This window comes from Asterias rubens, chromosome 17, assembly GCF_902459465.1.
Source record: "Asterias rubens chromosome 17, eAstRub1.3, whole genome shotgun sequence".
NCBI classification, from domain to species: Eukaryota; Metazoa; Echinodermata; class Asteroidea; order Forcipulatida; family Asteriidae; genus Asterias; species Asterias rubens.
Window position 1 is genome coordinate 8,265,384 of NC_047078.1, and position 144,179 is coordinate 8,409,562.

The 144,179-nt window shown below is 38.4% G+C and overlaps 6 protein-coding genes and 1 long non-coding RNA gene across 8 annotated transcripts in view; 3 read left to right on the forward strand and 4 right to left on the reverse strand.

The window, feature by feature from the left end:
• Positions 1 to 3,419, forward strand: part of LOC117301762 (circumsporozoite protein-like) — a 3,562-nt gene extending 143 nt beyond the window's left edge. The window contains exons 2-4 of the mRNA XM_033785783.1: positions 1,392 to 1,790; positions 2,916 to 3,271; positions 3,360 to 3,419. Of these exons, the coding sequence (XP_033641674.1) occupies positions 1,392 to 1,790; positions 2,916 to 3,271; positions 3,360 to 3,419 (815 nt within the window). The remainder of the gene's footprint in view (positions 1 to 1,391; positions 1,791 to 2,915; positions 3,272 to 3,359) is intronic.
• A 9,185-nt stretch (positions 3,420 to 12,604) lies between these two features.
• On the forward strand, positions 12,605 to 29,231 carry LOC117301544 (activating signal cointegrator 1 complex subunit 2-like). Of its 2 annotated transcripts, none has more exons than XM_033785575.1 (18): positions 12,605 to 12,692; positions 13,608 to 13,701; positions 14,541 to 14,702; positions 15,616 to 15,674; positions 16,242 to 16,353; positions 16,892 to 17,089; positions 17,816 to 17,889; positions 18,581 to 18,718; positions 19,972 to 20,046; positions 20,430 to 20,537; positions 21,335 to 21,478; positions 22,209 to 22,410; positions 22,790 to 22,900; positions 23,411 to 23,514; positions 25,072 to 25,215; positions 25,809 to 25,976; positions 27,226 to 27,313; positions 28,124 to 29,231. In XM_033785575.1, the coding sequence occupies exons 2-18, from the start codon at positions 13,615 to 13,617 to the stop codon at positions 28,373 to 28,375; spliced, it is 2,226 nt and encodes a 741-aa protein (XP_033641466.1). In that variant the 5' UTR covers positions 12,605 to 12,692; positions 13,608 to 13,614; the 3' UTR covers positions 28,376 to 29,231. The 2 variants fall into 2 exon arrangements, with proteins under 2 accessions (XP_033641466.1, XP_033641467.1); XM_033785576.1 differs by having other exon boundaries at positions 27,247 to 27,313.
• LOC117301545 lies at positions 19,939 to 23,414 on the reverse strand. The gene is made up of 3 exons (XR_004520329.1): positions 23,359 to 23,414; positions 21,576 to 21,659; positions 19,939 to 20,017 (listed from the first exon to the last, which is right to left on the reverse strand). It is a non-coding gene; the product is annotated as an uncharacterized LOC117301545 (long non-coding RNA).
• A 3,967-nt stretch (positions 29,232 to 33,198) lies between the features above and the next one.
• Positions 33,199 to 70,375, reverse strand: LOC117301564. The gene is made up of 17 exons (XM_033785594.1): positions 70,086 to 70,375; positions 52,251 to 52,589; positions 47,946 to 48,212; positions 47,123 to 47,410; positions 46,437 to 46,587; positions 45,814 to 45,947; positions 45,214 to 45,329; positions 44,462 to 44,612; positions 42,553 to 42,664; positions 42,212 to 42,387; positions 41,776 to 41,838; positions 41,270 to 41,554; positions 40,372 to 40,548; positions 39,174 to 39,225; positions 38,018 to 38,388; positions 35,938 to 37,389; positions 33,199 to 34,995 (listed from the first exon to the last, which is right to left on the reverse strand). The coding sequence occupies exons 1-17, from the start codon at positions 70,207 to 70,209 to the stop codon at positions 34,151 to 34,153; spliced, it is 5,103 nt and encodes a 1,700-aa protein (XP_033641485.1). The 5' UTR covers positions 70,210 to 70,375; the 3' UTR covers positions 33,199 to 34,150.
• Positions 70,376 to 72,040: 1,665 nt separating this feature from the next.
• On the reverse strand, positions 72,041 to 80,801 carry LOC117301248 (sulfotransferase family cytosolic 1B member 1-like). Its single transcript, XM_033785118.1, has 6 exons — positions 80,574 to 80,801; positions 77,949 to 78,202; positions 76,555 to 76,687; positions 75,027 to 75,121; positions 74,397 to 74,589; positions 72,041 to 72,849 (listed from the first exon to the last, which is right to left on the reverse strand). The coding sequence occupies exons 1-6, from the start codon at positions 80,743 to 80,745 to the stop codon at positions 72,737 to 72,739; spliced, it is 960 nt and encodes a 319-aa protein (XP_033641009.1). The 5' UTR covers positions 80,746 to 80,801; the 3' UTR covers positions 72,041 to 72,736.
• A 152-nt stretch (positions 80,802 to 80,953) lies between these two features.
• LOC117301528 (39S ribosomal protein L17, mitochondrial-like) lies at positions 80,954 to 83,236 on the forward strand. Its single transcript, XM_033785549.1, has 3 exons — positions 80,954 to 81,246; positions 81,800 to 81,868; positions 82,274 to 83,236. The coding sequence occupies exons 1-3, from the start codon at positions 81,097 to 81,099 to the stop codon at positions 82,679 to 82,681; spliced, it is 627 nt and encodes a 208-aa protein (XP_033641440.1). The 5' UTR covers positions 80,954 to 81,096; the 3' UTR covers positions 82,682 to 83,236.
• Positions 83,237 to 88,588: 5,352 nt separating this feature from the next.
• On the reverse strand, positions 88,589 to 114,058 carry LOC117301454 (orexin receptor type 2-like). Its single transcript, XM_033785446.1, has 5 exons — positions 113,819 to 114,058; positions 102,865 to 103,065; positions 101,856 to 101,965; positions 92,593 to 92,738; positions 88,589 to 89,755 (listed from the first exon to the last, which is right to left on the reverse strand). The coding sequence occupies exons 1-5, from the start codon at positions 113,906 to 113,908 to the stop codon at positions 89,475 to 89,477; spliced, it is 828 nt and encodes a 275-aa protein (XP_033641337.1). The 5' UTR covers positions 113,909 to 114,058; the 3' UTR covers positions 88,589 to 89,474.
• Between the last annotated feature and the right edge of the window lie 30,121 nt (positions 114,059 to 144,179).

The following is a 144,179-nucleotide window of genomic DNA, read 5'->3' on the forward strand; positions in this document are numbered from 1 at the left end:
CATCCCCAGCAGAACTGCAGACTCCTGAAATATATACCAATCGAGTCAAATCAACAAGTGTAACTCTGCATGTCTCTATGTGGGTCTGTACATGAGCTCTTTTGATTAATTATGATCAGAATTTGGAAATTTACCTATGTTTGGTGCGCTTCAATCACATGGGATGATGTCCTCTAGTCAGGCACCCTCAGGGATGTAGCTTGTAGTCAGGCACCCTCTGGGATGTGGCTCGTAGTCAGGCACCCTCTGGGATGTAGCTCGTAGCCAGGCACCCTCTGGGATGTTGTCAGCAGCAGGTGGCACTACATCCCCAGCAGAACTGCAGACTCCTGAAATATAGACCAATCGAGTCAAATCAACAAGTGTAACACTGCATGTCTCTATGTGGGTCTGTACATTAGCCCTTTTGATTAATTATGATCAGAATTTGGAAATTTACCCATGTTTGGTGCGCTTCAATCACATGGGTTGATGTCCTCTAGGCAGGCACCCTCTGGGATGTGGCTTGTAGTCAGGCACCCTCTGGGATGTGGCTTGTAGTCAGGCACCTTCTGATACTACAACTGGCACTACAACTGGCACTACAACTGGCACTACAACTGGCACTACAACTGGCACTACAACTGGCACTACAACTGGCACTACAGCTGGCACTACAGCTGGCACTACAGCTGGCACTACAGCTGACACTACAACTGACACGATGACAAGAACTACAACTCCAACTACAACTCCAACTACAACTCCAACTACAACTCCAACTACAACTCCAACTACAACTCCAACTACAACTCCAACTACAACTGGCACTACAACTGGCACTACAACTGGCACTACAACTCCAACTACAACTGGCACTACAACCCCAACTACAACTGGCACTACAACTGGCACTACAACTGGCACTACAACTGGCACTACAACTGGCACTACAACTGGCACTACAACTGGCACTACAACTGGCACTACAACTGGCACTACAACTGGCACTACAACTGGCACTACAACTGGCACTACAACTGGCACTACAACTGGCACTACAACTGACACTACGACTGACACTACAACTCCAACTACAACTCCAACTACAACTCCAACTACAACTCCAACTACAACTCCAACTACAACTCCAACTACAACTGGCACTACAACTCCAACTACAACTGGCACTACAACTGGCACTACAACTGGCACTACAACTGGCACTACAACTGGCACTACAACTGGCACTACAACTGGCACTACATCTGGCACTACAACTGACACTACAACTGACACTATGACTGACACTACGACTGACACTACGACTGACACTACAACTCCAACTACAACTCCAACTACAACTCCAACTACAACTCCAACTACAACTCCAACTACAACTGGCACTACAGCTGGCACTACAGCTGGCTCTACAGCTGGCTCTACAGCTGGCTCTACAGCTGGCTCTACAGCTGGCACTACAGCTGGCACTACAGCTGGCACTACAGCTGGCACTACAGCTGGCACTACAGCTGGCACTACAGCTGGCACTACAGCTGGCACTACAGCTGGCACTACAGCTGGCACTACAGCTGGCACTACAGCTGGCACTACAGCTGGCACTACAGCTGGCACTACAGCTGACACTGCAGCTGACACTGCAGCTGACACTGCAACTGACACTGCAACTGACACTGCAACTGACACTGCAACTGACACTACAACTGACACTACAACTGACACTACAACTGACACTACAACTGACACTACAACTCCAACTACAACTGGCACTACAGCTGGCACTACAGCTGGCACTACAGCTGACACTACAGCTGACACTATGACAAGAACTCCAACTCCAACTCCAACTCCAACTCCAACTCCAACTCCAACTCCAACTCCAACTCCAACTCCAACTCCAACTACAACTCCAACTACAACTCCAACTACAACTCCAACTACAACTCCAACTACAACTCCAACTACAACTCCAACTACAACTCCAACTACAACTCCAACTACAACTCCAACTACAACTCCAACTACAACTCCAACTACAACTCCAACTACAACTCCAACTACAACTCCAACTACAACTCCAACTACAACTCCAACTACAACTGGCACTACAACTGGCACTACAACTGGCACTACAACTGGCACTACAACTGGCACTACAACTGGCACTACAACTGGCACTACAACTGGCACTACAACTGGCACTACAACTGGCACTACAACTGGCACTACAACTGGCACTACAACTGGCACTACAACTGGCACTACAACTGGCACTACAACTGGCACTACAACTGGCACTACAACTGGCACTACAACTGACACTACAACTGGCACTACAACTGACACTATGACAAGAACTACAACTGACACTACAACTGACACTACAACTGACACTACAACTCCAACTACAACTCCAACTACAACTCCAACTACAACTCCAACTACAACTCCAACTACAACTCCAACTACAACTCCAACTACAACTCCAACTACAACTCCAACTACAACTGGCACTACAACTGGCACTACAACTGGCACTACAACTGGCACTACAACTGGCACTACAACTGGCACTACAACTGGCACTACAACTGGCACTACAACTGGCACTACAACTGGCACTACAACTGGCACTACAACTGACACTACAACTGGCACTACAACTGACACTATGACAAGAACTACAACTCCAACTACAACTGACACTACAACTGACACTACAACTCCAACTACAACTCCAACTACAACTCCAACTACAACTCCAACTACAACTCCAACTACAACTCCAACTACAACTCCAACTACAACTCCAACTCCAACTCCAACTCCAACTACTACTCCAACTACAACTCCAACTACAACTCCAACTACTACTCCAACTACAACTCCAACTACTACTCCAACTACAACTACAGCTGGCACTACAGCTGGCACTACAGCTGACACTACAGCTGACACTACAACTGACACTATGACAAGAACTACAACTCCAACTACAACTCCAACTACAACTCCAACTACAGCTGGCACTACAGCTGGCACTACAGCTGGCTCTACAGCTGGCTCTACAGCTGGCTCTACAGCTGGCTCTACAGCTGGCACTACAGCTGGCACTACAGCTGGCACTACAGCTGGCACTACAGCTGGCACTACAGCTGGCACTACAGCTGGCACTGCAGCTGGCACTGCAGCTGGCACTGCAGCTGGCACTGCAGCTGGCACTGCAGCTGGCACTGCAGCTGGCACTGCAGCTGACACTGCAGCTGACACTGCAACTGACACTACAACTGACACTACAACTGACACTACAACTCCAACTACAACTCCAACTACAACTCCAACTACAACTGGCACTACAGCTGGCACTACAGCTGACACTACAGCTGAAACTACAGCTGACACTACAGCTGACACTATGACAAGAACTACAACTCCAACTCCAACTCCAACTCCAACTCCAACTCCAACTCCAACTCCAACTCCAACTCCAACTCCAACTCCAACTCCAACTCCAACTCCAACTCCAACTCCAACTCCAACTCCAACTCCAACTCCAACTCCAACTCCAACTCCAACTCCAACTCCAACTCCAACTCCAACTACAACTCCAACTACAACTGACACTACAACTGACACTACAACTGACACTACAACTGACACTACAACTGATACTACAACTGATACTACAACTGATACTATGACAAGAACTTAGTGACTTATTTTTGCGAGCTCCAGTTTCAAAACAGCACTCCAGGTGTGCAAAAGGAAATGTGTAATAGAGGTTCGAGGAGACGGTCGATAATTACATGAAGGTTGCAGAATGAATTTATGTTGTCGTTATAGTTCTAGGAGTCCTAAAGAAACCTGGAAAGTATCGAAGAAAAACCAGTACTCACAAAACATAGCACATAGGTCCACAAACAAGCACTCCCAATCGCGGCATATCGTCGAGTCACTCAACCGTGCTGTGTGTAGGTTTCGGAGCAGAAATTTCCACTCAATCACGTGCTTGCTTGAGAAGAACTATTGCAATACTTTCACAACTGGGCTATTCACATTCAAATTAGCCAAGGAGCATGCAAGCCCCACACCAAAATAACAAAGATATTGGATCACAAAAGCGCTCTTCTTAATCACCGCGATCTTCTAGCAGTAGCAATCAATGGAATCTTCACGGGCTTTTACTTTCTGCGTTATGATTGGTCAGCTATGAAATGACGTACGAAGTCATACATCCATGGGCTAGTTTCATAAAGCTGTTAAAGGCACTATTTGTAATTACTAAAAAAGATGATTTTTTTAACATATACCCCCCGGAAAGTAGACAATCGGACGTGAAATGAAAGTAAACAAAATAATTACTCTCTACTAAGACTCCAAAAGCACCAAAGTGCGCTCACTTTAGGAAGAATTGCCCTTAAATTAACAAATTCTCGAGACTAAAGATTTGCATAAAAACGAATATTAATCAAATACGTTTACTTCACGTCCGATTTTTGCAAAATTCTTGTTGTTCGCACCATGACTAGAATTACGTACCCAAAGTACCCCCTTGCCAAATGTCGTCTCTGGTCAAATATTTAACAAAAGCTACCCCTCATCCTAAGGGAGAAAAAGGCTAAAAAAGTAAGTTTCTCTTCAAATAAAGACACTACACGGAGGCCCATATAGTATCCAAGACAATAGATTCGCACATACTATACACCAACGTAAAGCGCTAATCATGGGCTTCAGTTTCGTGTTTTTGTTTGTGTCTGTGGCTTGGATCTAAGCAATGCAAGCCGACAAAAGAGGGAGCAATTTTCGGCAATTTTGGGCAATTTTGAAAACGCCAGGAGACGGGGTGCCGAAAATGGTTGGCATACAAGTTCGCTCAGAGTCTGTGAACTTGACCATTATTCCTGAACTTGGTAGGCTAGAGAAATAATCTGGGCACCTGTGTGTGGCTTGAAAAATACCGGATCCGATGATCAACTTGCGGAGACCCTGCATCAACTCCGTGGTGCTCCAAAAAACGTCAACGCAAGCCTACTCCGAATGGTTGGCACAAAGAGTGTTTTCCGGACGTCATTATTAGCCATTCTGGAGAGAAATTCAAAGTACAAAGGTTATTTTGAACCCCAAGAATTATTTTGATCCACACATACTAGACACCAGAGGAAAGCCCTATTCAAGGGCTACACGTTCATAATTGTTTCGTGTCTGCGGCTTAAATCTGCGCAACAAGGGCGGCGAAATAGCTACCCCTCACCCTATGGGAGAAAAAGGCTAAAAAAGTAAGTTTCTCTTCAAATAATGACACTACACGGAGGCCCATATCGTATCCAAGACAATAGTGGATTCGCACATACTATACACTAACGGAAAGCGCTAATCATGGACTACAGTTTCATGTTTTTGTTTTGTGTCTGTGGCTTGGATCTTAGCGATGCAAGCCGACAAAGGAGGGAGCCATTTTCGGCAATTTTTGGTAAGTTTGAAAACGCCAGGAGACGGGGTGCCGAAAATGGTTGGCATACAAGTTCGCTCAGAGTCTGTGAACTTGACCATTATTCCTGAACTTGGTAGGCTAGAGAAATAATCAAAAAACGTTTAAGCAAGCCTACTCCGAATGGTTGGCACGAAGAGTGTTTTCCGGACGTCATTATTAGCCATTCTGGAGAGAAATTCAAAGTACAAAGGATATTTTGAACGCCAAGGAATTTGTTTGATCCACACATACTATACACCAGAGGAAAGCCCTATTCAAGGGTTTATAATTGTTTCGTGTCTGTGGCTTAAATCTGCGCAACAAGGGCGGCAAAATAGCTACCCCTCGCCCTATGGGAGAAAAAAGCTAAACAAGTAAGTTTCTCTTCAAATAATGACACTACACGGAGGCCCATATCGTTTCCAAGACAATAGTGGATTCGCACATAATATACACCAACGGAGATCCCTAACAAGGGCTACAAATTAATGTATTTTTTTCTTGCTGTAACATGTACCTAAGCGATGCAAGCCGACAAAGGAGGGAGCCCTATTCATATCCAAGACATTTTTGGACTCGCACATATAACTATACTCCACCGGAGAGCCCTGATAAAGTGCTACAATTTATGACCTACATGATGCAAGCCGACAAAAAAAGGAAAAATATTTCTCCAACTTCGGGCAATGTTGACAATATCAGGGGTAGAGGGTTGCATACAAGTTTATCTGTGAACCTGACCATAATCCTAAAATGTGTATGCCAGAGAGAAAAATCTTGGTACCTGTGACGGGTCAATTGTGCTCAAAAAGACGTTTAAGCAAGCCTACTTTTGGCCAGTATTTTCAATTATATTTGTACATGCCTAGGCCCAGATAGTAGTGTAATTAAGATAACGTTCACTTAAATGCAACCGTTTCTTGAAACCATCAAACACAAAGTATCGGAAATGTATACAAATTTCCGTTTTCGCCTGTATTTTCACTAGTTTATGTGTGCACACGCCCTGAACATTGTATAATTGTTATCACTGTCACACCGAATTTTCATGCAAGTGTCTCTTGAAACCCTACCAAATAAAGCATCTAAGGTGACATTAAAGTTAAATTCATAAATACCTCAGACAGTTTCGCTATTCCTATTGGTGGAGAGCGCGTCACGTAGGTGTGCATAAACCTTCTGTTAATGTACAGTAAAAAGTGGTTAACAACATGGGCGTGACACGCGAGCTTACAACAGTTTCAGTTACAACAGTTTCTTCATTCCTATTGGTCGAGAGCAACGGCCAGGACAGTTGTGCCACATCACGCGATACGCGTGACGCGCACAGCATTCGCTTATAAGGAGTTGTTTACCCGAGGGCGGCGGAGGGCCTTACCATTTTATAGCTGGAGGGGTGTTGTGTTGAAAGAAATAATTGAAAATTAAGATGTTTGCATTTGTTTTACTTTTTGACCAAAGGTGTTGGTGTTTTTTGACCGAAAAGGTATTTATAAATGGGAATCAAAGTGTGTTGAATCGGTTTTCAACTAGTGGCTTTAACCCGCCGAGGCCTGGTTCGGTTCAAGAACCAGGCCTCGCCTTGGACCGGTCACCACTAGAACGGAAGATGTTAGAGATGGGTGCAAAATTATGATCTCTAGCTTGGTGATGGGGGCTTAAGTATTTACTAAACTTAGTTAAATAAGTATTACGTCACGTATTACAGTGCACTATAAGTTATTGAAATAATTATGTCACTGCCCCTGTTGACAGGCTTTAAAAAGATGAAGTCATTATATATATTGCAATAATCTGTAGTGGCTTGTAATTATACGCACGCAATCTTAATTAAACAAATTTAATTAAATTATACTAGAACCCCCATGACAGGGCTAGGGATAACAATTTTGTAAAGTTTGGCACCTCCTTAACATTTCCGACCTAGTGGTGCTCGATCCAAGACGTCAAACATAATTTGAGACGCGGTCATTATTGCATTACTTGTTAGTGCATAATACGCGCGTACATGTAAGTCTAAATAAACAAATTCAATTAAAATGTATTTGCTTCTTTGATACTCTGAATATTGTTGATCCATTATTCGGGAGGGTTACCTTGTTTCAAGAGACATATGACAATGATATAAATTATTCTGCAACTATAAGGGCGTGTACACACATACACTAGTTGAAACAGAGGCGAAACGGCAATGTTGAATTCATGCAATTATGCATATTTTCCGTGATTCCTTTTTTCTACATGATACTTTGTTTTGGGTCGTTTCAAAATTGATGAAAGTGAAAATGATATAACTTTCACTACTATCAGGGATTATGTATACATACATACATTCATGTAAATAGAGGCGAAATGACAACTTTAAATTTATGAAAATTATGCATATTTTCCCTGCTTGCTTTTTTTCTACTTTTTCGATGTGCTGTTATGGAGGGATATAAGAGACTGTTTCAATTTCGTCTACAGGTCAAGCCATTTTTTTGGGCCTTTAAAGACTAGACTATTTGGCGTATAACGGGCTGAACTGAAATCTTCTAGCGCGACCTTAGCTTATAAATACACCTGGTAATGCTTCAATGAACTAGGAATGGTAGATCTGTATAGGACTCTTTGTACTGTAAATCCGTACACTGTATTTAATAATACGAAAGTGTAAGGCCGCCAGGTCTATAGGAGTGGCAACTATTACCGCGCAGCTGCATTCTTTCAGCCAACGCCCATTGCAGTCATAGCATTATGTCCTCCACCGAACAAAAAACAATTTTCATTCTCCTTTGCTTTGCGTATAGGCATGACAAAATAGTGTTCTGTATCGGGCGACATAAAAATTACACCGATACATCAGTCTGACTCCAAAGCATGGGTAGCAGCCGCCTTGACCACTTGAACATTGACAAAGAATATCGATTAAGCATTTTTAGTTTCATTACCTCGAAAAAGATCACAGTTTGCAGAAAGTGTCTTGTAGCCATGTTGGCATCTACGGTCTTTCTTAGCTCCAATTCTTTCTTGGATGCCTCCTCTGATGCTAAAACTCTTTGTCTGTCCTCTAAGGAAATGCTTGTTTTCTCTCCTCTCTCGAGACGTTGGATGATGGTTTTCCGACCAGATTTGCTTGTATCAGTTTTCCCAACCGAATTTCCAACTGTCCGCAGAAATGAAAACGGTGCTATTTTCTCGCTATTGTAAGCTGTTGTGCCTCTCCCGCTCGAAGCTCTTTGAATCTTACATCAGCCTCGTTTGTTGTTGCGCTTTGTGATCGACTGGAGCTTGCAGTCGAAATAATGCTGAAAATGTGTCGAATGGCAAGTCAGTGTAAACCCCAATCGGCTCCTCTTTTTTATACATCGTTTCTCGATAGTACTGATTTACTAATGTAAGGTATCGACGTGTATCCTGTGGCGTATAGCGGTCTGAATTCTTCTAGCGCCTCTTCTATACAGGGTTATGCTTCATTGAACTAGGAATGTCAACTATTTCCTTGACTTGTTATTGGAATCAATGAATGATGTAAGATTCTCTGTATAACAACGGGACAAACTTCAAGATGTCCCACAGCTTTCATGAGAAGTTGGCAAGGCACCAATTCGTTTTAAGATGTGGAAGGATGGATTAATAAATATGAGTATCTAGTACCGAGTAGGCCTACATACAGTGCTAACACACATCGGTGTGTGTGGGTAAAAACAAAATGAATATTCTTTATCCCCGATGCAAATTTAACATTAATAAATCGTTTGCAGTACCCGCTGCTAAAACATAGGGTTCGAACTGACTCTAGTATAGCCACCGGGCAATCTCTGTGGTTTAGTTGGTATGACACTGCTCTAGAATTTCAAGGGTCGTGGGTTCGAATCTCACCCGAGTAATATGCATGTGATTTAATTACGGAACTCGGGTAAGTACTGAGTTAACACATCTGTGTGTAAGTGTAAAAATCCTCATGTCGCACCCCACTTTGGTGGATCTGGAACCTGAGATCCGATCTGGGCCCAATCTCATAAAAAACCTTTAAGCAGAAAATAATGCTTGAAACATTTATTTTCTAAGCAAGCAAAGTCGGGCACAAGCCACAATATGCAACCTTCTTTTGCAAACAATCTGTTCCTGCTAAGCAATACTTTTATGTGCTTACGTGTTTTTGTAATCCTGCATGCTCTATAAAATTTGGCCCAGAATATAGCTGCTTAAATGCAGTGGACACTTTTGGTAATTGTCAAAGACTAGCCTTCACAGTTAGTGTATCTCAACATATGCATAAAATAACAAACCTGTGAAAATTTGAGCTCAATTGGTCGTCAAACTTGCGAGATAATAATGAAAGAAAAAACACCCTTGTCACACGAAGTTGTGCGTTTAGATGGTTGATTTCGAGACCTCAAGTTCTAAACTCGAGGTCTTTAAATCAAATTCGTGGAAAATTACTTCTTTCTCGCAAACTATGGTACTTCAGAGGGAGCCGTTTCTCACAATGTTTTATACCATCAACCTCTCCCCACTACTCGTTACCAAGGAAGGTTGTGTGCTAATAATTATTTTGAGTAACTACCAATAGTGTCCACTGCCTTTAACGGCAGATTTTGCGCTTACTGTGTGATTTCCCTTTTAAAGCAAATGCAACCCCCTAGGGCCCTACTTCTTGGAATAAACACTTGGCTGCTTTAACCCATCGCGTAAAGGCACTGGACACTCTGGTAGTTACTCAAATAATTGTAAGCAAACAAACTAACTTTGTATAAAACAAGCAATGAAGAGCTGTTGACAGTATAAAGTGTTGTGAGAAAAGGCTCTCTCTGAATGAAGTAGCGTAGTTTTTGAGAAATAAGTAATTTCTCACTTAAATCTTTGAATTTAATTCGAGACCTCATATGAGGTCTGTAATTCAAGCATCTGGAAACACAAAACTTGTGCGACAATGTTTTTTCCCCTTTCTTTTCTTCCATTAATCTCTCGCAACTTCGACGACCAATATTGAGTTCATTCTAATAGCGTTACGTTAATTGCGACACCGTGGTTATTATGCGCGTCTTCATTAAGGACTTTTTCTATTGGAGAATGAATGATCACATAACTGAATTCGACACTTCAATTACTTTTTAAAATAGATTATTGATAAAAATTTTAAGCGATTACAATTTCGATTAGTCATAAATAATCATCTGTCTTACTCAGTGTTCATTATTTAAATAATCATCGTAAGATAATAACTCTTTCATATACCGTTTATTTTAGTGATAAAATTGATCAAATGGCGACCAGCCTCCAACCCCCCCCCCCCCCATAACAAAAAAAGAAAAGAAACCTGTTTCTCATTCTAGAAAAAAATGCCTAGTCGCGAGACCTTTATTTTTCTGAAGAGGTTTAAACCGATCCTCTTAGAATAATTAGGCCTACGCCTAAAAATTCTTGCGATTCCGAGAACACAACCAAGACATAATGGATTTCGGAGGGGGGGGGGGGGTGCCAACATGCCCTACATCAGGCAGTGCAGGCACCAATTATTTGTTGTCAAAGTCAAATCTACTTATTTGACAGCATGATGTCTATTGTTGCTATGCCTTTCTTGTATGTACACAGGGAAGACAAATTTCATGTTTTCTATAATGACAATACATATTTTTAATCTTAATCTTTTTAATGAGCTGATATTGACTCGGCCCGTGCCTTTGTGTTTTATCATTTTTTATTTATTTAAATCCATAACAGGCCCTACAGCTATTAGTTTTAGCAAGTATCTCTTCAATTAATAATTTTAATTATGTGTAAAAAACATTTCGTCTAAAATTTAAAATGTTCATGTTACTTACACAAAATATTAAGGCTTTTAAATTGATAGTATGTATTTTTGTGGTTGTGACTTCAGATTAAATATAATATTAACACATAAAAATAAAAACAAATCGTATGCGTTTAAGTATGGAGAACCCAAGATTCTAAAAGGTAATTATTGGAAACCTTATCCTGCCACTACTTATTCATTCGTTTTGATTTAACATAAACATGCTAAAACAATAAGACATTCAGTTTCAATTTTTGGTAAATTGAGTGAAACATTTGGTTGCAGGATAGCGGATATTTTTTCCCAATTTCCCTTTTTAGTTTCGATAAGTCTGCCATGACATTCAAGTCTGAAATTTCTTTTTTTTGAGCGGCTGGGTCGTAATTTTTCATTTTGAGAATGCATGCGACACTTTTTGCAAAGGCTCTGCACTTTCATTCAACTATATAATGGGAAACTTTGAAGGGAAACTAAGGTACAGTATAAGGATCAGGGGGCAAGATAACAACATTACCCTCCGTGCATTGAATCAAAATTTCAGTCCTGCATGCATTCTCAAAAAGTTAATTGGTGCCATTTGTGGGTGTTCTAAAATAAATTAATTCTTCAAGCAATTAGTACAGGACATAGCATGTTATGTACTCACCGCAAGTGTAGCAACCCCGCTTTCAATGACTTGGTGTGTGTGGAACCATAGAGTAAGGGTGGAACAAGGTGCTGGGAGCCCCCCGCCGGCTGCCGCCCTTGTAGGTTGGTGCCGTTGTGCGACGCGCTGAGCCCCACAAACATGCAATGCAGGAGATGGTCCATTCACAATACTCGTCTCGTGTGAAACAATCCTTCGCGAGGCCTCAAAACCACACATAAAGTAGTTGACAATGTGACCAAGACGCAGTAAGTCGTGGTAGTAATTGTTTTCGTCTGTGTGGGTGTGGTGTGGTGAAATACCAACATCCTTTCTACTATTCGCGAATTGAATACAGATGTAAAACACATGGTCCAGTGTTTCTTTCAAAACGTGTGTAGGCCTAGTTCTTTACGCGCGTGTCCTCTTAGTCTTTGTCTTGTAAATAAACTTTGCATAATGCTTCTCCAAAGTCGTTCTTCAAAGTCAGTAAACGTAGGAAAGTATTCCAGTTGCAGCCCGGCATGTGGACCTCACCTAGGTGACGCCGAGTAAGCTATTATGACAAACCAATCTTGCACAAAGCTTGTAACTTTGTAACAACTTGACGACTATAAAAAGAGCATAGGAAAATTCCATGGGAGGGAAAAAATTAGTGGACTTAGTAAATGCTGCCACCTATCGACGCAATATGAATAGCGAGATGACCTCCGACCACCCCCCCCCCATACAAAACAACACGTACAAATAATTGACAACATCATCATCAGAGAGCGGGTGTCACACGATCGTCTGTTTTGCCTGGAAGAATCTTGAAAGTAAGTACAACTGGGTAAAATAAAAGAATGCGATGTGTTCGGAATGAGGAGGGATCCATTTAAAAAAAGGGTTTTGAATTTCATGTAATTCCTGTTGAATCGCTTACTATGATGTACGCATTGCGGCATTGTAATGATTGTTGATTGAATCGCAAATCATACATTTGTAACAATTGTTGTGTTGGTATTTCAGTTGTTGCCAACATGTTGTGCAATCAGAGGGTGGCGTTGACATTATCATAGTCAGAATTAATCAGGGATAATCGTTATTAGTCCACATATGAGTCTTATTAAAAGGAGCAACATTGTTGTGTTGTATAATTTACTATAGTATACTCTGCATTACCCCATAATATTCATTTTACAATTTTTAGTCATGTTATTGTTAGTTCAAAACTCAGTTCAGTGTTTTCTTAATTTGTACAAAATTATTAAACGAATTTATTCTTAATCTTAGTATCTTATCTATCTGGCTGGGGGAAGTTTTAATCATGGAGGTAGCATCAAATTAACCCTGATAATTAGTAAAGTGATTTAATTAGGCTTAAAACATTTTTACCTTTTGACTGAGCGGAGCTTTTGGTTAATAAATGTATTGCAAAATTTTGTAAAAAAATATGAAGAAAATATTGATATAATAATCGGCCAAAGCTGAAAATTGTGTGCGTTTTCTATACTTATTTCCCACCAAACTCAGTTGAATAGTGCAATGTTTCTCTATGACTTCTTGATTTAAGACATAGGTTTATCACGATTCAGAACTGCAATGCAATAATATCTCTGTGTGGGTTCAACAGCTCCCTATCTTGAAGTTGATATTTTGCTATTTGCGATAAACCTTATTGACTAGCCTTCAGATTACAACTGATCAATTTACTCCCTCTTCCCATAAATTTACTCGTGTACCTTTTGTAGTTTCAAGATGCCTGCAACGTTGGCGCTAGATCAACGACAGATTCCGATATCATCCGGAGGTCATGGCAGTGATGATGTCACTAAACCAGCATTAGTAAGTACAACGGAAATCAACCCTCACATTCTATCAATCCTCACATTCTATCAATCCTAGACAATGTGCCCAGACAGAGGCAATTAGAGACTTTGGAACGCTAAGTGGCAGCAGACTTCCCAGGTAACATTTCATTGTTCTGAGCATTATGCCCACATAACCAAGAACAATGGATTAATCTGGTAACGTAGCTGCCACCTAGCACCTCAAAATTCCCCTAGTGCCTCCATGCCACCACTAGTCATTGCCTTTGTGTTCTTTGAAAATGTTCGCAGTAAAAAAACGCTAGAGAAAATAATGTAAAATTTTTGAAAATACTTGGGGGTTGAACAAAGTTCTTTTGACTAGAGCAGGACTTGAACCAACAACCTCCGGATTAATGAACCGACGCTCTACCAACTGAGCTATCTATGTTGGTGGTCTCCCTATTTTGTAAATTTACATCTTTATTATGGGGTTGCCAGTCAGAAGCTATACAACCGTTAAATGCCATTTAGCCAGATAGCACAACCAAGTTAACAATACAACCTGGAAAGCGGCAGTCAGGGAATCACCCAAAGGGGGTGTGACTTTTTGTTCACATATCAAGTAATAAACCACAAGGGAAACAGGGGTCGATTTTACAAAACTCTTCCTAACTTAGGACTAGTCCTAGGCAATGCTAAGAGATAGGACTGGTCTTAAGTAACTCATCCTAACTTAGGACAAGTCCTATCTCTTAGCATTGCCTAGGACTAGTCCTAAGTTAGGAAGAGTTTTGTGAAATCGACCCCTGATAGGGTAACTTTGTAAAACTAATTTTTAGTTGAACCCCAAATTCTTTAAAACTGTTTCTCCAGGATCTGTATTGGAAGGAGAAGGTGGATTTTCTAACCTATGAAAGCCCTCTGGAAGATTTATCGGACTTGGCATCTTTAGAAGAATGGACTGGTAGACTTGAGTTCATCATCGAGGACCTAAGCTGGCTTCTTAAACTTCCTCATCACAAATTCTGGAGCCAGGTAAAAACACGTTTGAAGCAAGGGTTTAACTTTCAACCTTTGGTAATCACTCCAAATATTAAACCCATTTAAAGGGAAGGTATACATGTACCTTTGGTAATTACTCCAAAAATTTGTGACCATAAAAACGTACCTGGTAAGAAGGACTGCAGCTGTTTGTAATGTTTAACATTTTGAGAAAGGATTCATTTAAAGGCAGTGGACACTATTGGTATTTACTCAAAATTATTATCAGCACAAAACCTCACTTGGTAACAGGGAGAGGTTGATAGTATAAAACAATGTGAGAAACTGCTCCCTCTGAAGTGAAGTAGTTACGAGAAAGAAGTGATTTTCCACGAATTTGATTTTGAGACCTCAAGTTTAGAATTTGAGGTCTCAAAATCAAATCGAAATCAAGCATCTGAAAGCACACAGCTTCATGTGACAAGGGTGTTTTTTCTTTTTTAGTGACCATAACAACTTACTTGATTAGAGGCACTGCAGCTGTTGATAATGTTTAACATTTTGAGAAATGATGCATTTAAAGGAATGTTGTTTTAGAGAGAGAGAGAGAGAGAGAGAGATTCAAATACTGCCCCCATTGAAACTTTTCTCAGAATGTGTATTCCACTTTGGATTATTCTTCCGGAAAAGCTCCATTTATTTGGTGATATTTTTAAAGTACTACCACCTTTTGAAATGAAATTTCCACATGCTAGTTTTATTGTTTATATCTATACATTTATATAGGATTACAACGGTCAAACTGTTTTAAAAACTAAAAGTTTACTAATGGGATGTGAGTAGTGCCTTCTGCATGATGAAGTGGTGAATGTTAAAAGAATAAATGCTTTGCTATCAACATTGGACTCGCTGATACAAAATTTAAATGATCTTCTCACTTTATTATTGTTTATATTTTCTTTCCTAGGTGATGTTTGATCCGAGTCTTCAGAGATGTCTTGATTCATATCTTCGTAATGCTCCAAGGTAACGTAAGAAGTTAAATGGTACACAATCGTGACATTCCCAGTTCCTTCTTTAACAAATTCCCAAACTGAAGGATTCCAATGGATTTGGACTTCTGCGCCTTTAACACCCAACAGTGTAGATATATGCACATTTCAAGTCTTTTATTTTAATGATATTATTGTTGTTTATCATTGTTTATTAGAGTCGGCATTCAAATCTTATTCAAGTTCTAGTTAGTGTGGAGTGTCATCATAAAAAAAAATAAAAAAAACGGACTTAGTGGCTTAGTGCCTTTCACACGAGACAACTTACGCAGGCAACTTGCAGTGCACGGGACCACCTTGGAAGCACACAAGTTCACAAGTAATTTTTCAAAGAAGATTGCCTGCATGGAACTGGGTGCATGTGGCACTTACCCAAGCCAAACTGCCCATGTCTGTTGGCTTATTTGAATTGTCTTGTTTTCAGTCTATAGATTTAAATATTTTTAAATTGGATATCCTGTTAACGGTAATTAATGATAATGATACGGTAATGGTAATGATACAACGGTAATTAAGTGAAACAACTTTTATTTCGGTATAGGCCCTATGACCCTGTGACCTCACTTCCTGTTGACCTTGCTGCTAGACATCGCACCCTTCATAAACAAGTCTTCATGACGTTCTTGCGTATGGCCACACACAAAGAATCTAAGGTTTGTCAGAAACTCATTGCTTTGTTTCTTAAAAAGTCAGTCGTGGATTTGAACCTACAGACAACCTGGGCTGATTTTACAAAGCGCTCGCTATGATTGATCTTAGTTGTGTTTCAATTTTAATTGCTAAGTGAGGTTTTATATCACAGTACAAATCACTATGGTGATACTAACAATTCATCTTAGGATGGATCTTAGTGCTTTATGACACACTACAACAATTGGCTATAAAAACTTCACCGAAACTGTTTGTTTTTAAAGTTTAAGAAATAAAGATGAATCTTAAATACTACAGCCTACAACTCTTTAACATTTCTGCTCTAAAATTGTTTTCTGAAAGAACACTTTCATTTAATTTATTTTGGTTGCAAGGAAAGAAAAACGAACTAAATCACTAAGGCAAAAAAAGAAGGAAGTTTCAGGTTTCAAATGGTCGATGGAGGATGGGAATGATTAGGTAGTGAAAAGACACTTTCAGATATTCCATGCCGCTATAATATTTGTAACAAAATAATCGTCTATGATTATTTCTCAACAGGAGAATTTCATTACACCAGGTGTCTTTGGTGATTTCATTTATGAGAACTTCCTCTTTGATGTCGCTAAACTGATTGAACTTAGCGTTCTATATGGAGGCGGGAATGCAGACCTTCTTGGGAAGATGATTGAAAATATCTTCAGATATCAGCCAAAGTTTAACGAGGATCTCGTCACGGTGGTACCTGACATTCTAAAGGTGATTATTATTATTTTTATTTATTATTTGGTATTAAAAACACATAAACAAAAAAACATCCATTCACAGAGAATTTGTTTAAAAAAATAAATTTCAAAACTTTAAAGTGAAATAAATTGATTAATTTTGGTTTTGACCCATACACCGTTAGCACTGTATACTCCGTATTTCCCCGAGTCCTGTGAAAAAGGGCATGTTACTCAGGTGGGATTCGAACGCACGACCCTTGCAATTCTAGAGCAGTGTCTTACCAACTAGAATACTGAGGTTGCACTGTAGCTAGAGGCAGTTGTGGGTTCGGGGTCGGGTCCTGGTTGTGTCCTTGAGCAAGATACTACGACACTAGTCACACTAGTTACCCAGGCTTAGTATGAGTGCAGTTGACTTAAGCTACCTATCGTGAGGTAACAGTTAAACATTCTGTTTCCTCTCCAAGCCTCTTCCGAGGTTCTTCCCTGGTCTTTCCAGATCTCTTACCCTGTTCGAGTAAGGGGCACTTTTATGAGGAGAATGTAAATTTGTTTTGGAACTTTGCAAAAAGCATAACAGCAAAATCACAGGGCACCACGGCAATTGCTGTGGGTGCAGTGGGTTTTTCAAGGCCTGATTTCAACTTACCGCCTAAATCTGGATCCCAGTTTCAGACCTTTTTGTCCGCAATGACTCTCACCCCTTTCAATATCAAAGATGATGGAAACGTATTGTTTATTTATTTTCTCTTGATAGATCTTCGATGTTGTTCTTGAGAAATGTAAACTGAAGCCCGACTCAGACAACCACCAAGCTGCACCACCATCCAGGTATTAAATAACAAATCATTATCCGTTCAACTCTCATGTAAATTTGATAACAAAAAGGGGGTCTGTCTAAAGTCAAGGGCCTTTCCTGGCAAAGCACATTTTACAATTATAAATCAATGCGCTCTACATTTACATGTATAGTGCCTTGAGCCAATAACATTCCCTCTATCTCTCTCAGCTCCCTGTGGTGCTCCGAGGTTGTTTTTAAACACAATACCAACCTCTACTGTCGGAGGTTCGCAATTGTACCCCTAGGTGATGGTACAATTTACACAACCGGGAACCATTTTAAGTTTCTAAAACCAATTGAAGCACATCCATTTCTTGATGTAATCAAATAAGCTTTGTTGAGACTCTTTAGGTTTCGGTTTAAAGACACTGGACACTATTGGTAATTATCAATAATAAGTCTTCTCACTTGGTGTATCTCAACAATTTATGCATAAAATACCAAACTTGTGAGAATTTGAGCTCAATTGGTTGCCAAAGTTGCGAGATAGTAATGACAGAAAAAACACACATGTCACACAAAGTTGTGTGCTTTCAGATGCTTGATTTTGAGACCTCAAAATCTAATTCTGAGGTCTCAAAATCAAATTTGTGGAAAATTACTTCTTTCTCAAAAACTATTTTTCTTCAGAGGGAGCCGTTTCTCACCATTCCATAATTGTTTTGCTTTGGTCCATCCTAGAGTTCTTCATACAATGCCTGAGGTAGAGCTACGAGACCTGATTCACTACATCACTGACTCGGCTTTGAGTATTCTAGCTTTCTTAGACATCTACCCACAAGGTGCTTATGCATTCAAAGCTAATAACTTTGTCTCAAAGTAAGTACATTAGGAACTCAAATTAAACATATCATATTGTCTTTATTTCCATACTGTTAGAAGGTTGTGAATAAATACAATACTTCACTATTACTAATAAACCACAAGGGAAACTAGCTGGGTAAATGTTAACTAGTTTTGGGTTGAACAATAACAAATTAAATAGAGCGGGATGGAACCTGCGACCGCTGAAATATACATTTGTATATATCTTCGTTTTTTTTTTACCGTCAGGTTATTTTAATCCTATAACAAAACTAAAATCCAGAGCGAATACGTGTATGTGCGTGTAGGAAGAGTAATCCCTAATAGGAAAACACAATCTGAGAAGCCTGATTAAAGGCAGTGGACACTATTGGTAAATTAGTCAAAATAATTATTAGCATAAAACCTCACTTGGTAACGAGTAATGGGGAGAGGTTGATAGTGTAAAACATTGTGAGAAAAAGCTCCCTCTGAAGTAATGTAGTTTTCAAGAAAGAAGTAGAAGTAGAATTTAGATTTTGAGGTCTCAAAATCAAGCATCTCAACGCACACAACTTCGTGTGACAAGGGTGTTTTTTCTTTCATTACTATCTCGCAACTTGGAGGAATGATTGAGCTCAAATTTTCACAAGTTTGTTATTTTATGCATATGTTGAGATACAACAAGTAAGAAGACGGTGACAAGTAGTGCCCAGTGTCTTTAAAGGCAGTGGACACTATTGGTAATTGTCAAAGACTAGCCTTGGCAGTTGGTGTATCTCAACATAGCATATAATAAAAAACCTGAAAATTTGAGCTCAATCCGTCATCGAAGTTGCGAGATAACAATGAGAGAAAAATAACCCTTGTCACACGAAGTTGTGTGCTTTCAAATGGTTGATTTCGAGACCTCAAGTTCTAAATCTGAGGTCTCGAAATCAAATTCGTGGAAAATTACTTTTTTCTTGAAAACTATGGCACTTCAGAGGGAGCCGTTTCTCACAGTGTTTTATACCATCAACTTCTCCTCATTACTCGTTACCAAGTAAGGTTTTACGCTAATAATTCTTTTGAGTAACTACCAATAGTGTCCACTGCATTTAAGGGGCATAAAACCTGTTTTTTTCTTTTTCATAACCGCAATATTTGAGAGTAAAATGTTTCTCCAAAGGCTTTATACTATTGAAATCTTATGTAGGCTTCAAACCAATAGTTTGTATTGCAATTATTTTTAAGATTGATTACCAAATGTATAACTTGCGTTTAACTGTTTATTTACCTTAAAACAGGATGGCAGCATTCTTTGAGATTATGGTTCCAGCTTTTGATAAAGCCCTAAAGGAAAGACATTGGGAAGATGAAAGGTATTTTTTCAGTTTTGCAATTACTTGTTCCTTAAAGTTGTTTTCCTCTTAGCTAGGTCAAAATCTATGGGGTATTTTCCTATATTTTACATTGCAATCCTATTTTGCATGCTAGGTTTCAAACCTTTATTAGAAACACTTGAAGCTGTAGGATGAAGTTGCAAATTTGTGTATTTGTTACAATTGCACGCTTGTGGAATAGGGACAAAATATGGAATACAGAAGCACAAATTCTTTTTGTGTTCCAGTCACACTTTGTAGGATTACTTTATATTTTATTACATTGATTATATCGAACATTCAGCAGAATTTTTGATTCTTGAAGAGCAAAACGTCAAAACTAATAATAATTGGTAAGGATTATATCTTTTTGTTTCTTGCAGCAAGAAAAAATCCCTGAAAAAACATCTTCATCTCGGAAAGGTCAGCCTGGCTAAAGTTTGTCAATCCATCGTAGCTACTTGTCACATGCAACCGATCCTAGATAACACGTAAGAACATTGACCTTCCCTCCCCCTAAAACCTGGTTCCCCAACCCCAAAACTTAGTGACCCCCCTACCCATAAACCTGGTCCCCCTGCCCCAAAACCTGGTCCCCTACCCCCAAACCATGTCCCCTACCCCAAATATGGTCATACCCCCAAACCTGGGCCCCCTACCCCAAAACCTGGTCCCATACCCTAAACCATGCCCCCGCCCCAAAACCTGGCCCCATACCCTAAACCATGCCCCCGCCCCAAAACCTGGTCCCCCAACCCCCAAACCTGGTCCCCCTACCCCAAACCTGGTTCACCTCCCCCAACCCATGCTATCTTCCTACGAACCTCTCAAGATTGTGAGTTGTTACACCACTAGCCCCTGTCAGAGCCAACACAACTCCTAAGAGATATTTCCATGGTGCTACCTAGGATTGGGCGATATTGCTTATAACCTGATATCTCGTCAATGATTATTATTTTTATTATATCGTGATTAACTTTTTGAAGTCATGAAAATTCAACATCTCATAAAGAAAGTGTTGAAAAAACCTATGTTGCAATTTCTGAAATTCAATTGATGTATATATTTATCGGGTGTACTGTCTACCCATGGTGTGAAAACCCGGGCCTATTAGTTACACAAACATTTAAAGTGTCTACTGTGCATGGCAGACTGTTTTATACATGTATGTGTGCATATTTAATTAGCACTGATGGAGTTGTTAGGAGCCAACATAACTCAAAAGAGATATTTCCATAAGTGCTTCCACAACCCTCTCTCGATAATTTCTTCTTCTCTATGTACCCAGATCTAAAGAAGAAAGATCTCGGTTAGTTGAGGAATATTTGGAGTTGATGTCGACCCTTCTATCTGACAAATATTTCCTGTCAGTTTTTGCTCATCAGTATCAAATCGGAGAAGACCTAGACGTCATTCTACAAAAAGCTCATGTGTATCCTTCATTGTAATTGTAACTTTTTTTACTTAACTCTACAAGTCTGTTATTTAAACGTATCATACATTACATTCACATTATGTTGTATACTCACAGTCTTTGGGAAAATCTGAGATGTCACAGTTGGGATTCGAACCCAAGACATACAGTAGTAGTCTAGAACAGATATAACTACACCCTGAAATATAAAAAAAAAGAACATGTGCCAAAAATTACATTCAAAAGATAATTTCATACACTGCACATGCTCATTATTTGTCCATGTAATTAGAAGACTAGGGGGTGTTGACAGAAATGTCTCAAAGGAAAATGCGTTTAATACTATAAATAGTAATAAATATTATCAGTGGATTCTTATGTAGCATTTAAGGTGCTTCAACATTCAGTATTTTCCTTTAAGGTATTGTTGGGCTTGAAGTACGAGACTAATTCCTTTACATAGCACCATGTGATAGTTTACAAAGTGCTGTTACGAATATGCAGCCAATCAAATTGAAACACAAGGGTGGACCCCTTCTCTTTTCTTTAAGTGCACTGGGTTTATGTCCTATTGTAACGACGCAGCATTAATGGATAAGTGTCTTGCTCAAGGACACAGGTGTCACAACTCGAACCCACACATCAATGCTAACTTTACATAAAGCTGGCTTACTGTTGAAAATCACTTGAAAGTTAGGTTTTTTATTAACACAAAACTAAGGTTATAAGTCTTTAACGTCTATCTCAGAGACGAGACTAGAGCCCAGTTCATCTTAGATGGTTTCAAGAGTGCCATGGCAACCAAAGCTAAACAAAAACATGCTGGGAATGATGTCAGTTTGAAATCACTAACGGAGGTAACTACCCAGGGGCATGTTGGCATTGACGCAGGGCACCAGTACGACGCAATGCCTGAAGATTACCAAACGGACGAGTATGTTGAAGCATTGGTGAGTCGTACAATCACATCGTAAACTTGTCAACAAATATTGACATTAAAGCAAGTATTGTTACAACTGATACCCCACTCATGTTTTGCTTAGTAATGAAATTTGCTAACAGCATTTGTTGCTTAACAGAAATAGGGGCCAAAGGCTGTGAGCATAAAAAGTTGCTTAAGCACAGAAAAGTCTTGCTTAACAGAAACTGGGTACCAGCCAAAATTCCATAAAGTTTACATTGTTGCAACTGGTACCCCACTCATTTCTTGCTTAACGAACAAATTTGCTAAGCAGAGTTGCTAAGCAGTATTTATCGCTTAACAGCTTATTGAAATTGGGCCCGGATCTAATTAATATTCTAATCATTTAATCCTGATCATCCTTTCAGGCTCCGTCATCATCTGGAGCATGTGGAGGAGGAGTCTCCGACGTCCAAATGGCTTCACTAATCTCATCTGTTAAAGACTTATTCCCTGAATATGGAGAGGGCTTTATTGAGGTGAGGACTAGGGAAAAATCTAGTAATCATAATGGGCCTAGAATTCCCTGAATATGGAGAGGGCTTTATTGAGGTGAGGACTAGGGACAAGTGTAGTGAGCACTTCTGACAAGTCTAGTGAGGACTAATGCCTCGCTAGTGAGGACTAATTACAAGTCTAGTAATTTTATCAGCCTGGGATTCATGCATGAATCATTTCTTAGACTAAAATATTTTAGGAGTGAAAAAAACCCAAACATAATCCTTTAAAGGGAATCCTTTCTCTAAATGGTTTATATAATCAACAGCTGCAGTGCTTCTCACCAAGAACGTTTTTATGGTCACACATTGTTTTAAAGGCACAACGGGGGCCGCTACGTGGATGTGGTTTTCAGTCCCTTCCCGACTGTGTGGGTTTTCCCTAGAATAAAACTTGCTTCCTTTGGGCTCTTTGGCTTAAAAACCTGAACAGTTCTTACCTTTAAGGGCTTCTTTACTATTGAGAGCTTCTTTACTATTTTCACTTCACAGGCTTGCTTAGAAGAATACATGAATGATAGCAGTCAAGTCATCAATGCTATCCTGGAAGATAAACTTGTACCTGGACTACGAGACCTGAATAAGACAATGGAACGGTGTGTGAGAAGTTAACAACTCGTATTGTTATACCTCTGTACAAATTGTGAAGTTTGATTGGTCGAAAACCAAACATGTGACGCTCAAAAACAATGCATGTTACATGGCGCGACGGAGTGGGTAACATGAAAAGTGATGTACACCGGTGTACATCACCTTAATCGTTTCCAGCGTTGGTCGATTTCCAGCGCTGTGTACGAAACAACCGCGGGTACAAGGGAATTGTTTCTTGTTCGTCTGCTAATAAACAATGAAAAGTCCGTCGTAATAATGTTTGAAGGTGACAACAGAACTTAAAGAAGAGGAATAACAATTAAACAAAGGTATAACAAAACAATTGTTGCACGCTGTGACTGGGGTCCATGGGTTTTGTACACCCTCGAGGGGAAATGGCACCCTCGGCTTCGCCTGGTTCCATTCACCCCCTCGAGTGTACAAAACGCCATGGACCCCGTCACAGCGTGCAACAATTGTATATTGTTATACCTCTGTACAAATTGTGAAGTTTGATTGGTCGAGAACCAATCAAGTGCCGTGCAACAAATACGCATGTATCATGGCTAAAGATGCGCGCTACGCGTAATGCACAGCGGGCCGGGTAACATAAAAAGTGATGTACACCGGTGTACATCACCTTGATCGTTCCCACCGTTGGTCGATTTCCAGCGCTGTATGAAACACGCGCGGGTTCGAGGGAACTGTCAGGAATTGTTTCTTGTTCGTCTGCTAATTAAACAATGAATACTCCGTCGTAAATGTTTAAGATTACAACAGAACTTCGAGAAGAGGAATATTAATGTTACCCAGGTATAACAAAACAATTGTTGCACGCTGTGATTGGGGTCCATAAGTTTTGTACACCCTCGAGGGGAAAATGGCACCCTCGGCTTCGCCTCGGGTGCCATTTCCCCCCTCGGGTGTACAAAACGCCATGGACCCCGTCACAGCGTGCAACAATTGTATATTGGCCTTCGGGTAATTTATTCAACAACAAAACAAAGGGATGAGATTTGAGGAATCTAAAAGTCCATAAAAAGGGCTTGCAGGCCTGGGTTCTCCAATATTTTAGACCCAGAACCTCTCAGATGTTACAATAGGAGACTTTCTGTGACGATAGGTGGCAGCAGACTTACCGGGTGAAGCCATTGTTCTCAGAATTGTGCGTATGTCCAGAACTACGTAAACAATGGAAATTTACCCGGTAAGTCTGCTGCCACCTAGCATTGGAAAGTCTCCCATTTAGGAGGTTTACAGACTCTTGTGGTGTCTGTGACTTTTGTCCTAATAAAGACTATAAGGTTGTTAGTGCAGTTTGTATAGGTTGCATAAAATAGCTTTTGCATATTTTTTTGAATTCCTGGTAAATGGAGTTATTTTACCAATAGTGTTCTCCAAAGTAAGAATCATTCAGTTTCTAGGTAAAACATTTTACTTTTTGCCAAATTTTTACTGATTTTTAAAATTACTTTTCACTTCACAAACTTTTAAATATTACAAGATTAACTAACAGTATCATTATCTTTGATTAACTAATTATTTGATTGTTTAATTCCTAGAACTGTAAAGAAACCACAACCCCAAGTCAAGACATCTGCAGCACCATCTCTACTTCAACAACGCAGTAATATTTATCAGAATGATGAGTTTGATGTGTTTAGTAGAGGCACTGTAGACACAAATAAGATCCACAAGGGAAAAAGGTAGGTCCAGAACAACAAATGTTTGTGACAACGAAAAGAACATTCAGATTACAACGATCAAAACATCCAGAGAAATGTATAAATAATAATAATAATAGCGCACGTATCTACCAAAAAAGGTACTCAACGCACAGAGTATATACAAACTTTCAGAAAGATAGGTTAATGACGTGATCTTTCAGAAAGATAGGTTAATGACGTGATGAGACCCAGTTATGTAGCACCTGATATGGTTTTACAAGGTGCTACAGCGCATATACAGCAGCTACAGCCAGGAACACCCGGGCGAACCCCTTCTCTTTTCGATAAGTGACTGGGTTCTTTTACATGCAATACAATATAATTTTATATGCCTACACTATCAGTCTGACACTGGACACCTTTGGTAAAACTACGTATTTTCAGAGGGAGCTGTTTCTCACAATGTTGTATACAATCAAACGCTCTCCATTGGTTGTTTCCAAGTAAGTTTTTAAGCTAACAATTATTTTGAGTAATTACCAATAGTGTCCAGTGTCTTTGACAGTGATAAAGTTTAAACACTCACTCATAGGATGGTGCTAAACTTTCTTGAACATCTTGTGTTTATCAAGGAGTGAGAAACTCGGAACTCTACTGAATGACAAGACTCATCTTCGTAGTCTCCGGCCGATGTACGAGGAATATGAGAACGAGTATGATGACGAATATGATGATACGTATGATGCTAACGATGTGGGAGCAGGAGATGCTGACTCAGCTGATGAACTCACTGCTAGGAGGTATGATACTCAAACCTAGACACGGAAAAACAAAAATTAGTTAATTACATTATTTAAAATTTGAAGCGATATTTAAATGAGGGGCTCTGAATATTATTTTGCTTTATGAATATACCACTGTGAGTTAACGACTCAGTACTTTCTGAAAATGTTGTGCAAAAAAAATCCACAGGCACAACATTACTTGGGTGAATTCAAACCCATGGCAGAGATACCAACATACACGATTTGGGCGTAGCAAATACGATTTCGAGCCGTGACTACGACGCTACGATAATACTCAATAAAACATGCTAAACAAGCCGGCCAATATAATTTTATTAAATCGTACAATACATGCAAACAACTAATGAACTATTAAGTGGAAATAAAAATTAAGAAAAATATCAAAACAATTGTAACAGAAAAGAAAAAAAACACTTTTAATTTTAGAACGCAGTGTTGAATAATAGCGGCGAATTCACTCGAACAATGTACGTGTCTCGACGTAATGATTGTTGCGTGCCCTCCCCGCTGGCTGGCCGGCCGGCTGAGTGTGCATTTTTTACGCTAGTGCATTTCTGCAAGATCGTACCCATTGATCTCTATTACACGATGGGGGGAATAGTGCACACGTGCGTGGGGAATGAGGTTGTGTGTGAGCTAACGTGTCACAGTAACCTCATTCCTCATGTATCCACTATTATTGTGCCCACGCTGGCTGTACATGTACTTTATCGAAGCTTGGCAAAAAAAGTACGAAATAATGGCGACAAAAAAAGACGCCCTTCTGAACAAAAATACCTTCAACTGAGTGGCCTGTGAGGTCTAAGCTAGACAGTTTCCATGTTTTCCTACCAGTAATTGTAGCGCCGATGTCCAGACACTGCCCAGACAATGCCCAAAATACGGACACGTATTTTTTGCCCAAAATCCGGACACGTTTTTTTTCTTCGTTTTTTTTCTCCTCACTCTCCCAATAGCTTGTTGTTGCGTTTCTGATCATTAAAACAAAAACATTTAAGTAAGGCCACCCTTTTTTATGTTACCTTTAAGTAAGGCCACCCTTTTTTATGTTACATTTATTTTTGAAACATAGTCAGAAGATGGGGGAAATCAGGGTTTTTTTCAAGTTTTTTCACTGGCCATTATAAACATTTGTAGCTGTTCTGTTGATGCATACAGGTGATTGTTATTTCACAACAATGCCTGAAAATGAGCTAATTAGCATTGTAGAGAGTAATAGAAAGATCGGTTAATAGAAAAATAGTTTCATGGTTTCATTTTTCAGGCCGTTTATGGTACCTAGGGTGCTTAGAGAAACTCAAGATAACAGCTCTGGTGAAGATGATAATCAGGTAATTATCCAGCTCTTTAAGACAGTGGACACTATCGGTAACTGTCAAAGACCAGTCTTCTCACTTGCTGTATCTCAACATATGCATAAAATAACAACCCTGTGAAAATTTGAGTTCAATCAGTTGTCGAAGTTGTGAGATAATAATGAAAGAAAAAACACCCTTGTCACACAAAGTTGTGTGCCTTCAGATGCTTGATTTTGAGACCTGAAATTCTAAATCTGAGGTCTCAAAATCAAATTCGTGGAAAATTACTTCTTTTTTGAAAACTACTCCACTTCAGAGGGAGTCATTTCGCACAATGTTTTATACTACCAACCTCTCCCCATTACTCGTTACCAAGTAAGGTTTTATGCTAATCATTATTTTGAGTAAAAATTACCAATAGTCTCCACTGCCTTTAAATCTATTCAATTGCCAACAACATCTTCATTGTACATATGTAACTAAGTATATTTTTTTTAAAAAGGTGTGTACAAGTTCTCAAGAACAAATCTACATGTATACAAAGTTGAATACAAAGTTGAATACAAACATGGTGCAGAGCTGGTGCAGAGCTGGTGCAGAGCTGCCTAATCTTCCTGTACACATGTATTACATTTCTGCGGTGCTCGCAAGGTTCCAATACAAATTGACATTTTCCTCGTACAAGTGCCCCTTACCAGAGGAAAATTGCTGTGCCCCTTCAAGACCGAAGTTGAAGGCCTGAAATGCTGGAGTATTATTACTCATAAAAACAGAGTGATATGTACGTGGTTTTGAAAGCTCTGACCAACAATGATAATAAAACTAGAATTTGTTTGTCATCAGGAACCACCACCAGGGCGTAATGCTAATCGTGCCGATAACTTCCAGCAGCCAACGGCTCCTAGACCCCAAGGGACTAGAGGGGGTGGGCGTGGAGCGTCACGTGGTGCCGTCCAAGGACAGGGCAAGGGAAGAGGACAAACTAAGGAGACACAGAGGGCGAGAGGGTCCAAGGAGAAGAATAAAGGAAGGGGAGCGAATCATAACAGGAAAGCAATGGCCGATAAGAAACGGAGTAAAGGGATGTTGTCGTAGAGCGTTTATGAGTTACGTCTTGTTACCTGGGTCTAATTTTAAATACATTGTTGTTAAACAGCAAATACTGCTTGATTATTTTCTTTGCAAAGCAAATTGAGTGGGGCACCAGAAACAAGAATGTAATAACGGAAATCAGCCTTTCACAGAAAAAAGTTACTTTAGTATGAACTTCTTATTAGTAGTTTTCAGACTAAAATTAAACAAAAAGTTTTTATGCTTACCAATTCTGCATATACCTATGATCCAGTTTAGCGTTGACAAATGAAAAAAACAATCTCTTCTGATGTTGGTAGTGGTTATGCACAAGGCTTTGAAATTCAACTTTGTGATGCACTGATTGCAGAATATCACTTAGAAAATGTGGACTCTCCTTGGGGAAAACTCTTGGTGGCGCTGTTCATGTGAATAAACAAATAAAATATTAAGAGATTTAATAACGAATGATACAACCAGGGCCCAATTTCAAAAGTAGCTAAAGCGCAACTAAATTTAGCTTACCAGAACTGATCTGACTGGTATCCTGCAGATTTCTGCTTAGTTGTTGCTTAAGCAGCTCTATGAAATTAAGCCTGGCTTGCAACTGATACAGCAAGACTTTGTACTGCATTCCAACTTTCAATGGCGTGCAGATCTAAAACCAAAGACAAGGAAAGCTAAAAAAAGTTGATTATAACAACTAAATTGGAGTGAACAGGATGTGAACATGTAACTGCATGAATACTGTACCTGCGAGTCACAAACTCTGCTTCCAGCCTTACATAGTTTTTCTTTTTCTTCAGCGAAACAGTCAACACTTGTACCACTGGACTTATAGTCATGCAAATCATATTTGTTTATTTCAACTCATCAAAAACAATAAAATTACAAACAGGTTTATCTTTAAACAAACATTGAGTTGTAATATAACAACAGTAAGGTATATTTAATGATTGTTCAGAGCCAAGTTTTCTAAAAAAAACTTAAGTTTGTCCACTTCCTGAAATTAAATCGCCATCTTTTACATTAAATAAAATGGAGTACCATTATATTAATTTTCTTTAGGTGTTACGGAATGGATATCAGATTATTTTGCTAAAAGAAATTGATAACAAAATTATTGTCAAAGAGTACATTTTCAGTCATGGATGAAAAACTGTTCTTTTGATCTGACTTCACAAAGGACTGTGCAAGTCTAGCCAATTTTAAAGGAACACATTGCCTTGGATCGGTCGAGTTGGTCTTTGAAAAGCGTTTTTTAAGCGTTTGTTATAAAACGCATATGGGTAGAAAGATGTTAAAGTAGAATACATTCATCCACACAAACATGCCTCGAAATTGCACGGTTTTCCTTTTACCTCGTCGTCTAACACGGTCAGCCATTTATGGGAGTCAAGTTTTTAACTCCCATAAATGGTGGACCGTGTTAGTTTGCAAAGTAAAAGGATAACACGCAATTTTGAGGCAAATTTGTGTAGATCATTGTATTCTACTTTTTGAACATCTTTCTAACCATATGCATTTTTTCACAAACGGTTACAAACTCCTTTCATGAACCAACTCGTCCGATCCAAGGCAACGTGTCCCTTTAATTTTAGTTCTTTTCAGAAATTTGAGTGACAATTAATGGGAAAACTGATTGACATTGATAAGCAAATGAAAGTATGTGAAACTGTGAGGCCAATTAAAACAACATAGCTTGTAAAAACTTTGGTCTCAGTAAATGCATGAACTATAATAAACCAAAGGTGTAATTTCAATAAATATTTGAATACAATGCTGTATTTTAGATTTTGTTATCAACATTAAATTTACGTATCAGAACATTTTGATTCATGAATATACATAACAAAAGTCATTACTTTTGTCGAAAGTAGAAATTTCATTTCAATAGAAGGGGTGCGTTTTATCAGTCATAACCAATAATTGTTTTAGTCAACGATCAGTGGTCACTGAACGACAAGTTCAACCGAAACAGTTATTGGTTAGGACCATGGGAAACGCACCCAAGAAACATGTGTAATAATGTAACACAAGGAAGGAATCCAATGCAACAAAAATACTTGAAATCACGATAACAACTATTTTAGTTGTCATCATTAAGAATAATTAGACAAAGATAAACTAGACCCCATGCAACTCATGTCAGTTATGCGCCCTCTATAGAGCTCAAAAGAGGGTTGCTGATTGACCCATCCTATGCGCTTCACGTACTGTGCTGTGAGTTTTCATTGTGTTACCTTTAAGATGATAGCATGGTGACGACATTGCATGAGATCTATAGGAGTTGTGGAAATTAAAATGGTAAAAAATACAAACTTGAAAACATCTGCAATGTTAATTAAATTAGGGTAGTGTCATTCTGTGTCCCCCCCCCCCTCCCCAAACGGATAATCCACCCAAACAGGAACAAACACAATATGCTTGGAGCTACATTCATTTACAATAGATAGAGATTATTTACATAATAGCACACATTGAGCCAATAATTATAAGCCAATTACGAGTTAGATTTGAACGATGTCCATTACAATGTGTTACTTAGTCAAACTTCAACGTTTAAATTTAAATTCCTCAGACTATCGGGACAGTCGCTATGTCACATGATTCAGGGCAAGCTTTAACATAGTAATATACAAGAGACGGCAAACACCCATACACAGTATAGAAAAAAATGTGTACCAGGGTTTGCTCACCTGGAGGCTTCTATACAAAAGCTTCCATGAACCATTTGACCATTTGACATACAATACACTACAATACAATACAATTCAACACAATAAAACTTTATTGTCCCTGGCGGGAAATTCTTTTGGCCTTTTCTGCTCACACAAAAACACACCAATAAAATTAAACAAATTTAAGCATTATTTTGTTACTAAGCAAGTCATTGTACGAGACAGTATTCAAATCTAACTCGCAAATAGCTTATTGGAGAGTTGAGAACACTTGGTGGCAGCAGACCAAACCAAATCCATTGTTTTCTTAATGGCAGTGGACACTATTGGTAATTGTCAAAGACTAGTCCTCACAGTTGGTGTTTCTCAACATTGCATAAAATAACAAACCTGTGAAAATGTGAGCTCAATTGGTCATTGAACTTGCGAGATAATAATGAAAGAAAAAAAACACCCTTGTCACACGAACTTGTGTGCGTTTAGATGGTTGATTTCGAGACCTCAAGTTCTAAATCTGAGGTCTCGAAATCAAATTCGTGGAAAATTACTCCTTTCTCGAAAAACTAGGGCACTTCAGAGGGAGCCGTTTCTCACAGGGTTTTATATCATCAACCTCTCCCAATTACTTGTCACCAAGAAAGGTTTTATGCTAATAATTATTTTGAGTAACTACCAATAGTGTCCACTGCCTTTAAATATGCATGCTAAGAGCTTCATAGAGGATGGAATGAGTGTATGCTGCCACCTTTAGTTCTTAAGTGTCCAATTGTATTGCAATTGTCATCAATTATCAAAAAATCACATCACTACGTGATTGGAAATCTACAATAGCATCAAAAATAAGTTATAGAATTTTTAAGTACATAGATTAAATAATTCCAAACATCAAACGGCAATTTGTCACAAACTAGTTTCTCTTTTCTACAAAGAGAAATTATAAATACTAAGTACTTTTAAAATTATGACATTTAAACCAGAATCCTTGTTTTCATTAAACCTCTTGAGTGCAGAAGAATCTGGGCCCAATTTGTAGAGCTGTTAAGCAGAAAATACTGCTTAGCAAATTTCAATGCTAAGCAAAAAATCTGTGGGGCACCAGTGACAATAGTGTAAACTTTATGGACTTTTGACTGGAAACCAGTTTCTGACAAGCAATTTTTCCTGTGATTTATAGCACGTTGTTATGCTTACAGGCTTTCTGAAATTGGGCCCAGGTCCATGAGAGTAAAACCTACTCTTAGAACGAGTTCTAAATTGAATCTGGCTTCGGCCTTGACTGATACTCAGGACATCTCAGGACATACTTCCTTAGCACAAACAAATTTTGCTTAGCAAAAATAGGTTACCAGCCAGAATACCACACAGTTACCATTGCTGCAACTGGTAACCTGGTAATTTTTTCCTAAGCCAAGACATTTGCTAAGCAGAATTTTCTGCTAAGCAGCAAAAATTAGGCCCTATAGAATTAAAATTTGGCCCAGGCAATAGATCAACCTCTTGTCAACAAATATGGTCCATGGGCGAAGTTGGCCATATTTGACTAAAAACTACATCACTACATTCCTCTTATAATTCTGATGTTGAATTTCATGATTTATATTTTTATAATTTATATACAATTTTTTTTTGTGGTTTCTATCAACCAAAGGCACGTGAAAAATATTACATGATTAAAAATGCTGAATACATTTTTCAAAATATTTCTCATCCAAATAATAGTCTTTTACGTAAGTCAGTTTCTTAAATAAATTTTCCTCCTTAAATCTTGAACTTGAGTGAGTGGAATGGTTCCCCTTCCCAATTCAAGTTATTGTCCGTCTTGATTCAGATCATTGCTAAAGGCATAAACAAGGTCCAGTTTGAGGTGTAAAAAAAAAAGAGAATAATTTTAAAGGGACACATTGCCTTAGATCGGTCGAGTTGGTCCATGGATCTCAAAATTCATCACTGCAATAAACCTATCTTTCTGAAAGTTTGTATATACTCAGCGCCTTGAGTACCTTGTTTTGTAGATACGTGCGCTATAAGACTTTGATATTATTATTATTATTATGAAAAGCTTTTGAAACCATATATGTTTTAAGGAAATGGTTAGATAGAATATAATGATCCACACAAAAATGCCTTGAAATTGTGTGGTTTATGGCGTGCCATGTTAGTTCACGACGTATAAGGAAAACTATGCAATTACGAGGCATATATTCTACTTTTAAAACACTTTTCATAGACCAACTTGCCCGATCTAAGGCAAGTTTAAGTAAAAATGCTGAAATTTTGTCTTTTGCACAGTTAGATGTAAACAAAAAAAGTATTTAAGTGAAAAATGCTGGAATTCAGTCTTTTGAGCGGTAAGATGTAAACAAAAAAAATATTTTAAGTGGAAATGCTTAAATTTCGTTTGAACTTTGGTCAGTGTTACTCTCTCCCCAAATTTTGTTCAAAATTAATGTTTAAAATCACATTGTGTGTAATATCCAGCTTTGTCATACTCCACGTGTTCATGAACCACATTGGTTACTGATTTAAATATAAATGAACAGAGGTACCCAACTATTTTCCATTCCAGCTTATACTTGGTCACTTTAGTAACTAGCAACATTTGTAAAAAAATCCGACCAGAGTTATAAAACAAATTAAAACACTAATATTTTGTTCAACGTACAAAATGTTTTAACACTTGTTAAAAAAATGTGTTTCTGAAGTAAAAACTTTACAGCCAGTAAAAGTTTTAAACCTTGAGACATTGGTGGGGAAATTAAAAAACAAATCAAATAAAATCTGCAAAAAACTTTGTTCATCAATCAATGTAAAATATTTTTTTTTAAATACCGAACAAAATTAAGTAGCATTTTTAAAATATCCTGAATTACAGTGATCATACTAATGAAAATCTAAATCTTTGTTTGCTCATTTGAATTTAAATTTTTAATGTGGAAACATGAGTTATCGTTTGACTTTCACGTTTTTGCATGTACGCTGCATGCAGACGAGTGAAAGTGCAAGCTGACACTACATCACCTTTGACCATTCATAACACAGACATGGAACGCTTGTATATCAAATTAAATCGATGTACCTAATGAAACCATTGAGTTTGCAAGGTCTGTCCAGCAACGAGCTAGACGCTTGAGGTGAGTCTAAAACTCCCTCGCTTAACCTCATCTTGTAGTCGTTGGTATTCCTGAAACTCTCTCTTCAACTCCTCGCATCTCTTCTCCATATTAGCAACCTTACCTGTACCCTCTTGATACACCTCGTCATTTGGAATCTTTATCTCTACCGGCTCGTAGTACTTCTTTAAGGCATCGAGAAGCTCCGACTCTCTTAGCTCCGACTCTCTTAGCATCGGGTCAAACTCATAAAACGGTTCCTCTGATTCCTTGGAGCTTACATTTGAGAAGGGTCCGGCTGAATCCGAGAAGGGACTATCGATCGGGTCATGGATGCTTGGAACGCTACTAGTGCGCCCTCTGGAGCTTGTGCTCTGAGAGGTGTTGCGACTTGCGTAACCGCTGCTCGCAGAACACTGGCTGTTTGGTGAGAGAAGGCTTCGTTGAGCTGAGATGTAGGATTGGGGTAACGGGATTGGTTTAGTGGAGCCTGGTCGGCTGTCGACAGATGATATACTCCCTCGTGTGGTGGTTGGCGACAGAGAAGGTTCCGAGGGGATTTCAGATGAAAGTTGTCTACCATCTCTAGGAGAAAGACTGCTACGTTTCGGACGTTCAGTTGAGTCTGGCGACAATGACTCCTGGTAATTCTTGGATTTTCTACCACCTTGAGGTGAAACTCTCTCATGAATTTTGGGCTTGCTCTTATTTGATGGGGATGGCGTGCCAAACCTTTTGGGTATGGCGCCCCCTTGTGGAGACGCATGGCCATTCACAGAATGCCATTCTTGTGGTCGGCGCGTAGGCTCAATGATGGTTGGATCAGCATCCCTGAACGTTCCCTGCAGTGTATCTGTTGACAAATTTTAAAAAGAAATTTGTTGTCAAATTCTTAAGGAACTGAAAACAGCAAAACTTTCAGGTATTTGTCGGGACTACAAACTTGTTCAACTTCATTCAAGGTGGTAGAGCATACATCTGATGCGAGACAGCTGCGGTTCTAGTCTCATAGATAAACAAAGAAGGTACATGTAGTGATGGCACTTTCAGACTAATTACTAATTACATAAAAAAAACTGCATTTTAGCTTTCGTAGCAATGTAGATGTTGCTACGAAAGTTCATGTATTTTTTAGTTGTTGCTACCAAAGTTCATATGTATTTTTTCAATTAGTTTTTCTCTAAGTGCAACCAGTATCTTCCTTGTTTCAACTACACTTGTATTATAACTTGGCCATTTGATGACTTCACATTTAAATCATTACCTCATGAAGATGAAGTAACTTAAATCTTGGGACTGATTTGAGGTGGTATTTGAAAGACAGAAACAATTTTGCAAGGACAAGAAATTTCAAGAATGAAGTCAAAGACACATTTGGGCAAAAACATTCTTCCTCCATTCCTCTGTAAGAAACTACAATTCTATTTCTCCCTGAGTGATACACAATGAACAGAAATAAGTGACAAAAGGACACAATATTGATTGAATTTTTGGTAGGTAGAGAGAAGGCCATACCGTTAAAAAGGGATGGCAAGGGTAAATGTTTGGACAAGAATGAGCCCAAGGCTGGCATGGCCATTTGATATCAAATAATGATTGTGTAATCGCTATTCTGCCATTGACTTGTGCCTGACGTCCGAACAAGAATAGAAACTCCATTTTTTCAAGAAACTGTTCAAATGTTATCTTTTGTATTCTATTTAGATTCAATGTAACTGTCTTGAGCGCCTCTGAACAATTTTTTTTTTATTTCGGCGCTATATAAATGTCTTCTGATCGATTGATTTTGACCTACCTGGGTCTGCATAGCTTTCTAAAGATGTAGCACCACTTCTAGGTGACCGTGGGTTTGTCCAACCCTGTGACCTTTGCTCTGATCTCACTGGACTTCTCTTCATCACCTGCTCAACAGGTTTACGGAATCCTCCAGAATCACCACCGAGCCTTCCTCTCGACAGGGTCTTTTGATCATCGTCTGATGTTGGACTTTTGGTCCTGTTTAAGTTCCCATCTCTCCTCGGACTTTTAGTTCTATCATACAATGGGTAATTATCCCGATGATGGTAAGGGCTCCGTGACCGCTCGGGATAAGGGCTCCGTGATCTATCAGGAAACGGGCTCAGTGATCTATCTGGAATTGGGCTCCTTGATATCTCAGGAGATCTCTTTGAGAGGGTGGGGTTCACATAGGTTTCTTGGCGATGGGGTCTTGGTTGCCTCTCAGGGCTTCTTGTAGTACCTGATCTAAAGGTAGCTTCGCCAGGACTCCTGATGGGACTTCTCGTAGGTCTAATTCTTAAGGTACCTTCGCCAGGACTCCTGTGGGGACTTGTTCTCCTAGGACTACTTCTAAAAGTAGCTTCGCCAGAATTCCTGTTAGGACTTGTTCTCCTAGGACTATTTCTGAAGGTAGCTTCGCTAGGATTCCTGTCGGGACTTCTACCCGTAGGACCATTTCTAAAGGCAGCTTCGCCAGAATTCCTGTCAGGACTTGTTCTCCTAGGACTATTTCTAAGCTCATCATAGTCCTTACTATTTGGAGATGACTTGCGATAAGGACTAGTTTCTCGGCCCCTGGAAAGTTCCGTATTTGGTGGGACTTGGTAGTTTGATTTTTCTTCTAGGGGTTGGTTATATTCATAGTCAGGGCGTCTTGCACGAGGTGAGTTCCCCTGTATAGTACTGATGCTGTCCGACCATGTTGGGGTACTCTGATAAGCAGGAGGTGGCTCACTCCCATAATCATCACGGGTCAATCGTCGGATATCTTTTCTTGTACTCTGTCTAGGCAGAGTGGCACTGCGGCTATTGGATCGTTGCTGCTGTTGCTGTGGTTGTTGTGGGACGTCGTGGTAAGCAGGGAGTGGCGTGTTACTCTCACGATGACTCAATGTATCATCAGCCCAATCCCGATCCCATTGCCATGTGTTTCTAGTCGGCATATCAACATATTGATTCTGGGCAGCTGGTGGGCGTCGTGGAGTGACAACACCCACTTCATCTACCTCTAGGGCATGGTTAACGACCCCGCCCTCACCACTCCCTTCAACTGTCCCCGATTCACTCGCCCAATCGTAATCTTCGTTATCTTCAGAGTTACTTGTGATGAACATTTCTCCATGGTAGTAGACGTAGTCACCGCGGACTGGATGGGCGGAGTCTGGGTGTAACCCTCTAGAGCCCTCTACCTCTGAGTTACTATCTGACTGAGTGGTATGTGGCTGTAACCGGTCATTGTTGTACCTCCCTGAAAGAAATAAACAAAGCACCAAGTAGTTATGATAGATGGAGTGAGAAAATGAAAATTGGTAAAGCGTGATTGAAAGAAAGAGCTGGTGGATATAAACTTAGGGGTAGCGGGGTTATGGTGTATAGTGGAGAGAAGGTAAAAATGCAATGGGGTATTTCTTTATTACGGACAGCACTTATTGTTTAGTGCATACAAAGAACATTATTGTGCGTATAATCAAAGCTAGATCTGTAAAGTGATCTGTTAATTATAATGTTTCCACAGAAGGTTGTTTTGTAAGAAATGTTTTCAAAGTGATTGTATAGTTCAAAACTAAATCACACTTGTTGGTATCTTTGTATACTTTTAGATGTGGCTTCAATCTACCCATCAGGTAGTGTATCTACCATGGTGTTACCGCAAACCAAATTGATACCTCAGCATGCAATGCCTCAAATCCCATAACCAAATCTGCCAACTGAACAATTTGAATGTGTCTTTTTCAAGCTGATTTTTGTTGAAAAGTAAAACTCTTTTCCACCAACAAGTGAATAACTTAGTTTAGTTGCCTTTTGTATTATGAATTTTTATTATTTGTTGTATGAATGGAAATAAAAACAAACAAGTTTTCTCAGAAAGCTCTTACCATGGGATCTAATCCTTCCGTCCTGTACGGAATACACCCCTGCTGACGATTCAAACTCATCTAACTCTAAAGCTTGCTCCGATGCAAGACGTCTTGGCCTGTCTCTACTCCCCACCATCCACCGTGAGTCCTCACCCTCAGGTTTATATGATGCCGAGCGTTGAGATGAGCGACCAAGAAGTCGCTCACTGATGCTAGGCTCAGCGTGGCCACCATTGGGTAGCTTCCCGTTGGAGGTGAGGTGGGCTTGGCGACTAGGGTGGGGAGCAGAGGCGTTAGCAGTCTTATGCTTGGGGGAGATTTTGGTTATGAGCTTGTTGACGATGCCTGTTGGCTGCTTGATAGGGGTGGGTAGGGGGGTCTCTTGGGACCTGCAAAGTAATTATTACAAACAGGTGGTAAAAATATTGTTCTTCAAGGTGCAAAACAACATAAACCTTGTATAGTCTCATCATGAGTTGACTGAAGGGCCATGCCACACGAGGCAACTAACAGGTAACCCGTTGCAGGCAAACTAAAAAAAAAAAAAAAAAAGGCATCAATGTTCACATATTTTTCTTTGTAATCATAAGACATTTTTTGAAAAATAAACTTATGTGCTACCAAAGTAGTTTTGTAGCATGCACTGCAGTTGGTTGCATCCAAGTTACCTGTAAAAGTTGTCTTGTTACAATTGTAATTTACAAAATTATTTTGAAATGTTTTGGGCCTGATTTCATGGCTCTACTTAATGCTGAATTCTACATTTACAATCACCACTTCACTTACTGTGCAAGAGCCAAATTTCTGCGCTGGTAACATAAAGTATGCATGCGCAAAGTTAAACATAACCCATAACTCTTGAAATAGGCTTGAAGTAAGCGTGGAATTCCCTGCTTCTGTAAGCGATGATTATTTGCTTACAGTAAGCAGAGCCATGTTATTGGGCCCTAATCTTATCAAAAGTATTTGGAAACATTAGGCTTCAAATGCTCAATGGACAAAGCATCATTTTACCAGCCAGATCAATTAGAACAATTATGTGTATTTTAACTCTCAAACTTCATTCACAAAATCCATGCAGTTTAGGAAGTTCTTAACAGAAAACATAGTCAGTCTTATACTACATGTGTGTGACTAGAATACAGGAAGCCTAGGTACTAGGTAGGTAACTTACGGTGTCTGTGGGGATCTGTGTATTAGTGGTTGAGGGGTCTGGACAGCAATACCTGGAAACACAGAACACAACAAATTACAGATGAGAGCGACTCTCACACAGGACAAATTCAGACAAATGATAATCATCTACTCTTTTAACAAAGTACTAAACACTAGGTATTTTATGCAGTAGTTTGTGGTCATTGTACAGAAAAATCCTTTAAGAATTGTAAAGGCTGTCCCGAGCCAATATGGCTCATCGACTGATTTATATCTGGTTTCCTTGGCATTAAATAACTGAGAATATTTCTATTCCCCCTGAACAGGACACTCCATCACTGGTTACTCCCCAGCTCTCAACGGTACTCATTTCGACTCCTGGGTGTAGAGAAGCAATTATGATAAAGTGCCTGCTCAAGGACAAGTGTCGCAACAGGCCAGCCAAGGATTTGAGCCCCCGTTCTGCAAATTACTGAATTCGTGTCCAACGCCCTAGACCGCTGAGCCAAGACACCTCACAAGGGTGGCTTCAAATTTGAAAAAAAAAGTGTAAAGTCACATTGTCTCTATCAATAAAATAATCTTTAAACATGCAGAGCTACAGCAAACCAGTTAAGCTTCAATAAGGCCATGCAAATTCTAACTTTCTTTGATACGACAATCTGCAAACTGTTTTAGTACTTGTATAATCACAAAACAAAGATGGCATCACAGTGCTTAACAAGGTCTCAATTTCATGTAGAACTACATGAATACATGAATAATGCTTATTAAAGGCAGTGGACAGTCCTGTTGGTATAATTACCCAAAATAATTGTTAGCATAAAAACTTACTTGGTAACGAGCAATGCGGAGCTGTTGGTAGTATAAGACATTGTGAGAAACGGCTCCCTCTGAAGTAACGTAGTTTATTTCGAGAAAGAAGTAATTTTCCACAAATTTGATTTCGAGACCTCAGAATTAGATTCTGAGGTCTCGAAATCAAGCATCTGAAAGCACATAACTCTGGTGACAAAGATGTTTTTTCTTCCATTATTATCTCGCAACTTCAACAACCAATTGAGTTCAAATTTTCACAGGTTTGTTATTTTATGCATATGTTGAGATACACCAAGTGAGAAGACTAGTCTTTGACAATTACCAACAGTGTCCAGTGTCTTTAAGCAAGCCTTTAAGAAGATGTTAGTGATAACAAGCCAAGACTCGCTGATACTCACTAAACAAAGCTATTCTTTTCCTCTTCTTCCGTCGATGTGATACACAGATAGCAATAAGACTCAGTAGAAGAGTAACAACAAGGAAGCAAACTGCTGCTATGACACCAGCTAATATCCCTGGTTCCCCAAACTGCGGGATTTTGGCAGTTGGGCTAGGTGGGATGTAGGCAGCAATACCTAGACACGGGAAACAAATTATAGTTTATGATTTCACACTCAAATTTTTAACAGAGGGCAAATGAAATTCATTCCCACTATATTAAATGTGCATTAACAAAAAAAACAATTAATCCCGATCATGTGTCTAATCTTCAAAAAAAGGGAAAAAACCCAAATAGCTATTGCAAACTGCTTATCAACCAAAAGGACCTATCGTATAAATGCAAAACAAAATAGTCAATGGGCTGACATTTGGAACCCTAGTTGAGTCTTGCTAAGAGGTTAAAACGTCAGGCCATTTACTATTTTTTGCAACCACATGTTTGCCAAGAGGACCAGTTATAAACAGTACACAAAAACTATTCTATTAAAATAGCCTTATAAAAACCTATACCATAGTATAGTTCAGCCCTTGTACTCACTGTAATATTGTTCTACTTTTTTCCCCAGGGCAAAATATCATGCCTATGTCCGAGGAAGACAAATCTTATACATGTTAGGAAAATTAACTAAGAGAAGTTTTTGATAACACCATGTGAAAATCTCTTTGAGTAGTGTTGATGAAAAGTGATTGAAAAATGTTGTATGAGATTTGTCAACCAGCAGTTCTTTTCAGAACTAACACTATTCGCATGGTGTTATCGCAAACCTCTCTTATTTATATTTCAACTATGCAAACTTTCAAATCCTACTAAGTAAACTAGTGTGTTTTGAAATTGCTCCCTGGTACCCTACATACCTCCAGTGAATCCGGTAACCACCTCACTCGGTGAGCTATACAATGCTGGTGTGAACGCAAACATCCGGAACTGGTATGTCGTATTGGTCAGTAGTTTACCTAGCACCATAGTTGACTGGTCCCCGTCAATTCGATCATACAGAACGACCCATGGACCATGTAGCCGGTACTCGATGGAGTAACGGTCCACAAAGTGACCCCAGACGGCTGGTGGGTACCAGGCAAGAATGAGGCCCTCTTGTGACGAAGTGATGGTAAGGTTCCTTGGAGGTGAAGGAGTCAACCCTGTATTAAGTAAAACAAAAATAAATTATAACATCAATATTTATGAAGACTTTTTTATTGTCATGAAAAAATCACAAGGGGTGGATTTCACAAAGAGTTAAGACTAAATTCTAAACTTTGGACTAGGCTTAAGTTTATAATAACTCCTAGGACTAGTCCTAAATTCATTACTATCTTTGTGAAATCGACTCTGTGAGTTTTCTCAAATATTGGAAACTTACCATAAAATATTGGAATGACTGTTTTACCAGTTTCATCTGTCGGTGACACAACAACTTCAGGGTCTGTAAAGAGTTGAACGAGACAAATCAAAGTTAGACAGGATATATCCCCTGGCTGCTGCTTCCAAGGTTGTAACATAAACTTGGGTGTGATCCCCCATGCCAGCTACCAGTTGTCTTTTTCTGACTGGCGCTCCCCGAACAAAGACATTAACTAATAGGGAGACTGCCAATTTGTCTTTGTTCAAACCAATTAAAACTTACCCAGTCAATTTCCCTTGTGGTTGATACAGTATTTTTTTGATAAAATATTTATTTCTGGCTCATATACATAGAAACCAGAACACACCTATGCAGAAACAATCATTATGTTTGAGCTTGACAATTAACCATAATATGTTTCTCTTCACCTAGGTGTAAACGATTGTCACAGTACCTTTAGTTAGGGCTGTGACGACGTCACTGAGATCACTGTCTCCAAGCTGGTTACTGGCAACCACCCCAAACTGGTACTCTGCACTGGGCTCCAAGCCGCTGACCAATTGAAAGTTGACTCTCTCTGGGATGTAAGGAAGATTCAACCAATCAGAATCTGTTTCACCTTGACGATACCTAAAATTTAAAAAAAATTAAAAAGAAAGACAACCTTTGAATTGTATTTCACTCAATTGTGTCACAAATATTATTTCCATTGACTTGCCAAGAAAATATGATGTCTCAAGGAGACTAAAAAATAAAATCCAGAAATAAAGATAAAACTTGTAAAAACCCTCTTACCAGACGGTGAATGTTTGTGTGAAGCCGCCACTATAGGCTGGTTGCCAGGAAACATGGGCTGAACTGATGGTAGTTACCACGGTAACATTCAATGGTTTATGAGGAGATGTCACTAAAATAAGAATGAAAATAAGAATGAAAAGCAAAAAAAACCACAAAAAACATTACCAGTCAAAATGGTATACATGTACACTTCACACTGTAAAAAACTGGGTCAGAGATAATTTTGTCTAAGAAATATTTTCTGCAAGAAGCATTTAATAATTAGGTGGACTTTGGTGTCAGATAAGCCTAAACCAGGCATGAAATTTCATCTTTTAGAGGGCAAGGCCACTTTCATTTTGCAAAGGGCACTTCATTTTGAAATTCTTAAAATCTATGGGAAACTGAGGGGCACCAAGGCCAAGACGGGGGGCAACAAAGGACATGGCCTCTGTTTAATGCAAGATCAACATTTACAGTAGGTTTGGAAAAAGCTCCTAAGGTAGCAATGATTTGTGCTTCGTTTCATGCTTGGAGCAAAATGCTTACCAATTAAAAAGACCCGTGGTATAAATGCAAAAAATAGTTAATGGCCTGACGTTTTGACCCCAGCAGAGTATTTCTCCAAGGCTACACAAGTGTACAGGACAAAAGTGCTATTCACACAACAGCAATTTAACTTGGGACCTTTGCTTAATTTTAGCATGGTTGTAAAATCTAGCAATGTTTGAACTTGGTTTGACAAGAATTTGCAAGAGAATTTTGACGGTAAAAAAAAAAATCCTTTCACACAATGCACATCATTTGTAAAGTTTTACAACCATGCTACATTTGCTCTTGTGTGAAAGGGGTTAGGTCGTAGGTTCAGGCCATTAACAATTTCAAGAACTACATGTAGTGGTGCACTTTAAACTCGACCTATGCAACTGCAGACAGAGACGCCATGACTGTATGTTAGAGGTATGTTCATTTGTTTGTAGAGTAGATACAGCTAGTTTATCTTTGATTGCATTACCAAAGTACATGTTTTTATCTTATTTAAAGTATATATAATTAATAACACACTCAAAGAAAACACAAGTTAGAATTTGATGATTAATGTGTATGACTCATATAGTGCGGTATTCTGCCAACAGCTAGCTAGTCAAAATACTGAGAATAAAACAACTGAATCTGATCAGAGTTAACACTTTGTTTGTTTTTCTTGGTTGCCTTTCAAGTTGGTTTAAAGATTCTTTACATTGGTAGGGTTATGATGTGTCAGTCTCCTGAAAATATAAACATTACCGATGCCAGCAGGGATAGGTCTATAAGTAACTTTTAGTTCTCTGTTGGCGTGACAAGCAATACATACGGCAGGCGGTTTGGGCACTGGCCTGGTGACCAATCTTATTTCTTTATCTTTTTCTCTCATTATGTGCATTTTAACATGTCTTAAATGCTTTTGATAATTTTTGTGTACAGGTGGCAAAATCAATATATTTCTAGGGGACTTTGGAACGCTAGGTGGCAACAGACTTACCAGGTAAATTTCAATTGTGTACGTTATTAGTCTGAGTTTACTCACAATTCCCTGAACAATGGATTCATAATGGTCACATACATGTAGAGTTACCAAATGTCTTGATCCCCTTATTAATTAATTATTAACACCTTTTCAAACAGAAATCTTGATGTAGTGTAACTGTAAGATTAACATACTAAGCTTGATACTGGTTTACTAAGTACTACCACTTTACATGCTTAGACAAGACATGCAAACAATCAAAACACAGATAAAAGAGATTATTTCTGGTAAAAAAGGAAGTGGTGAGATTATTTTGATTGTTTGTGTTAGGTTGTTTTTTTCTTCTTTTTTCCCTCTTTTTTTCTCTTCCCCTTTTTTGGGGGGAAAGGGGAGGGTGAGGGGAATGGTCGAGAAACTTACGTTCTACTATAAGCTGTGTTGTGCTGATGATCGTAGCGATCTCATTGGCCGCTTCGCATTGATATATCCCATGATCCTCTTTGGTCAGTCCGCGAATCATCAGACTGGTCTGAGAGATGGTCGATCGAAATGGAGCAAGTTTACCGTCCAGCTGAGCAAAACCAAAATAAAAAGTGCAACTTTAATTTGATTTAAAACAACGAAGAAGCTTACATTTTATATAAATGCTAGAAATTCAATACAGCGTAAAAAGAGGCAACTACCAGGCAACAATTCCTGGATAATAAAAGAATTAAAATAAACCATGTTTTAATTTTTATTTTTATTCATTCAGGATTGGTAGAAGTAATTAAATACGACACAGAATGTTGGCTCTGAAATGAGACGGTTTGGTCTTGACGTTTTGAACAGTATACTCAGGAGAAGATACAGCGTACTGTAGCAGAATAATTTGCTACGGTGCAAGCGTATTTCACAGGGTAGCAGAAAAATTAGGGGGCCATATTGCGCGGTCACCATGGATTTGCATTGGGACATCATATATTTTTGTGCGGTAAAAACTGGAAGGTTAGCATGCATTTTCGTGTGCAGACAGTATTGATGTTTTTTGACACTTTGTCACTGCTTATGCTTGTGATATTTTTTGATTTTTTTAATTGATCATCATTCTGGTGTGGGTTGTTTGGAATTGATCAGGCTGAAGCAAATTCTTAGAAGGATTTTTGACTATTTGAAATAAGTAAGTGTCTTACCATTCTCCATGTGATAGTTGGGCTGGGCTCTCCCACTGCAGAGCATGGCATAGTGATGTCATCACCCAAGGTACGTTGATAAACTAGCTTAGGTTTAACAACAAATGTCGGCGGGTCTGAAAAAGTCACATCATTTGAAATCAATCAATCAATCAGTCAATCAATCATGAGGCATTTGTAGAGCGCCATCATTCTATATTTGATTTGTGGTAACACCATGTGTGTATCTACTTGCCAGGTAGAGTTTGTTCTTGAAGAACTGTCTTTCTTTATTCTACTATCGCGGAGTAGATTTATCGGATAATCAGGAGACTTCTCAGTTCTGGAAAGAACTGTCCTGCTTTTTAACTACTACCCGGGCGGAAGGTATAGAAAATAGGCTGGGACTACCACTTTAGCTTACAGGATCGTAATTAACTGCACTACCGCAGAGTCAGTTCTTGAATTGTTCTCACTGTTTCGACTTGCTTGCTCTAGTCATCGTCACAAGGCACTTACAAACTGAAGAAAAGAGAGTTCACAGAATGTTATTTGGAGATGACAAGAGTCATAGACTAAAGCCTTGTTTATACTTCTTATATTTAGTCACCATACACTCACCTTTAACAGTCAGTAGGGTTGCTGTTGACACCCCTGCTGTACCGATCTTATTGTAAGGAGCGCAGGTATAAGACCCACTATCGTTAAACTCGGTGTCTGTGATGGTTAGACTGCCCTCGCTTGATATGTGATATCTGAAAACAAAGCAACATAGGAACAAAAATTGAAGACAAGACTACTTTGGCATTTCATTCTCCTAGTTTCCAACAAAAATCACAATTGTAATCAACTTGCACACTGCTTACGAACAAAAAGGACCTATGGTATAAATGCGAGAAAAAGTAAATGGCCGGATATTTGGACCCAGGACAGACTGCACTACAAAAACCAAGACTTGACTTCTGCGTTAACCAGTTAGCGAACTGGTTTCTTCCGTCGCCTTCAACCTCTTGGACCCCGGTTTAAATCCTGTTCAGGATGTGGATTGGGTTTTCATTGTGCCTGCGTGGGTTTCCTTAGAATTCTCTAGGGTTTATCTCCCACATCTAAAGCTGAAACTTCTTCCTTGTCTATTCTTCATCGGGTTCCTGTCTAGTACAGTGATTAAGATTGTTTTTCTGAGAATCAGCAACCAGCATAAACAACTAAATAAATAAATCATGGTCGTCTGAAACCAAGCTCACCTATTTGATGGCAGTTGAATAATCTCGGCTCCTGCTTTGTACCATTTAACATTAAGAACAGGTGGATCAGCATCAGCTGTGCATGATAGAGTAACATCAAGGCCTCTAGATATGTAGGCATTGGCTGGCATGCCCACAACATAAGCAGCATCTGAAATAAGACAACAATCATTAGTTTCCATCATTGTAGAGAGAAGGCACTGGACACAGTTGGTAATTTGGCAAAGACAAGTATTCTCTGTGCAAATTTTGGCCTCAATTGGACATCAAAGCTGCAAGAAAAAACACCCTTGTTTTTATGCCTGAGAAAGGCCTCAGGCCTGAAAAGTCTTTCTCAGACTCAATTATTTGATTGAGAAATTACCTCTTTCTCAAAAAATATGTTACTTCAGAGGGAGTCGTTTCTCACAATGTTTTAGGCTATCAACAGCTCTCCGTTGCTCATAACCAAGTAAGTTTTTATGCTAATACGTATTGTAAGCAATAAGCAAGTGTATTCAGTGCCTTTAAGAAGCTCTATGAAATTATGCCCAGGGATCATGGTTGGAAGAAAATAATGAGTTCAAGTTTGTCAGAGATTTTGAGCAGAAAATAAAGTAATTTTGTTCAGACAAATCAATATTGTTCACACAATGTTTTCAGACACAATATTTTCAGACAGACACATTTTTTACGACAATACTTACATTGCACATCGAGGTACCCTCTTGCCGTGGGAGGTACCCCTAACCCATTAGTAGGGCTACACGAATACCATCCTTCATCCTCTGGGCGTACCCTCTCAACAGTCAGACCCCCCTCTGGGAGTAAGGCGTATCTCCCTCTAAGACTGGGTACAGTCTCTATGTAGTCATCTTGGTAGTACCAGCGTTGGGTGATATTACTGGGTGAGGCTTCCGCTTCGCATTCCAAGATGGCCGTTTCGTCTTGTATTACTGAAATATTGTGTGGTGGGATGAATATAAATGGCGCACCTGTGGACAAAACAAAAACAATACTTTGACTTATCTAGGAACAAAAATACTAACATTGTAAAAAAAAAAAAAAAAATTAAACATAAAAATATATATATAAGGGGAAAAATGGAACGAAACCAAAACGGGAGGCAAAAAAACCTGGAAATATATTTATTGCACTGTGTGTGTGTTGGCCCTAGGCCTTACATGTAAGTAGTGAAGGGAAAATGTGATTTTCGTTACAAAGGGTACTTCCTTTCGATAATATTGAAGTCTATGGAAACCTTTTGATAACCTGTTTCGGCTCTTGGCCTTGGTGCCTCTTTCACTTCCAAAATGAAGAGGGCACCAAGGCCAGCCAATCTGTAAAATGTTGGACTCTGAAGTCTGATTATGGTGGTACAGTGTACATGTACATGTATGCCTAATCTCATGTTCAGTTTACTACATGTGCATATAGTGCAGTCTAGGCCTCAGTCCAACAGAATCAAACAAAACAGCTAGTAGGATTTTGATGGTTCGGTACGATTAATTTGAAATATTTATTACCCACCATGCACTAGAAGTCTGACTGTGTGCTGAACTGCCCCCTCCTCACTCTCCGCAGTGCAAACGTACGTCCCTCCATCATGCTCTTGCACCCCTTCAAAGACAATGGAACTGACTGTTGTCCGAATATGGGCACCTGTAATTGGTGCACCATCTTTGAGCCAAGTAACTGTTGGTGTAGGGGTGCCCTTTGCGATGCATTGAAGTTCACTGGTTTTTCCTTGGTGGAATATGACAAGAGCTGGTGGAGTACTTAAAAATCTTGGTGGGCCTGAGGAGTATAAAAAGAAAGAAACTTTATCATCAAAAGCTAGAAAGGATTTTCTTGAAGGATTTCTAAACACTCAATGATGGTATGAAAGTATAATTGACGCTTTTACTAAAACAAAAAGTAGAAAAGCTGTGCACTTCAACTTAATTCTTACTATGATCCTAGAGACAAATATTAACTTAATAAATGAAATAAGTAAATAAAATAAAAAGTTTTGCCTCTGCCAAGTAATGTATTTAGGCAATTAATTTAGAAATGAAAGAAGTGATAATAAACTGTTTTGAATTTATTTAATTTTTGAAGATCACCCTTTTTAACTTTTCAAATTGGTAACATTTTCCAGCGAGTGGACCAGCCATTCAGCTTTGCCGATTTGTGTTTGGTAGCACCACTGTGCAAAGAACTACCAGTAGGCTGCCAGGCTATACGCCTAATGTACTGTACCGCATGATATCATCATAAAACTGCTGCAGGCTAGTAAAGATTCATTTATTTAAAACCACAGTGGACGACATTGAACAGAGCTGTATTTAGAGAGAGAGTTGCCCAGTAGAAGGATCAGTTTTCTTTCTGTAGTGGTTGCTGGATGATTTTTGATCCAAATGTAACAACCAATGTGCAGTCTAGTCTTGCATCCTGGGGCGTGTTTTTGCGGATGACCAAAAACTGTTTTGTTCAATTTAATGGCTCGTGATTGACCAACGGCAAATTCAACCGAAACAGTTAATATTGCTTTTGACCACCAAAACGCATTCCTGTGTGCACACATTTTTGGAGGGCCCTCCCAAGCCCTTCAAATCACAAGTTGTTACATTCTCTCAAAACACAGCTTTGGTACAATGTACATATGTATTATGGTCAGTCCTGCATTGTCTATAGCTCCATGGTCAGACAGTAAAGTTTGTGAGCAGAAGTCGTTTTCAAGGTGCTCAATTGTAAACATGTCAGATCATTAAGTTCACACTTTTAGAACTAGTGTAGGACACATTAACACACACACTTACAACTAGGTGTACCTACATGTATGATCAGGGATAGGAGTCATTCCTGACAAAAAAGTCTGAAAGTGAAACTGGAATCCAGATCTGTGGATAAGGACTTGGGTACAATGAAATGATGGAAATTCCACCTTTTGATCACCCTTTGAGTTATAGACTCGCAACAAAGGAGCTGTTGTGAACAGTAGGCTATCCTCAGTGTACAGTGAAAGTAGACCTAAGAGCTTGACTTTATTTAATTTTAAGAAAATGCTGTACCTTGATAACCATTTAGACTTTAAACAGTCTGAATTCAGATAAAAGTCTATCTCATCACTAATACAGCATGTGTGCAACATGGATTTTCATCACATCAAAGCTATGGTTCTGGTGTAGTAAGATTTCAGTGCCGACTCCACTGTTCACATGAACATTGTTCAGCCACACAGCTTTTGTCAGCTTGGCTTTTACCCAAGATTATTAGTATCAGGTTTTAGGTAACACAAGTACGCCCTAGGTTATGGAAACAAGAAATTCAAAACCACGTCAGTTGAGTTCTTGCCCAACCCTGAGGCCAACATTGAACAGCCTTGGCAAACAACTCTATACAATTCAGAGTATTTTCTAAAAGACTTTAGGAATCGTTGCCCTTCGTTGAAAATGAGAAAATAAATCGAGATTTAAATGGCCATTCATGACAAGTAATAAAACCCAAAGTGAAATCTTTTCTCATTATAAAAAAAAACAAAGTGCCAACTCCACCAACAAAATGACAAAAAATAGATTGAGAGTCTGTTGTAACAGACAATTTTTTCAGCTAAACCATCTTTGTTCCAAACAGTTTTGTAAGATACATTTGCTCATGAATGCTTAGCAGAGCAAAATCTTGATAACATGTATACATAGGCATACATCATACATGTAGACCCCATTGGGCAAAATATTATTTTTAAGAAACTTTAAATCTGAACAGCATTATTAGCACAGATTGATTTTTAAAATGAAAGCACTCAAGTTTGCTGAAAGAGCAGGAGAGTTTTACATACATGTAGCAAGAACAGCTACAAGTGCATTGTAGTCCATTCTTATATTTTTTGCCTACAGAAGTGTTGCAAGTTAGCAACTCTGCTACGCAGCCCAACAAGTACATTAAAATGAGTTCACACTTCTTGAAGCCCAGTAGTGCCAGTTTAACTTAATCCCTATTATGGTATTCTTGTAAGAAGTCCCTAGTCTCAAGTACCAGGCCCTTATTAGGTCTTTAATTCATAAAAAAAACTCAAGATAAACACTTCCACTCAGGGCTTCTACAATGTATATGAGATTATTCTGTCAAGCCCTTGGGATGGGATTTGTAGGAGCAGCTTGCCAAGCCTAAAAGTGACCTTGTGTTTCTATAATCCCAAGTGACTTTAGTTGTACCCTTCTCACCAAGCGAGGGAGCATACTCTGACACTATTGTGAGCGGCACACGGCCACTGGGGGTGGATTAGGTAACAGTTGGCTTTCAACAACAACAAACTGGTATTGTTCATTACTGGGATTCAATTGACCAATGAAATCACATGTTGTGTTTTGACGGTTGGAAACATATTTCAAAGTTGTTGTTTGCATTATTTGAATTCAGATTTTTTTCTATTGTGAAGTCCTCCTTGTTGTATCAGCAATTTTAACCCAACATTTTTTTCATGTTTACAAAAACAGGTTATTGGCTGAAGTTTTCATAAACTCACTTTTGTATTTCAGAAATTTGGCAATTAACTGTTTTTCTTATGTGATTCATGTGTTTCAGTTGATAGGAAATCAAATGTAATGTTGTTCATTGAACAAGATTATTTCAAAAAGAAAAGGTAACTTGGTTTTGGAAGTTTCTTAGTGAAGGTTCCCTTAAATAAGTAGGGCCTACCAGGCCTGTATGCTTCATTTTTGAAAGGGCAAGGGCACAAAGCCATTTTCTCTTAGGTAAAGGGCACCCAATAAGGAAATTGTAAATATCTACTGTTAGAGCATTTCAAGGGTGCAAAGGCAATGACCAGGGGGCATGGAGGCAATCGCCTAATAGTTGCCTCTGTGAATGATGTATGCCTACATTAAACAACATAATTTTTTTTTAAGAAAAGGTAACTTGGTTTTGGGGCTTCTTGGTGAAAGACCCTGATAAATAAGTGGGGCCTACTGTAGCCTAGATATATCTATAGACATGTACATGTAGTGAATGGCAAATTGTGAATTGTTGTAGGTTATGCCCAGCTGCACATTAGACAGTGTTAGAGCATCCATGGAGAACCCAATCCCAAAATTCAAATCTCCCCAAAATGGCATTCTAAATGTTCTACATGTAGGTGCAATAACTGTCCAGATCAGTACAATGTAAGTGAATGCCAATTGTGGATTATGGGACATCTTTCTGCCCAGCTTTAGACTTAAATGTAGAGCGCCCCCCCCCCTCCTAACCCAAATACCCCAAACAATTCTAGGTGTAATAACTGTCCAGATCAACAAGTGGCACATAAAACATCAACCTTCAGACTGAAACCGAAACCCATTAAGATGCACAATAAAATATGCCATTTGATTTAATGGGGGTGGGATGGGTTATGTTATGTACAATTGATATAAACTACCTTCCATTCCTGGGGTTGATTTCACAAAGAGTTGGGACTAGTCCTAACTTAAGACTAGTATTAACTTCTTGCATAGTCCTAACTTAGGACTTACTAGTCCTAAGAGATATCAAAAACGTACAGCTAGTCCTAAAATAGGACTAGTAACTCGTCCTAACCCGAGATAAGACTATAGTCATAACTCTTTGTGAAATCCACCCCTAGGCTGAAAAAGGATAAACAAGGGGCTTTAGTCAAGGCGTTACATAATTCCACCCCTGATCAATTTTAAAAGAAGTTATTAAATTCTTGCATCAAGTCACAGTTGGACAGTTTTGGTAAAAATGGCATCAAAAATGTTTTTCACAGCGCTCAGGAAAGTACTGAGTAGCTTAATGCTTTAACACACATCGGTGTAGATTTTATGGGGAAAACCAAAATAATTTGCTTCAACTTACCTATAACAGTGAGATGAATAAATGTTCCATTTCCAATATCGTCATAGTTTCCATTCAAAACAATGACTTGACACTCGTACATTCCATCATCCTCCGCTACTATATCATCAATCTGTAGCGATAAATCATCAAGAAGGCTAGCCCTTCCTTCATACTGGGGGTCGACGTAAGGTTCATTGGCTAAGAAACCGATGTAGAATGGGAACGGTAGATCCAGGCGACGCCATTGGATGAAGAATAAAACGAAAGGGGCGCTTGGGGAGGGGGTGGGGACTGATTGATTGCAGGGGAGGATCACAGTCTCACCGGTGCGAACGAAGATTTGTTCCTCCGAAGAATCTGTACACAGAAAAGAAATTTGAGAAAAAAGATTTAGCTGTTGCAAACTGCTTACCAACCAAAAGGACCTATGATTGTATAAATGCAAACAAAAGTTAATGGCCTGACGTTTCAACCATACATGTCTGCAGACAGAGTCTTCCTTGAGAAAAAAACAACAACAAAAAAACACATCATTGTTTTCTCATGATGTGAACATAAATTATTTGATTGGCTTATTATAGTCTACACTTTGTATTTTATTAAAAAATACAGAGGATGCAACTAATTTATTCTTGCATTAAAACAATAATGATTCTCTTTAGAGCTTACTGATAAAAATCTGCTTTTTACAATACATTTACTGTAAATTTGTAGCGAGTGTAAAAATTCAAAATTTGATTGAAGTACTTATTCTTCTTCCAAAAAGCACTACAGGGCCCAATTTCATAGAGCTACAAAAGGACAAAAAGTAGCTGCATGTAAGCATAACAATATTACGCTTACCGTAGTCTTGGTTCCAAGACCATTGGTGTTGCGCGGTCACACTCAACCAACGTTCCAAATATGCACGGCAAAAACTGTACACGCTTGTAATGAATGAACGAACGCTAGCGGGCGCTCTGTTTCTCTGATTTAGATCTCACCATGGTCTTGGTTATTTGCAACGACGGGTCTTAACTTTTTTATTGTTTTTCGGCAAATCTCCCCCGACTTTCCGGTGGAGCCAATCAGAGGCTGCGTAGCAGTTGGCTCATGAATAATAATTAGTGTTGTGCATGCAGTGTACAATGCATGCAGTAAGTGCGTTGCATGACTTTTGCTATACTCTGCATGTGTGTGTGGGTTTACGTTTTTTATCGGAGTATAATAATATCCAGATCAGTAGGATTTGAAACTTTGCATGGTGGAAATACGATATAGAAAGGTTTGCGGTAACACCAAACCTTTCTATTAATATCCAGATCCAGACTTCTGCATTGCCATGGTGCAGTTTGAGGACCCAGTTTGAAATGCGATCGTGGCGTTATGCTCCCGACGTGCCAGGGCCCAATTTCATGAAGCCTGTATTGGCACAACAATTTGCTTAGTTAGCACAAAGTAGTATTGCTTAGCAGAAACTGGTTACCAGCCAATTTTTAATTAAATTTGAAATGTTGTAGACTTGTGGCTAGTGCCCAATTATATTTTTGGATAGTAAAGAAATTGTATACAGTATTTTCTGCCAAACAGATAACTGGTGGGTCCTGTAGTGTTATTCACGGTGAAAGTTGTTTAATCTTGGGGGAAGGAAATCTTGAGGGATTCAAAAGCGTCCCTTTGAGAACGTATTTTGAAACGTAAGCGTAGCTGCAGATCTTGGAACGTAAGCATAGCTTGACTCGGGATTGAAAGCGTACCTTTTGATATTACAGCGTAACCTAAACGTATCTTGGAGTGTATTAGCGTAGCTGAGTAGCTGCGTAGCTTGGAACGTTGACATATCTTTTGAAACGTAAGCATATCTTGGAACGTAAACCTAGCTGCGTATCTTGGAACGTAAGCGTAACTTGACATAGGATTGAAAGCGTACCTTTTGATATTATAGCGTAACTTCAAGGAACGTAAGTAGATCTTGGAATGTAAACAGAGCGCAGAGCTGAGTAGCTGCGACTATAGTCGGGTCATAAATTCCACTAGTTGCCCAATTTAATCATTACCTCAAAAATAACTCTTCATTCACAGAATTAAAAAATAATACTTTGTTTGACAAATTATGCTTTGAGGGAATTTTGTTTTATCATTATTTTTATTTCAACCTTTTATAAAAAATTCTCATAATTTGTTTAAGCTACTCACACAACAATGTCAATATAACAAAATGCGGAATTCATACGTTTTGACATCATCAAAATTACCTGAAAAATCATAACAAAAAGAAATTAGGGGGCCATGAAACAAAATGGAGCAATTGGAACGTTGCGATCATAAGAAACAACGGATTAGACACCCGCAAGCTGGGAGTTATAGCGCCCGGGATTTAACACCTCCAACCCCCACGAGACACGGCATGGGCGGTACGTGATATTCCACAAGGCTTACGTTCCGATTGCCCCACGCCGTGGGGCCATACAAGCATCCGTTACCAGACTCTCTGAATGCTAATCTTACGTTCGATTTTTGACCATTATTTACGATTTCAAATCGTCACGTATCCATAATCTGAATAAGTAGTCTATACTTGAAATTTCACTGTTTTCCTAATGACCACAGAATCACTTTGAGCAAAGATTATTAAAAATAGAGCGCCGATCATATTGACCTTTGACTCGATCTAGTTTGAATAGTCATCTTCAATTCGTCACGTGATATGAATATTGCATACATTAAAAGTCATTTACATAGTCTGGCCACGCATTCAATTTGCAAATGTCTAAGACCTTGGTGAGCACAGACTCTAGACATGGTGAGATCTAAATCAGAGAAACAGAGTGCCCGCTAGCGTTCGTTCATTACAAGCGTGTACAGTTTTTGCCGTGCATAATCGGAACGTTGGTTGTGTGTGACCGCGCAACACCAATGGTCTTGGAACCAAGACTACGCTTACCGGGAAAAAAGTTACCAACTGCTTAGCAGAAAATTGTTAAGCAAAGTTTTCTTTAGCTAAGCACATCTTTGAAATTGGGCCCTGCTTGCCATGTATAAAAAGTATCAAAAAATACCAGTTAAATCTTAGCCTTACTTTAACAACCGAAGCTTTCAGTTGCTAAAGCATGGATCAGTGAAGCTCTCTATAATATTTTCTTAAGACCAGAGAAACCTTTTACTGCTCAGCGTGAAACATAGACTAAAATCCCATCATTTGACAACAAATCCCCCAACTCTAAACCTTCCCCTTGCCTTGTAATGTTTGTGCAGCCTGGCATTGAATCTACAACTATTACTGAAACTACTGTGTGATTTACTAAGAGGTTTATACAAGGCCACTTTCCTGTGACCTCATTGTGACCCCTTCACCACAAGAACCTGTCAGCCATCACTCCTTAGAGCTGTCTCAATGCTCCAAGCGTCCTATCCTCAGAGCATGCTCAGAGCAAACAGGGGTTGTAAAACAATACAGGAATAAACTACAAGCTTTTGACTTGGAAGTATAAACTATGGGTGTTTGGTTTCGTTTTGAAAAGTGTTCTGAATGCAGAGCGGTGAATTTTTAAAGGTTTCCGGCAAAGTTTGCAATCAAACCTCAAATTAACCCATAGCATCCTAGCTTCCACATAAATCTCCAAAGGTTACCCCTTTCTATTTTGTTTGGTTTATTTGGTAGGGTAAAACTCTTATAGAATGCTAAGTTTTTGTGATTGGTTAAAAAATCAGTTACTATTGGAAACTATTGTTTTTAAATTTAAAAGATAGTTGATTTATAAGATAGTTACATGTACATGTATTGATAGCCAGGGCCTAATTTCATAAGCACAACAACTTGCTAAGCACAAAAGAGTATTGCTTAACAGAAACAGGAGACCAGTCACAGTTAAATTAGGTTCACACTGTTGTGTCTGATGCCCCGCTCAAATTTTGCTCAGCAAAGACACTTTTTCAAACAGCTGCTTAAAAGCTTCATGAAAGTGGGCCCTGATGTTTTGACCTTAGAAGAGTATTTTTTCGATGGCTGAAAAAAAAGGTTAAAATTTACAAAGCCGACTGTAATGTTTGCTGTACATGTGATTGGTGTGTACATTACCAATCAGAATGCCTGAAATCTCTGGTGGTTATTCATGAATGCAGATTTAATATCCCCTGATGGGACAGATTAAAACCAGAATGACCCTGTAGGGATTAAGGAAAGGGATAAGCCACATTTATTCCTACTGTTGCATCTTTTTGATACTACCCACGCATTTAGTATGAGCCAGCCATCTGTCACCATTCCATTGGCATATTTCGCACATTTATTTATGCTTCTCAAAAGACAGAAACAAACTTGAAAACTTGTGATTGATTAATACAAACATGAGTTGGGACAGGTTGATGTACGAGACCATCTTGTCATTCAATTAACAAGGTGTAATGAGGTCTTTTATCAAGGTTTGAAAGTCTCTTGAGGATGAAAATAGTTTCACAATGGCAAAAATACCATCTGGTGCTAAAGTTAATGCAGACTTTGTGTTTGTGTCATTCAGAAAGTTAATATAATAATAGGAATGCCTGGAATTGCAGGTAGACTTTGTGGCATCCTAATCTAGTCTTGGACTGGGTGCTTGTAAATTTATCTCTAAAGACTTTCGCCTTGATGGACTATATGTTATGGTGGAGACTATCCCCTCCATGCCCCAGGACCTTATTTCATAGAGCTGCTTAATGGCCATTTTGTGCTTACTGTGTGATTTCCATTCATAATCATCTCACTGGATTTCCATTTCATAGCACTGCCAACTGTAAGCACACAAAAAGGCATGGTAACCTTCCGGTGCTTTACTTCACAAAAATGAATGACGTAATACAAATCAATGTCAAACGCACAATATGGCAGCCTAATTTTCTTGCTAACCTGTGAAATATGTTTACACCGTAGCAAGTTGTTCTGCTTCTGTAAGCACAAAAATGTGCTTAGCGTTAAGCAGCTCTAATAAATTGGGCCCTGGTCATTGCCTTAGACTCTTAAGAGCCCTTTGTAATGTTCCAGTAGAATGTTAAGGTAGAGATTTCCAGCACAAATTGCCTTTATATAGACCTGAAAACTTTCACTTCTGCCCCTTGGAACTAATCAGACCTGAAAGTGCCCCTTGCAAGTTGTCCTACACTTCATATGAAATTTGACCTATTTATCCCTTCGCCAGTTCATACATTTTGAAATTAAAAAAAAATTGTATGCATACATGTAGTTTCACTGAGGTTTAGTAAAACTATTTTGGATAGGCCTACATTTGAAATGATTCTGATTTGAATAAAGACAAGTTGACTAAAGCAGGGTTTGAACCATGGAGAAACTACACACATTATGTACCATCTTCAGATGACAGATGACCTTGGATGAAACCCATGGCCTACAGATGTTCCTACACACTTCATCATATTACCTTACAGGACTCTCAACTAAAAGCGGGGAGGGAAAAAAGCAGGAAATGTGGTTACTTCACAAGGTCATGGAAGGTCCTAGATAGTCCCCTGGTAGTGTTTGATGAATTAGATCCTGAACAGCCTTTCCTAGAAGCCAAACAACAAAGCTTGAAGTTGAATTTGTCTCTTTGGGACATTGGGGTAAGGTATGCCCCATGTTGCTTGACCCCTTGACCCTTAAAATGACCCCAATTCACCCACAGACACTCACAGGTGCTTTGTGTTAAATGATTTAATTGGAATGCAAATTGGGTTTTTGTGAGTAGTTGCCAGTTTTGATCAAATACAGATGGCTTTTGGGTAGTAGAGACTCATGAGGGATAGGCCCAAGTGGGAGATGCATAGGCTGCAGCATGTTATCTGCCAACTCTGATCAATTCATATTTCCCAAAAGTTTCATGCAGTCCTGGAATTTCATTTTTGAACATGTTGAAAGAGCAAGGCAATTTTAATTTTGCAAAGGGCACTTCCATTGCAAAATCTTAAGTCAATGGGAAACTTTTGCAGGGCACCTATGCCAAGACCAAGGGCAACTGTACATGTGTGGCCTCCATGTAAGTCCAGGCCTGCCCTGAAAATAAACCAATCGTCCTACGTTGTGACCTGATGAAAAAAAACTGAAAAATCTCCCTGATTATACAAATCTTGAATTTGATTCTTTATCTAAATATTTCCCTGTTTGATGTACAAAACCTCCCAAATTGCAAGATGCACGTTGCCAGCTCTGGAGGCTATACTGTAGAACAGAGAACATTTTAAAATTGCTTTTAAAATTTAGTTTATAGGTTAGCACTGAATTTTAGATTGTGTATGTGCGTGCGTACTCCCTGTTACAATACTAGGCATTCTTCGCTTACACAGCTAGCGCAGCAATTCGCCGCTTGTGAATTTGCTGCGTAAGAGGAGGATGATCCTAAGCACAGAGTTTGTCGGTAAGCGAAGCCATAAAATTGGGCCCTGGTTTTTACTAAAAATTATCACATGTGTTCACATTTTCTGTGATGTGGTTACCACAGTAATCAGAATGTAATTTGTTCAAGGCTGGAACATGAGTTTACAAACTGAGCTACATGTAGAATTAAATATGAAATCATTGTATGCATACATAATTGGTTGACAATGTCAACAATGGGAAACTAGTAAAAAGTCCCCCGTGGGTGGAGTCATACAAATTGACATTCATGGTCGAAGTTTCTGTTCATTGAATCCCAATCCATGGGAAATTCTAACTGTTGCTGTTCCCTGAGTGCCTACACCATTGCACACACATGTTCTTGGCTCAACATGGCTCAACAATACCTGTTTGTATCCAGCTCTTAACATTGCTCTGTTCCCTGTACTGGTTTCTGATCTTCTCTTTCAAGGCTACATGTAGTTCATTGTGTACTTTGTATTAAAGAAAGCCCTAAGAAGGTTTCTCTAACATGGTAAACATCCTCTCTGACACATTAAGACATGGTCATTTAACACTTCCTTTGTTCAACAAGGTAACCACAAGTCAACAATTCTTAAGAAATCAGACAAACTATTGAAAAACTCTCTCTCTCTCTCTCTCTCTCTCTATTTTTGCTATGGTAGAACCATAGATGGTCAAACTCCATGGTCAAACTCGCTTGCGTATGTTATATGTTTTCTCAAACTTTAGTTAAAACTATATTGGAAAATCAAACACAGAATTTTGTTTATCCATCCTATAACCTCTCTTAAAGTTGAATTGTCCAGGTTGTTTACTTTTAAAAAACAAGACATTCAGATTGATAAAATTATTATAAACCATCAGGCCTGATAATCAACTTCACAGAGGCAACAAAGGTGATTGCCTCCACGCTCCCCTGGTCATTGCCTTGATGCCCTTGAGATGATTCAGTATAAATTTACAATTTCCAAGAGTGCCCTTTATTATCAAGGAGAAAATGCCTTGATGCCCTTACCCTAAGCATACATGCCTGTACCATGATCACCCGATCATCAAATTGCATGCTTTTAAAAATAAATACAGGAGTTGGAGGAGCCTTTTTTTTCTCTATGAATCTTTTTTATGAAATCCACATTCTTCAGAGCAGTTAGCATTATTGTTGACATGTTTGAAATTCTTGAGTGACTAAATAAAGCAGCCAGTTAGACCAGTCTCAATACATTTTATGCAAACTAGACAGCCTCTGTTTATTAGTCAGTCTCATGTGGTGTAAACAATGGCAGTTAGCTCATATGATATCTGTGAGAAACTCTCTTGACTATCCAATGCATTGACTGAAGTCATGCTTCATACTGACTGTTATACGATTTACTTTGAATTTTTGTTTTTGTCTGTTGGTAGAACTATACCGCTGACAGGTTTACTGTCTTTGAATCAAGGTATAGAGCGTTGTTCATGTACAATGTATACAGCATTCTTGCACAGTTAAAGGATATGAACTAATGGCCATCGGTGTATGGGTAAAAACCAAAATTAATATTCTTTATCCCCGATGCAAATTTAACTTACACGAATATCGTTGCGGTACCCGCTGCCAAAACATAGGATTCAAACTGCCTCTAGCTACCGGGCAACCTCTGTAGTCTAGTTGGTAAGACACTGCTCTAGAATTGCAAGGGTCGTGGGTTCGAATCACACCCGAGTAACATGCCTGTGATATTTTTTCACAGGACTCGGGGAAAGTACTAAAAGTATACAGTGCTAACACATATCGGTGTATGTAAAAACAAAAATTAATATTCTTTATCCCCGATGCAAACTTAACATTTCTTATAATGGCCATTTATTATCTCTTTTTGTAAAGAGAAAACAATGTAAAACAATAAAAGTACATAATTTGTAAAGCGCCATCTGTCTATGACCAAACATATTCCGAAAAGAATAAAGGGAAAGAAAGAAGAAAAAAAAACAAATAAATACATTACAATGTACTTGGATTAACATGTAACTTGGATTAACATGTAACTTGGATTAACATGTAACTTGGATTATCAAAGTTTACAGGGGATGTAAAATAGAAATTTGCACTAACAAAAACGAAGTGTATAAAAAACAAAAATGCAACATACAAAAAATGCTTTTGTCACCTTCAAGTGTTAGAGAAAACGTGTTCACATGAAGCCATTAGTGCATGACATTCCCTTTGATAAGCTTTTCGACTGTTGGGAAAGGTAGTCAACAAGAAATCTATGAATGGACAAAACCAGTAGACTGTTAAAAACTCAATTGACAAGAATTTGTCAGGTTACATTACGAACTGTGTGAATTCTACGCGTGAGTAATATTTCACAATGATCATTGTACAATCAGGATGGTCCAGTTCCCACGAGTGGTTACAAATACAAAGTTTGGTGTGAAAGTTCCCAAGTATACTCGCAGTTGGTAAAAAATACAAACTGAACAAAGTGACCAATCAATAAACTTGTCTGCACTTTGAAAAGATTTTAAATACTGTACAAAGACCACTGGAGAGTGATGGGCAAAATAAAAGGTATTCAGTTATACCAGTTTTCTAATCAACATCAAAAAATCAAACCAATGCCTTTGAAGTTTAATTAGACCATGTGTTGACAATCAATTTGTCCGAAGGATTCTGTATTGCAAATAATTTTGTTATTTTTAAAAATCAAAATGAGCAGTTTCTGTTGACAAGATGACACTTTACTGGTTGATTGCATGGTTATTGCAAGACTTGTTGGTGCCCATAATTGTTTTTTGGTACCCATATTTGTTTTAAGCTTGGCATATATTGACTCAATATATTGAGTCATAGTTTTTCTGCTTGAATTTCCCACTGTTGTATTGGATGAAAAAAAAATCTTTAAAAAAAGTCAGTCATATGATTTTTTTCTTGTAAAACAATGTACTGTACATGTAAGGATTAACAATAACTGACAACTTTGATGTGTAATTGATTGGCAAAAACATTAAAATTGACAGTAAAAGGGAGATCAGTCGTTCCCATTGACCTCTCTATTCAACTTTCACCTCTTCTCCCACTTTGGAAACAACGGTAAAACCGTAAAAATAATACAAAAGTGATCGACAGAAAAAGAGTTTTAAGAAACCAGACACCGAAAGAGTCAGTTGAGATGAATGTTTCACATCAAAAAGCAGTAGGCCTAATGGCTTCACATTTGAGAAGTATAGAGGAGAAATTTGAGAAAGACTTGGCTAAGGTTGAAACGTGAGGTCATTACCATTTTAAAAATCCTAACCATGAGCTCACTTTGGGTGCAACAGCCATGTCTTTTCAAATTATTTTGTCAATCTCTTAAAACTTGTGTTTTACAGCTACATGTTCATGCGGAACTCAAGATACGAATGAACTCTATACCTGTTAGGGCCTATAATACAAGGCCTTGAAAAGTGGAACTTCATCATTGAGAGGGCAAGGCCACTTTCGTTTTGCAAAGGGCACTTCAATTGGCAAGAAGCTGACTTTAGTAAAGGGCACCAAGGCCAATACTAGGGGCAACAGAGGCCATGGACTATGTTTAATTTTAGGCTGGCTCAAAAACCTTTGACACCTTTTCTCTATTACTTAATGTACTGTCTACTTCAATTGACTACATCATTCAGGCCTGGCACAGCTTGCCCAACTTTTGAAGAGGCACCAAGGCCGAGACACCAGTGCAACAGAGGCCATAGGCTCTGTTTAATTACACGCCTGCTCAAAACCCTTGGATATATTTTCTCTATGGATAAACTGTCCACTTCCATTAACTGCATCTTTCAGGCCTGTCACAGCTTGCCAAACTTATTTGTTGTTTTTACTGAGTGGGCTGGCTGAGTGATTTAAGGTCAACCTTAGAGGTCATAATCCTTGAACACGTTAACTATTAAAATTCTTGCACCTGGCCATAAATTATAGATGCTCAAAAGTGGGATATTACTCAGAGAGCAAAGATGATAAAAAAACATTCATGGATGGAATAATGTGAGAAAGGGTTTATGGTTATAGCAAATAAATTTCAACACCTCTTTGAAGATGAAACAGCTGAGACTCTTTGAGATTAAACTAACATCAGCAGAAATCCATTTATTATTAAAAGTTATTTAGTATGCAGAACCTCATTGAAGGCCAACTAAAAAACATTATTGCATGGTTCTCAACACACGGTTTTCGATGCGGTTTTAGAAGGGTTGAGACTTTGTGATATAAAAACTAAACATCAACTGGCAGAAATCTATGCACATTAAAAATCATTGCATTTTTTTAGTATGCAGACTGCAGAACTCCATTATAGGCCGAATAAAAATATATTATTTGCATACGCTTGTACTGTTTTCAAGTAATAATAAACCACATGGGAAATTTTAAATAGTTTTTGGTCAAACTTACAAAGAAAAATTTGCTAGTGCCGGACTTGAACCCGCGACCTCCGGATTAACATGACGCCGAAATACCACTTTAGGCCACAATGCTGGTGGTCTCCTTATTTTGCTAATATCTTTGTTAGAGGGTGCAGACTAGTAGAGGCCATTCAACCTGTTCAACTGGTACATGTAACTACCAGGGATTACATGTACATCCAAGATCTATGCTAATTTAGTACTGTAGGCTAGTAGAAAAAAAACACATTATTTTTTAGGGTGGATTAAAAACTAAGGGCACAATTTTTTTGAAAATCACACGCTGCAGGACAGTCTTGATATGAAAACTTTTTTTTTTCTGTACAGGATTGCAACAAAGTAGGCCTACACACGTATAGGCCTATCGAAAGAAATTTTCCAAGAAGGGAGCCAATCATCATAAATCATCAATGAATTACTGCTGGTTTTTCAAGGGTACAAAGCTACCAAACAGTGACAGTTTTTAAGGTTACACACAGCATATTTCTGGTATGATAAACACACTGATTGGTGATTACAGCTGTGTTGATTGAAAGGTTTCATGGCTTCGCTGGAAAACTTGAGCCAGTATCTTTTTAAAAAAAATTGAATAACCCTGGCCTGATGCTTTACTGAGGCAATGAAGGCGATTGCCTTCATGCCCCCTCGCCATTGTCTTGGTGCCCTTAAAATGCTATTATAGGCCTAAGTCTAAGTGGAAATTTAGTATTTCCTCATACGGTGTCCTTTACCAGGGAGAAAATGCCTTATTATTGCCCTACCTTTTCAAAAATGAAGCAAACTGGGTTCCATTGATACCAATTAATTATTAATTCTTTACGAGACATGTCTGTGATAGTGTAGGAAAGAATTTAAACCAAAAGGAAAAATTGTAAAATTTAATGATTAAAGATATTTGTTGACTTTTCATTCATCATTTCCCACTACTGACCCAGTATTCTTGTGGTCATTTTTAGTGTAAACATGCAAATATTTGCGGTTTATTCCCACGCCAAGCATCTGGTCAGTTCCTAGTGTTAGTCTGTGGTCTTAGGGGTTGGTCAATATGCATCAATTGGTCATTGATGGAGTGTTTATAAGTTATTCTTAAGGTCATTCGTTCAATGATTTAATATTCTATTTTGTTGAGTTTAATTCAATACAAGGTCCCTTAAAGACCATGTCATTTTTGAAATTCAAACAATCATAAATTGACTTGAGTCAAGCTTTGCACAGGTAAAATCATCATTGCCAGTGCATGTTGTTTTCATCAGTAAGGAACAGAATATAATTCCCTACACTCGGGGAGAAGCCTGTTGCATTAGACTGGCTGGGAATTTGTCTGCTGTTTCATCAAGCCAATTTTGCTTTGTTCAACTATGGTTCAACCCAAAATTATTTCATCTTCCCGGTCTCTTTCCTTGCGGTTTATTACTTCCTAAATTTTTTAAATGATCAATAATTTGTACACGTTGTCCATGACCATTGGTTCATAGGGCCAACAGTTCACTTTCCACAGACTCTATATTCAATATTAAATTAGACTCCCCATGGAGTCAGATACTGGGGGACGTTTGTAGAGTTCCTGATCCTTTATTGTCATGCGGATCACTTTCCATTATGTGAGCAACAATAGAACCTGTCCCTGAACCGAAACAATCAATGATGTCACAGAGCCAAAAAATGAACGTCCGCAACACATGTGTAATTAGAGACGCCCTGTCCTTATTGCGTCTATAAAAAACTAATGCAGTGTACACAAATCGTTCAGCCGACAACAAGACGAATCAGGTAATGAGAAAATGGAACAAAACAAAATGAACCGTTAGAAATTGGTATCACGTGTAGGCTACATGATCAAATGAACCATTAATTTTATTACAACCAAAATGAAAGGCCTAAAGGCCTAAATAAATAACCTTATGATTTAAGACATGACAATAAATAATAAAGAACCTGATAAATTTTTATTTTAAAAAGACAATGAGGGAACTAATGAGGAACTTCATACATGTAGAACACTCAAAGAAAACTTGTTGTTGCCCCAATAGACCGATCCATTAAGCTCCGCCCCATTGCATATTGACCAATCCCAACGCAAAGAAGGTCCGACACTAAGGTCCGCTATGCGTGCGCGTATGCTTGGGGCGCGCGGCAGAGTTGTGCAGAAAGGCATTGTAGAGCCCCACGTGTTCTTTACACAAATGCATCGTGGGCGGAGCCTACTGGATTGGTCTATTGTACTGTCTTAAAAACATTATGCATTTAACATGTGATAAAACAACTTAACTGCTTTAAATTTGGTTGTTTTTAACAACTTGAAATTTGGCAACACAAATTGGAATGATAATAATAATTTGGGGGGCTAATCATCCTAATCATAATACTCGCAGCTAAGCTGAATTGCGAAGGACACGGCTAAAACGTGTTCAAGAAGCTGGCATGCAAGGGCGCATTTGGCTGCCAGCCACATCAACCCATTACGACAACGGAGCACAACCAAAGATCGAAAGTGTTTGATTTTTTTCCGAGAGAGTAAAATCGAATGGTCTGGCAAACCCTTGAGGCACAGCAGAGAACCAACGCACAATTCAACTCACATAAATATATGGCCCTGGCCGGGAATCAAACCGGGGTGACGTTGGTGAGAGGCAAGTGCTTTACGCGCAAGCCAAACATGCCACCCTAGGTTCTACAATACAGCACTCAAGTATCCGACCCCCAATGGAGCATCAAAGCCCTCATATGTTAAACAAACACCTGCAAGATGTGGAGCTACTTGTTGAAGTATTAGACCAATACATGTAGAACCATTCGCAAATACTGGGGCGCACGCGTAAAGCTCAGAATTAGGTGCATTGCATCTCATTAGGTGCAATGCATCTCATTCAACAGTCTGCGCTTGCGCACTGGTATTTGCGAAAAGGTCATGTATTGTAGATCCATGGTGCTGTGGCGCAAAGTTTCTTATTTTTTTTAAATATAATTGTAAAACTCTTGACTGTGGTTGTATTTCAATAAATTTTATTCAAGTGTAAATAATTTATGTTAGGCCCTATACACATAGAACACAATAGGAAACGATTGGTCTCGTTCATACAATAGAACCAAGTGCATGACAAAGCATCAAGATTGTTGTATGAATGCAATTTATGATGAGGAACTGTTGCCATGGTGATATGTTGATAGAGTGACACGCATAGCCAACGGCAGCTGCAACATGTGTCATTACCCACAAAAGGGCTTTCCAGTCATGGATAACACCACATTAATTCAACAATCGTGTACTTAATACCATTGTTCAAAATATTTGTTAGCTGTTGTACTGTGTCTTGTTTCCTGACTCAAAGACTTGTTTAGGTGCAGTGAGATGTAATTCATGTTCCCCAACTATTTTTATGCATACATGTAGTAATGTATTATGAAGGACATACAAATATTATTTTTCAGTAAATTATAATCACATGCGCATACTGCCAATAGGTTTTTTCTTGATCTAAGCTAATGTATTAACTCAATTAGTAGCTTGTGAAGGCCAGAATCATTATTATAAAAAAAAACAGTGGGTTGATTTAGAGCATTAGTAAATTACTCTTAGAGACTAGACCCCCCCCCCCCCACACAAAAAAAAAAGAAGAAGATAATAATGGCAAAACAAGCTTTGTTGAACACTGACTCCCTGACTGGCACCCCCACACCCTAAATTGACAAACATATAGGGAGCAAGGTGGGAACATACACTGTACGTTAACATGTAGGGCTAGGGCTACATATTGTAGATAGCTCAGTTGGTTGAGTACTAGCAATTTAATCCGGAGGTTCACAGACAGTTCAAGTCAAGCACCACACTGATAAACTTGTCTAAGTTGTTCCAGCCAAAATCACTTAAAACAGTACAGTTTCAGCCTAAAAAAGGGAGGTTCCACCATAGTCCTTGCTACACATGTACATGTATGGTTCTCATTAAATTGGCATCGGGATAAAGAATATTTATTTTGGTTTTACTCGTATACACACTGATGTGTAACATCACTCTATACTCGGTACTTTCTCAAGTTCTGTGAAAAAAATCGCTAGCCATTTTACTCACGGTGATATTCTGAGGTTCTACAGTGTACATACATGGCATACACGTACTGACTTAAACAGAGAACTGTCTGCTTTGAGTTCCTTTGTTTTGCTGTCCTTAATATAAACCAACATTCAAATTATAAAGGGGTAAATATTGGCCAGTTCCAGCAATCTTGTTATACCAGAGTTGACTAATGTACAATTGTAGGCCTTCTAATGTACATCTTATGGTTTAAATAAAGGGAAGGTATGTTTGGTAATTGTCAAAGAGTAGTCTTCTCACTTTGGTGTATCCCACAAAAACATAAAATAACAAGCTTGTGAAAATTTGAGCTAAATAATTGGTCATCGAAGTTGCAAGAAAATGATGAGAGAAAAAACACCCTTGTTCAGTTGTTGGCGTGCATGTTCAGTATGTATTTGTGTGCTTTCAGATAGGAATAAAAGACTTCTGGCTCGAAGTCTTTTATTATTTTAACTAGTGAGAAATTACCTCTTTCTCAAAATCTATGCTACATGTACTTCAGAGGGAGCTGTTTCTCACATTGTTTTATACTATCAACAGCTCTCCAACGCTAATTACCAAGTCAGTTTTTAAGTTAATGTTTGTTTACTTCAAAGTTCAGAGGGAGCCGTTTCTCACAATGTTTTTAACCATCTACCTCTCCCCATTACTCGTCACCATGTAAGGTTTTATGCTAATAATTATTTTGAGTAATTACCAATAGTGTCCACTGCCTTTAACACTAACAGCCTCATTCTTTGTAAACCAATCTCTACCAGGCACAGTGTTCCTGTGGTTTTAGAGATTTAACAAGCTCATTATTACCCCACATCTGCTGCCCACAGTGTCTATCTTTCGATCTTTTGTAGAAAGTTTTATTAAAAACGGACAGCTGTGCACAGCTCATCTTCCAAGACATGTTATTAACAATTCATTTTTCTCACGGTATTAAACATTGATGTGCGAAGGATAAAAGTACATCGTTGGACTACAAGTTTTGTGTTGAGTAAAAGGTGTAGTGTGAATTAATTTAATATTTTTTACCTTGGCCTGGCATTTTATAAATTCTTATATAGACACCACAAATTGTCTTCTTTGACCTTGTATTGATCGTACCTCTTGAAACATTCCTACTTTAGAAATTTTATATATTTTTACACTAGTTTGAGCCCCTTTCTCATAGAAAGAAATTGCCTTGACTTTTCACAAATAAAATAACACCCCTCTTCAAAAATGCAAATCAACAGATATACAGTATTCAATCTTAAAACCACCTTCAGGTAATGTGTAGCAGAGGCTCTATGTTTTTAGTTTTTAAAACCAAACCAAAGTCAAAGCTAAAACCATCATGGGCCAGGCCAATAACCCACCAAACTCCAAAATGGTTTAGCCTTTGAGAAAGACTTGGCTATTTAAAAGTGGGCCAAAATAAGCCTCCTTTGGAGTTTACAGTTATCTTGGTAAGTGTACCAAACCATGTACATGTAGGCCCCTAACTGTCCTTTTTAGGAAATTAACACCAGGTAGTTTTGGTTGGTTGTTGAAAATTAGTTTTCAAATGTTTCTCTTCAAATTAGTTTTCTCAGATTATATTCAGAAAAAGAAAATAAAGTGACAATTAACCATCCTAACCCCTTCACTAGGACAATTTTGATTTAAAGGGAACAATCTCTTTAGACAATGTCTCATACACAAGATCTTCCAGTGTTTAAACTATACACCTAGTTCTCAACGGTAAAAGTGTCTTCACACACATTTGAAAAAAGCTTCTCCGGACAACGTTTACACATGACACAGCCAGCACTAAAGGGATGCACGCATGATGGAGTTGATAAGTAAATAATGAATGCAGTAACAGTATTAGTCCCCCTTTGTCTGGCATTGATCCGGTGTAGGGTTTTAAAAATAGGGGGGCTTTTTGTTCCGTAAGACACAACACGCAGTTCTGTTGTGTGAGGAATTTTATAGCATGTAGATTATGATGGGCCAGTCACTATTGTGTGTGTAGGATTGGGTTTGATTCAATTTCTAGAAGATTGTTTGGGTTTTTGGTTTTGTTGACAGTGGCTAGCCAGCTGGACAAGTGGGCTTGGCTTTGTATTTCAATGGTTTACCTGTTTACCTGTAGATTCGGGCTCTGCATAATGAAGGCTAAATGAAGCCTTATAAAACGCCCATCCATATTCACACAAAACTTACTGCAAAAGTACTGAATGCAATGGAAGTAGCGAAGTCAAATGTGAGAGCAGAAGAGAATGAACTTAATATTTCCATATATCCTGTGGTGAACATCCTGCAAAACTGTACATGTCAATGTTTTTGGTGAGGTACTCATCAATGCCAATTTTGAAGATGTTAGTTGAATGAAAATAAACAACTGCAGCTGGTAGTTTGTTCCAAACATTACAGACTCTCTGTGTGAAGTTGTTCTGACGAATTCTGGTAGTACTAAATGTACGTTCCTTGTTTATCTTCAGATCATGGCCCCTTAGACCCTTTACATTTCTTGACATGTCAAATAGCTTATCTGGATGGTCTACATACAGCCGTTGTCATAAAAGTTGATGCCTTTTGAACTTACTTAAAATTTATTTATGGGAGCCATGTATACATCACGTGTGTATGAATAATATTTGCAGACAAAGAATTCTGTGTAAGTGGAAAGTAAAAATATTTCCCCCAGCTGGTGCAAATGTTTATTTCATCAACATTAAATAACACAACATAGCATGGGAAAAATTGATAGTCAGTAGTGTTCAATACCCTACGTTTTAAGGGAAATGCAGTGCAAGGCTTGGAAACTTATCCCAAAATAAAATTAAGCGACATTTTCATCATGCCAGAAAACATTACATTGTCTGTATAATTGTAAAACCCCGGTTCGTTCACAATTTAACACTTCGTTCGAAAAGGTTACCCAAACCACACCACACAACTACAATAAAAAGCAATTCTCCCCAATTGCCTTCACGTAATTCTTTCAAAAGAACATAAAAAAGTACAACACGGATCACCGAATATTGAGACCACATACCTTGTGTTTGTAGCGCATTTTGACCGCAGACGACACGTGCCGAAAAGATCCCTAACAACAAAACCGCCAACACGTACGCAGTCCGTCCGCAAAAACAAGCTGGAAAAACACCTTTTTTGAACATGACATCTCAATTTTCTGCTCTCTCCTCAACACCATGAAGTTATAGAAAGGCTGTGTGTTGCCGTTTATGAGTATCTTTCCCAGGAAATGTCATCATTTTGTTGGTAAAGTCAAGCAAAATGTTGCCCTTACGACCGTGAAAAATATAGCACTTGCCGTCTGCGCGAACATTGTTGACAGTCTGTGTGTTTGCAGGTGGCCGGCCGACCAAAAGCGCATGTGCGTTAAGCCATTCAGAAATTAATGAGCGTCCGCGGATCGACCAATAAGAACGACAGTTATAAACAAGCCCCTTAGAAATAAACCAATCACGACTCTCTTTACGCAGGCACGATCAAGGACTGCTCCATTTCTACAAAGGGATTTAAAGATTAATAACGCTCGGGTGGGCATTGTTTCCATAACTCGATTTCAAAAGCCGTTTCAAAAAGACCGTGGGTGCAAACAAACGAAACTTTCAGTTTTTACAACGTAGAACTGTTTGGTTACACTTTCAAAAAAGCTTATCAGTTGTTGAGTATTTTTTACGACCTCACACAAACTCTCAATGAAATCCCCGTACGCCGGGGCACGGGATCTTTTAAAAAAGTGTTTCTATTTCTAGAAAGTCGGTTGAAAAGAATAATTATGGTTGTTTATACAAAATTGAATTGGTCGAATTATCGTGTTTCCTGCGAAGCATCACTATTTTATTAACTTTCTCAATTTACAAATCAAACTAACTGGCTCTGCTGGTTTTCTAAAGCACACTTCACTAGTCCCAATTTCATAAAGCCTGGAAGTATTAAAACTTGCTTCTTAGCACAGAAAAATCTTGTTCACACGAATTTGTTACAAATGTTCGCAAGAAACGTAGACAAACTGAGAGAAAGACAACCGTTTTGGAGTATTGGTTATAGAAAAGAAAAAAGGGGCCTATTTATCGATCTATAATAATTATTATAAAAGATGCGTGAATATAAGAGGGCGCTACTTCAAATTTTTGTAATCGCGTGACAAAAATTCCCGATGGTGAACACGAGAGGACGCTATTCAACTTTAACGGTGCACGGTATTATGTGGGTGCACCACAGACATAAACTCATGTAGAGATCAATGCTAAACGCCAAGCCTAACAAAATACAAAAAAAAAAACCAAAAACAAAAAACTTTAAAGTCTCTCAGCCTCTTGAAACAAATCCGATTTGTTTTCACACAGTTTAACCACAGATTTCTTTTCAATTTTTTGGCAGGTCAGCCGTTCTTGGAGTTTTACTTATCACCCTAGAACATTATGAGCTCATGAAGCCCAGTGACACTCCACTTCCAAAGCCAAAATATTTTAATAGGACCATAGAGTTAGGACCATCTTTGAAACCTAAATTCATGAAGCCAAGAGAAAAGAACCCAATAGTGTCCAGTGTCTTTAAGGCCGGGTGGGGTAGTTTATAGCTTTCATAGCAGCTATTATATTCCATAACATAAATGTTTTGAGAATTAAAATCATTATTATTTACACATCATCAAAACAAACCAACTACTGTCCCTAATAAAAGTCAAACTAAACAAACTAGCATTAATTATAAAAGTATTTTATTCATCTATTTTTGGTGTGATAATAATCTCAATTATTGTAAAAATATTGTACTAGAATCAACCCGTGCTAATACAAACAAACAACAAACACCCCAACAAACAAACACCCAAACAAACAAACACCCCAACAAACAAACAAACAAACAAAAAAAAACAAACAAAAAAAAAACAAAAAAAAAACAAACAAACAAACAAACAAACAAACAAACAAACAAACAAACAAACGTACAAACGAACAAAAAATTGAACGAACAAACCAACGACGAACGAATCAATGAACAACAACCAAACAACCAAACAACCAAACAAACTAACAATTAAACAAAACATTGTCTTGTAACTGGCTTAGATATATAATTCGAATATTTTCATAATAAAATTTTAGCTGTGACCATTCCATGTAACATAATGAGGTTCAAAATCATAAGAAGTTCCTATTTATTACTTAATGAAATAATGTAATCATTAATACTGTGCAGCCACTCTGAAAGGAATAATACAAAGAATTAATTCAACCAAAAGGTCTAACATCAAGTGTCTATCACATATAAAGCTTATATAATTTGAATTTTTTTAAATTAACAATTTGATTTATTTGTTTCGATACTAAAATACTTTCAATACTAAAATAATTTTATTTGCTAATTACCCACAAATAAAACACCACCAAAAAGTCCTTTTTTCCCAAAACGACTTGCTGCCATTTTACATGGGGCACTCCTCCAATTCCCAAGCTAAATAGGACCAACTTTAATGCTCAATTTAATCAAATCTCCTCGACAGTTGAAAATCCAGAACACGAGGTTGTGACAGATTCTTACAAATACACAATCTATTTAAGTTGCATGACCCCACAAAACGTTCTTATTCAAAAGATTGTGAGGGCCTACACTCTAAGATAATCAGCTTGGCACGTGAACTTCGGCCGATTTAGTGTGGTCCACCCTTACGGCTTATAGACCAAAATCAAACTCCAGATCTGTGTCTTTCATCTTCTCTCTGTAGAGTTCATCCACTCTCTCATTCTGAGCCACAGTGAACGCAGACTTCCAATCTCCGACAATTCCTGCATTGAAAAAAAGGAGAAGGAATCTTTTAAAAAGACACTAGAAAGTATTGGCAATTACTCAAATAATTGTAGTTAATGGTCAATGGAGAGCTGTTGATAGTAAAAAGAAATGTGAGAAACAGCTCCCTCGGAAGTAATGTAGTTTTTGAGAAAGCTGTAATTTTCCACTAAAATATTTAAATTTGGTTTTGAGACCTCAGAATTAGATTTTGAGGTCTCGAAATCAAGCATCTGAAAGCACACAACTTCGTGTGACAAGGTTTTTTTTCTCTTCCATTATTATCTTGCAACTTCGACGACCAATCGAGTTCAAATTTTCACAGGTTTGCTATTTTGTGCATGTGTTGAGATACACCAAGTGAGAAGACTGGTTTTTGATGACTACCATAAAAAGTGTCCAGTGTCTTGAAGGTGATCCCTCTGCTGCCGCTTCCAATGGTGTACGGTAAACTTGTTTTTTATCTCTGGCTATACATCAATAACAGATTGATGTCTTTTGACTATTATTCCAAGAAAACCAAACTACTGTCCCTTTCACGCTCTAAAGATGGTACATTTCCCTCCATTTGTATGGGCTCATCTACTCTGCCTGAGGTTTCACACTTGCGCCTGCTTGGACTTGACATCTCCAGTAATACGGGTTGGGAGGTGTATATCTCGGGTATCGCCAAGAGTGCTTCCATGCGAGTAGGTTGTCTGTTTCGAGCTTGGAAGTTCTTACCTCCTGAGGCTACTCTCTACCTGTACAAGACAACTATATGTCCCCTCATGAAGTACTGTTGCCATATTTGGGCTGGAGCTTCTGCCTGCCTTTTATCTTTACTGGATCGAGTGCAGAAGCGTGTTATAAACCTGGTTGGAGAAGAGTTAGGATCTACACTACAACCCCTTTCTCACCGAAGGTCTGTAGCCAGCCTCTGCCTGTTTTACAGATATTTCCATGGTAAATGTTCCACCAGTCTATCCAACTGTGTTCCTCCTGTCAGGGTGTTTGAGCGCGAGACCAGGCTTTCTGCTTGTTCTCATCCTTATACTGTGGCTGTGCCGAGATGTAGAACAAAGAGCTACTCCAGTAGCTTTTTCCCTCGTACTGCATCTCTTTGGAACTCCTTGCCTGGTGCATGTTTCCCTTCATCCTACGATCTTCCATCTTTTAAGAGGAATGTCAATTCCTACCTTCAGCTCAAAAAAACCCCCAAAAAACGAACAAAACAAAAAGAGAGCCCTCCAAATAGATGGAGTTTTTCCTCAAATAAATCAAAATATAATTTATGTACAATACAATTAAAATAGGATTCGAACTGGCTCTAGCTACTGGGCAATCTCTGTAATCTAGTTGGCAATACACTGCTCTAGAATGGCAAGGGTTGTGGGTTCAAATCCCACCCAAGTAATATGCCTATGATATTTTTTTTCACAAGACTCAGGAAAGTACTGAGTATACAGTGCTAACACACCGTATCGGTGTATTGGTAAAAAAACACCATTAAAATTCTTTATCCCAGATGCAAATTGAGCATCTACTAAATACAATTAATACCGACCTTTTCGCATGAGGTTTGGTGCACCACTTTTGATGGCTGTCCCATCGTCCTTAAACTCTCTAGGTTCACCAGCTACATGATATCTTGTTTTCATCTTCTCCATAGAAACCAAACCTGTTATTTTATCAATCACTTCATCTGATAGAGGGCGCTCTAGGTGGTCTGCTATCTGAATGACGGCTCCTCGTGTGTCCTTTGTGTCAATAACAACCAAAACCATCAATCAACATCTACCTGAATTTTTGTGCATATCAAAACTTTAAAAACAAACATTGCCTCGTTCAAATTTTGCTTATGACTCTCGTTGTGTTTAAGAAATAAAGTAGTACATAGCAATCTAAGTCTCTGCAATTTGTAAATAACTTCTCCTGTGTTTGCTTCGTAAAAATTGTCCTGTGTGACCCAGGCTCGATTTCATAGAGATGCTAAGAGAAAACTAAAAGTTTTGCTTAAAAGATTTCTGCTTAGCAGAAACGAACAGTATACCAGTCACACAATGTTCATGTGACATGGAAGTTTGGTAACCTTAATCTGGTAGGCATGATTTTTGTGTGTTTAGAGGGCTTTTGTGTTTAATAAGCAGTTCCATGCAATTGAGCCCTGGCCGTTACTAGTTCAATAGATACTTACTCGTTTCATGTCTTCATATTTAAGAACCAGATTTCCATCGTCATGACGATGTTCCCAATATTCAAGCACATGATCAAACCAGGATGAATAGTTAACTGAAACAAAACAAGTATTGATTATCTTCTCTGTTGTCAGAAAAGGGTACAAAAGGGTATAATCGCTAACAGCTGGGTACAGAGAGGGAGGGGTGTAGCAGGGTGTAGCAGAGTACAGCAAAAGCCGGTTACAGCTGGGTACAGCAAGGTAAGCAGGGTACAGAGAGGGAGGGGTGTAGCTGGGTACAGCAGGGTACAGAGGGGGAGGGTGTAGCTGGGTACAGCAAAGAGCAGGTTACAGCTGGGTACAGCAAGGTAAGCAGGGTACAGAGAGGGAGGGGTGTAGCTGGGTACAGCAGGGTACAGAGAGGGAGGGTGTAGCAAGGTAATCAGGGTACAGAGAGGGAGGGGTGTAGCTGGGTACAGAGAGGGAGGGGTATAGCAGGGTGTAGCAGAGTACAGCAAAAGGAGGTTACAGCTGGGTACAGCAAGGTAAGCAGGGTACAGAGAGGGAGGGGTGTAGCTGGGTACAGCAGGGTACAGAGAGGGAGGGTGTAGCAAGGTAATCAGGGTACAGAGAGGGAGGGGTGTAGCTGGGTACAGAGAGGGAGGGGTATAGCAGGGTGTAGCAGAGTACAGCAAAAGGAGGTTACAGCTGGGTACAGCAAGGTAAGCAGGGTACAGAGAGGGAGGGGTGTAGCAGGGTACAGCAGGGTACAGAGAGGGAGGGTGTAGCTGGGTACAGCAAAGAGCAGGTTACAGCTGGGTACAGCAAGGTAAGCAGGGTACAGAGAGGGAGGGGTGTAGTTGGGTACAGCAGGGTACAGAGGGGGAGGGTGTAGCTGGGTACAGCAGGGTACAGAGGGGGAGGGTGTAGCTGGGTACAGCAGGGTACAGAGGGGGAGGGTGTAGCTGGGTACAGCAGGGTACAGAGGGGGAGGGTGTAGCTGGGTACAGCAGGGTACAGAGGGGGAGGGTGTAGCTGGGTACAGCAGGGTACAGAGGGGGAGGGTGTAGCTGGGTACAGCAGGGTACAGAGGGGGAGGGTGTAGCTGGGTACAGCAGGGTACAGAGGGGGAGGGTGTAACTGGGTACAGCAGGGTACAGAGAGGGAGGGTGTAGCTGGGTACAGCATGGTACAGAGGGGGAGGGGTCTACATGTAGCATTCAGGGACCTTTTTTGTCCCTTTTCGTATAGGTCCCAAGTTTAGAGTGTATACCTAACCACCCACACTCACAAAGACGAAGCAAAAACAAAGAACATCAAAGAATTGGTAAGAAAACAAACTTGTCTAAGATCACAGATTTACATACACAAAACTTACATGGTCTAATGATGATTAGATGCAAAATGTGTAATCGTTCTTTTTAAAACTATTTTGGCAGTTTATGTATGTGGTGGATTACATAAAGTGCGTAAACTGCCAGCAACTGTTTTGTTAGCAAAAACCAATTCTGTAATGTTTCTTTAAAAAAATAAACAGTTAACTTACTTTTGTCTCCAAAACAGTTCACCTCCAAACTTTCTGCAAATGTTAAATCCTTTAGTTTGTGTGCCATCATGCCTTTGTAGAAATGGTAATATGAAACCATTGTGTCCTTTAGGTTTCGAACGGGTGTTATAATCTACATGTATAGGTGAAAACAAAATCTAAGATTAAGCCGTTATTCCACCAGTTCTTCTCTGCCTTCAAAGTCTTTGTCGTGACACTTACACAAGTGTCTTTAAGCAAAACACTTTTAAGGATCATGGTTAAAACCATGATTGCTTCGTAAAGGTGGGGAGGAAGTGCTTTCTGCTCGACCAACCAAGCTTCTCATGGATGATACCCAAGCCTATACATATGGACTGTAAAGGGGGTAACCCTGTTTCAGCTCCAGGAGTAAGTGGCAACAACCCCTGGCAAAAAAAGCCCACACCTTGAAGTGGCCTTCAGGCCTTGTGTGTCTGGCGACTTGCATAACAAAAAAGTCCAAGTCAAGCAAGTGCTCCAGCCTTCCCCCTCACTGTCCTTTATTTAGGTCTTGAATGATTTCTGTCTGTTTTTATTTTAGGCTTTACCCTCTTGCCATGTGCGTGTTTTATGTTTGTTTACTTCCTAATAATTAATTGTTACATTTTTCACGCTGATAGGATTGAAGGATGTGTCTGAATGTGTTTCGTAAGTAATATTGTCACAAATACGTAGTCCTGAGCGACACAATTGGTTCAACAAAGAAAACATCTTTTTTTTTAAGCAGTCAGGTAGTTGAGACTATTTTAGTAGTACATGTACATTAGCTGAGTTGTTGAAAATTGGTAGTCGATACTCGACTAAACAACAAATAGTCGCGACTTTGACACTAGCCGAACAGACTTGCTAAACATGATTTAAAAGAAATTACGACTACCTTCTTTTAATCTCTTTCAAAAGTTTCTTGGTACGTCAGTGACAATAACTCAAGGAAGTTTCCATCCCAACTAAGGAGACATGAACCGATTACTGAAAACTGGTAGTCGCGACTTGATAGAGTTTAGCACTGACTCAATATGGCGACGAAGTAAACGCTGCAGTTTTGTGCACCGCAGATGTACGTATGCACTAACGTTTATGGGCAATACAGTACAGAAAGAAGCAACTACTTGTTTATTTGTCACTCACCAATACCTTGTCATGTCTAGAATTGTTTGTATTAATCTGGCATTAGTGATGGTTTTTTTACCGCGCTGCCACCATGAAATGAGTGGATATCTTCACAGAGTATAAGTTCCAGATACACGTTTATTCATTCAGAGTAACTCATGACGTTGTGGGAATAGAGCGCCCTCTAGTGTTGACATATTACAGTGACTACGAAACTAGTTGCCAAGGATTACTAAACATGATTTAAAAAAAATTGTGTCTACCTTTCCTTTTTTCTCTTTCAAAAGTTGGTCCGGGAGGAAGCTTCTTGGGACGTGAGTGACGATAACACGAGGAGATTTCCATCCCGGAGCTGCTCGGTATCGTGGAAGCCGCTCTGTCCCACCAAACTTTGCCAACTCGCTGATCGTCGCCATGGCTTCAAACTCTAGGGGTAAGGGCTCTTGCTGTCTGTCGACTTTCTCTAAGTCACCGTTGTTCAGAATGAGATGACATATTTCAGCGACCCAGTGAGTGCCTACAGGATGACAGACAAAACAAATCACAAGAAATAGTTTTAGATAAATTATTTATTGTTTATTGGTTTATTCACGCCATATTGCAGCCTAAAGGTTACAGTTAGAAAAAAACAAATACACAGAAGGAAATTAACAAAATTACATAGTCTATAAAAACTATAAGTGTCAAAAAACACAGGCGATTAAAACTTTGAAAAAAAGACGGGCATAAAAACAAGCACAAACACCAATGAACAAAATGTGTTTTTAAAATGACATGGCACACATGTACATGTAGGCCTATAATATAGCAACCCAGTTAGATACAAAATAGGGCTTTTTATGAAATCCAATATAAATACATTATTTTATATAAGAAAAATAAATCAATAATCACATGTTAAGACACCCGTATTTGACACCAGTCAAACACCAGTCTTTTTTTCACACTTGGTTGGTGTACGTACCTCAACATACATGTATGAATAAAAATAAAAACCTATTAAAATTTGAACTCAATTGGCCAAATTGAGTTTTTACTAACTTTCGTTAGTTTTTGTTATGTTTTATACTATCAACAGCTCTCCATTGCTAGCTGGTTACCAATAGATTTTTATGCTAACAATTATTTTGAGTAATTACCAAGTCCAATGCAATGGGCGGACACAGTAGTACCGTAGTAGTACAGTGCCTTTAATTATTGAATAAAACATAGCCCACTCCTCCGAAAAACATATAAACAATAATTAAATAAACAGACACAACAAAGTTCATTATATGCACGAGTTACTAGGTCTAAATACCAGGAGAAAATGTATTGCTTACATCTAGCCCAGGTTGGACTCCTCCGTTGCATGCAACGCGACGGAGTCCAGGGTATAAAGGTCCCGTACCATTGCGAAAAAATTTCAAAAATCTGTTAAAAATATTTCTACCTAAGTCGGGAGTCTGAACTTTTACTCACATGTTCCTTGTACATGTAGTAGTTGGAACTCCAAGCCCGCATTATTTAAAATTGTTGAATTGTCTCCTTTGGTGTTAATATTTTGTGAAAAGAAAATTGAAATTGACGTTTTCCATTCCATACGTCATGCACTAACTTCCGTGTAAACACTTTCTTGCACTGATCACTGGTGGCGCCATCAACTTGCATCAACCACCTACTAAGCAGATGGATAATAGTCAGCGAGCAATTTACACAAAGCGCAGAACGTAGTATAGACCTTTCTTTTGCAACGTCACAGCCCGAATTGTTGCCAACCCAGATTGGATTGATTTGCACTTATGGCTTTCTATAGTTTTAAACTATAGAAAGCCATAAGTGCAAATCAAGAATAGATCGCTATTTTTGGTAACAATGTAACAAGATTTTTTTATTTTGTTTAAAAAAAACAAAGCAATTTATTATGAGAGGTATTTTATTTAATTGAAAATTTGCAGAAAATGTTGAATTTTGTTGAAACATCTGTTTTTACGATTGAATGTTTTACTAACATTCGGCCGACCATGCCAACCAAGGCGGTTTGTTTATCAACAAAAGAAAGGTCTATCCCGAGCATAGACGTCTTGTGCCAAGACTCCATGTGCTGGAAGCGTATCTTTTTCCCAGGACAGATGAGGCCGTTAAGTTGGCGCATGCTAAGTGGCCTCATCTGTCCTAGGAAAAAATATACGCGCGCAGGAAAGCGCCCTCTGTTGTCCGTCCACAAGAAGAAGCCCTATGAAAAAGCAAGATGGCGGCAGACGGCTTTGTTGCTTATAAATATTTTTTAAGAAAAAAAAACTCACTTTGTAACCGGGCTCACACTATCAATTGGTATACGATGATCAACATCGCCAGTGCAGAACTTCGACATATTTTCGGAAATAATTTCTTCCATGGATATATTTGTTAGCTGTAAACTCGTTGAAAATATAGTGAGGGACACTATGAATATATGAACGGAATTTCAACTTCGCAAATCAGGTAAAAAATAAAGAAAATTGTACTTGTTGTACTACAAGTACAATTTTCTTTATTTTTTTACCTGATTGTAGTCAGTGACCCAGTGTTCACATTTCAACATTGTTAATCGTTATTGTAATTTATTATGTAAATAAGAACCTTTATACCCAGGACGTCAGTGCAGTGGCACTGACTGACGTCCTACCACCAGGGCTAGGGATAACTTTCCGCATGGCGCCACCACTTTTTCACTCATTTTTACAAAAAGGGATATATCAATCAGGTAAATTAGATACTATATTATTTTATTTCGAATGAAAAAGTGGTGGCGCGATACGGAAACTGTTCCTTATTTTATTTCGAATGAAAAAGTGGTGGCGCCATACGGAAACTTTTCCAAAACAAACAACCACCCCTCCCGGCCACGCCCATGAATAAGAACTGACCTGCTTTCGGATAAGAAGCAATCCAAACATCATCGTTCCGGACATCAAAGTTTTTGATTGCCTTTAAACTTTCTTTAGACACTAAAGGCGGCCAACTGACGCCTTCAATCTCTACTGAATTGTGACTACCAGGTCCATGACCCTTTTCCTTTTCAGTTTTGGTAGAATCCATTGGGAGAAATACAACTTCAAAAGCATGTTTTGTAGGCAGTGGTAGTTTTCCGCCGTTTTCCGCCGTCAATGAAACTCTGGTGTCCTTTTTCGCTACAATGTATAATAAGAACGTGTATATACACGGTACCAGTCTATGATAAGTTACCTAGACGTCAAACACGCTGATTATAACCATGAAGACCTTTTTTTATTGGGTGCCTGACTATTTTCCTAAAGTAAAATTTTGCGTGTGCTGTGTTTGTACACAGTCGACCGCAAAATTCTGTTTTCTGCACTCGTTTTTTAAAACAATTCCTCGAATTTGCAAAGTATATTTGAAAACAAAGTTGTCCTTTATACCTCATTTACAATGAGGCATGGTAAGATCTACCGTCGGATGGCTGGAGGGCCAAAACAACGAATAAATTTACTTCGACATTTGGTGACTACGCTTGTGAAGTTTGAACGATTGGAGGCGCCCTATGGAAAGGCACATGAAACTCAGAAATATGCAGAGAGGGTAAAGCATTTTTATATATTTCTATAAATATTATTTGACATTTTTCAAAATAATGTACTTGTAACACTCTGGGAAAACATCCTTTATCCTACCAACACATTTTAATTAATTTTTACCAAAAATATTATCTCATTTTTAAAATTAAAATTTTTGATTTGACTTGGTTGAGTAAATAAAATACTATTTTTAATTATTTTTATTGCATATTATTTATAATTTATATTATTATTTACTGTATTACAATGAAACAGTTTTGATACAGTTAAAAACCTGGTCTATCATGTCCATACTCTGCCTGTGTCATGTATGGATTCCATTTGATTCACGTTGGTCACTTGATGCCATTTGCATTTCTTGAGTCAAGATCCCTTCCCAACACTCATCAGGGAGGTGTGATCATACCCAAACATATGATCAAGTACTTGCCCACAATGCAATGGCACAGAAATTACTTTCCAATTAAAATAAATACACTGTAGATAGCTTACCGTGAAATAATAAACTTTTGTTGTTGTTTACTTGTTTACATATGTTGTTTACCTGTTGTTTCCAGCTGATTAATATTGCCAAGAGAGGAGACACCGACGAAGAGGCGATGAAGATTGCAGATTTTTGGCTCTCGGTAAGTTGGTTGTTATTAAAGGAGTTATCTGTTACCTAAATCTTTAAAAATTATCCCCATGTTTTGAACCCAAGTGATTCAATAATGCTAAGCAACCATGCTTAGCTGGCCTGGCACACCTATTTATTTTTATCAGAGTCCAACTGATAGTTGAGTAACTGTATGGATAGTTGCAGCTATCAGGCTGGCTCAGTAGTTTCTTCCCCGCATTTCACCTCCGAGGACTCGAGTTCGATTCCTGATAAACCAAAGCCTTTCATGTGGATTAGGGTTTCAGTCCGTACCTGACTGCGTGGTGTTTTTCCTCCAACATCTAAATTGAACATTTCTTCATTGTCTTCTCTACAATAAGTTGGTATGATCATAATAGTTTATCACTGAGTAAATTTTTTTATGATTCTGCAGGACAAGAGACAAGTACACAAGCTCTTCAAAGTTCTAGCGCCTCGCTTCGCAAGCCGACAGAGCAACTACACGCAACTCCATCGAGTACCCGGCTACGAAGGAGAGAGAAATATCGCAATGGCGTTCTTAGAATACTGTGGCAACCCGTACCCACCTCTTCAGCCAATCAAAAAGAAGAACCCAAATTGGATTTTGAATATTCTCATCCGGGAAGGGATAAAAGATTTGAAAGCAACTGGTGTCCTCCAAGGAGCTGGTAACCATTTTAAGTCCGTTGCATCGAACAATGGGTCCACAGAACTGAAAGGACTTGAAACAGCTCTAGGAGATTTGCAACTTGGAGTGTCACAAGAGGGCGCTGTTGATGATAAGCAGGTTAATGTGCCAAAGGATGGCACTCCTGTATGAAACATAATCACCATGACTACCAGTGTGGAACCCAATCACCACGAATACTATTAGTAAAAATGAAATTGCGGACTAAACAAAGTAATTATCAAACTGACCCATAGGGTTATATATAAGAACTAGAGGACCGCACGAGACACGCGCGTGCCATTCTGTATGTGCGTTGAATATGAAATATATTTTGGAGTATGTGTTTATTGCATGCTACGCAATGCTGTTTTGTCAACATACAAAATGGCAGCACAAACACATGCTGTGAGATGTCTGTTTTATCAACTTAGAAAATGGCCACCTGCGCACATGCCAGGGCACGTATATAGGCCAGTGCGCCCTCTAGTTCTCATATGACTCTATGAACTGACCAGAGTTCATAATATCACCAAGGAGTAAATTTATACATACAAATCTGACTGGAGAATGGTTAGCTGTTAGGTTGCAATTTTACAAACCTGTTAAGATAGTAGTGTTAAACTTTAAGATAGTAGACACTATTGGTAATTGTCAAAGACTAGTCTTCACAGTTGGTGTATCTCAACATATGCATAAAATAACAAACCTGTGAAAATTGCCGCTCAATCTGTCGTCGAATTTGCGAGATAATAATTAAAGCAAAAAACACCCTTGTCACACAACCGAGGCTGGAATAAGAAACAGTCTGGTTCCTATTTGTGAAATGATTATAAACATTCATTTTTCGATACGAGGAACATGATCAACAAGATGGAGGCAGCTTGATAAAGGTCTATTGAAGCTTTACCATCGCTTTACGTCTACTAAAAATAAAAAAACAAACAATATTGACAGTTATTGTTTGACTTTATTTCCACTTTTTAATTCATAAACATGTTTGTTACATTTTGTAATGTACATTGTATTAATAAATAACTTACATTCATTATCAATTAAATACATTGTCTTTTATATTCACACTATTTCCATAGGTAGTATGAGATATTGCACTCAACAATTGTTTCATAAAAATATTGATTCATGTTCCATTTTTAAACACAAACTTTCACAAATAATTAACACTTCAAATCCCTTTTAGTGAGTACCACAATACGTTTACATTCGTACATCTACCTACAATCAAAGTTTTCCGATCCAAAATTACTTTCATCATACACTTTTCTGAGTGACAAAGTTCTGAGTTTATATAAAAACAAATAAATTTCCATCGTCTTTCATACAGAATTTATAAATATTTCTTGACTTATCACTTCCTGACTGACGGAGGAAAACAGAAAAAGTCCACGCACCGTCGAAAGGTTTAGAAATATAAACGGGGGAAAAAATATAACCGATGTTTATTGAACGAGTTACGACAACTTGAGGTTCTTAGAGGCTATTAATTTGGTGTAAAAAAATGCGGCCGAAAAATACAGTGAGAGCGCCCTCGGTTGGCAAGATCCCCGTGCCTAAACTGGCCATTAAGTCGCTCTGCCCCACCAGTCTCATGTATAAAAGACAACTGGGATGCCGCCTGTTGTTCAAAGGCGCTACATCATGATCATTCGGTGAAAGATAAACAGCCAATCCTATGTGTTCTTGGAACATCAAAGAACTTGGCCACAGTGACCAGCAAGTGATATTACTCTAGCGCGTCTAGAACAATATTAATGTTCATGTATCCTGAAATAATGTTATAAGGAAATGAAAAACTTACTCAGGTCTACGGATCACATCACGGAGTTCACGCGCTTCTGAACATCTGGAATCAATGTACACTTCAAGGGACTCACAATAATTGGTGCACTTTTGGGACGCTAGGTGGCAGCAGAAGTGCACGTGAACAACGTCTGCTGCCACCCAGCGTTCCAAAGTCTCTCTTGTTTGTCGTTGTGTTAACTATGTACCAACATTCTATTAGTTATAAGCTCCAAGTGCCAATAAGTTAATAATTATAAATATAACTGGTGATTTCATGGTGATAACTATGTCGGCAATTAATGGTTTGGTTATGTTAGTGTTATTCAGGATAGCCCAATGGGACCAATGTACATGCATTCTTTTATGAACAAAAGTTTTAAACAATGTTTTGTGATGATAACGGTGCCCACGCTACCAACTTTCGCACAAATTTTGTGTTTGTGTAAAACTAAAATGCAAAATATAATCAATGTGTGTACGTTAAGATAAGCGTATTTAACTACAAACTACAACCAATTAATAAAATAGTGTTTTCCTTTGTACACTATTGCAAAAGAATAGGAACAGCATGGATTGCGGATAAGTCATGCACTTCGTGGAAGGCCGTAAAACTCACGTCATTCGCTGCCACGGAGACAGTTATGGTAAAACTCAAGTGTGTTGGACGTGGTGGCAATTCTGCAAATTAGTTTAATTCCAAAATCTAATCTGAAAATCTTCATTTAAACGAACTTTTCCAGACCAGTTCTATAGACGCAATAGTTCTTCATTATTCTAATCCGGTAGCACCGTTTGTCACAGAACTCGGACCACAATCCAGCACACACTAAATATACACAGCGCCCCCTGCAGCTGAAATGTTTCCAATATAAAACACACAATAATTTAAAACGATGTTATTATTAGAGCCAAGACTGTTACTGTGGTCTCAAATCCCGCCCCTTTCATCCATCTTCATTGTCACACATCCTTCTCCAATCACCCTACCATCCCAACTCATCACATTCCAAGTATATCGTTCGCTCTCGCGATTGTTCAAATTTTATATTGGAACAACATTTTGCGTGATTTTGTTTCATTCAATACAAATACAATAAGAATTCAATGTTTACAACCGAACAACGCGAGACTTCGCGGTCTATAAATGGCCTTTTCGACACCACGGCTTCAACCCGGCTTCATCCGTCCTCTCGTCTGAAGCCCTGAAAACGTACGCAAAGCACGTGCAATAATATTGTCAAAAACAACAGTGTGGCCAAAAGCTAGCCTGATGAGCCGAATCTAGAGCCGAAGCCGTTGTTTCGAAAACGGCCCATTAATCTTCTTGCATACAATCACTTTCTCGTGTTTTATCTCGCACTTCCTCGTACACTACATTGTCCACAATTTTAGCCCAATTCCCATGGGATATACTTATCACTGCCGACTTTTCAAATGAAGACAATCAGAACACACTGATCGAAACGTCAAAATAATTATTACAGCGCCATTATTTTCAGAAACACTAAAAGTCATTGTTAGAGATTATTACATTACTAGCGGGATGCCGCGCTTCGCGCGGCAACCCCGCTAGAAAGCTCGACGTAAAAATGCTGCAAGTGTAGCGTTGTGTACAGGGGAGGGCTAAAGTGGCTGGGCAGGGTCACAATACAAATCACTGTGGCAAACAACCAATTCTAAGTTAAGACGAATCTTAGTGCTTTGTGAAATCGTACACTTGTCCATCTTTTTTTCCGTTTCGGCATTGTCGATCCCATCCATATTTTCCAGTTTCCAGCGGATCCCGATAGTGGTTCTTTCCCAGCGTTTATATCCCGTTTCGTTTATTTTGTTCCCGTTCAGTTGATTATTTTCTGTTCTGTATAGTTTTCAAACCCCTTTGCTTTTCCCCCCTCACCAGCCTCGTTCGTTTTTTCCCCAACTCCCTGTCCCACCGTGTGCCCCTTCCCTATCCCGTCCCATATCTAACCAACGTTACCGTGCCTCTCTATCTCCCGTCCCCGCGATCCCCTGCATTGGCATTGTTCTTTTATTGCCAATGTGTGCCAATAACTCATATTTTCCAGTTTCGCGCGGGTCCCGTTTGTGGGGTTTTCCCCGTTTTATGGGCTTGATCCCCCCCATTCAGTTTAATATTTTCCTGTCCCATGTCCCATCTCCCTGTCCACACAACGTTCTCTGAAAAAAACCCCACCGGTCTTCGTCCTGTCGTCGTGCCTAGCCCCCCCCCCCCCCCTGCATTGTTCTGTACTGTATGTACGCGCGAAGTTACTGGACGCTCGCGCCGTGACTGTCGTCACAAACAACACATGCCCCAACACGGGTACCCCGAAATTTACCCCAGGACGCATCATTTTAGCAGGGTTCGGGCACCACTTGCCAAACAACAATGGCGGCGCCCATGCGATTTAAGCGCTTTTATAATATAGATGTCTAGCTTAATATATAGTTCTAGTTTTCCCCTTCTGTGTTGTGTAAAGCTTTATAATTTATATCAAATCTTTTTCAATTTTACTTTCATCTATTTCTCTTGAAAAATAGATTTAGACTTTAACATAGGAAACTTATAAAAAAAAAAAAAAAAAAAAAAAAAAAAAAAAACGTATACAACTTGTATCCTGAAGACATGAAATTCTACAGGCCCGTGAAAACTTTCGGTTAATACGGCAAGAGAAAACACCCACTTTTTGTTATTTTTCTCAACGATTATATACACACTGTATTCAGCTGAAACGTTCAATGATGACTTAATTGTATATTCCTTAAAGGCAGTGGACACTATTGGTATTTTACTCAAAATAATTGTTAGCATAAAACCTTACTTGGTAACGAGTAATGGGGAGAGGTTGATAGTATAAAGCATTGTGAGAAACGGCTCCCTCTGAAGTAACATATAGTTTTCGAGAAAGAAGTAATTTTCTACGAATTTGAATTCGAGATCTCAGAATTAGATTTTGATCGGTCCCGAAACCAAGCATCTGAAAACACAACTTCAACGACAAACTTAGCTCAAATTTGCACAGGTTTGTTATTTTATGCATGTTGAAATATACACCAAGTGAGAAAACTGGTCTTTGTCAATTACCAACAGTGACTGTCAAGTGTCTTTAAAGACAGTGGGCACTATTGGTTGGAAATTGTCAAAGACCAGTCCTCTCACTTGGTGTTTATCAACATATGCATAACATAACAAACCTGTGAAAATTTGAGCTCGATTGGTCGTCGGAGTTGCGAGATAATTATGAAAGAAAAACACACCCTTGTCACACGAAGTTATGTACTTTTAGATGGTTGATTTCGAGACCTTAAAATTCTAAACTTGAGGTCTCGAAATCAAATTCCTCGAAATCAAAATTACTTCTTTCTCGTAAACTATGTCACTTCAGAGGGAGCTGTTTCTCACAATGTTTTATACTATCAACCTCTCCCCATTACTCGTAATCAAGAAAGGTTTTATGATAATAATTATTTCCAGTAATTACCAATAGTGTCCACTGCCTTTAAGAATGTGCCCCTAAATCGGCATTACACGCCGACAGCAACCAATCTATGCCCCTTCGTCAGGTTTGTTTCGGTCGAGAACCAATGGTTGCACTTCATTCTCGTGTATAATGTGGTGACGGCCTTATTTCTCTAGGCTCTTTAAGACTCCAGACAATAACCACAGTCACCAACATTCTCAATTAGAGCCAAATTTAAGAACCCCGAAAAGATGGTGGAAGATAATTGCCTATAATGGCCTTAATTGTTGCTGCCAAATGATTCATCACACTACATCTCACATCACACCCACCACTTTACATTTCACAGACACACCATTTCACTGCAACAGTAGTTTCGTTTTATTCATGATCTGTCGCTATGGAATTTCAATTATGAAAACTGGCTGGAAGTCATCAGTTAGCAGCAACAAACCCCAAAACACTTAGCGTTTAAAAATTACGATAACAAAAATGCATCTTTGATACAAAAAAAGTCATGTTGATTGTTTTTTTGCTTTTAAAAAGAAATTGCACAGATTCTCATTTTGGGATTATGACAAAAAAAAAATTCAATGTCGTTATCGTTGGTGGTTTGTCACAACATCACAATATCACCGCAATGGTCTTTTTTCCACGAGACACACACTTTTTGAAATTCGACTTTCACTGCAAGGATAGTTTTTTTCAAACACTGTGGAGAATTATGTAAAATGTTTATTTAATATAGGCCTATCCATAATAGTTCAAGAAATTTAGTGCACCATTATACCATAAGTTTAATATTTTGTCCATTGATATAAAAATCAACTTCTCTTGAGAATATAGTTTAATGTGTTTTTATACAGACAATAATTACATTCAATTAATACAATTTTTCAGACGTTCACCCGTGGCTTTTATGGAGGCTATTGAGGGCTCCCTTCAACCAGGCCCGGCCATTTTAACCGGGCCCGGTCGAATGCAATGACGCTGACTTATTTACAACTGGAATGTTAATGAACTATTTACACAACATTAGTGACCAAATTAATACCAGTGGAGAAACTCAAAAAGGTGCAATGTTAAAATCTAGTTAGTTTACCAGCTCATGTTAGTCACAAAGGGGGCGGGGTTTGGGCTCAGTGTCTGCCGTTGTTAATGTAAGACAAAAACAATGGAAATAACATTATGTGGATGACGTCATTAGAGTAGGGCGCCCTCGCCGTGAGGTCAAAATGTAGGTTGTTCATTGGGCAACCATGTGCACCGCGCGTATGCGCATTTTATGTGCATTTCCAATGTTTCATCATTGGTATACCCCTTAAGATGGCAGCTTATGACGTCATCACTGCATATAAGGTCTATTGCCCCGCGGGATGGTGGTTTTCTTCAACGACCACAACCGAGGCAAGACGTAAAGTTAATTAATAGTCAGTCCCCTATCCACAGCTTGTAATACGGTTACCAGCTTGTAAATGGTACCAGACACTGACAACCTATACTCAGTCCCACCACAGTCTCCCCAAAGTTGAGAGTAGTAAATTCTCAGTATTGTGATCAAGCGATTTGAAATCCAACTGTGATGATAGTCAGTACCCAATGCAGATCTTGTACACGACTACCGGCGTGTATTACAGGGTACCAGACAATGCCAAATCTACTCAGGACATAGAGCTATAGCTCTATGACTCAGGGTTAGGTGCTAATGGTTTAGTGTTAATCACAATATTAGAGTTGTTATTAGTCCCACTACTCTTCCCAAGTTTAGAGAGTTGTAAATACTCTGTGTTGTGATCGTGAGATCTGAAGTCGGACTGAGAGGTGACGCCATTGTTGCTGCTCCGAGCAGCGAAGTCACGGCACCGGTGATACGATGTGCTGTCCGGTCGCTTTCCCTCCCGGTCTGGAGCCGTCACACACGGACAACAGGAAAAAACATGACGGAACTCCTTTCTGAATCGAGCTGCAAAGAGAAAAGGAGAAAAAGATAATCAGAACTATTGTATATCTGTGTTACGACGTCAGAACAATCTGTTTGATTAGATGATTTGTTTGCGGTACGTATGATACACATGTAATGATAATCTCTTTCTGAGTTTGTGTGCTTCTAAAAAGAATTCACCTTAGGTTTCAACTCGACGTTTCAATCAGTATGCTTTCATCGTCTTCTGGAGAAAACTAGACTCTGCTGAAGCTTTCAGAACCACCCCATTAAGAGATTATCATTACATGGTGTTACCGCAAACTTTTATCGTATGTCCACCATGCAAAGTTTCAAGTCCTACTGATTAGATGATCTTCCCGCGAAAGTGAACTGGTATGGTAAACCCCCACAAGGGAATATAAACACCAAGCTTACAACAGCCAATCTATCTCATTACAAACATTCTCTTAACAACTATGATTATGAATTGCACAAAAACAAGAAATTGTGATTCAGTACCTATGACGACAATACTTATAATTGTAGTCAAATTGTAAAATAAGCGGTTAGCTTGGTGGATTCGAACCCACAACCTTGTGATTGCAAGTCATGCAGTCTTACCATGCAGTCATGATTCTGCGCACCAGGCAAAGGGAATCAAACAAGGCAAGGACAAAATCTCGTGTGTGAAGCAAAATCACGTGCGACAGCAAAATCAAGTCAATCTTATTCACACCAGAGGCATCTTAACAATTCCACGCGGTCTTTTGAGAGATTAGACGTTCTTCCATGAAAAGATGAATTTTTAAATATCCAAATGACTTAGAGATCAATAGACGACAGACAGAATGGCGAATTTCAAACTGATTTAGATGCTTCATTTGAAGCGACACGCCGCCTTGGGCGTGATCTAACGCCCAATATAGCCCATGTAACCGAAGGTGTAAATCAATGATCACGGTAGGCGATGAGTCTTGATTGTTTGTCACTGGCAATTCAGATCAAACGGCTATTGCATGAATGTTTGGCCTATACTTACACCACCAAAAGTAGTCTGGTTTCAGACCTTGTTGTGTTGGTTCGATACTGTTTAAACGTTGGATAGTATTACAAGTGTACAAACAGTGAATGAGACAACTATTTTCACAAGACATCCGAGAACAGCTGCCTGTGGGTTTAAGGTATCCCCAACCAATCCCCGACGGCTGTCCGAACAATAAAACCAAAATCATTTCTAAATGCCAATGAGGTTTTAACACAGCAAATAGCAATGTCATGAAAATACGTTTTTATATGCTAAAATAATTTTCGTCTCATGATCACTGAGACGAAAATTATTTTCATGACATTGTTTTACTCATTTCTTAAAAACTACAATACCTCAGAAAGTAGTATTTTTAAGGTAAGCTTTCTGCTATCATAATCTTCAAACTGTGTAATGTAAACCTGTGTACATTGTGTCTTTTTGTCCTACAAAACGTACAAAAACCAGTTAATGGCGTTAGGCTTACATCCTCTCCGACATTTAGATTTCCATTCAGATGGAAAACATACATAAAGCAACTGTTTATTAATGAATACTGATGACCATGCAGCTGCATATTAAAGCCAAGTAGTTTCAGCAAAAAAAACTTACTTGGCAGAATTCCCTAAAATGCTTTTATGAAATTGGGCACAAATCTTTGCAAATAACTGCTCATTATTCGCAAACGTTTAATGCTAATATCTTTGCAATTGTGACATTTGCTAAGATATTTTAGCCATCGCAAATATATTTTTGTTTATGTTTTCGTGTTACCCGTTTGTCTTGTCTCTTTGTTTGTAGTGTGTATGTATGTCTGTGTATGGCTTAATCTGACAGCCTCATCCTTAATTTGGTTGACATAGGTTAAATATTTCCCCTCTATGCTCTGATGTATGTAAAATATGACATTCGTCATCTTGAGAAGAGCAGTGTGAAATAAATACTGGCGTTGAATTGAATCTTATTTTCCACGAATTGTGGATTTGCGATTTGTATGACATCCCTTTAGGGCCACAATACAATTACACTTTTGTTCAGTTCACGTACAATACATCATATGAATATGTAGACGTTTCACTAAGCCGTTATTTATGCATTCTGTGCGTATGAAGTTTTACAATTAATAAGGCTCATCAGAATTTGTGTGTAGTTCATTATTAGAATTGACAGTTGCATGAACTTCGGAGTTGAATCGAAGTCTAGCAACCAGAGGACATTGACGCCGATCGATGGTTTATGTTTTTTCCTTGTTTGCTCACATTAAGCCACGTCCAGTTTCATACGATTCGATATCACTTATTTTGGCCAGCACTCTGTGATATACGTGACTAAAATCTACAAGAAAAAGTCTTGTGAGTTTTATCCGAGTTTGAAACCTACTTCTAAAGAAGGGTTACACGACTGTTTCATGAGCTGGCCGCTAAGGCATGTATACGGCTGTATTATGTTTTTATGTAAGTTTTATCCATTGACCCTAAATTTTGAAATCTACATGCCGCGTAAAAAGGTTCAGCGACTGTTTCATGAACTGACCATCTAGGTACGTATGCTGCCTGTCTCTATGTAAGTTTTAACATAGTTTGCAATGTTTTAAACTTACAGGTTTCGAAAAAGACTGCTCCTTCTATGCCCAATTTCACAGAGCTGTTGAGCAGAAAATATTGCTTAGCAAATATCTGCAAAGCAGAAAAGAGCAGGATACCAGTCAAAAATTGTACATGTGACATGGTAGTTTGGCTTGTAACCCTGTTCTGGTAAGCGAATATTTGTTTTGTGTTGCGGCTCTAAATGAATTGGGCCCTGAACTGACCGTCGAGGTAGGTATACGGTTGTTTTATGTCTTAAAACTTACCACTCAAGAAGTTGTAGATAACTGGATTGATGACGTTGTTTAGGTAAGCCATGAAATGAGCAATCAGGAATGAGACATGGAGAGCAACCCTCCCACTGGATTCGGTGTTCTCAGATGCCTTCATATTATTGAAACCATCCATGTATCTGAAATAAAACGTCAATAAAAACACACACACATTAAAACTAAAAAGGAGTGTAAAAATCACTGGAGAGCTGTCGATAATTAATTACCACTAATTTACGTAAACGGTGAGCCGGTGTGTCACTTCAAAGCGATGGTGAGCCGGTGTGTCACTTCAAAGCGATGGGTGTACGGGCTGCCCCTCCGCCACCTGGACACGCGTGAACTAAAGACAGTGTGGCCAAGTGTAGAGGGAATGCGTAAGTCTCGGATGAAAAAGCATGTTTGTAAAGTGAGGAGTTATTTTAAGTTTGAATAAACAATTTCCTCTGTAGAAAAGAACAACAACAAAACTGCAAAAAACTTGCATGCAGGTATACCTCAATCTCTTTTGATATGAGCATTGGTTCGGAAAAGATCTTCAGTCTCCTCCTACTTTTGTATCTAGTCAAACTGCTTGTTAAAATCATAACTGGACTTTTTACATTCATGAAACCAAATCTCTAAAATGTCTATCCTTTAAAGGCAGTGAATACTATTGGTAATTACTCAAAATAATTATTAGAATAAAACCTTTCTTGGTAAAGAGTAATGGGGAGAGGTTGATGGTATAAAACATAGTGAGAAACGGCACCCTCTGAAGTGCCATAGTTTACGAGAAAGAAGTAATTTTCCACGAATTTGATTTCGAGACCTCAGATTTAGAACTTGAGGTCTCGAAATCAACCATCTAAACGCACACAACTTCGTGTGACAAGGGTGTTTTTTTCTTTCATTATTATCTCGCAAGTTCGATGACCGATTGAGCTAAAATTTTCACAGGTTTGTTATTTTATGCATATGTTGAGATACACCAACTGTGAAGGCTAGTCTTTGACAATTACCAATTGTGTCCACTGCCCTTAAAATCATAACTGCACTTTTTACATTCATGAAACCAAATCTGTAAAATTTCTATCCTTTAATGTACTTTTTGTATGATTGAAACCATTCTCTTTATTAATAATAATTTTTTCCCCTCATCATAATAAACAGAAGTATCAAGTTCATTTTGAATAAGCCTCTTTCTTGCCCCTGGCTAAGGTTTCAGAGTCCATGATGAAAAGTTCATCGCATAATACAAATTGTTTCCACAAAAAGAACATCTCTGAGCGATCGTATTTTGCTTGTTCTGTGCTAAGAGATTTGCCCAAAGCCGATCTATGGCGTGATTGTTAACTGTTTATGCAACGAAATTCACCCTCGTTTCCTCGGCCTTCCGTGCTGGAGGTATTCAGAAATCGCTGATGTTTAATTAAGGTGTTTAACGTTATGCGGGGTCACGTTCACGCTTTGGGATCGAGGTGGTAATCTTACAGGGTGATACACCTTTGTAGAATTTCATCATCTTTAAATTTTGGAAAAAGAGCCTTTCAAGAGAGAACAACAATTTATATTAATTTCTTTTCAATCACAATATTGTCTGGTACCCGAAAAAGCAGCGACAGCGATAGTTGTAGCTATCATTTCATGCATAGGAACCAGACTATTATTTGCCTTACAGCCTCAGATTGATGTATTGCTGCTCAGTTATGAAGATATTTAGTGTGATGACGCATTATCACCATGAAAGTGGCACGAAGTTACATATAATAATAAAAATAATATGACACTTGTAAAGCGCAAACATATCCACCTAACAAGTAGGCGCTCAAGTCGCGACAAAGAAAAACAATGAACAACAACAAGATATTTAAATTAAACTGTGTTGTTGTAGGCAATTACCATGAGGTGGGTTTTGAGGGTAGTTTTAAAGGAGTTGAGGGATGAAATAGAGCGAATGTTGTGAGGACGGCTGTTCCCAAAGACGAGGGGCAGCAATACGGAAAGATCTATCTCCCCAGGAGCGATAAGATCTCCGTACAGTCAGAAGATGTTGACTTGCTGAACGAAGACCAGATCGACTGGGGTTATAAGGCCTGATGAGTACGCACTTTATGTAATCCACCATTACATATACATAAACTGACAAACCTGAGTTTGAGATCTATGACTTGTGTACATCATACAAACTTGAGGGCGCTGTCGTGCAAACGTGAAAATAAATGAGCTTTAAATGAGCTGTAAAAAAAAAACACTCTTGTCACACGAAGTTGTGTGCGTTTAGATCGTTGATTTCGAGACCCCACGTTCTAAATCTGAGGCCTTTATACAATCAACCTCTCCATATTATTACTCGTCAACAAGAAAGATTTTCTAATTATTTTGAGTAATTACCAATAGTGTCCATTGCCTTTAAAGAAACATTACAGAAATGGGATTAAAAATACCGCTTATATCACAGATTTACACAAAGTCTAATGATGACGATAGTAGAAAACATTTCTGAAATAGTTTTATTTGATGTAATTGTATTCATGAATCTATAAGTCAAGCAAAATAGAACTCAAACTCATGTTTGTCAGTTTATGTTTAACGGTGGATTACATAAAGTGCTTACACTGCCAGCAACCGTTTTGTTACCACCAACCAATGTTCCTTTGAGCAACGGGCCATATAGCCGCGTCATATCTCGTTATAGTTTGCGTCCAAAGCTAATCGATAGAAAGCATATTCTTTACTGTAAGAGGGTCTCAAATACCACAGGAAAAACAAAATAACAAACTTATAATATCAGCATGAATTGAGAAGCTGTCCCTTTGAAAAAATATTCCTTGGCCACATAAAGTGCACGACTTACAAAAACAGTCCGTTCTTTCATCGCTACGGTGTAGCCTTACTAGCCAGAAGGCATTTACGAATGTATATCTCACTTCAATAGTCATACCAGTGTCTTGAATCCTTTTGTCTGCTCTGACGGCTTGAAAAGAGCCTATGACATCTCTAATTTATATACATCATTCCTATTGTTGTAAAAAGGAAACGAAATTTGAATGAAATGGTCTGGTTTCGAGTCAAGATAAAGCGGACTTAAAGGTCACCAAAAAATTAAATCAAATTCCTCGTAGATTTATGGTTTTTTTTTTCATCTTCGTTGTAGGCCCTAATAGAATACACAGTTTTTAGTCGTCCATATTATTTCCAAGTATTAAAAAAATGATTTTCAAGGACCCAAACAACGAGTGCATTGTAGCGTACATTGATAAGTTACTTAGTAGTTTTCTTATTATCGTTTTTAAGACACAGGCTATAATGTAAAGTAATGTAAAATTTTCTATTCTACAGTAAGTTGCAAAGTCGATGACCAATAATTGAGCCAAATTTTTCACAGGTTAATTATTTTATGCATAACTTTAAAGGGAAGGTACACGTTTGGTATGTAATTACTCAAAACAAATATTGACTTAAAAACTGACTTGGTAACTAGCATTGGAGAGCTGTTGTTGGAAACGACTCCCTCTGAAGTAACGTAGTTTTTGAGAAAGAGTTAATTTCTCACTAAAATAATAGAAGACTTCTAGCTCGAAGTATTTTATTCCTATCTGAAAGCACACAGATTCGTCCAACAATGGTGTTTTTTCTTTCATCATTTTTTTCCCAACTCCGATGACCAATTGAGCTAAAATTTTCACAGATTTGTTATTTTATGCATATGATGAGATACACCAAGTGAGAACACTTGTCTTTGACAATTACCAACAGTGTACCTTCCCTGTAAGGTACACCAAGTGAGAGTAGGCCTGGTTTTGACAATACAAAACGTGTCAAGTGCCTTTAAGGAGTGAGTTGTAAACGACAGACCAGATACACATAATGCCCAACTAAACTCCAAACACCGTAACCCGATCACAGTACGCCTAGCGTTTCAGTCTCCCGGGGATCGCGTCGATACACCCGCGTGTTGACTCAACTGCCCTCGGTGATGCCTCTTCACACATTCTCGTAGTTTTTTCCATTGGACCTTCGACGTGGCCCAGTGAAAGAGTCCAATCGAATCACGAATACAACGAAAATACTTCGCCACATCCATGTTGTTTTTATAACCATTTAATGTAAACTAAATCGAGGCTTGGACAAAAACAGCTCTAAAAAGGAACATCGATATTCGCTGTACAAACTTATTGGAATGTCCAGTATCCAATAGTGATGTACAAGGTAGACATTCATTGTAGAAACATAAGGGAATGTCCAATATCCAATATAGATGTACATGGAAGACATTCCCTATAAACACGTCGGGATTATCCAATATCCAATATTGATGTACGAAGTAGACATTCACTGTACAAACCTATGCGAATGTTGTCCAATATTTGATATCTATCGAAAAAGTAACATCGACAATTCTCGCTGTACAAACATTATTTGAATGTCCGATGTCAAATATGCAACTAACGTACTTTTACTACTTTCTTAAGATATCCATAATATGCATGTATTTACCATCCACCTCTTATGATCCAGCGTGTTAACACTAGCGACTGCCCATCGACCCGCCCTAATGCGCACGATCGGCACACGATCTGTCTCATAAAGCTTTATCAATGTGGATAAAAACATGGTACCAGTCTAGACCCATGCAGTGAGCCCCAACAATGACGTCAAAGCAACTAGAACGCACTGGGGTCAGACCTGGGTCGATCCGGGAAGCTAATCGAAAGCACCGGGGTCAAACCTGGGTCGAACCGGGGTAGTTTATTGAGCGTACTTGGGTAAGAACTGGATAGACCCGGGGAGGCTAATCAAACGCGCTGGGGTCAGACCTGGGTCGATCCGGGGAAGCTAATCGAAAGCACCGGGGTCAAACCTGGGTCGAACCGGGGTAGCTTATTGAGCGTACTTGGGTAAGAACTGGATCGACCCGGGGAGGCTAATCGAACGCACTGGGGTTAAACCTGGGTCAAGGTAGGGTAGCTAATCGATCATACTTGAGTCAGACCTGGTAACCCGGGCAAGCTAATCAAAAGCACCCATAATAATAGATAAGACAATAATGGTATGAGTGCAAACATGTATTTTGAACTTCCAAGACTTGCACTCGTCTGTCCCCCGCGCGCTCTGCAGAAGCGATCGACCCCTTGCCATTTTCCAAGGAATCATATCAAGTTTATAGAAACCGTTTTATAGCACGTTTAGTACGTTTAGTATTAGAGGGTACGCTTTGATGACTTTGTCACGCACGGATAATACATTTCAACGAACTCACTATGATATGAAAATATCAAAGGACATTGGCAAGGACATTGACAGCATATTAACGGTACCATAGTCACGAATGGCCTTCTGCTGGTTAGCTGCGTGTCCACGACAAATATTTGTGACCCCGGTCTGGTGGTGGTAGAATTAGCGTTGAGTCCAGGGCCGCGTCAAGGACACTTCTACCATGTAAGCAATAAACAAGTTTTCTGACAACACTAGCGATTGTGTGCTTGCTTCGCATGCAAGTTGTGTTTTCAAACAGTGATTCTGAAACCATACTATCCATTTTTTTTCACGAGGAATATGAATTTTTCAGCAAGTGGAGATTATAATGGGGATGGTAGAGTGGCTCAACATTTGGCTGTCATGGCCGCCATTGATAAAATAACCTTTCGTTCAGATGATGTGGTACTGGACGTTGGCTGTGGTACGGGGGACGAGACAATTGCAATAGCTGCTAAAGTCAAACGTATTACAGGTGAGTTCAAAAATCGTCATTATTATTAAAGTCACCTGGAAGTGGTATTTTTTCAAAATAAAGCTTTTGTCACAAATATATGTGTTTTGATGAGTGGAATGTGAATAAACAGTTAACTAAGGTTTTAAAAAATCAGTTCTTATGTTATTTACAAACTTGAGAGTAGACCCCGACCCGAGAGGGCGCTGTTCGTGACGTCAATCGAGGCAGACTTTGCCTGTAATGCGTAGAGTAAACACAATTGCAAAGTACATGGACGTACATTGGACGTACATGTACTTTGCACGTGTGTTTACTATACGCATTGCAGGCAAAGTCTGCCTCGATTTATGTCACAAAAAGGGTAGGCGGAGTCAGCCCCCCAAACAACTTTATATATGTTTTAAACATATAAATCGGACAAACAATTACTAAAAAAATTGTTTTATTGTTCGTAAGCATATACTGTTATGTTTGAAAGAAAAAAAAAAATTCCAGGTGACTTTAAAGTATGAGGTTTTTTATTTATTTCATTTATTAATTTCACAGTAGGAACGACAAAGAAAACACACACACACAAAGGAGAGAAAACAATAAAAGTAGCAGCCCTCATGGATTTAAAAAAAGTTTGTTACTGACAAAGACTAGTATTCTCATTTGTCGCATCCCAACATAATGCACAAAATCACAAATCTGTGACAATTTGGACTCAATGTCATCGAAGTTGCAAGAGAAAACTGAAAGATAATCAAAGATCATATTTATGTTAAAGGCAACTGGATACTTTTAGTTATATCTGTGAAAATTTGGACTCAATTGGTCATCGAAGTTGCAAGAGAAAACCGAATGGAAATCAAAAATATGTTTATGTTAAAGGCACTGTACACCTTTGGTAAATTGTCAAAAACTAGATTCTCACCAAATACACCATGTTGTTTCCCAACATGCATACAAATAACACATCTGTGAAAGTTTTAACTACATGGGTCATCGAAGTTGCAAAAGTATAATAAAAGAAAAAACACCCTTGTTGCGTGCTTTCAGATAAATAAAAGGATTCGGGCATGAAGTCTTATTGAGTGAGATATTAAGATTTTGTATTCATTTCCTTACGGGCACCGAAAAGGTCTTCACGGGGAGTTCTAAAGACGGGGTAGCTCCATTAGGAACTTTGTGTACAAAGTCTCTGGCAGTTTCTTAACTTCATAGCAAAAAGAAAGAACAACATATTTATCAAAAACTGTGTTCTCGGTGTATTGTTCTCGGTGTTTTGTTCCAGAGGTTTTACACACGATCATTAATGATTTTAAGATTGTTAAATACCTTTTTGATTATCGATTTGTACAGAAAATATGGAACTGTTATCTAAAATAACTGTATTGGGCTCATAATTGGTTTTGTGCTAACGGAACGTTCTTAGCAGATTTTCCATTTTATAAAGCAGTTTACCGTAAGCAAAGGTAAATGCTGGATAACCTGCGGTTAGCACATTAGTGACGTAAGCGCAAATCCATGGTGAACGTGCCATGCGAGCCTAGAATTTGTGTGCTTTCTTGAGACATTGTGTTGAAATAAGTTCATGCTTACGTACATTTGCTTACGGGTAAACAGCTTTATGAAATTGGGCCCTTGGGTGTAATATACACTCGTATGGCACCTACTAACCCCGATGTTTTTAAATACACTATCCTCAGGTGTTGATCTTTCTGTTGAAATGATAGCCGAAGCACGAGCGAAAAGCTCGCCGTCAAATGTATCATTTTTTGTGGGAGACGCACTCACTGTCGGTGATAACCCCAAATGGCGGGAAACATTCGATAAAGTTGTCAGTTTTCTGGTTTTACACTGGATTCAAGACAAACGCACGGCTTTGACGAGCATTCTCGCCTGCCTTAAACCACAAGGGGAAGCTTTGCTCATCGTGGATACCGACACACCAATTTTCTTTGATGCGTCAAGATTTCTACAAAGCCATGACAAGTGGGGTAAATATGTTAAGGTAAATATTCGTTGTCTTTGTTATGACATACGTGCTTATCACTTATAAAGTATACCGCCCTCTGTTGACACTAACAAGATGACCGCCTTCTTGGAAACCACAAGATTAAGTATGGTTTGTTTATTTAAAAAAATAACTTTTTTTCTGTCATGTTCAATGAAGGACTTCATGGTCCCTATGTACCAATTGAAGCAGTCTGTGGCGGAAACGCAAGAAATGATGACATCTTTGGGCTGGGTTAACTGCAAGTGTGAAATCGTAACCCATGAGATTTGCATGGACGAAGTACAAGCAAAATGTAAGTATTAAAGATTCTTCATGAACAAAGAAAACAAGCAAAGAAAAAATAACACACTTTATGAAGAAACAAGAAACCCTAAATTCACCAAAGGAGATAAAGGCCGATAACAACTAATTCCAGTCGAGTAATGGACAAATCAGATGATTTAAAGGTCGAGTTAAGGCCGAGTCACACTGCAGCGATAACGAAAACGATAACGATCACGTGAAGGCCGAGTCACACTGCAGCGATAACGAAAACGATAACGATCACGACGCAAAGAGAACGCATTGTATTGGTTGAATTGCTCCACGCAGAATACGCACACGCTCATTCAACCAATAGAATGCGTTTCTGCCTTTAAGGTAATAAGTATTCAGTGGTAGTGACTAAAAACCCAATACGCGAAACGTTTACATTTTGGCGCTTCACTATTTTTTCCTGACTCACACAACTGAATAAGCCCACCAACTTTGCACAGGTTTGTTTCGGAGGTATCATTGATCACACAAAACATGAACAACTGCTGCGATTTCGAGACATCTTCCATCACCATTTCCAATTTTATCTTTTTCTTTCTTCAGTGTTCTTCAAAACATTGCTGCAGCAAACAAACATGATACCCGAGGACTACACGGACGAGTACCTGACAGATCTGTTGAACTTTGCATCGTCACGCGTCGAAAATAAAGACCAAGATTGCTTCTTTAAATTTACAGCACAACTTAGTATTATCCATGCTTTCAAGTAGTGCTTGCAAAACTTCAATATGAAAAGTGAATGTTTTTTCTTTCTGATAAATGTTGCTGTGTTAATTAAACCTCTGACGTTTCCAGTAATGATTAAAACACTGGACGCTATTGGTAATTACTAAACATAATTGTTAGCATTAACAAAAACTCTTACTTGGTATAACGAGTAGTGGTAAACTGTTGATAGTATAACACATTGTGAGAAACTGCTCCCTCTGAAGTATCGTAGTTTTGAGAAAGAGATGATTTCTCACTCAAATAATAAAAGACTTCAGCCCCGAGATACAATCTGTCCAAAGTTGGAATCTACCCCAAATTAGAATCTGCCCAAAGTGAAGTCTATCCCATTTAGGAATGTGTTGGTTATCACCTGATTGTGTTAGAAACGTGCGTAGAAAGTTTACAAATAGAAAGTAAATCTGTCCCAAATCGGAATACACTCAAGTTATAATTTGCCAAACATGGAACATACCCTAGGTTTGAAGCTGACCCAAATTGGAATGTAGCCCGCGTTAGAATCTGTCTGGTACTAACCTGATTGTGTTTAGAACATGCGTAGGAAGTTTACAAATAGCAAACATGACAACCACCACTATCAACATCCGGGCTACTTTACGTCTGGATTCCAGCTGTGTCTCTGTTGACTAATAGGAGAAGAGGAAAACATTGAATATTCATGAAGTGGTGTCACATCATAAATGGATACTTTGGAACGCTAGGTGGCAGCAGACTTACCATATAAATGTCCATTGTTTATGTCGTTCTGATCATGCGCATATCACCGAGAACGATGTATTTACCTGGTAAGTGTGCTGATACCTAGTGTCACAAAAATCCCCTATTGTTTAACATTAAAGACAATATTATTATACACTGTCACATTATTTGTTAGATATGACAGGAACTTCTGTCCCCGATATGGCAAATGATGTACAAACTTCTTCTGATAGCGCCCTCTTTTGAAACCTCCTCCTCAAGCCCATGTTAGTTTTCCATTGAGGGACCGAATGTCAGTAACAAAAAGCTATTTCGTTAGCTTTTTTGTTGGCCATGGTACAGTGCAGGACAGACAAAACAAAACTATACGCAAGACATAACACCATTTATTTCCAGATGAGTTTGGTCAATGGTTTTTAGCGAGCATTCCATGGGGTAGCTATGGAGGATTGCAGGTTACTCAGATTCCAAGAACTGACTCCGCGGTAGTGCAGTTAATTACGATCTTATAAGCTAAAGCAGTAGTCAATTTTCTATACTTTCCGCCCGGGTGGTAGTTAAATAGCAGGAGAGTTCTTTTTAGAACTGTGGAGTCTCAGAAACATCCAATACATCTACTCGGCGGTTGTAGAATAAAGAAAGACAGTTCTCTAAGAACAAACTATGCCTGGCAAGTAGATACACACATGGTGTTACCACAAAAATTACTCAGTTTCATTTTGAGAGACAGGAGCTGTAGTTTTGGTGATTACTTCAACATGTGAAAGCAGCTATCAATCCGTAGCTGTAGCCGTAGCCGTAGCCGCTAAATCAGAAACTGCCTTACCTTATTCATAGTGGGTTTAGTCTGTCCCGCTGATCGCCCTCCCAACGCAGGTCTGTGCGATTCATCAGTCGGGATACCAGACCACAGTCTCAGGCAGACTCGTGCATACGCTACGGCCATGATCAACAGCGGGATTACATAGGACACAACCACTTTGCTGATGTGGTAGACTTTCTGCCAGATGGTGCCCTTCCAAGCTTTCTGTAATTTCAAAATCAAAATCAAAATAAAAATCAAAACCAGACTTAGAATCAGACTTAGAATCAGACTTTAGAATCAGAATCAGAATCAGAATCAGAATCAGAATCAGAATCAGAATCAGAATCAGAATCAGAATCAGAAGCAAAATCAAAATCAAAATCAAAATCAAAATCAAGATTAAAATCAAAATCAGGATCAAGATCAAGATCAAAATTAAAGTTAAAATTAAAATTAAAATTAAAATTAAAATCAAAATCTAAATTAAAATTAAAAACCAAATCAAAATCAAAATAGAAATCAAAATTGAAATCGAAAATCGAAATCAAAATCGGAATCGAAATCAAATCAATTTAAGATGAAAATGAATCAACCTCATGATTTCACCCACATGTTTACTATTGATTTATTTATAAAAACTTCTCACAGAGGACATTGTTTGCGAAAACACTGACTATTTTTCTCAAGAGACCATGGCTGCAACTAACTTGTACTTTGTCCACGCTGCGTCCCCCATACTCCCCCATCAATTAACCTGTTTTTTGCACCTTAATCAGGACATTTGGTGGCAATTTTAACTGAAACAATTCAAGTGTTGCATCGAGCCATGTAGAAACCACCACTTGAATGCATAAGAGACGTGAAAAGGCACGCTGAAGTATGCTGTGAATCTATGCATGTCTCGGAAGTTTGAACAATGTTGTGAATGATGTTGTTAAGTCCAGGGAGTTTTTCATAGAGCTGCTTAAAAGCACAAAAAGTAGCTAAGGACAACAAAATTATGCTAACCAGAATAAGTATACCAACCGAAATACCATCTGACATGTACTATCTGTGTCTGGTAACCTGTTAATCTTTGCTAAGCAGACATTTTAAAACAGCTTTTCTGCTCAAACAGCTAGCTTTATTTGGCCCTATTTAATTGAACTGCTTTTACGTATTTAAGAAGATAAGCACAACAAAATGTTGCTTGCAGCCAAAATGTCATTTTCCATGCACCGTGTGTGACTGGTATCCTGCTAACTGTCACTTAGCAGAAACCTATTAAGCAATTTATTCTGCTTAAGCAGCTCTGTGTAATTGAGCCCAGATACATTGAGCAGACGTCGCTTCTAATCAAATATGCAAGTTGCTATCAAAGGACATTTTGTACATAATATTTCCTCAGTTTTTGTTTGTTTGTTTGTTCTTCTTCTTTTTTTTTTTTTTGGGGGGGGGGTAGCACCACAGAATGTCTGCCACACTGCATAAGGGGTAATGTGCCTATGTGGTCCCGATGGTATAAAGAACTAGATTGAAAAGCTAAGTTAACCATCACAACTAAAAAGATCAAAAAGAATTTTCGGTTTAACAGCACGATTTGACTGGGTAAATAAAACGACTTAAATGTATGTGAGATCCATCTCTTCAACCAAGTGGCAAACGTGCACAATGTAAACTTAAAGACACTGGATACTATTAGTAATTGTCCAGTCTTCTCATTGGTGTATCTCAACATGTGCATAAAATAACAAACCTGTGACAATTTGCGCTCAATTGGTCGCCGAAGTTGCGAGATAATAATGGAAGTAAAAACACCGTGTCACACGAAGTTGTGTGCAGTTAGATGGTTGGTTTCGAGTCCTCAATTTCTAAATCTGAGGTACCGTAATTAAATTCATGGAAAATTACTTCTTTCTCGAAAACTGCGTCACTTTAGAGGGAGCGTTTCCCACAATGTTGTATACTATCAACCTCTCCCCGTTACTCGTTACCAAGTGAGGTTTTATGCTGATAATTATTTTGAGTAATTACCAATAGTGTTCACTGCCTTTTAGAGGAATACAATGGTTGTTTGCAAATGTTCCGTCAGGCTGCTGCACTCTGTACGAACCAAGGAACCTATACTCTGTCTGGAGTTACTAATTGCAGTTTGAAACTAAAAACAAGAATTAGCAATTATTTCAGACTGCTTCGCAGACTACATGACGCATACAGAGTGAATGTTAAATGGTACAGTAAGTGGGGTAAAGTGCGCAACATTAGTGCGTTTTGCATTAAAAACAAGCAGAGAGGGTTGTTACGTGCCAAATTGGGTCGTTTTGTACATTATGGAAAGAGGGAGCGAGGTTGTTGTGCACCGGCAACGTTTCCAGAGTGATGACAAGTATTGAATGTCATGTACTAATGGCCGATTAAAGGAATACCAGTCCACAGATCTCCATACTAAAGATCATCTCTAGACGGTATTTCTTATCAAAATTTTTTTTTTTACTCTTCCCGAACTCAGGGGTATAAATCACTTCTTAATAATTACAAAGGTGTTTCAAACGAACAAAATAGACTGCTCATACAAGTTTTAGCCTATCATATATGGACAATTTAGATTCCTATAAGATACAATAAGGCACGGCTTATACTTCCTGCGAATGTGGTACGAACTTTGACGTCACAAATAGCCTTGAATGATTCACATCAATTGACTTGTGCTCAATTCCTGCGAAACATTCTGCTGCAAAAACGGGGCTGTAACGTCAAAACTCGTATCACATTATGCAGGAAGTATGAATCGAGCTTTATGTTTTCAGATAGCACTAATTTTGAACTGTTTAAGGAAGTCATATCCTTAATGATTTTCTTTAAGACGCTATTTCAATGCAGTGTACTGCCTATAGGCAAGTGCCATCATAATGGACGAATTCAACTCTTATAAATGACACTGTCTTATGTTTTCAGAAACAACTCTTGAACTGTCTTTCACTTGTAATTTGGTCTGTACTACTTCCTTCTCGATGATTTTCTTAAAGACGCCACTCCAAGGCACTCGATCATGCTCAATCAGCATCAGTCAAAGCCTTGCTGCATGTTCAACAGGCATCATCATTCCTCCGAGACATGCATCTCCCCCATCCTCTCTGCCACCCGTGCATCTTATCCAGAAGGAAGACTGATTGTACAGTCCAAGATCTCCAATTTATAAGATGTTTGAAGACCGTGGTAAATAGCGCCCTGGGGCGGCACACGGCGAGGGATAGATCATGCCGTAATTGAATCAAACTCTTAACGCCCCTATAATGGGGCGAAATGGCATGCCCGTCTCTACTGCAATTTACACGGTTGGTTGGACGGTGTAGACACGCTCTTGACGAATGAGTACGGGGATAGTTAGAGGCGTTTCTAGGCAAACAGGCCTGAGGGAGAGTGCTCATTGGTTAAACCCACACGTTTGACGTTTCGCGTCGATGTTGTAAGTCAGAAACTAGCTATATACAAGCCGTACACATATCCATTCAATGGCACACCGCATACAGCTTGAAAAACAAAACAAAAAAACGGAACTCAACAACCAGGGCCCAATTTTATAAGAGCTGCTAAGCACAAAAATTTGCTTAGCATGAAATTTCTTCCTTGATAAAAACAGGATTACCAACCAAAGTTACACGTGATTTTCAGGGTATGCAAGCAAAAGCTGAATACCAGTAACAAGCAATATGCAACACATGGAAATTTTGCTGTTAATCCTGTTTTTATCAAGGAAGAAATTTCATGCTAAGCAAATTGTTGTGCTTAGCAGCTCTATGAAATATGGCCCAGATGAGGAAAAAATAACATGCATTCAATGACAGCCCGGTCATGACGTCACACTCTCTTATGATGCCCAATTACACATTCCTATTTGGAAATTGTGCAATGACGGGAAACTCAAAAACAACATTGCGTACTACGCGTAAGAAGATAAAGTATTAATTACTTTATATTGTTGCAAATTTTTATCTTAATTCAAATAAAACAGCAAAACAAGAATCCAGTTTATAATAGATGTTAAATTTGCATCGGGGATAAAGAATATTAATTTTGGTTTTTACCCATACACCGATGTGTGTTAGCACTGTATACTCAGTACTTTCCCGAGTCCTGTGAAAAAATATCACAGGCATGTTACTCGGGTGGGATTCGAACCCACGACCCTTGCAATTCTAGAGCAGTGTCTTACCAACTAGACTACCGAGGTTGCCCGGCAGCTAGAGGCAGTTCGAATCCTATGTTTTGGCAGCGGGTACCGCAACGATATAATAGATGTTAAATTTGCATCGGGGATAAAGAATATTAATTTTGGTTTTTACCCATACACCGATGTGTGTTAGCACTGTATACTCAGTACTTTCCCGAGTCCTGTGAAAAAATATCACAGGCATGTTACTCGGGTGGGATTCGAACCCACGACCCTTGCAATTCTAGAGCAGTGTCTTACCAACTAGACTACCGAGGTTGCCCGGCAGCTAGAGGCAGTTCGAATCCTATGTTTTGGCAGCGGGTACCGCAACGATATAATAGATGTTAAATTTGCATCGGGGATAAAGAATATTAATTTTGGTTTTTACCCATACACCGATGTGTGTTAGCACTGTATACTCAGTACTTTCCCGAGTCCTGTGAAAAAATATCACAGGCATGTTACTCGGGTGGGATTCTAACCCACGACCCTTGCAATTCTAGAGCAGTGTCTTACCAACTAGACTACCGAGGTTGCCCGGCAGCTAGAATCCAGTTCACAAATTTTCAACGAATATTACATTCTCGAATTGGAGTAGTTCAATAGCTCCTGTGAACGGAAAATAACTCCGCGGTATGGTAGAGAAGTCTCCCGAATACCGAAATATCTGCTCCGCGGTATTATAATTTAAAGCAAGACAAGCTCTTAAAAGGACAAAACCTATCCTCTAAGTTAATACACACCCAATGGGCCCAATTTCATAAAGCATGTAAGCACAAACATTTGCTTTATGTGAAATTTCTTCATTGATAAAAAACAGGATTACCAACCAAATTTCTTTAATTTTGTATATTGCATGTGACTGGTACATGGTATTCAGGTAATCTTTGATAATCCGAAAATCACACAGAATTTGTGTTAGAAGTAACCCTGTTTTATCACGGAAGAAATTTCATGCTGAGCAAATGTTTGTGCTTACATGTATGGAACTTGGCCCTGGTGTTATCGCAAACCAAATATACAGTGATACGTCATCATGCAATGGCTCAAATCCGATAAACTGTCAATAAAAGTTGTCATAATATGACAAATATTATTTAGAAACAGGCATAAATATTATTTAGAAACGGGCATAACTTATGTTGTGTGTAATATTGCAAAGATATAAGTTTTCAGTATTGTGTGGGTTGTTTTGTACCAAGACGTCTAATGACAAAGTTGCATCGTGTCAATTTGTGACATTTATTTTGAAATGAGGCTGTTATAAATTGTTAGGAATAGATTGCACAACCCACCTTAAACCGGATCCAAGAATCACGGTCAGGTTAAAGCTAGTAAAACCACTTAACCTTAAGTAGTATCACAAGTGTAATTTAAGGAACAATCCAGACAAGCTGAATAAAAAAGTCACAAAAGAGAGAAGACAACAAATCAAAAAGAAAACGAAAACCAACTGCGCGTCAAGACACCAACTGAAATGTCAAGACACATTCAATACAAGATTTCTTATGATCAAGTTCTCGAGCGGGAAAGAGATAATGCAGAGAGATGAGTGCATTTTAAATTGATGTTTTCGTCGACTTTAATAACACAGACACAATTGTTGGTTGCAAATAGCCAAAGTATAACAGCACTTCTGATAGACTTGCATTATGTACAAAATTGGACTAACTTGCTCAAATTTAGCAAAGGACCCTTGCTAAATGCCTCTCTTGTGAAAGGGGTTATGCTGTAATTTACCTAGCCACATCCACCAACATACACCGCTAATCCTCCACAATATACAACTTGTTTGTGTCTTTTCACACGACGTACATTCAGTAAAATTGTAAAACCTTGATACAATTTAGCGTAGGACCCTTGCTAAATTCTCTCGTGTGAAAGAGACTATACAATAATTACGCCCAAGCCATCCACACAACAAACACAATTAACCTTCTACAATATTAAGTTTCTTTGCACAGAAGACGGAGCAAATAGAAATCCTTTACCTGATCACAAGACAACTCTAAGCTGTCACCAGAAAGCAAACCACTTGTAAGAACCCAAACAAATCAAGACACACTTTAAGAACTAGAACACGATTTGGATTATTGTTTCAGGAATTACTTTCTAGGTGTAACTTACAGATTGGATTGGTGTGTCTATGTACACGCTCGATTTTCACTTTGGATCAGTTACTTTTTCCTCGTAAAAATTAAAGTGTTACTCCTTCAGTTTAGACAGTGATAAACATAACTTGTCTAAGTTAATGGCTTTTTGGGGCTATCCTTGGATAATTTTGTGCAGGTTTTTTTTCTCAGTCATTAATTGCATCGTTGTATTATGGCCATGTTGTTGCTTTGTTTCATCCGAAATTATTCGCACTAAATAAAAAGTAGATGGTGTTTGAAGCTTTGCATGGTGTGGAGAATAAGAGTAAACTATTAATATGAATTGTAGACTTGCGGGTACATCCATGTGAAAAATCTCTATTGATAAACATTTTTTGACGGTAATTTATGAATAATTGATGAATCACCGTCCAATATTAATGGTAAAACAAGTCAAACATTGTGTGGAAACCTTGTTCAACGATTTAATTTTCACTTATTGAAATAAACCAAGCTCTTTACGTCTTAAAGACTCTGGACACTATTGGTAATTGTCAAATACTAGCCTTAACAGTTGATGTATCTCAACATATATGCATAAAATAACAAACCTGTGAAAACTTCAGCTTAATCGGTCATCGAAGTTGCGAGATAATAATGAAAGAAAAAACACCCTTGTCACACGAAGCTGTATGCTTTCAGATGCTTGATTTTAAGACCTCAAATTCTAAATCTGAGGTCTCAAAATCAAATTCGTGGAAAAATACTTTTATCTCGAAACTACGTTTCTTCAGAGGAAGCTGTTTCTCACAAAGTTTTATATTACCAACCTCTCCCCATTACTCGGTACCGAGAAAGGTTTTATACTTGTATTTTGCTTATTGTAAAGTTGTTGTGCTGTTGAGTGTTGTGGTATAGTTATCCATAGTCTTTATTTAAATTTGGCTGTTTTTATTTTTAATATAATTAATGTGTTTATAAACATATTTTTATATTAATACAATTTTGAAATTTTAATGTGTATGTAGTTGCTGGGCACCTCTGAAAAACAGTGTTTCACTGAGAGGTTTCCCAGGGTAAAGAAGAAATAAACAAAATAAAATGCTAATAATTATTTTTTATTAATTACTTATAGTGTCCACTGCTTTTAAAGCTCACGAGACTTCACAGTAAATTCAAAACAATCGCTGCAGACTCAGAAGTTTAAAGAATATATAAGTTTTAAGGTCGTATAATGTTCATCACGTTGACAAAAAGTAAAAACAATTCTATAGGTGATTAAAAGTAGCTCTGATTGGCATGAACGGCCAATTAGCTAAAACAAATTGATCATGTTAACAGGTGTATTGACAAAATTATTTTCTGTCAACACCTTTTTTTTTTAATGCTGTGAAACTTTTTGTTATGCTGTGGCTACCTCTTTTTGCTTTACAATAAAGTTGCCAAACTTTGGTTGGCAAAAACTCGGCTGTGACGTTGCAATAAAAATGTAAACAGTTGTTATTTTTAAGGTCGCCATATTTTGAATGCGTGTACAGTTTGCCACAAATTTATTTACAAAAGAATAATTTATTAACTTTGTAATAGCTTGTCAATCATTTTAAATATTTATTTAAAAATTATCTTAAGAAATTGAGCGAATCGTGAGCTTAAAAATAAAATAATATGATGGTATTATAGAAATGTAAATTAGCATACCAGCAAAATTTAGCTCTTTTTAGCATGTTTGTGAAGTGAGAAGTTGTTTTAAGTTTGAGTAAATAATTTGATCTGTGGAAAAGAAAAAAAAAGTAGAATTAGTTTGAAACATCTGCTGGTTGGTTTGATGATTTAAATTTATTTATTGAAGCTTATAAATTTACGACTTAAGGTAAAGACCGATCTGATGTTTATTATTTTTTTGAAGTTTATTGGTTTAAAGTTGGCACGAGTTTTTCTCTCTATACAAGTTTTTTTTGTTTATTTATTATAGATTGACTGAGTCACATAAGGCTACATACTTGTATCTGGTCATCTTTTGGCATTTTGTTGAAAAGTTGGAAAATCACCCCTTTTTGCAAACATACTTCTCTTCAAACCAACGCATGTTGTCTCGACCCTAAATAAATCTACTATAAACTCTGACATCAACATACTCCCAACAAAACTAACCACGGTACAGTCTCTTTAACATCCACCGACTGTCCTCAAAACACTGGATAATTCCAACCACAAGAGGGCCACACCAGGTCAAGTTTACATTAATCAATCTCAACATTCAAACACTAAACAATAATTCATAAAAAGATGTAAAACGATCCAATTCAATCGATATCATTTATGCAGGGCTAGCTTACAGTCCCAAGATCGGTTTACAGGGGATTGAAAAATAGAAAGCCGTAGAGCTCGAGAGAATCTTACGGTATCGTCTTACATCCATAGGAGCATAGTTGCCACCTTTATGCCTTCTATTGTGTTTATTAAATATTCCAAGAAGCTCCGATCTTCAACTCTATAAACCACTGAAGATTAGCTCTTTTAGATGAATAGTTTATGGGTCATTGATGTCCTAGAATGAAACCCATACAAAACACCATAAGAGATTATTGCGGGAACTGTCACTTCAAGGAATGTGAAGTAGATCAAAGGTAAACCAAGGTATACCCTTGCATCTGATGAAGTAAAAACATGTCGCTACAAAAGCTTTGCAGTTTTTTTGTATGTAATGTGAGAAAAAGCTTTATGTAATGTGAGACTTTCTGGGACGATAGAGGGCAGCAGACTTACCGGGTAAATCCATCGTTCTCAGAATTATGCGCATGTTCAGAACAATGTAAACAATGGAAATTTACCCGGTAAGTCTGCTGCCACCTAGCGTAGGAAAGTCTCCCATTGGTTAGTTTGTGCTACCACCAACTTGCTTGTTCTATGTATCAGACTAACAGTGCTGTTCGTTTTAGCATAGTGATACCCAATCAGAGATTGTGAAACTGGAGTATGAGGTTCAAAGGTAAGAATGAACCAAGGTATAACTTAAGAACTGGATAAGGGTGTGTTAGAACCGAGTTCATCACAAAGGGATAGTAAGCACACACATTTCAATCTGATCGTAATTATATAAGGCGGACACCCACTCCGAGTCCGGGTCTGAGATTGACCAGGATCCACGTCCCGTAAAAAGCCGGATCAATTTCTGAGTCAGTATGACCCGGAACCTGTGTCAAACTAACAATAATATCAAAGTCTTATAGAGCGAACGTATCTACCAAAACAAGGTACTCAAGGCGCCGAGTGTAAACAAACTTTCTGAAAGATAGGTTATTATAGTGATGAATTCTGAGACCCAATTATTTAGCACCTCCTAAGGGTTAACAAGGTGCTACGGCGCATACAGCATGCAGCCACAGCCAGGAACACCGGCCCGGGGGCGAACCCCTTCTCTTTCGATTAGTGCACTGGGTTCTTTAACATGCGTTACACAACACACGAGACCAACACTAAAATGGGTCAAAATGTCGCAGAATCCGAGTTTAGTTCCCATGGGCTGTCAGGCTCTATGGAACCAGGGGTTGATTTCACAAAGAGTTAGGACTAGTCTTATCTCGAGTTAGGACGAGTTACTAGTCTTAACTTAGGACTAGCTGTACGTTTTTGTTATCTCTTAGGACTAGTCCTAAGTTAGGACTAGTCCTAACTCTTTGTGAAATCGACCCCAGAACCCATCCAGCCATCCACCACATTATACACAACAGTAACAATCACAAGGTCTTATTCAGACCCTATAAAGGTACCATGTTAAACTCCCTCCCAGCCTCGTTCTGGTTACACAGGTTTAAATTGGAAAGATGGGTGCACCACGAAAGACCAAGACACCAAAAGCATTCGATCTAAAGTTATCTGTTTGACATTTGGCGGTCGTTTCTGCTCAGTAGAAGTGTAATTTATACGAGCGTTACTCTTACCTTGGGGACACATTTTCCTTTAGGCAGCTATAGAGCGATGGAAAACCGAGGGCTATAATTGACATCCGGTGCTCTTCAAACAAGGTTGAAATCGAGAATGCTTCTAGTGAATTTGTGAAGGTTTTCATCCGACTTGACAACGCTAGATTAATAACTTAGTGCTTCTAGATGGATTTACAAGTGGACGATTTCAAATTTCAAATTCTGTAAAATTTGCTGAGATTTGTCGCAACCGAGTCAGTTGTTTTAACAAAATCAATCAATCAAGTATCTGGAGGGAGGTTGAAATAATGACTTCATAAAACCCGCATAAATTACAACGATAGTTGGGTGTGTAAATCTCTTTTGAGTATTGTTGGTTCTGAATAGAACCGGCTGTTGACAACTCAACGTTTCGTTCAGCTGATCGTCTTCAGGAGATTGCTGGAGTCTAAAAAGATGTTCACATGCTGCTACTGCAAACCTCACCTAATCATACTCCCACACAAAGACTGAACATCTGACGTCACACTTCGCTTCGAGGCTCTGGAATAACGCCAGAGACCAACCTTTGACCAACGTTCTCTTCACATTCCAAGGCGGACGTAAAAGGAGTGTACTGTTTGCTGGAGATGGAAAGCTCATGTCACTGTTACCAAAGATAACCAGTTTAATCACTGAATCTGAGTAGCAGGGTCCAGTCTTACTCCAACCATGTTTAAAATCGGACACATTATTTGTCAACTGAACTTCGAAAATGCAACACTTACCTCGTAGCATTTCATCAGCCATATAGGTTTGCCAATGTAGCCTGCGTGCGAGGACGGCTCCGACCTCGTGAACACGGGCTGGGGTGCCATGATGGTAAATGACGTCACCCAAATAGCAGCCACGATGAACAGGGTACGCGACGCCCTGATGTGGAACTTGAGTGGTCTGCAAATAGCCAGGTACCTGTCCACTGCTATAGCCGCTAAGGTATACACGGAGACACTCAGACATACCTCCTGTGTGTAAAATAAATTGAAAACATAATAAGAATCAGAATTCAAGTCAAACAGTAACATTTTAACAAAACAGCTGCTACCTTCCTTTTTTTATAGAATATTTTGTATAACTTTTAATAGCACGCCTTGAACACCCAGCAAGGTGGATATTAATTGCGCATTACAAGTCTTATTATTGTTATTATCAATACACTCTCTATTTGAAAATCGTTTGCCGTTTGATACTGTTATACGAATAACATAAAATCATCCCAAAATACGTTATGCATTCACTTCATTAAGCTGCCATCTAGAGATAATGATAAACCATATTTCACACGACGCACATGGCATCCAATGAACTTCTGAGGGCGCACTACACACAATTTCAATAATGCCAACATGGAAATTAGTTATTAGAAAAAGTTCAGTATTGTAGAGGTCGAGAATTCGTCACAATTTACCTAATGCATTGAAGGGCAATGATGAAATGATGGAAAACGCACTGCACACACAACGCACAATCAACCAACGAACAACCTGCTTTTGACCTCTCGAGGGCGCCCTACCCCAATTGCGTCATCATGCATAAATTCTATAATGCCGACGTGTAATTTAGTTATCAGAAAAGGATCAGTTGAAGAGGTCAATTTAAGATTGCATTTCACGTTGTACCGGTAGTTATTATGCCACCTCCAGCACAAGCGTGTTGTTCCACATTCTTCTCAATAGCTTAAAGCACATGTTCACATGCAAACTTAATTTGTACCAAACTGCCTGTTACGCTGTAATGTTCATTACACGTTCAACAGTTTGCCGCAAACCTTTATAAACACAATTATCACAAGGTGGCTAGACCATTGACTAGTTTCCCCGTATCCCATGCGGCAATAAATGTTCAAACTCTTACTGATTGTCAAGAGACCTGATTATGAAAAAAATTGGCATTAGTGTGGCTGCATTGGTGTGGCTACAATAAAGCCTGATTCACTTCCAGCGAATGCGATACAAAGTTTTACGTTACAGATTCGCAACCAATAATTAGTATCAGTTGCCTTGTGCTAAACTCCTGTGAAACATTCGCTGTGAAAACAGGGTTGTGACGTCAAAACTCGCTTTGCATTCGCAGGAAATATTAACCGTGCTTTTAAGTCGAGTAAAAAAACAGTCAAAATTGCGGCATACTAACAAAGGCCGTTCCTCGAGAAAGCTGTATGAAGAGTGCTACACTTACAACATAACTAAAGGAAGAAACAGGTTCTTGAAAAGTATCTCAGATGTTAACACTCAAACTCAATAGAGCACGTTGTAGGTCAATAATTCATCAGAGAGGAATTCCGAACAGTCCATTTACCCAGAGGTTGGCAATTTACCTCTCAGATCGGTTTATTGAGCGCGGGGCAAAGTGCGAGTATATATTAATATGTCTGCGTCTACACCGTGATTGCGTCTGGGCTGCGTGTCATCTTATCCCACATACCGTACCCTGTTTAGGGCAGCGGGATTTAGGCTAATTCTTGCCGGGAGATCTGTCGCTTTCCTCCCCAAGAACCCTTCCCTGCAAGCCTGCCTTCGATCGTATTCATCCGTGCCATAAAGGCACTTCTAGAATGCAAATAGGTGTTTTCGAATCCACGGTTTCGGCTTTGGATTCGGTTTTAGGCTCCGTCCTCTCGTTGGAAGCCTTGAGAATGTACGCAAAGCACGCGCAATATTGTTAAAACAACCGTAGGGCCAAAAGCTAGCCTGAGCCGAATCTGGAGCCGAAACCGTGGTTTCGAAAAGGGCCATAGTCGTTGTTAGGGATGTTTGTTTGTGGCGCTATCCCTATGGAGATTGGTCTGCGTGCCTCGAAACCTTTTAAATGATGTCTCCTTCAACAGTCTCGGTGTATCAAAACAAATTGCCAGCCAGGAAATTACATTAAAGAGGGCACTGAAAATATCTTGAATACTTGATCGATATAGTGAACAGTCATGCGATCATATGGTTATTGCGCAAAAACTGCTACTAGTGTACCGTATCCTAATTGAAATAAAACATAAGTGATGTACATTGTCTTGATTCAAAGATCGTAAATATACCAGTGATAGCAATGTATTAACATCACTACCAATGTGAGACTATGCTGACTTTATCAAAGACATGTAAACACAAAAGTCATACAGACAAATGGCTGTATATCAAACTGTCATACCATATTCTTAATAAAAAAATAAAACAAATATATAAAGAAACTATTTTACCTTATCTTGATTCAAAGACCGTAGTTATACCAGAGGTAACTATGTAAACAAAACTACCATTATCAAAATATATTTAATTGGTTCAAAGACAGTAAGCACAAAAGTAAAGCACCACACCATCAGTGACAGTTTTGAAAGTTGTGTACCTTATCTTGATTCAAAAACAGTAAAGACACCAGTGGTAGCTAAGTAAACATCACTACCAATGTGATACCATATCTAATTGGTTCAAAGACAGTAAGCACAAAAGTAATAAGCAGCACACCATCGGTGGTAGTTTCAAATATGAGTATACCTTATCTTGGTTAACTTGAAGGAAGACAATATTCAGAACATATTCAGTTGGATTGTTTTTCAACATTTCCATCAGCAAACAGCAATCGTCATCGGCAGAATGCTTTTGGCACAAAATTTATTGTCCGAAGATAAGAGACGAAAAAAAAGAAGAAGAAGAAGAAAGAAGAAGAAATAAAAGAACATTCCTTCGATATCTCCAATCGGGAATTAATGTCAAAAGCCAACAACCCGCGGAAATGTAAAACCCATTACCGGTTTGCGACTCTGTACCATAAATCAAACACCCCCAGTTTGTTCCATTTATTCTAGTTATCTTAAATCCAACGTAATCGTAAGATAGTATCGAGTCTCAAAAGAACGCGATTATCAAGTGCATGATAAATCTGAAGACTCGTCCCCATGGTGGCTAGGGGTAGATGATGTATTCCGGTATTATTAGGGGTCGAGATTTAGAATGTGGATCCGGATAACCCAAGGGAGTTCCGGGTTGACTCAACGATACGGTGACGTCATTATTAAGTTGGTTTGGAATTGAATACATGCGCAGCATGGTCGAGACGAAACTGATTCGAAAATGCTTTTAAATGATTACTACAAAACACTGTAGCTGTGTGTGTGTGTGTATATGAACATTTCTTGATAAATGATTCAGACATTTTTAAAGAGATTTGAAGGCAATGTGTTTATTTAAAGTGTTTGAACTAGTAAAATCTACATTTTAAAAAGGTATCGTTGACTATTTTGCTGTATTTGAATTGGCCACAATAAACATGTCACTTTATAGCTACTATAAGACAACTTTGAATTTGAGTTGAGACCCGTGATTGGTTGAGAGCTTATTTAATATGCAGCTGGGTCAAGGGTCAAAGTCAAAGATAAGTATTCCTTTACATTGACCTAGAATATGATATTAATAATAATCTTCAAGGTGTTTGCGGGTTGATGGATCTGACAAAACAGTCACTGACAGTGTTCATGTTTTGTGTAATCATATCCATATTTACGTTAAATAACAAACCTGTGGAAATATGGGGTTAATCCGATCTGTGAAATGTTTCAATTTGAACAGATAGTTTTCAGCATGTAACCACAATGTCCGTTATAAATGTGGTTGTAACAATTGAAACCGGCTATCACGTTTCTTGAATTATGACGTCATGAACTTCATAATTGGGAATCTTCCATACTAAAATTCAACAGTGATGTTTTTTTATTATTTTTTTAATTAAAGGCAGTGGACACTTTTGGTAATTACTCAAATCAATTATTAGCATAAAACCTTTCTAGGTAACTAGTAATGGGGAGCTGTTGATAGTATAACACATTGTGAGAAACGGCTCCCTCTGAAGTAGTATTTTTTTCGAGAAAGAATTAATTTTCCACGATTTTGATTTCGAGACCTCAGAATTGGATTTTGAGGTCTCGAATTCAAGCATCTGAAAGCACACAAGATCGCGTCACAAGGGTGATTTTTTCTTCCATTATTATCTCACAACTTCGACGACCAATTGTAACGTTTTACATATGTTGAGATACACCAAGTGAGAAGACTGTTCTTTGACGATTACCAATAGTGTCCAGTGTCTTTAACAATTCTGTAGTACCTTTAACTGACAGCTGACTTAGAATACTAAAATAGATATGGTTGTTGCAAACTGCTTACCAACCAAACGAATCATGGTATAAATGAAAACATTATTTAATGACCTGACATACAATAATATAAAGATAATAATAATCATCACCACCATAGTAATACAATTCTATATATGATATTGTGAAGCTATTATCTTATTATAAGATATGATTCAGTTTTATGTAATAAATGATAATAATCATAATAACTTTATTAGATAATAGTTCCTTTTATAATTGAGGTTTTATAAAGCAGGTGCTGGCATGAGCAACTCGCACCTGTTTACCTTACAGCGATCCCAATTAAGCCGTTTCTTCCGCTCTTTAATTTTCTTTTTTAATAATTCGTTTTAGGGTTCGCTAAAGGATCAACAAATTTCGAAGCCCCACATCTCAATTATTCGAGATGCCATTTGAAGAAGTGTGTAAACTAAGGACTACCACATGTTAGACCATTTCATTTTTTTATTCTCTCTTTTTGAGTTTAATTATAAGATAATTTAAATTTATAGTCCTTTTCTGTAACCCATTACAACACACAAAATTGGGGGATTTTTTTCTGTCATCCTTTAATGGTGTTGAATACAGCTGAACAAATGAAACGTTTGCAAATTTTTTTAAATTTTAACTATTTTTACGAGTTAGGAATCCGTAAACGGACAATGTGAATGTCATCGAATGCAAAGCGAGTTGATGTCACAATGTTACATGACTATTTTCGCGGCGAATTGTTTACTGGATTCGAACACAGCTCAACTGTTGCTAATTATTCATTGAAATACGTTTCGCATCCGCATCCGCATTCGCAGGAAGTATGAACAGGGATTTACAGACAATACTCAGACGAAGCGTGAAACACAAGGACCTGTCATGACATTCTCACCCTATGCGCATCCTAATGGTAACACAATACATCACACGCAATAAGGATTCAACACGCCATAGCCCGCAGTCACCCCATCCTATATTCCCAACCTCCTTCCTCATCATGCCCTCATCCTCGACACTATGCCTCAAGAATTACCCCTAACAACAACAGTTTGACCCAATTCTTCAATTTACAGTCTACGCCGCCCTGCTGCTCAATTTTTAATTTAATACATCTAGTTGAACATTGTAAAGGATGAGTTATTAAAGTCGTTTTCTGTCAATAACAATAAATCAACTTCATGCGTATTGGAACGAATGTGAACAGGGGTCGATTTTACAAAGAGTTAAGACTCGTCTTATCTCGAGTTAGGACGAGTTACTCATCCTAACTTAGGACTAGTCCCAAGTTGAGCACTTAGGACTAGCCTAGTCTCATCTCGAGTTAGGACGAGTTACTCGTCCTAGCTTAGGACTAGTCCCAAGTTGAGCACTTAGGACTAGCCTAGTCTCATCTCGAGTTAGGACGAGTTACTCATCCTAACTTAGGACTAGTCCCAAGTTGAGCACTTAGGACTAGCCTAGTCTCATCTCGAGTTAGGACGAGTTACTCATCCTAACATAGGACTAGTCCCAAGTTGAGCACTTAGGACTAGCCTAGTCTCATCTCGAGTTAGGACGATTTACTCGTCCAAGCTTAGGACTAGCCTTAGCCTAAGTTTTTAATATCTCCTAGGACTCACTATTCCTATTTCTTCGTGAAATCCACCCAGGGCCCAATTTCATAGAGCTGCTTAAACACGAAACTAGCACAACCAAATTATGCTTATCAGAATAAGGGCAAACTACATGTACAACCTGTGGCCGATTTCCTGTTTATTTCTGCTTAGCAGGAAATTGTTAAGCAATATTGTCTGCTTACCTCTATCAAATAAGATCCTGGTCAAATGGTTTACGGTTAAATATCATATCCATCGGGAATCACTATTCAAACTTTCCTCGTCCACATCAAAAACATCCGCCATAAAGCCAGAAGAATGTGCCCCGACAACAAAAGCATGACCCAGTTGTCAATTTATTTACCCCTTTGGGCAGTAAATTGATACATGTATCGGAAAATGTCAGGGATTTCTTTAATTGTATTTCAAATTTCATCGATATATATATTTATGTCGGTTTTATAAATTTACCAATTGTAACAAAAAAAGTGTTTTATTTTTATTTATTTTACCGGAAAACGAAATTGGAGAATGGCGTACACAGTAGTTTGAGAAAAGTATTAAAATTAAGTATCACAAATTGTAGCCTATTATTAATAATCCAGGGCATGAACTTATTTTTAACATTTCCAGTATCCATTAAACGAATAATTCCCATGCGAACACTATTTGTCTCGAAAATGATTATGCAGAATATTCATGAAGGTTTATTTAAATCGAATAATGACCTAAAACTTTATTCTGAACTTTGCACATGAAAATGCAGATGGAAACATATTTTAAGCACGTAAAAAAGGAAATGAAATGAAAACAAAAATCCCCCAAGATTTACTAAGAGTAAAAAAAAAAAATCAACTTTTACTAAATGTGAACAGTATTACGTGTTATACAAGATGAATTTTTAAGTTACTACATTTTCATGGAAAAAAACCAGGAAATTGCTTGCTATTTTGACCCTAGCAGAGTCTGTCACCAAGGTTTATTTAACAACACAACAAAAATGTATGGTAACTTTACATATGGAAACTTCTACGTGAAGCCATTAAAACTGTGTGACAAAGAGGGAACTCACAATAAATCACCTCTTTGTAATTGCAAAATGAATCGCCCGATAATTAAATAAAACTCCCCTAAAGAAGACATTTTAGTTGGCTTGGAATAACTGGACAATCATGTATTAATCATTTACGACTGCAATTTGTAGTAACAGGATCGAGCATCTAAACTAATCAATGTAACGAATACAATCGTATCAGACAATTGTATTTAGATAATCAGCAAAAAATAAGTGGAGTAATGTATCATTGACAACAACCAAGCTAAAGGCACTGGAAACTATCGGTAAAATTATTTACTCAGATAGACGTTTGAGATCGGTCGGCCTTGAGTGACTTAGTAAAGGATTTAAATCACTTATTTTTCTTTGTACATAGTGTCAATAACTAAGTATTCACGATGTCCATGGCTGAACCCTTTTCTGTTTCCTGGCGGTATGGGGTTCGAGTCCCAACTAAAGCACGTCAAGTGAGTTAAAAAAAAAAACTTAAACTATTTACTTTTTATTTAGTTGGTTTGCGGTAAACATCATGTGTGTATCTTCTTGCAGGGTAGAGTTTGTTCGTTGTCTTTCTTTATTCTACTATGGCGGAGTAGAAATATCGGATGCTCCGGAGACTGCTTTGTAAGAACTACCCGGGCGGAAAACATATTTGCCTATTCCCTATAATACGAGGTACTACATCTTTTTTTCCCCTTCTTTATATGCAAGTCGCCAGACACACAAGGCCTGAAGGCCACTTCAAGGTGTTGGCAACAATTATTTGTTTCCAGAGGCCGTTGCCACCTACTCCAGGGCGCAAGTCGCCCCTTTTACAGCCCAAACGGATGTAGGCTTGGGTATCATCGGTCCGAAGCTTGGCCGGTAGAACAGAAAGCACTACCTCCCCAATTTGGTTTTGGTAAAACATGAACTTTTTCTCAGAGAGTATATTGTACGGTCTGATACATTACACTTGTAAATGCAAAACCCTTTCATTTGAACAAGAACAAACCAGAACATGCTTTATTTACAGTCTCCCAAGTTAACCACGCCTTCAAATGCAACATGATTGAGGGAGACGTATAGTGCCTACAAACAACCTCGTCCCAAAAGTGCCCTCTATCTCAGGGGAGTTTGACTCACACGAGGTGACCTTTTACAGGTGAAAGCATCAGTCTCTTATCATTAGTCTCATTTCAAGTCGCTAGAACCTTAAACCCTAACAAATAGAAGATTTAGAACAAGACATACGTAGAGATTTATTCAAAACTAGATTCTTGGCACGTTTTACGTCTAATGACGTAGTGAGTGACACGTGGTTGAATAACACCGACTGTGGAATTAAATTAAACCAGTCCAAAACATGATTTGAGGTCAAAAACGGATTTAAAGGTTTACCAAACGGCTCGATTTGAAAACAATTAGATCGACGATAAGTGGTTGTTTTTCCAAACTATAAAACATGATAAAAAGTATAAAACATCAATGTTATAAGTTTGAAGTAAAGCGGTTGCGCTTCTTGGGAGCGGCACGGGCGATTTGATTTTCCTTTGGAGGGGCACGGGGCTTTCCGTTTCTTGGGAGGGACGGGCTATACCCCTTACACCCGTCTCAAAAATTAAGAACCTCAGTTTTTCCCCGATGGCCGAGAATGAATGTGACCCCAAGCCATTGCACCAACAATAATGCAAGTACGTTCACGTTATCTCGGCTCAATGTAGCAAGTGAATGTTTTCTCAGCAGTATAATTTTTATGTAAAAAAATAATAAAAAGAACAAGGTTTTTTTTTCCCTTTGCCTAACCTAAACAAATAATCCCTCTGTAGTAACGTAGTTTCTAAGAAAGGTAAATTCTCACTAATTTGTTTAATCTGAAAAAGACTTTAGGCCTGAAGTCCTCTTCAGTCATCTGAAAGCAAACACAATGTGTAACAAGGGTGTTTTTTCTTTCATCGTTTTCCTGCAAGGTCGATGATCAATAACTGATCTCAAATGTTCACTTGTTATTTTTATATGCAAATGTTTGGATACACCAACTGAGAATACTGGTATTTGAGAATCACCAAACGTGTCAAGTGTATTTAAAGTGCTGTTAAAGGCACCGGACACATTTGGTTGTTCCAACATACATGAAATAAAAAATCTGTGAACATTTTTACTCATCGAATTTGCAAGAGAAAAAAAACCGTATAGTTGCATTACTATGTGTGCTTTCAGATGCATAATAAAGGGCTTCAGCTAAAGTCTCTTACTATTTGGGGAGAAGTTACCCTTTTCTCAAAAACTACGTTACTTCAGAGGGAGCCGTTTCGCACAATGTTTTATACAATCAACAGCTTTCCACTACCCGTTAATACCAGGTTAATGCTAACAATTATTTTGTGATTACCAAAGGTATCCAGTGCCTTTAAGGAACTGAGCGCATGAAGTCAAGCCGTGATTGAATCTCGACCGAATCACGTCGACAAGCAAAAATTACCAAACGCAACCAAAACTTTAACATTACCAATAGACGTGACAAGCTAAGTGAGCCATGTCCCAATTCGAAATCGGGTCGATCACTTAGCGGCTTGAGTTACTCACACAATGTTGTGAGATCACATGGCCCAATTGCTATTCATGTGCTAACTGCGAATAGCATACGTCATTTAACACACACTCTGCTGCATATTCCATGTTTTTTTTTCCGTAAAGTGGGCCGAGCAATCAATTATTCTTGAGTTGCACTATAGCTTAAACCCAACCAATATACGTTTCTAATTGGCCTAGATTTTTGAGCAAATCTCAGCTATAGGGCATGCATGTGGGCTGGCGTGAACATTCACGTACGGAATTGGAAGCAAAGTGTTATTATGATTTACCTGTAGAAGTTTCAGCTCCCATGGGCGTCAGGTTATTGAGTAAGAAAAAATCCCAAAGGAAAATCAAGAGAAATGTCTTCATGAGAGTTGCGTAAATCCGTTAATGCTAAAACAGTTTCGTCTCCTGTACTAGGATTATCATCATTGACGTGACATTATTTTACTTAATTTGTAAAGCCTACAGCACCTCCGCAAGTAACATTTGTTAATGTAAATCTGTGCCAAAACCATTTAAAGAGGTTCGCTCGCCGCGTTTTCTGCGAATGACGTCATCACGAGTGCGCCCTCAATCAGTATCAAGAAGTATTACATCAGCGGCATTTGCCGTCTGAAGTGTACTTCGTAATGATAACAATAAAATGGCAAGATAAGTTAATCTACCAAGACGAAAGAAAAGATCAAACAACTTGAAGATGTCACACATGAAATCAATAGACAATTTCTTACACAAATGCTTACTAAACAAGTACTGATGTTCCTTGAAAATAAAACAAAAATAAACACCCAAAACATTTCACTGTCAAACTGCAGCTTGTTATCGTGTAAAATATACGCCTACTCCGCAATAATAACAAGAATATGACAAGAAAACAGACTGAAACAAGTTTTGGCTATACTTGAAGACGCCAAGCATGAAATCAATCAAAAAATCCTCGTCATTCATTTTCAAACGTTTTCTAAGACAAATACTTATCCTCCTAAAAAAACCATAAAATTATATTTAATGTCAAAACCTTCATGTCTACGACATGGCAATACTTCAGAACTTGAAAACTCTGTAAGATCCTGAAGGACGGAACTTGTCTTTTGGTCAAGCTTAATTTAGTGTTAACCCGTCACTTCACGTACAATCTTCAAACAAATGGTTCACAATAGTCAATACACCAACGAATACCTTAAAGGCACTGTACACCTTTGGTATTTATCAAGGACTATAGTATTCACACTTGGTGTACCCCTACACATGCATAAAACAACAAACCTGTGAAAAATGGGACTCAATAGGTCGTCGACATTGCAAGAGAATGCATAAAGAAAAAACCCTTGTTGCACAAGTCTGTGTGCGAATTTGTGGCCTGAAGTCTATTATTATTATTTGCTTGAGAATTTATCTCTTTCTAAAAAACTACGTTACTTAAGAGGGAGCCGTTTCTCGAACTGCTCTATACTATCAACAACTCTCAATTAGTCGTTACCAAGTAATTTGTTATGCTGACAATAATGTTTTTGGTATTTACTACTGTAACAGCAGATAGCCTTCGAGACAGACTCTGCTAGGGTCGAAAAGTCAGCCCACTAACTATTTCTTGATTACAACAGATAAAGTTCGAATTGGAGTTTGTTCTTCCAAAGCCGTCTACACAAATCTTTGAACATATCAGATAGGGAAAAGCGCAAAGTTTCACATTTTGAACACCATCTACACAAATCTTTGGTTATAAATTTAGAAGGTGAAAGCCCAACATCTAATAAGGGAATAATAACTTCCCTTTCAGAGTTGTCTTGTTTCTTCGGCAGATCTATAGTCAATACTAAGATGATATTCAAGGAATAAGATGTGGATACATGCCCCGTCCTTTTTGTTTAGTCGGCAGTGGAATCACATCACTCAAAAGCTCTTAAAACTGAATTTTCTAGGCATGAGCTTCCCCAAAGGCGCCCAACCTTATCACATTTTGACCACATTTGTTTGAGAATATAGAGCAAGGGTTTCAGTTACCCGTATATGTGCAACGAAGTACTGTCTCCACAGCCAGTGTACTGTACATACATTGTTTAAAAACAATTACTCAACAGACTAAGGATTCTAAACATGAGACTATGTCAATTATGACGTCATTAAATAGTCTAGAGCAGGAAACCGCCTATACATGAGTCACTTTAAAAACAACGTAACAAATAATCATCGATTGGGATGCTTTTAACACAATTTGAAATTAAGTTATCCGTTTGTTTCTTTCTTGAGGTAACACTTTATATAAAAATGCCTTTTTTAAACTTAAGCTGCTGGCTCATGGACTAGTAAAGGGAGCGAAATCTACAAGCTTTGCTCTTAATGGATCCCTCTAAAAGATCACATATTATTATCCTTTATTCTCATAAATGTTTAATTTAATTTCTGAATTTTTGTTATGTTTACTTTCTGCTTGTTATAAGAAATTTCACTTCAACCTTAGATATTATCAGAGAAGATGTGATACGTTACAAACATTTATAATATTGAATTTATAAATGAACAATATAGATGTGAGCAGAAGATTACTGCAGCAGCAAATAAAACTCAAAGAAGGTCAATTGAATTTGTGGACTTTGGGACTGAAGTCTCAGCTAGCCAAGAGTTCCAACAATCACACTTAGTTTACTTTGACAGGTATTACGTTACCAAAGTATATTTTCCCTCAAGCTTTACACTGATGATTTTCAAAAGGAACATTACATTGTTTTGTTGCTAACAAAAACATTTGATGGCATTGTAATCGTTTTATGTAATCCACCATATACACAAACCTGTCGAAGTTTGAGATCGATGGACCATCTTGGTAGCGAGAAAATAGTGAGAGAAAACAAACGATTACACGTGTTTTTTTGCATGACATCTAATGTACTTTTTCGTAACACAAAACACATTGTCCACAGATTTACATTAAACTGACACAGTTTGAAGATTAGGATAGTTGAAAGCTTCCCTTGAACTTTTACTTACTGAGGTGCTGTACTTTTTGAGACTGAGTAAAACAAATAATTTTCGTCTCAGTTTTAGCATGTAAAAACGTATTAACCAGTTATGGTATAATACCATAACTGGTGAAAGGGATTTTACATGCTTAAATAATTTTCGCCTTCCTGAGATGAAAATTATTGGTGACTTGTTTTACTCATTTCTCAAAAACTACAGAACCTAAGTTCGTAATATTTGAAGGGAAGCTTTCCACTATCAATATTTTCAAACCCTGTAAGTTTAATGTAAATCTGTGGACATTTTGAAAAAGTACAAGAATCCTTTAAAGAATAAAACGCACACTGAACGATAAACTCCAAACGGGTTTAATAAGTTGTATTTATTTCTTATCAAATAATTACATCTCAGACAGCAATATTTCAAGGGATTTTATCTACATCATCATCATTACACACTGTAAGTTTTATACTTACCAATTCTGTAATGTTCCTTTAAGAATACGCAATATTGTTTACGAGTCCAAGTACGTACTCAATGCCCTAATGTTTCTCCAAAGACTATAAATATCTCTCACTACCCGCATGGTACACAGCCAATAGCAAAAAGCAAAGTCGGTTTGTCAAAGGCTGAAGTGTTTTCCTCGCCTTTGGGGTTCTTCATGCTCCACCTATCCTACGTTTCATTCTATATAATTGGCCGTTTATACCTCACGGAGTAGTGGAGTGTGTTTCACAGGGCGTCAGTGCAACAGTCTGCAGCGTAGCGGGCTAAACAAGAGCAAATCCCCGGGCTATGAGTGTGCATAGACCCGTCGACACTTAAACCCTCGAGACAAGCAAAGCTTTCATGATATTCAAACAAAATATCTTCTGAACCATGTGTCATAAAAGTCAAGAGTATTTTTTGTTAAAGTGTGTTTCACGAAAAATACTAACTGATGTTTCAAGTTGCTTGACTTATTTAAATAATAAAGAAGCCAATATATTGAAAGAGAATGTCACTTTTTCTGACGCTGCAATGCACGATTGTCGTGAATTGTTTTCCTTGAAGTAGGCTTGAACTGTTCAATTGCATTTGTTTTACCTTGTGTGCTACATAGTGCTACTCAAATAATTTACTATACTTTAGTCTATTGCAAATTTTATTCGGATTGGACTACAAAAGCGTTTTAATGAAACCAATATTGTCGGAAAGATGTTATAAAAGTATAACATGGTTCACACGATTTCCCGCAAAATCGACGTTTGGTTTTCCTTTTACTTCGTGAATAAACACGATCCGCCATTTTGTGAAACAAATTTTGACTCCACAAATATACGGACCGTGTATAGTTCACAAAGTAAAAGTAAACCATTCAATTTCGAGGCCTATAAAAAGATCTTTCCAACCATATTATTCCAACCATATTAATTTCATAACAATCACTTTGTATAGCCCAAACCGCCCAATTAAAGACAAGGTCTAATTTCACGATCAAATCTTGAGACGGGTTAATAATGACCTCTACTTTTTGTAAAGATATAATAGTTAGCCGCGTTAGTCCAATAGACGAATCTAATGATGGCACTTAAAGACTATAGTTATAACAACTGCATTAGCTTTCGTAGCAACAACTACTTCAATAGATGCAATAAAGGGGACAAGCCTAGTGCAATCTATAGACATGAGATATAAGATAATGTTGAGGACAAAATCAGTTGTATTATTAATTCTGCAACACTTTCACATCAAATATGATTTATCTTAGTACAATACCAACCACAAATAATCCTACTACAGCCAACTCGATATTAATAATCCCCTCAGCCAGATATTAAACTGCATTCAAATAAAACTACTCCAGAAGGATGATCATAATACCACACCAAATTGAAAACATATTCATCAGACTTATTGAGAGTATTGTTAGTTAAAAAACACAACACACACTTCATCCAAGGGGCATTGTAGCTAAGCAACGAACATACTATTCACAACCATCTAATATCACCCACTCAGCTATAGGCTGGTAACGTATTATCGCTTAGTACTTTTCCATCTGAGGTATCTAACCACTACTAGACTTTATACTCCAACTGGGGGCACAATCGGATTATCAAGTAAATGGTTTACGTGACGTGACCGGAGAACGCAAGCAAGGGGAGAAAATATAATCATAGTACGGGAATGTCATGAAATAAACCCTATTTGCGTATTCGAACCTTGATGAAACAAACAAAGGATTGTTTTCCTGTTCACGTAAAACAATATACACGTGATGAAATATTCCTCAAAATGGCCACTTACGCACGACTTGTATATGACTCAAGCTCTGGTCTTTCTAAATAGCAGGGTGTGGGTTCGAGTCCCAGCCGTGAAACTTGTGTACAAGCCAGCTAACCATGATGCTTTGTCCTTCGGATGGGACGTAAAGCCGTTGGTCCTGTGTGCAACGCACGTAAAAGAACCAGTGCACTTAATATCGAAAAGAGAAGGGGATTGCCCGGTGTTAACGTTGATTGGCAGCATATTACGCTTCAGCACATTGTAAACCATTACATGGTGCTTTGTGAATGGAGTAGATGTCATAACTCAAACGTACACAGCTTGCAGGCAAAAAAATTAATGTTAAGGCGCATTGAGCGTCACTGAGTGACGAATATGCGCTTTATATAAGAAGCCGCTTTTACGCGCCCTCACTGAGGCAAAAATAGCAACTCCACTAAGGGAAAGAAACACTGAGCCAACCTCGCCCCTTTAAGCCAGTCTACACCCCCACCCCCCCCCCCCCCCCCGCCCGAAGATCGGTGCCGTTCCACGGCGTATAAATCAATAGCTGCGCGTGGTAATTTACAGTCACAGCTACGCACTCGTCTCAAAGTGTTTTCCTTAAAACACTCGATGTTTGAGTCACAAATCATAAGAGATGATATTTCAAACCGGAGACAGTTAATGATTGATGAATGGGTTAGTTACGATAGCTAGAGAGAATAGAAGACAATTCAAAGAACTGCTTGTTATTTCTGTATATATTTTAATGATTTTTGTAGCCAAGATTTGGTGAAATGTGTCAAAATTTGCTGGAAATACAAGCTATCAAAAAAACAAATTGTTAGTTTTTTGTACACATTTTAATGTCATGAACAATCAAGGTTTTATCATGGATTTGGTTAAAGGATGTCAAAATTTACTGGAAATCTAAATACATGGGTGTCCACATTTGTCGTTTACACATTTTTTGTGTAATGTCAGGTAAGAGTAAAGATTTAAGGCTAGGGTTTGGTAAAAGGGTGACAACATTTGCTGGCCAGGAGATATAGAAATATGGGTGTCCACATCTGTCACTAATAATACGTGAGTTTTGCCATTAGAGAAATACGTACAAACTAGCAGGACTATATACAGTAATAATAACAGTAAATAATGGCAAATAAAGGAGCTGAACTGACTGGGAGATTCAACAGTTTTCACAAACTACACCCCTAGAGTGTATTTCACTGTACAAAGCTAGTCAGTTCGATTGAATGTACTCTTTACACAAACCAAGAAGTAGACTCCCTTTTCAATATACAGTTGAGCAGGTGATAGCAAAGATACAAGTGATATGTCAACAGTCCGTCTAACCAATCCACTCAAAGAACCCTTTCGCTTGAAGTACGGGCAGAATAGCATGTATGAAACCAAGCGAACATAACATTCCAATGGAAAAATTAATAGACATGACTGTAAAGTTAGTTTGATATTGGACATTGGACATTCACACGTAGGTTTGTATGGTGAATGTCTACTTTGATATTTCGATATTGGACAGGAAACATTCACGTAGTTTTGTACAGTGAATGTATACTTTGCTATTATACTGGACAATGCAAATTGGACATTCATATAGGTTTATACAGCGAATGTTTACTTTCTATTATATACCGGACATTGGCAATTTCATCCTTGTACAGCGAATGTATTTGATATTTCAATATTGGACATTCAGGTAAAGGGTTGATGGAGTGAATGTCTACTTTATTACAGTATTGACCCTTGGACATTGCTGTGAAAGTTCAATGTCCAATGTTCAATATCTAAGTGAGTTTACTGTCGTAATTAAGACGTAGGAAATCTTTCAAGTCTTAAATCTGTTCATCTTGTACTTCATACATATTTGATAATATAACAATATAAAAATACAAAATATGAATAATTCATCCCATTTTCACTAATCCGGAGTAGAAATCTAATGCAATTTGGTACAAATTAATCCAATCAAAGGATGCTTAGTGTTGGTTCCTTATTCACGTGATAATCCTCTGGGTATTTTCGTGGATTAGGTCTGGTCTGAGTTAATCTGGGTCAATCTATTATCATTTCAGTTAACACAACAAGTGTATAGAGGATTAACTTGGTTGAACATAAATACACAGACGCCATTCAAATCCAAGTCAACAAGAGTTCGAGCACAAATCGAAAAAAAAATAAAATAAAAATAATAATAATAATAATAATAATAATAATAATATTCCAGCGGAAAATGTCAGCCAGAACAATAATCCTGTATGGGATTTGAGGCATTGCATTGGTGAGATATCAATATTTGGTTTGCGGTATCACAAGAGGTACCTACTTGCCAGGTAGATTATGTTCTTTTGATTTACTATCGCGTGATTTTGGAATTAGAGTGACTTCTCAGTTCTGTATCTACAAAGAACTGTCATAAGGTCGATTTCACAAAGAACTCATCAGGACTAGTCCTAACTTAGGACTAGTCCTAGGAGATAAGTTAGGACGAGTAACTCCCTAACTCGAGATAAGACTTTAGTGTTAACTCTTTGTGAAATCCAACCCCTGCTTCAGGGAGATAGGAAGGTATAGTAAATCGGCCGGGACTACTTTCGTTTAATAGTGGATCGAGGCATGGAGGTTATTTCTACCTCCATGGTCAAGGGGACTGCTCCTTATTAACTTCACTACCGCGGAGTGAGTTATTCATTGGTCTCAACGTTCCGACTAGCTTGCTCTTAGTCATCGTCCTGACTAGTCTGAATGTTCACCAACAAGTTTTGAAACTGAGTAGACGACAGAAACATAAAACCGAGCCGTAAGTCAGTTGGAAAAATCAAAAAGTAAAGATCTACTGCTATCTTTGGCGGTGGATCTTTCACGCCGAATCATATCGATTGCATGCGGTGCTTTTCTTGAGATTAACATGAAAATGTGGAATTAGGCCAAATATATATTAAAATATGTTCAGCGTCTCCGCCTGCCAACTTGCTCCTTTTGATGTTTTTTTTTTGTTTGGGTGACTTTTTTAAAGTTTATTTCTTAATGTTTTTACTAATTTTATTTTGTTTTGTAAAAACGAATTTTTTTATATTTTTTATTTTTTACTACCGCAGGATTTTTTAATTCGGGATACTTCTCAGTCCTATATAAAAACCAAACTACCATGGCGTCGCAAAAGAAGGATAAAACTTATTGTCGGGCAGCCCTTTTGAAAAAAAGGAAAAGAAACACAAGGCCCTCCTTTTTTTTCGAAAAAGGGAGAACGCTAAACATGTTTTTGTTTTGCCTAATACTACGAGGTTTCACTGCAAATAGTGGAAATATAACCAAGAAGCGGAAAGTCATCAATTATTGCATGGTGGGTGTACACTTTGGTCTCAACTCAAAGCGGGACTTGTGAAGTCTAGAATCAACAAATCTGAAGGGTCTTTAAAGTGATATTATTTTTCATTCATTTTGTTTGAATGCTGTTTGAAGCTTTGCTTAGTGTGACAATAAGAAGAAAACAATAAGAAGTGACTATAAATACTAAAAAGTAAACTTACGGGTACAACCGGTGTATTACTCTTTTGGGGGAGTGTTTGCTCTGAGAACAGCCGCTGTGGTCTCGACGTTTCGAACAGTATACTCTGCTTGTCTTCATTTTGTCTGTTAACTTTGGTTTTACCCTTTATACAACAATGTGTGTTAGCTAAACTCGGCACCTTCCCGAGTTGTGTGAAGAAAAGCACAGACAAATAATACTCGGCTGGGACTCGAACCCTCGATCTTTGCAAATCTTGGGCAGTGTCTTATCCTATATTTTAGCAGCGTATACCGCAACGATCTACATTGTATTTGTTGCTGCTGATTTCACATCAGAATGTTGACTTTAATTAAACGCTGTATGGGAGAAAATTGCTTCTCTTCACATAGGTGTATAATAAACGAAACTGTCGATATTAATTATACCGTTTATTTGAGTTGCTATTTCACATCAGAATGTGGTTTTCAATCCAGCTCTGTTGTAATGGCTTTAATAGAGACATTGATCCATAATTGCTTCTCTTCACAAAGGTGTAAACAACCACAGTAATAACTACATGGCAGATTATGCTCCAAGACGGTTGAAATGTGGTGTAATAGAAAGGAAATAAGCGAATTATTATGTGATACTAACATGTATTTGTTTTTGCTGTTTTCACATTACGATGTTGAATTCAATCCAAAACTGATGTAATGGCTACGATATAGACATTGATCCATAATTGCTTCACTGCACAAACAATATAAACAGGTGTATAAACAATAGTAATGTTACTAATTTCATTTATTCATTATTGCCGTTTTTCCCATGGATGTCAATCAAACATTGCTGTGATGGCTTCGATAGAGACATTGATCCATAATTGCTTCTTTTCAGTTTGTGACCCAAGGCGGTTCGTCTCGCGAAAAAGGCACGTGCGCATGTGATAATGTGCTGCAATGACATGAGTTTCAACACATTGAATTACCGTATTGAGTGATTAGGCCCAAATCTCGAGTGTATTTCCTTCACGTCCTTACGTCATCATTTTGTGTGAATTCCAAGATTCCATGTTTGAATTATACAGACTTGCACTGTTTATTAAATAGGACATTCTTATAATCAGTCAATTGTAAGTATTGACTTCAACAACCTCGAGCCCAAGACATGCTTCATGTAGGATGCCATAGGCGATACATAGTGCAATTACCTCTGGGTACGTCACCACGACGCCAAACTCAAGCGATCATCAGTTCATCACTAGTGAATTGCACACTCGTACGTGTTGTCCAATCAGCATACAGACTAAATCAGAGTCGAGGTTAAATACAACATAGTTTTTTGTTTAAATCCTTCCCACTTCTATAAATAAGACGACATTGCCTGACGTATCAACCCCAACAGCGTCTATTCGTCTTCAAGAAATACGCTTCATACTCAGTACTTTCCAGAGTTCTGTTAAAAATAAACTTAGATGCATATCACTCGGGTGGGACTCGAACCCTCAACCTTCGCTAATCTAGGGCAGATGTCTTACCAACTAGACACCACCTACTATTTTCATTTAAACTATATAACTTTTTGGTTGTTAACAATTTGCAACAGCAATTTTGTTCTTCTTTCTAAAACAGATTATACAACATTTTACATTATATAGGCTCAAACAAAACTTTAACAAAGACAAGGGCATACAGAAAATAACAAACGCTCTGCTCTAAACTCGAAAAGCGAAACGAGGACTGGGTAATCGATTAGGCTGACCAAACACCATGTAGGACACACCCGTTGTAAACACTTTGCTGTTTGAATATCAATTAGTACAAACGTGATTATTTGCTCAGTAAGCTTTCAATGCAGGAGGAAATGACGCATTTTAATGAGAAAGCAATTGTATGAAAGAATGGATCGAAGGTATACGTGATTGGTGTATAAACTAGGTATGATGTCAAAGCACCTTGTAAACCATTACATGGTGCTATTTAAAGACACTGTACACTATTGGTAATTGTCAAAGACTAGTCTTCACACAAAATTTGAGCTCAATCGGTCGTCGAAATTGCGAGATAAATATGAGAGAACAAAAATCCCCTTGTCACACGAAGTTGTGTGCTTTCAGACGCTTGATTTCGAGACCCCAAATTCTAAGTCTGAGGTCTCGAAATCAGATTCGTGTAAAATTACTTCTTTCTCGAAAACTACATTACTTCAGAGGGAGTCAATTCACACAATGTTTTATACCATCAATCTCTCCCCATTACTTGTTACCAAGAAAGGTTTTATGCTAGTAATGATTTTGAGTATTTACCAATAGTGTCCACTGCCTTCAAGGTGTAGGGCCCAATATAATATACCTAAGCATTCTATTTTGGCTGGTACCTGTTTCTGCTGAGCATTACATTTCTGTGCTTAGCAAGTTTTTATGCTTACATGCTTTATGCAATTGGGCCCAGGTCTCACACTTCAAACGTAGTCTCACATAAATGTACATTGCAGGAAAACACCTTGTCAACAGCCTTTAAAAAGGCTGTTGACACTATTGGTAATTACTCAAAATAATTATTAGCACAAAACCTTACTTTGTGACGATTATTGGGGAGAGGTTGGACGTCTAAAACATTGTGAGAAACTGCTCCCTCTTAAGTGACGTAGTTTTCGAGAAAGAAGTAATTTTCAAAACCTCAGATTGAGATTTTGAGGTCTCGAAATCAAGCATCTGAAAGCGCACAACTTCGTGTGACAAGGGTGTTTTTCCTTTCATTATTATCTCGCAACTTAGATGACCGATTGAGCTCAAATTGTTACAGGTTTGTTATTGTATGCATATAATGTTGAGATACACCAAGTGAGAAGACTGGTCTTTAACAATTGCCAATAGTGTCCAGTGTCTTTAAGTGCATTGAGTGTCACTGAGTGACGGATATGCGCACTATAATATAAGAAGCCATTACTATATCATTACAAATTGTCCTGCGAAACTGTATCTCTGAAATACTACAGTGTGCATCAACACTGTTCCTTTGTAAACATGTTTTCCCCCAATTTTCTTTAATTAACATAAACTGACCCTTACAAAATGACCACCTTAGTTGTTGAAAATTTTCCAGGCTAGAAAGCAAGTATTACTGTACGTGGCTATAAAAGGAGGTCAGGAAATGGAAGGGTTGATAAATTGTTTGCTGCTAGGCAAAGCTAAGGTTATCAAGTATGGATTAGACTGGGCTATTGCGTTTAAAGTGAAGTTTACACAGTATTATTGGGAAAGTTGTTACGCGCGCCATTGGCAAAACGCTGTGTATGTTATTTATCCATTTAAATTCCAAGGATTCAGGCGAACAGAAAAGCAGATGTTTTTAAAGCAAAACAGCGTCGTGTTGGTGCAAATAATATATAATTAAGTATAGAATTTGAAACTTCGCATGGTGGAATACAATCTAGTAAAGGTTTACCGTAACACCATGGAGTAAACGAAGTTTCGATCAGTATGCTCTGAATGTATTCAGAAGAAAGCTGTGCTGATGTAGTTATCAAAATTTCGATTTGTATTCGGAGAAAATTTGAGTAAAATGGTTTTTATGAACAAATTAATCTTAAAAGGCAAATAGGAACATTTTGATGAGGCGCCATGGAAGAAGTTAAAGGTAATAGTAGTATTTTTGCCCCATTAGAAATTTGTACAACCGTTTCATGTAGCTACTGGCAATATTACAACAACAAAGCACATCTTGCACAGCCAATAAAAGGCCTTTGTCCGGACAGAAGGTCAAAATATTAGAGAACAACATGTTTTTGTGATTGTTCATTCTTCAGTCAACACTGGTCTAACACAAACACAAACATCTTACGAGTCCTACTATTTAGACCTCTAGCTTTGTGGCATTCGGTCATGTTTGTTCCATCTCACGAAGTTGAAAAAAAAGGTCATATCTAAGAATAGAGCAAAGTCTCTCTCTTGTATAAATTACGATACCCTGGACATGTTCGACTAATATTTGTCGTCTAGGTTTGGAGGCGTCTAAGGAGGGGTTATTTGGTGCCATTTGTACATAATATTGTGATTCTTAAACTGGTTTGTTTGTGTAGAGGCCTAGACACTATATGGGTAATTACTCAAAATACTTGTTAGCATAACAAGTTACTTGGTAACGAGCAACGGAGAGCTGTTGCTAGTATAAAGCATTGTGAGAAACAGCTCTTTCTGGAAACGTAGTTTTTGAGAACGAGGTAATTTCTTACTCAATTGTTATGGTTTATATAGGCATATGAAAGCACACACATTTTTGTGTTTTTTTTTCTTGCATTATTTTGTTGCAAATTCAATAACCAATATTGAGTTCAAATTTTCATAGATTTGTTATTTTGTGCATATGTTGAGATACACCAAGTGAGAATGCTGGTCTTTGACAATTACCAATAGTGTCCGGTTCCTTTAAACCCCGCTTCATACATCACACAAATGTGAATGCGATACGAATGTTGACGTCACGGGGCTGTATTCGCATTGAATGTTTCGAAGGAGTTCAGCACAGGTACGTCAACTGATGCAAATTATCCATTGTGATATTGTGACGTCAACATTCGTATCGCATTCACATTCGCAGGAAGTATGAACCTGGCTTCGGGCAATAAATATTGTATGATAAATTTCTAGCTCAAAGCTATCATCAATCCTTGCAAGTTTTACGTCTACAGAGTCTGGAAAAGTATTGACAACAATGCTAACGCACATCAGTGTATAAGGGTTAAAGACACTGTGGACACTATTGATAATTGTCAACGACTAGCCTTCACAGATGGTGTATTTTAACATATGCATAAAATAATAAACCTGTAAAAATTTGAGCTCAATCGGTCGCCGAGGTTGCGAGATAATAATGAAAGGAAAAAGAAGAAAAAAACCTCGTCACACGAAGTTGCGTGCTTTCAGATGCTTGATTTCGAAACCTGAGGTCTCTAAATCAAGTTTGTGGAAAATTACTTCTTTCTCAAAAACTACGTTACTTGAGAATGAGCCATTTCTCAAACTGTCTTATACTATCAACAGCTTCCCAAGACCCGACTGCCCCGAATAATGGCAAGCTGATCTCTTAAGTTGAGAACAGTCATTGTTTACGTAATAGTCGTTTAAATTGCCAGTCTAGCAAACCTGATGAGGCGCAGTAAAAGAATTTAAGGAATTTAAAACGCTTCAAACAATGCACCACAACACTAATTATTATTTTGAGTATTTACCAATAGTGTCCACTGCCTTTAAGTGTAATATCGGACATTGCACAATCACATAGGACACTTACAGATATCAAGGGTAGACGTCTAAAAGCAATGGTTGGTTGCTTTTGTGGATGCCTTTGATACCTCTATGGTTAAACCAATGAATATTCGTTATCCCCGATGCAAATTTAATATCTATAAAATCGTTGCAGTACCCAATGCTAAAACATAGGATTCGAACTGCCTGTAGCAACCGGGCAATCTAGGTGGTCTATTTTAGTTGGTATGACACTGCTCTAGAATAGCAAAGGTCTTGGGTTAGAATCCCACCTGGGTAACATGCCAGTGATTTTATTTTTCAGAACTCAAGAAAGTACTGAGTGTACAGTGCTAACATAGATCGGTGTGTATGGGTAAAACCAAAATGAATACAGTTTTACATCATTACACACATCTTACTAATTATGGTTAATATTTGATTACTTCACGACTTCGACTCTATAGGCATAGTAAGAATAGTTTCAACAGAAAAGAAGAAGTCAATGTTTACGCAAAGACAAATCAATGGAACCACTTTAATTAAAAGGAAACACACCTGTGTTTGATTAATTTACACAGCCAGGCGTTCAAACAGACGATAGTGATTTGTAGCAAAAGGTGCGACACAGGCTTTTTGTTCGGCAATGAGTGAAAATTTACTTCTGTCATTGTATCAATCATGAGAAATTGTTCAGTTTGTTTTAGTTAATGACATTCAAATGCTGCAATAAAGGTTCTTTTTGTACATTTTTATTTCTTAAAATGTACAATGTGCTCTTTTTTATGTTTGGACTTACTACTTTTATAACCCTATCTGCTGGGAATTCGTTACTTGTATAACCCAAATTGATTTAGCTGACTGCAATCTCGGGTGCCTCACTACAAAAGGACAGTCCATCACTGGATGTCACCCCTTTTCTTACTGCATTGTTCTTTAAAGACAGTGGACACTATTGGTAATTGTCAAAGACTAGTCTTCTCACTTGGTGTATCTCAACATATGCATAAAATAACAAAGTTGTGAAAATTTGAGCTCAATCGGTCGTCGAATTTGCGAGATAATAGTGAAAGAAAAAACACCCTTGTCACACGAAGTTGTGTGCTTTGATGCTTGATTTCGAGACCTCAAATTCTAAACTTGGGGTCTCGAAATAAAATTCGTGGAAAATTACTTCTTTCTCGAAAACTACGTCACTTCATATGGGAGCTGTTTCTCAGAATGTTTTATACCATCAACCTCTCCCCATTACTCGTAATCAAGAAAGGTATGATGATAATTATTTTGAGTAGATACCAAGAGTGTCCACTGCCTTTAATGTATGATGCATTTGGTATTGACCATAATTCATAATTTATCTGTATTATAATAATAATGGTTGTGTGAATGGAAATGAGACTAGCTACTAGAGCCTGGAATGAGATGCAGCAAAACCGCGCATGGTTCATCGGTATTTTATGTGTAAGTTGTTTTGTTCCTATTCGTACGTCCTCTGTTTGTATGTCTTGTTGATATCTGTCCACAGGCTGATTACTACAAGCTATGTTTGTCTTGTTGATATCTGTCCACAGGCTGATTAGTACAAGCTATGTTTGTCTTGTTGATGTCTGTCCACAGGCTGATTACTACAAGCTATGTTTGTCTTGTTGATGTCTGTCCACAGGCTGATTACTACAAGCTATGTTTGTCTTGTTGATGTCTGTCCACAGGCTGATTACTACAAGCTATGTTTGTCTTGTTGATGTCTGTCCACAGGCTGATTACTACAAGCTATGTTTGTCTTGTTGATGTCTGTCCACAGGCTGATTACTACAAGCTATGTTTGTCTTGTTGATGTCTGTCCACAGGCTGATTACTACAAGCTATGTTTGTCTTGTTGATGTCTGTCCACAGGCTGATTACTACAAGCTATGTTTGTCTTGTTGATGTCTGTCCACAGGCTGATTACTACAAGCTATGTTTGTCTTGTTGATGTCTGTCCACAGGCTGATTACTACAAGCTATGTTTGTCTTGTTGATGTCTGTCCACAGGCTGATTACTACAAGCTATGTTTGTCTTGTTGATGTCTGTCCACAGGCTGATTACTACAAGCTATGTTTGTCTTGTTGATGTCTGTCCACAGGCTGATTACTACAAGCTGTGTTTGTGTTGTTGATGTCTGTCCACAGGCTGATTACTACAAGCTATGTTTGTCTTGTTGATGTCTGTCCACAGGCTGATTACTACAAGCTGTGTTTGTCTTGTTGATGTCCGTCCACAGGCTGATTACTACAAGCTATGTTTGTCTTGTTGATGTCTGTCCACAGGCTGATTACTACAAGCTATGTTTGTCTTGTTGATATCTGTCCACAGGCTGATTAGTACAAGCTATGTTTGTCTTGTTGATGTCTGTCCACAGGCTGATTACTACAAGCTGTGTTTGTCTTGTTGATGTCCGTCCACAGGCTGATTACTACAAGCTATGTTTGTCTTGTTGATGTCTGTCCACAGGCTGATTACTACAAGCTATGTTTGTCTTGTTGATATCTGTCCACAGGCTGATTACTACAAGCTATGTTTGTCTTGTTGATGTCTGTCCACAGGCTGATTACTTCAAGCCTCGGCTTCTCAATCGCCCTCCATACTGTCCATTTCTTTGACTATTAAAAACATGCACTCTGTTATGATGTGTTTTTGGCAGTATGGAAATAATGTGTATTGAAAAAAATAATTAATGAGTAGGGTAGCCTTCTATAGCTTTCAATCCAAACTGGACCTTCTACAGAAGCGTAAACAGGTTACAGAGAAATACATACTAATATCAATTTATAGAAAAAGAGAGGAGAAAGGGATTAAGGGAAGGATCCAGAAAGAAGCGGGAAAACTACAGCCAATCAAAGTTTCTATTTCAGAAACAATTGGTGGCTAAATATGAACCAATAGAAGTAAAGTGGCGAGGACAAAGATTGTTTGGTATAAAATAATCTACAAAAAAGACAGTGGGGATGATTCTATGCAGTGACTATCCCGTGTAAGCATGCGTGGAAGGAAAAAACGAACAAGTTACAAGAGGGCGTGAGCAATTAAAGTGAAAAATTGTGTTTCACTGAGTGTGGAGTTTTATTGGTTTTTCTGTCAATCATAAGTCACCATGGCCTTATTGTTACATTTCTGCAAATAAAAGAGATTTTTCTCACTCCCGTGCAGAATTCAACCTTCCCAATAAATGTGTCAAGTCTTTTTGTTAATTTGTATTGTTTATTTAAGTCGCCGTACAAACAAGGCCTGAAGGCCACTTCAAGGTGTGGGGCTACAATCAACTATTTTTTGTCCAGGGGCCATTGCCACCTACTCCTGGGGCTGAAACAGGGTCCATACGGAGTAGGCTTGGGTATCATCCTTCAGAAGCCTGGCTGGTAGAGCAGAAAGCACTACCTCCCAACGAAGCAACGAAGACAACTGAGTGTGGAGTTTTATTGGTTTTCTGTTAATCATAAGTCACCATGGCCTTATTGATACATTTCTGCAAATAAAAGAGATATTTCCAATCCCGTGCAGAAATTAACCTTCCTAATAAATGAATTTGTCTTTTTGTTAATTTTGTGTTTGTTTATTGAAGTCGACATACAAACAAGGCCTGAAGGCCACTTCAAGGTGTGGGCTACAACCAACTATTTTTCCCCACGGCCCGTTGCCATTGTAGGGGCTGAAACAGGGTTACCACAGTCCATACGGATGCAGGCTTGAGTATCATCAAACAGAAACATGGCTGGTACAGCAGAAAGCACTACCTCCCACCGAAGCAACCGTGTGTAAATGTCTTGCTTAAGGACACAGGTGTCATGACCGGGACTCGAACCCACACTCTGCTGATCAAACACCAGAGCTTGAATCCAGTGATCTTAACCACTAGCATATATGCCATGGCATGCCACAAACACGCGTCTGTAGTTTAATGCCGGTACCTGCATCTCTTTATGTATCTCTTAGGTCCAAGTAGTAGATACATTTTTACAAAAAGATTATTGAAGGTTATTGAAGTTATGAAATCGGAGACCCAATTATGTAGCACCTTATATAGGGGTTTACAAGGGGTTTACAAGGTGCATCCACATGCAGCCAGGAACACCGGGGCGGAACCCCTTCTCTTTTCGATAAGTGCTATTTTCACGTGCGTTTCACACTACACGGGACCAACAGTTTTACGTCCCATCCAAAGGACGAAGCATCATGGTTAAGTGTATTGCTTAAAGGACACAAGTGTCGCGACTGGGAGTCGAACCAACACTCTGCTGATCAGACACACCAGAGTGTGAACTCAGTGCTCTTACCCACTCGGCCACGACGTTTCGACAAATGCCATGACGATTTTTCCTTTCAAAGATTGGACGTTTGTCTTCGTACTACATCCCTTTAATACTCGACTCAGCTACATAGGAACATTCCCCCCAAGAAATAATCCCCTTCTGTTGGTCTCTACATTAATAGTTACTGTTTCCTTTACCCAACATTCTCTGTTGAAATTGGAACGTTAGTGTCAGCCCCAGGGTCTTTGTCATTATTAAAAAAACGCGTTTCCTCATGAAGGTCTCATAATATAAAACGTCGCCTTAGGGTAGCGGGGCTCAGCTTCAATCCAACAACCTTAAAGGCACTGGGCACTATTGATAATTGTCAAAGACCAGTATTCCAACTTGGTATGTCTCAACATATGAATAAAATAACAAACCTGTGAAATTTGAACTCATTTGGTCGACGAAGTTGCGAGAGAATAATGGAAGAAGCAAAAAAAAAAAAACCCTCGTCGCACAGGTTGTTTGCTTCAGATGCCTTGAATTCGAGATCTCAGTTGAGGTTTTGAATTCATTCAAATAGTGAAAAATTACTTCTTTTATAAAAAAAAACTACGTTACTTCAGAGAGAGCCGTTTCTCACAATATGTTATACTATACCAACAGCTCTAAACTTATCGTTACCAGTTTTTATGCTAACAATTATTTTGAGTAATTACCAATATAGTCTATATGGTCACGGCGTCTTGCACAGTAGCTCTTACCAGCTGTAAAGGGATTACTCCATCAAGTATCAAGTCTAGTGCTTTTAAAGGGCTTGTGGAATAATTGTGGTGTATAATTGTAGCATATCTATGCCGTTGGAATTTGTTCAAAATGTTTAGATGGTTTGGGGACACGTTAACTTGTCATGGTTCACTCAGAACTGACAGAATAATTGTGTTTTATTATTTGAATGATCAGATAAAACAGTATATTAATTCTACTCGTCTATATGTTTAGTATCATATTCATAAATACCTCTGACAGTTTCGCTATTCATATTGGAGGAGAGTGCGTCACGTGGGGCTGTTAAACGGTTGACAATGACCAGCTGGAGCTTTGTTTATAACCGGTTACGCGCGCTAGTCTTTGTGCAAGACGTTTCTTGTTACGGGCGATGCGGGCGCTGACTGTGAGTTGGCCGCGCTTTGTGTGAAAAGAAAATGAGAACGTCTTGCACCAAGACTATACGCGCACGAACGAATCCGGAAACTGTCGGAAATGGGAGTCTCAGTCATAACAGTGCAACACACGGACGTACAGAGCTCAAGCACGCCGGAAACGGACAAGTTTTACACAGTTTATGACTTTATCACGCCTTTTTATAAAAAATGCAGGGTCGTTGCCGTGCGATATCACACGGCAACCACCCTGCCGGTTTTAAACGGCCGTTAAAGAACTCGTCGCTACCCTTTTATTCCCTAGATTTTATATGGTGAAAAATGATTCAAATTGTTTAAGGGAATAGCGTACCCTGATAAGCGTTTAGTTTGACATATTTTAATTCAGGATATTTTAATTCAGGAATTGTAAAAAAAAAAAAATGGAGAACAAATAAAAATTCTGAAGGTCAGAAACCTGTACCACGAAACACAAAATCTGAGCATGCGCACACAACATTAGTTTTCTTCCGCCTAGCATTCACAAAAAGTTTGGTATTTACAACAGCCACATACCTTATTTCTTTGAAACTAAAAACTGTAATGTCTTGAAAACAAAAATCAAATCCTTGACTCAGAAAACAGCGATTTCCGGGAGAATCGCCTTCAATGCGAGTTCCACTCCACGTGTCATGTGATTGCTAGATGCCTTGAAATACGAGAGAACACTCAAGTATTAAAGGATTAGGATTTGAACTTTAAAGTGATTTGATAAAGTTGTTAGTTAACAGTTTTGGGAAAAGCTCAGTTCACCATCATTCAGTAATCATTGAGGAATTTAAAAATAAATGTTGTTGTTGTTGTTGTTGTTGTTGTTGTTGTTGTTGCTAATTTTCGTGTACGTACAAGATAAGTTTGGATTTATCGTGAATGTACATGATTAATTTCGTGTACGTACATAATAAGTTTGGATTTATTGTGAACATACATGATAAGTTTTCGTGTACGTACATGATATGATAAGTTTGGATTTTTCGTGAATGTACATGATAATTTCGTGTACGTACATGATAAATTTGGATTTATCGTGAACGTACATGATAAATTTCGTGTACATACATGATAAGTTTGGATTTATCGTGAACGTACATGATAAATTTCGTGTACGTACATGATAAGTTTGGATTTATCGTGAACGTACATGATAAATTTCGTGTACGTACATGATAAGTTTGTATTTATCGTGTACGTACATGATAAATTTGAATTTAACGTGAACGTGTACATGATGAGTTTGGATTTATCGTGAACGTACATAATAAGTTATCATGTACGTACATTATAAGTTTGGATTTAACGTGTATGTACATGATAAGTTACTGTG

What these genes read in the sequence shown, in the direction of transcription:
- LOC117301544 (XM_033785575.1), top strand. Translation starts at nt 13,615, where the DNA reads ATGCCTGCAACGTTGGCGCTAGATCAACGACAGATTCCGATATCATCC. An exon ending in CAACCGATCCTAGATAACAC is followed by an intron (nt 20,538 to 21,334) that starts GTAAGAACATTG and finishes CTATGTACCCAG; the next exon opens with ATCTAAAGAAGAAAGATCTC. An exon ending in CTGGTGAAGATGATAATCAG is followed by an intron (nt 27,314 to 28,123) that starts GTAATTATCCAG and finishes GTTTGTCATCAG; the next exon opens with GAACCACCACCAGGGCGTAA.
- LOC117301564 (XM_033785594.1), bottom strand. Translation starts at nt 70,209, where the DNA reads ATGTTCAAAAAAGGTGTTTTTCCAGCTTGTTTTTGCGGACGGACTGCG. An exon ending in AAATGCGCTACAAACACAAG is followed by an intron (nt 52,590 to 70,085) that starts GTATGTGGTCTC and finishes TTCTGTGTACAG; the next exon opens with ATTCTTCGGAGGAACAAATC. An exon ending in AGGGTACCTCGATGTGCAAT is followed by an intron (nt 46,588 to 47,122) that starts GTAAGTATTGTC and finishes GTCTTATTTCAG; the next exon opens with ATGCTGCTTATGTTGTGGGC.
- LOC117301248 (XM_033785118.1), bottom strand. Translation starts at nt 80,745, where the DNA reads ATGGATTCTACCAAAACTGAAAAGGAAAAGGGTCATGGACCTGGTAGT. An exon ending in TGCTTCTTATCCGAAAGCAG is followed by an intron (nt 78,203 to 80,573) that starts GTCAGTTCTTAT and finishes GTCATCCTGTAG; the next exon opens with GCACTCACTGGGTCGCTGAA. An exon ending in GAACTGTTTTGGAGACAAAA is followed by an intron (nt 75,122 to 76,554) that starts GTAAGTTAACTG and finishes GTTTTGTTTCAG; the next exon opens with TTAACTATTCATCCTGGTTT.
- LOC117301528 (XM_033785549.1), top strand. Translation starts at nt 81,097, where the DNA reads ATGAGGCATGGTAAGATCTACCGTCGGATGGCTGGAGGGCCAAAACAA. An exon ending in CTCAGAAATATGCAGAGAGG is followed by an intron (nt 81,247 to 81,799) that starts GTAAAGCATTTT and finishes TGTTGTTTCCAG; the next exon opens with CTGATTAATATTGCCAAGAG. An exon ending in TTGCAGATTTTTGGCTCTCG is followed by an intron (nt 81,869 to 82,273) that starts GTAAGTTGGTTG and finishes ATGATTCTGCAG; the next exon opens with GACAAGAGACAAGTACACAA.
- LOC117301454 (XM_033785446.1), bottom strand. Translation starts at nt 113,908, where the DNA reads ATGGCACCCCAGCCCGTGTTCACGAGGTCGGAGCCGTCCTCGCACGCA. An exon ending in CTAAACCCACTATGAATAAG is followed by an intron (nt 101,966 to 102,864) that starts GTAAGGCAGTTT and finishes TTCTCCTATTAG; the next exon opens with TCAACAGAGACACAGCTGGA. An exon ending in TATCTACAACTTCTTGAGTG is followed by an intron (nt 89,756 to 92,592) that starts GTAAGTTTTAAG and finishes TTCTCTTTGCAG; the next exon opens with CTCGATTCAGAAAGGAGTTC.